This window comes from Moschus berezovskii, chromosome 23 (genome assembly GCF_049115385.1).
Source record: "Moschus berezovskii isolate FMDL1 chromosome 23, NW_MosBer_1.0, whole genome shotgun sequence".
NCBI classification, from domain to species: Eukaryota; Metazoa; Chordata; class Mammalia; order Artiodactyla; family Moschidae; genus Moschus; species Moschus berezovskii.
This window is the reverse complement of record NC_142482.1, coordinates 42286658-42396709: the sequence shown is the minus strand read 5'-3', so window position 1 is coordinate 42396709 and position 110052 is coordinate 42286658. Positions and strand designations below refer to the sequence as shown.

General features: G+C 41.4%; 1 long non-coding RNA gene and 30 other non-coding genes across 31 annotated transcripts; 16 read left to right on the top strand and 15 right to left on the bottom strand.

The window, feature by feature from the left end:
- The first annotated feature begins 2577 nt into the window (after nucleotides 1–2577).
- Nucleotides 2578–2659, top strand: TRNAS-AGA (transfer RNA serine (anticodon AGA)). The gene has a single exon. It is a non-coding gene; the product is annotated as a tRNA-Ser (tRNA).
- Nucleotides 2660–5881: 3222 nt separating this feature from the next.
- Nucleotides 5882–5953, top strand: TRNAM-CAU (transfer RNA methionine (anticodon CAU)). Its single transcript has one exon. It is a non-coding gene; the product is annotated as a tRNA-Met (tRNA).
- Nucleotides 5954–8010: 2057 nt separating this feature from the next.
- Nucleotides 8011–8092, bottom strand: TRNAS-AGA (transfer RNA serine (anticodon AGA)). The gene has a single exon. It is a non-coding gene; the product is annotated as a tRNA-Ser (tRNA).
- A 2763-nt stretch (nucleotides 8093–10855) lies between these two features.
- On the top strand, nucleotides 10856–10937 carry TRNAS-UGA (transfer RNA serine (anticodon UGA)). The gene has a single exon. It is a non-coding gene; the product is annotated as a tRNA-Ser (tRNA).
- Nucleotides 10938–12663: 1726 nt separating this feature from the next.
- On the bottom strand, nucleotides 12664–12735 carry TRNAQ-CUG (transfer RNA glutamine (anticodon CUG)). The gene has a single exon. It is a non-coding gene; the product is annotated as a tRNA-Gln (tRNA).
- Nucleotides 12736–16263: 3528 nt separating this feature from the next.
- Nucleotides 16264–16345, bottom strand: TRNAS-AGA (transfer RNA serine (anticodon AGA)). Its single transcript has one exon. It is a non-coding gene; the product is annotated as a tRNA-Ser (tRNA).
- A 3815-nt stretch (nucleotides 16346–20160) lies between these two features.
- Nucleotides 20161–20248, top strand: TRNAR-UCU (transfer RNA arginine (anticodon UCU)). Its single transcript is given in 2 exon segments — nucleotides 20161–20197; nucleotides 20213–20248. It is a non-coding gene; the product is annotated as a tRNA-Arg (tRNA).
- Nucleotides 20249–26694: 6446 nt separating this feature from the next.
- TRNAL-CAA (transfer RNA leucine (anticodon CAA)) lies at nucleotides 26695–26801 on the bottom strand. The gene is made up of 2 exons: nucleotides 26764–26801; nucleotides 26695–26740 (listed from the first exon to the last, which is right to left on the bottom strand). It is a non-coding gene; the product is annotated as a tRNA-Leu (tRNA).
- Nucleotides 26802–33734: 6933 nt separating this feature from the next.
- TRNAK-UUU (transfer RNA lysine (anticodon UUU)) lies at nucleotides 33735–33807 on the top strand. The gene has a single exon. It is a non-coding gene; the product is annotated as a tRNA-Lys (tRNA).
- A 1153-nt stretch (nucleotides 33808–34960) lies between these two features.
- On the bottom strand, nucleotides 34961–35032 carry TRNAD-GUC (transfer RNA aspartic acid (anticodon GUC)). The gene has a single exon. It is a non-coding gene; the product is annotated as a tRNA-Asp (tRNA).
- A 4100-nt stretch (nucleotides 35033–39132) lies between these two features.
- On the bottom strand, nucleotides 39133–39205 carry TRNAK-UUU (transfer RNA lysine (anticodon UUU)). Its single transcript has one exon. It is a non-coding gene; the product is annotated as a tRNA-Lys (tRNA).
- Nucleotides 39206–40744: 1539 nt separating this feature from the next.
- Nucleotides 40745–40816, bottom strand: TRNAM-CAU (transfer RNA methionine (anticodon CAU)). Its single transcript has one exon. It is a non-coding gene; the product is annotated as a tRNA-Met (tRNA).
- A 3081-nt stretch (nucleotides 40817–43897) lies between these two features.
- TRNAL-CAA (transfer RNA leucine (anticodon CAA)) lies at nucleotides 43898–44005 on the top strand. The gene is made up of 2 exons: nucleotides 43898–43935; nucleotides 43960–44005. It is a non-coding gene; the product is annotated as a tRNA-Leu (tRNA).
- A 2439-nt stretch (nucleotides 44006–46444) lies between these two features.
- Nucleotides 46445–46551, bottom strand: TRNAL-CAA (transfer RNA leucine (anticodon CAA)). The gene is made up of 2 exons: nucleotides 46514–46551; nucleotides 46445–46490 (listed from the first exon to the last, which is right to left on the bottom strand). It is a non-coding gene; the product is annotated as a tRNA-Leu (tRNA).
- A 6475-nt stretch (nucleotides 46552–53026) lies between these two features.
- TRNAT-CGU (transfer RNA threonine (anticodon CGU)) lies at nucleotides 53027–53099 on the top strand. Its single transcript has one exon. It is a non-coding gene; the product is annotated as a tRNA-Thr (tRNA).
- Nucleotides 53100–56819: 3720 nt separating this feature from the next.
- Nucleotides 56820–56913, top strand: TRNAI-UAU (transfer RNA isoleucine (anticodon UAU)). Its single transcript has 2 exons — nucleotides 56820–56857; nucleotides 56878–56913. It is a non-coding gene; the product is annotated as a tRNA-Ile (tRNA).
- Nucleotides 56914–66194: 9281 nt separating this feature from the next.
- On the top strand, nucleotides 66195–66267 carry TRNAF-GAA (transfer RNA phenylalanine (anticodon GAA)). Its single transcript has one exon. It is a non-coding gene; the product is annotated as a tRNA-Phe (tRNA).
- A 1468-nt stretch (nucleotides 66268–67735) lies between these two features.
- On the top strand, nucleotides 67736–67809 carry TRNAI-AAU (transfer RNA isoleucine (anticodon AAU)). The gene has a single exon. It is a non-coding gene; the product is annotated as a tRNA-Ile (tRNA).
- Nucleotides 67810–68495: 686 nt separating this feature from the next.
- On the bottom strand, nucleotides 68496–68568 carry TRNAK-UUU (transfer RNA lysine (anticodon UUU)). The gene has a single exon. It is a non-coding gene; the product is annotated as a tRNA-Lys (tRNA).
- A 615-nt stretch (nucleotides 68569–69183) lies between these two features.
- On the bottom strand, nucleotides 69184–69256 carry TRNAR-ACG (transfer RNA arginine (anticodon ACG)). Its single transcript has one exon. It is a non-coding gene; the product is annotated as a tRNA-Arg (tRNA).
- A 1135-nt stretch (nucleotides 69257–70391) lies between these two features.
- Nucleotides 70392–70473, bottom strand: TRNAS-CGA (transfer RNA serine (anticodon CGA)). The gene has a single exon. It is a non-coding gene; the product is annotated as a tRNA-Ser (tRNA).
- A 1889-nt stretch (nucleotides 70474–72362) lies between these two features.
- On the bottom strand, nucleotides 72363–72435 carry TRNAV-AAC (transfer RNA valine (anticodon AAC)). Its single transcript has one exon. It is a non-coding gene; the product is annotated as a tRNA-Val (tRNA).
- A 4120-nt stretch (nucleotides 72436–76555) lies between these two features.
- TRNAT-AGU (transfer RNA threonine (anticodon AGU)) lies at nucleotides 76556–76629 on the bottom strand. The gene has a single exon. It is a non-coding gene; the product is annotated as a tRNA-Thr (tRNA).
- Nucleotides 76630–81491: 4862 nt separating this feature from the next.
- TRNAI-AAU (transfer RNA isoleucine (anticodon AAU)) lies at nucleotides 81492–81565 on the top strand. The gene has a single exon. It is a non-coding gene; the product is annotated as a tRNA-Ile (tRNA).
- Nucleotides 81566–83776: 2211 nt separating this feature from the next.
- Nucleotides 83777–83850, top strand: TRNAI-AAU (transfer RNA isoleucine (anticodon AAU)). Its single transcript has one exon. It is a non-coding gene; the product is annotated as a tRNA-Ile (tRNA).
- Nucleotides 83851–88272: 4422 nt separating this feature from the next.
- Nucleotides 88273–91972, top strand: LOC129543763 (uncharacterized). Its single transcript, XR_008683324.2, has 3 exons — nucleotides 88273–88693; nucleotides 90082–90187; nucleotides 90566–91972. It is a non-coding gene; the product is annotated as an uncharacterized LOC129543763 (long non-coding RNA).
- A 6331-nt stretch (nucleotides 91973–98303) lies between these two features.
- On the bottom strand, nucleotides 98304–98386 carry TRNAL-UAA (transfer RNA leucine (anticodon UAA)). The gene has a single exon. It is a non-coding gene; the product is annotated as a tRNA-Leu (tRNA).
- A 725-nt stretch (nucleotides 98387–99111) lies between these two features.
- On the bottom strand, nucleotides 99112–99183 carry TRNAA-AGC (transfer RNA alanine (anticodon AGC)). Its single transcript has one exon. It is a non-coding gene; the product is annotated as a tRNA-Ala (tRNA).
- Nucleotides 99184–101360: 2177 nt separating this feature from the next.
- On the top strand, nucleotides 101361–101434 carry TRNAT-AGU (transfer RNA threonine (anticodon AGU)). Its single transcript has one exon. It is a non-coding gene; the product is annotated as a tRNA-Thr (tRNA).
- A 2505-nt stretch (nucleotides 101435–103939) lies between these two features.
- Nucleotides 103940–104012, top strand: TRNAV-AAC (transfer RNA valine (anticodon AAC)). Its single transcript has one exon. It is a non-coding gene; the product is annotated as a tRNA-Val (tRNA).
- An 889-nt stretch (nucleotides 104013–104901) lies between these two features.
- On the top strand, nucleotides 104902–104973 carry TRNAM-CAU (transfer RNA methionine (anticodon CAU)). Its single transcript has one exon. It is a non-coding gene; the product is annotated as a tRNA-Met (tRNA).
- The last annotated feature ends 5079 nt before the right edge of the window (nucleotides 104974–110052 follow it).

Below are 110052 nucleotides of genomic sequence, written 5' to 3'. Positions count from 1 at the left end.
GCATAATTTATTTTAATAATATATTTTATTTTAACCCAACATATTCAAAATATCATTTCAATATGTAAGAAATTTGAAAAGTTGACAGTGTGATAGTTTACTTTGTTTTTTTCATACAAAATCTTCAAAGTCTGCTGTGTATCTCACTTAGAGCTCAAGTAGGACCAAGGGCTCGATAGTCACATGTCACAAGTTGCTAAAGTATTGGACATCAGAGATTTAGAGTGTGAAGAGAACATACAACTGAGTTGATAGACGATTGAAAACAAGGGAGGGTCTACACTGAAAACAATAGGCTATGGTCCAACATAGAAGTCTTCTCGGCATGCACTTCTTAGAGTTTTTGGAGCTAGTGCTGCTGTAAGTAAACTTGCTATTTCAGGGCACTTTTCAGTAACTTACTCAGGAGTGTCTGTGAAAGCCCAGTGAGTCCTGCTGCCAGCTCCTCTTCCAGGATGGTAGGGGGACAGCTCTTACCCAGCATCATAAATAGCTCCTGTTTCAGCATCAGGATCATTGTCAAACCTCCAAAGTTTCTATTTCTAGGAAGGCAGAGGCCAGAAAGTCCATGAGCCTCCTTCACCATGTCTTTTTACATTTGTTTCAGTTGTGGGAATCATTCATCTCTGATTGGCTGACTTGCTGTCCTTAAAGTCAAGGTGCAGCCTTAAAGTCAAGATAGAGTTCCTCAAATGTAAAACTGATTATTAGCTTATCCAGTGTTGTCACTCCCAGGTTCTTCACCTCCTGAAATCCCGTGCATCCTTGAAGATTGCCTATGTCTTCTCCTTTGAAAAGCCCTCAGGTTCCATTCTTCATTCCCCTTCTTCAGTGCCCTTTATAGTGTCTTTGCCATAACATTGTTTAAGAAAATGCAATGGTAATATTAATGCTTCCATATATCTTTGTTTATATGTTTCATATGAAACTACTTCTGTATTCATCATTCTGCCTGCTAGCATATGTGTTTTTGAAGGAATGAACTGGTTAAGTCATCACTTTAGATTAGGTAAGCTAATGTAGTAGAAACTAACCCCATTTATGAATCTAACTGCTGTGTGTCCTTTAAATAGTACATCCCTTTAGTGGATCCTTTCATCTCTTTTGTTTTCTTGGCATCATTTAAAAGTCTCAAAAAATAGTTGGTCGATTAATCTATTATTTTCCTTAAATATTTTATGAATGTTTGGTATTCCTTTTGCTACATCTGTTAGTCTTTCAGAAGCAACAGAACATCCTAAATTAAATGCTACTATGAGACATCTATGACTTTGAAATGAAAAGTGGCAACAGCAGTAAATGGAAATTGGAAAAACGGAATTCAGAATACTCATTAAGAATTAAGAGAACTAAAGTTGTCTAGCATCTGTTTCCCTTTTGCATGCCTCCTTTTTCAACAAGAAAGGGAGACTATCACAAATCAAGGGCTTCTTCTCAGTGGAGATCTTTGAGTAAGGACTGAAAGGGAACTGAGATAGATGTTCTAATAACCTTTGATTGAACAAGGTTCCATTCCATTCTGTTGGACCTACATATGTTTCATTCTAGTGTCCCAAATGTGTACTGAGAAACCCACACCCATTTATCCCTCTGAAAAAGGGACGCTCTAAGAACTGGTTTGACTGGGATTATAGCTTCAGGCATGGGTGAACTTTGACTTCCTAATTTACAAAATTAAGGTTAATGACTCACATAGCCATATTTCAAAGGTGATATTTATTCAGCAACTTTTTGCTTAATTACAGTTTAGTAACATTTGTTAGTTAAAAATGCTTACTACTTGAAAATAGGTTTTGTAACATAAAAGAGACTCTTCAATGCAGAGCGTTCTTAGTCTTGCGTCTGTGTTCTCTAACAGTATTTATGAATCCCTGACATGGTTTCTACAGTTGTTAGCTTTGAGTCAGGGCCAAGCTCTCTGTGACAGGGTGAACAAGTTTTATTTTACCACGGGATTTTGAAGCAAAAAATAATTTGAGTCTCTGTTTTAAGAACTGCACGATCATCGATTGAGAACAATTTGTTAACTCTATTTTGCTGTTTTGGGAACACATAAAATGACTATGAAAAGATATGTGGGCTCCAAACAAATTCCTTCTGTCTTAATAGATTTGTCTGACATGAATCCAACATCTGTCTTCCCAATGACGGAGTCTCACTACTATACCAGGGAAGAAAGTTTTATTGAAAATCACTGTCCTCACTGTGTGTGGACTTAAGTTCTAGTGTGTTTATTTCTTTTAATTATTGTTATTACATGTAATTCTGAAGTGAATGTTAAAGTTTGTTCCACTTTATGGTCTATTTCATGAATCTCCACCAGAGGCTGACAGAGCAGACACTGATCTCACTCCAATAACCCATCAAATGAGGTCTCTTTCCAGTTCTGAGGATAATGTTTTCCCTGGTAATATGGTGTAACAGTATGATAGTCACTCAAATGACATCAAAGAATGGTCACATTGATTGCAAGTATACTTTCTGACTTGTGACTCAATCTTTCTGGTATGTGATTTAATTTTATGAAAGCTAAGCTTCAGCATGGCTATTTATTCTCATATCATGCTGTCTTATTGTGTAGTCGTGGCCGAGTGGTTAAGGCGATGGACTAGAAATCCATTGGGGTCTCCCCGCGCAGGTTCGAATCCTGCCGACTACGTGGTAGTTGCTTGGGAAATAGTTCCTTTTTAATACTATGCTTTCTGATAAATTCTGGAGTTGCAAGTCCAAACCCAAACAGGAACGCTAACAAGATGCAGGCAGTTACTACCCTTTCCAGTTTATAATTCTGCAATTAACGCACCCTTGCCAGAAAAAACCAAGTCATAGTTATTGCACTTTCCAATAAGTTTGACCTGAATCCTAATTTATTTTCTTTTCCTATGAGAAGAGTCCTAACTTCAGAGATACCTTGGTGTTTCCTGCTTTCAAAATCCTACTTGATTCTCCATGAAAATTTTACCTTTTCAGGGATTTCTTTTCTCATATGTAACTATAACCTGTATATCTCTAACACACTTGTTTTTATCTGTCCGAGGGAAATCGATCAATAACTCCATGCTTGCTTCACACAGCTCCAGCATGTTTATGGGGTAAAGAGCCAGATGTAAATTCTATCTAAAGAAAGCAAAATTCTTGACTGGAAAACTATCTCTACCAAAAGGCAGTGATCAACTGATACAAAGTTTATTTTCCTTGCCTATTAAGAATTTTAATATTTATAATAATTAAGCATAATAATCATGATATGAAGTTCAAATGATATTGAAGTTATATGCAATGAATAAAATTATCTTCTATCCATGCTCTAGCTGTTCACTTTCTCTCCACAGCAAAATAGATTTTTGTATAACCTTCAGAGTATATATTATTATTTTTTATGTATTCAATCCACTCTTTATTTTAAGCAAATTTTAGCAAACTAATGTTTAGTGATTATCTTAGTTATTTCCTTCCATTAAAAATATATTCTGACCTCTACAAAATATACTCAATTAATTTTTTGACAACAGTACAAAAAAAAAAATCACTGGAAGAGCGAGAGATAGCCTTTTCAACAAATGGTGCAGGAGCGATTGGACATTCATAGACAAAAACAAAAATCTTTTTTGATGTTGATCTAGACCTCATTCCATATATAAAATTAGAATAAATCACAAACTAAAATGTAAAACTATAAAACTTTTCACAGAACAATGTAGAAGATCTTCAGAATCTTCATCCTTTAGACTTGATACCGAAGCCCAATATTTAAAAGGAAAAAATTGGACCTCATCAAAATTTAAAACTTTTACTCCACAAAAAGACACCATTGGGCTTCCCTGGTGTCTCAGTGGTAAAGAATCTGCCTGCCAACGCAGAAGACGGGTTCAACCTGTGATCCAGAAAGATACCACATGCCGCAGAGCAACTAAGCCCACACCACTATTGAGCTTGTGCTTCAAAGCCCGGGAGCCTCAAATACTGAGCCCATATGCCGCAACTACTGAAGTCCAGCACTCTAGAATCCATGCTCTGCAACAAGAGAATCCACCACAATAAGAAGCCTACGGACTGCAATTAAACAATAGCCCATGGCTCGCTGCAACTAGAGAAAGCCCGAGCAGAAATGAAGACCCACCACAGCCAAAAACAAATAAACAATATTATTATTTTTTTAAAAGACACTATTAAGGGGTTGTAAAAACAAGCTGCAAATTGGGAGGAAATGTTTGCACACCACATACCTGACAAAAGACAGTATCTTGCAAATGCACAAAAATTCTGGAAACAACAAATTGTTAAAAAAAAAAAAAAACCTCAACAATCCAATTAGAACATGGATAGAAGACACAAAGAGACATTTCACTAATAGGGATAGACGGATGGCAAATCAGCATGTGATTAGGAACTTGGGCAGAGATTTTGACAGGGAAGAACTGGCTCTAGCAATGGCAAAGTCCCTAGCCATAATGGTGTTACAGCTTTCCTGCATCTGAAGCTTTCAGGTCTGGGCTCAAACCTTTCCATTTCTGAGAAAGCGACTGAAGCACAGGTGCATAGGCCAAGTGAACCTCTTCCAGAAGGAGAAGACTATTCTGTTAATGCTGGCAGGAGAATATTGGCAGTGGATACAGATATAGAAGTGATGACCCCTGCCTCCTCAGTGAGACATTGTCTTGGGTTACCAACACTAGGTCTGCAGCTTCTGTGGCAAAGAATAAGGAAAAGAACAGAAACTCTGAGAATCTACTGGAGATGAGGCAAGCGATCTGCAAAATTCAAAAGTGAAGTGAAGTGAAGTCACTCAGTCGTGTCCGACTCTTTGCGACCCCATCGACTGTAGCCAACCAGGCTTCTCGGTCCATAAGATTTTCCAGACAAGAGTACCAGAGTGGGTTGCCATTTCCTTCTCCAGCAAAATTCAGAAGAGAATATATAAAGGATGAAGGACAGCTCAAGGAAGAAACCAGTCAGCACCTTCTGAGGTTTGACTTCTTGCTTTCACAAACCATGCCTGCCTCAGGGAAAACTTGTCCCATAGTTGGCGGCAAAATCCTCATCGCAGAAAAGGGCCTTGTCCCTACCCTTGGTGGGAGCTTTCGTTTTCAGTTCAGGACCTATTGAATCCCTGAGGGGCTATCTTAATTCCTAAGTCTCTCAGTTTCTGAGCAATGAGGCTATGTTCAAACTTGCCATATGACTAGACCTCTGAAAACAGAGAGAAGAGCTAGATGACTCCAGGTTGGGATGTGGAGGTAAGGAATCCCAGTTGGCTCTGAACCTCGCAAGAAGGGGGATTTGGCAAATTGGAGCCTTATTTCGGAGTCTCCAATAATCAAGAGCAGCAGAACAAGAGAAATCTGTGTAGCACCCAAGAGGGGGGAGTAACTTAAGCTGAACACGAGATATTGTCCACTTTTGCCTGATAAATCTAAGTACATGCTTGGAAGGAGGGAAAGGAGAAAAAAAGGAGAAAGGCAGAACCAAGAGGATATCCAGAGGAAAGGGCTTTGGGTGAGGGAGAAACTGACTCTTGAAAGGTTTTAAAAGGATTTGCTGAGTTCGTGTTCTGGAAAGCTGACATTCTAGCCACCATTATTCCCTACCCAGCTATCATAATTCCTGATCCAAAGGGAATCATTGTCATCCTCTTGAAGAAAGGAAGTGTTGAAGATTTGTGAGGACTGCAAACTAGAGATCGTGTGGCATTAATATCTTTGAGAATGACACGGACTATAAGGGCCAGAAAGAAAGCGAAAAGCATGGAGGAGACAGATGAAGAAAGAGAATGGTGAAAAGAAGACAGAGAAAGAAAGGGACAGTATTAAACTTGGAAGTGTTGGGGAAAGGCGAAAGAATCAAGGTTGAAAAATATTCCCTAGCACCTCCTCATAATATAAGCAGAGTGGCGCAGCGGAAGCGTGCTGGGCCCATAACCCAGAGGTCGATGGATCGAAACCATCCTCTGCTATGTGTGCTCATCTTTTTCCTCAAGAGTACTTGACCTACTGAAACATTCGCAAAGCACAAACTGTAGAAATAAAAGCCAGCAGAGATGATCTCACGACCATTCTCACCCTCTGAGCTTCCAGGGACAGAAATATCTTATTTTCTCTGCTCCAGCTGTGTTCAGAAGCCTACAGAATAATGGCAAGCACTACCTAGTCTTAACTTGTCTTCTATTTCAGCTGTCTACTCCCTCACTGCTTGCTTGACTCTCTCTTAGAGAGGGTCAAAAATATATGTTGAATCCAAGAAGCTTTACTTATAACCATGGCCATGTTCATTTCTTCAACCGCTGGTCATTCCAGTATTCGAATAGGATGTTGTCCAGATAAACTGTGGAAGAAAAACATTAGAAAGACCTCGAATGATGGGGAATCTCCATCTGTTGGGCAGAGGCAGAGGTGGATTTATATGATTCAACCTTGTCCTAGAGGAAGGAACACAAAGGAGAAAGTGTCCAGCTGAGAGATGCTGGGTAACAGCAGAAGGGGAAGAGGAACAGAGAGAAGAGGAAAAAAGAATGGAAAACAATAAGAAAGAAGATGAGAGTGTTGGTGGACAAAAGGGAAGACATAAGGAGAGAGATGGAGAAGGAAATGGCAACCCACTCCAGTGGGCCTGGGAAAAGCCATGGACAAAGGAGCCTGGCGGGCAACAGTCCAGGGGGTCACAGAAGAATTGAATATGGCTTAACAACTAAACAACAGCAGCAACAACAAATGAGAGAGAAGGAAAGGAGGAACAGTTGAGTGGAAGTTCAGGAAAGGAAGGAAAAAGTACAGAATTGAGACCACATGGAATTTGAAGGAGACGGTCCTCACCAAATTGAAACAAAAATAACTTCAAGTTCCGTTTATCTGGTTTCAGGTATGGGACCAGGAGGGAACTTGACACCTGAGCCTAGGACTTCCTGACCTGCCACTACATACGTCAAGGGGATCAAGCAAATACATCATGCTTGGGTCTCCTCATCAGCTGTGTGCTCCTTCTTCCTCAAGTGACAACCAGTTTTCCTCCACAAATTTTATATAACTTGGGTCTGGTGCTTTTCTCCTGACTACGCAGAGGTAAAACGCACCCCCATGGTACAAGTGCAGCCTTTGATTCCAGGAATAAAGTTCCGGAATCAATCTCACCCTTAGTACTCAGCCTGACTTTGATCGATGACCCTGCACTTTCGTTTATTTGTCATCAATAATGCAGGGATCAACAATGCTCTGCTTAGCTGCCACTGATTCCCCTATGACCAAGATCTGGAGTGGATTAGAAATTACCAAGACCTGGTGATTTATTTCCATATTTTCCTTCATGGATCATTTTTTATTTCCACCTCACCAGGTATGACCCACCACCTGGATGATCACTGCCCACCAGAGAATATCTGGGAACCCAGTAAGTTAAGAGTAAGAAAAAAGTACAACTACAGTCATACCCATCACTGCTTTTGGGCCCCAGGACAAGTCTATGAGATGTAATGTCATCGTCCCTATCTAGTTGGATCACAAAGGATGTGGTTTTACTTAATTTCTTTAGTTGTGTAGTGGTTTGCTTATTAATACCCATTTTGGATTCCCCACTTGGCAACCATAACTTTAACTTTCACTTGTATTTCATCCAAGATTTCATGAAGTTTCCTTTTGTACGTGAACAAGGATGTAGACACCCCTGATAAGGGTGAGGTTCTCTGAGCAAGGAAACGCTCGTTTCAAGTTTTTTTCCATAAGAAAGTCTGTCTGCCTTGTAAGCAGGGTTTTCATCACAGGAAAAGGGAAGGCATCACCAAAGCCCTGACTCTCCTAGGGAGAAAAGGAAACACCATTAGGGGTATGGTAGAATTTCTTAAAGCTAATAATAGTAGTAAGACCCCCATGCTGTTTGGGGCGCCATCCAAATGCTTCATGCCTTTCCCCAGCAGCCATAAAGAGCCAGGTTGGAGAACAAGCCTTCTCTCTTTAAGACACGGGCATTCTTCCCCAACTGGCTATGCCTCAATAGGATTAACCTCTCCTTGGGGAAAGGTACCGTAGTCGGCAGGATTCGAACCTGCGCGGGGAAACCCCAATGGATTTCTAGTCCATCGCCTTAACCACTCGGCCACGACTACTTGGTGATTACACTGATTACTTGGCAATTGAGCTGTATCTTTACATGAGTAACAGTACAGAACAAAGCTCTTTTCAAAGAACTTTTCTACCAGAAAGTGTATTCGTATTAAGTAAAATTTCTTACTCTTTGACATCATGTAGTCGAATATCTCGCTACTGTGGCAAACTGGCGAGTAACACTTCCTCCTCAGTCTGGAAAGACCCCCTTATTCTGATAATCTGATAGAAGGAGCCTAAGTAGAAGACATCTTCCTGCTGTCAGCTTCTGATGGGGATCCATGAGATACATACACTCATCACTAAATAACCAATAAATTAGTAAAAGACATTGTTATACCATTCGCTTACAAAACTGGATGATTACTTTACATTGTAAAAGGGAACAACAAAATTAACTTGTAATTCTGCACAAATTAACCCAGAAACCAGCACTAGCAATATTTTGAAGTATTCCTTCTCTAGTCTCAGTATTTCATATGTAAAAATTGTGCATAGTTGAAGTCATGTTCATTTCATCCTGCTCTTGTCAATGAACATTACATTATAAACATTTTCCCAGAATAATTACAAACTCTTCCCAAATTTTGTTTTACTGGCATTGTAATGATCAATTACACAGATAAAACAAAAATATTTAAAACATTTCTTTCTTTTTAATGCCTTCTTTTGCTATTACAATGAGAAATAAAAATAAATTTTTTTATGCAGTACATATTTCTCTTTGCTAAGATTATTTCCTTAAGAGAGTACTTCTCAAACTTTGATGGGCATCAGAACCACCTAGAGGACTTTTTATTAAAATGGATTGCTTCATCTCCTCATGCCTGGCCTGCCCCACTCCTAGAAAATTTTAAATTCTGTAGATCTGAATCCAAGCCCAAGAATTTGCATTTCTCACAAGTTCCCAAGGGGTGCACACTCTGCTGGTTGGGGACAATATTTTGATTAGACCATTCAAGGACAATAAACTTCAAAATAAATTTACTGTGTTAAAAGTTATAAACCCTTTATGAGACTAAATGGAAGTATATAGCAAGTGCCTTGGTAGCAAGACCAAATAACATTTGCAAGAATATGGTGAGGGGAGTATAATTCTTATTATCCTAAAGAGATGGTTTCTTTTAACTCCCAGCAAGGAATATTCCGCCTCAATCATGGTGGTCATGTTCTTTTCATAGTTGAGATTCTCTCTGCTAGTTTATGCCCCAGCAAAATACTTCCATTCCTAGAACTCAGAGATAAAACTCCTTGGTTTTGGAGAGATTCCCTTGGACTGCAAGATCAAACCAGTTAATCCTAAAGGAAATCAATCTTGAATATTCATTAGAAGGACTGATGCTGAAGCTGAAGTTCCAGTACTGTGGCCACCTGATGCGAAGAGCAGATTCATTAGAAAAGACCCTGATGCTGGGAAAGATTGAAGGCAGGAGGAGGAGGGGAGGACAGAGCATGAGCTGGTTGGATGTCATCACTGACTCAATGGACATGAGTTTGAGCAAGCTCCAGGAGATGGTAAAGGACAGGGAAGCCTGGTGTGCTGCAGTCCATGGGGTGGCAAAGAGGTGGATACGACTGAGCGACTGAACAACATTTCCATGAAAAGGAATCAGAGCCAAGTCTCCCCTTCATTATCACATTCTCATAAACCAGATAGTCTCTGATTCAAGAATCAACTTTGCTAATTTAGCTGGATTTTTTTCCTAACATTTACGTGTTTTCATGTATTTTTGCCTTGTTCTGCATTGAGAGGGACCAACAATGTCCTCCGGCAGAATTCGGATCCTTTGGAAACCTGTACTGAGTGCCTCCCTTTTCCCCAGGCTTCGGAGGCTGAAGGATTTAGGTAGCTTGGGAATTGTCTCACGGCCGGCCTTCACTAGGATGACACAAGTGACCTTCAAAGGAAGGATCCGGAACCTTGTCTTTTCTAGTTAGGACAGAAATTGCTCAATTCCTCCACCCCCCACCCCTCACTCTGAATTGTCGCCGTAGTCTAATTTTAATCGTTCTTTTGGAAGCACAAGTCAGTTTGATGCCATGGAAGAGATTCCTGATCTAGATTTTAAACCTGAAAGTAAACACAGATGACCACTGCCACCCCGCACCTCCAATTCTCGCATTTTCCCTTTATTGGAGTTCCTTCTCCCATTGGTATTTGCGACTGGAGGTAGTTTGGAACTCACTCCAAACACAAAGCTCCCCTTCTGCGGATTCCCGAGAATTAGGAGTGATCGTGCGTGTCCGTAATTGTCAGCAGCTAGTGGACAAGCTCCAGCATCCAGGAAGATCCAGTCCTTTGTCTGCTGCTGCTGCTGCTGCTAAGTCACTTCAGTCGTGTCCGACTCTGTGTGACCCCATAGACAGAAGCCCACCAGGCTCCCCCGTCCCTGGGATTCTCCAGGCAAGAACACTGGAGTGGGTTGCCATTTCCTTCTCCAAGGTGTGAAAGTGAAAAGTGAAAGTGAAGTCGCTCAGTCGTGTCCGACTCTTAGCGACCCCATGGACTGTAGCCCACCAGGCTCCTCCGTCCATGGGATTTTCCAGGCAAGAGTACTGGAGTGGGGTGCCATTGCCTTCTCCACAGTCCTTTGTCTAGGAGCTTTTTATTGAATTACATCACCAGCTGCTTCTTGATTTGCTCTCTTTCATACACGAGGAAGAGACCTGGACAGGGCTAAGAAACTTTTTGTGGTCAGAGCAACTGTTGCAGAACTTGCCACCAACTAGTTTTCACTTTGGCCCGCAAAAGAAATACTAAGTCAGTAGTCGTGGCCGAGTGGTTAAGGCGATGGACTTGAAATCCATTGGGGGCTCCCCGCGCAGGTTCGAATCCTGTCGACTACGGTTTTAATGGGCATTCTACATAGTTATCCACTCAGACGATGTCGCAGCCATACTGCAGTCCGTCTTGCTGTTAAAAGCATCATGATATATACTCATTAACTACTGTTGACTCGTCACTATGGTCAACTCAAGGAATGCTGGGGTTCATGTAAAGCAAGATGCACAATAAGCATGAGCCCCGTAATATTTATACTTCCATTTGGTATATATACTGTGTGATGGCAACGATGTATGCAATAAAGACAGAGCTTTACAGTTGCAGAGTAGACATCTTTTGTATTTTCATCTGGGAATATGTATCTATAAATATAAGAAAGAATAAAGCAAACTACAATTTTGAGCAAAGTAAAAATGATCTGTTTATATGGATAATAGAGTATGAAGAATAGATTCCACATTCTGTGAAGGTCAAAGGTATGTAATGAAATCATAAGTAGTGTTTTCTCTGTACATTATTTGCACACAAAAAAAAGAGTAAAAAAACAACCAAATTGATATAGGTGCATAGTGTCTTTAAGTTACTGGCACACTGTGAGAGAGAAAATCAACACTCTGGTTTTGAACAAAGGAGTGTGTTTACACGTTGAAGCAGGAACTTTACAGAACTCATTATGAAGGAGAACCTAGACATGAATGTTTGAATAAGTGCTTTACACAAAGGGCTAATGTTGAGAAGCAGCAGACACTATATAAGATCAGTGTATGGGAGCAGAATTTTCATATGTGTTGGTTGTAAGAAAAAAATTGCTTTAAAATCTCCTACACAACCTGGTATCATAATAAGACTATGTAGGGGTGGGGGTGGAATCTTCCCAGGCTCTAGTTCATGTGAAATGCCTGCAAATGTCTAATCCAAGAAACAAAAGAAAACAACTCAAACTTCATCCAAGACAAATACTATATTAAAAAGAAAAAAAATCCCAAGTCCATTGCAAAACAGTGAAATAACAAATGGAAAAAACAAAAAAAACAAACGGAAAACTTACACCAAGAATGTAATTAGTAAGGAATTTGCAATAGTCACTTATTTTATCTGATAAAAGGAAAGTTTGGTATTATGTGTGTAGCCCAATGCGCAGATGAATACGGCAATGAAAATGTCATTATGGATTCCCCACCCATTTTAAGCTGAAATAGGTTAAATCTGTAGATATTTTAAAAATGTAATAATGAGTATTGCGAGCTTGTTTACTTAAAGTCACCTACTTTAAGATTTTCCACCTTTAGTTTCCCCCTGTCTCTCTCTCTGAGATGTCTATATATATATACCCACACACTAGGTTCAGTGGCCCTGTGGAAGGGTGGAGGGAGTCAGAAATTGTGCAGGTAGAGGTCATGGGCAGAAAAGAAATTTGCTGTTTACATATTCTCCAATACTATTAGACTAATTTATTTCCAACTTTTGAAATATTGAACAATTTCAAATATTTTTTAATGTGCACTGAAAGTAAACTTTATTAAACGAATCGTTATTGCTTTTTATTAGAGTTTTGTTTCTAGTCGCAGCAGAGTGCAAGGTTTTTGTCGTCTTGCACTTAACTTACTTCTGATACTCCTTTTCTTCCTTATAAAATGAATTCCATTAAACCAGAATGGGATTTCACTTCTGCCTCCTCACCCAAATGCCGATGTGTTTGGACTTACAAGAGATAAAAATAGGCAAAATTGATTTCGTCGTTTAGGTGGACAACATTTTGCAGGGGAAAATAAGAGACAAAACGTTAGCAGGTTCCACCGAGACTTGAACTCGGATCGCTGGATTCAGAGTCCAGAGTGCTAACCATTACACCATGGAACCGCACATGGTACACTGTTTGCCATAACTGTCAGTGATGTGTCACAGTAACTCTGCTGAAACCATTTTAACTACCAAAATAGTCTACGTCCACTCACAACACTTGAAAAAAAATCCTGAGGGATTTAACTTTATTTAGCTTTTTCGTTTCTTTTTTTTGGCCAAATACAAGACCCCAAAGAGTGTCCGCTCCAGGCTCCGCCATTAACTCAGAAACTTAGTGGTTCCATTCCTTACTTTCTTCTTTGAAAAACAAAAAAAAAACACAGAATGAATATTTTGAACATTTCTTGTATCACCAGCACTGGATTGAACGTGTTATATTCATTGTATGATGTAATACTTTAAAACTCGTCGAGGTATTTTTAGTCTTCATATAGACACGAAAACTGAACCTTTGAGATTTTATAGTTTATCTGTCGGAGAAGGCAATGGCACCCCACTCCAGTACTCTTGCCTGGAAAATCCCATGGCCGGAGGAGCCTGGTAGGCTGCAGTCCATGGGGTCGCGAAGAGTCGGGCACGACTGAGCGACTTCACTTTCACTCTTCTCTTCCATGCATTGGAGAAGGAAATGGCAACCCACTCCAGTGTTCTTGCCTTGAGAATCCCAGGGACGGGGAAGCCTGGTGGGCTTCTGTCTATGGGGTCGCACAGAGTCGGACACGACTGAAGCGGCTTAGCAGCAGCAGCAGCAGTTTATCTGTACCTCTGCTCAGTTTCGGCCATAAATTAATACGTTTCTCTACACAGATTATTTAGTTATCAGGTCCATTGCCTCAAGGAAAGCAAGCGTTAATGTGTTGAATTCTGGCACATTCACAGAAGAAACCTTGCAAGAGAAGTTATGCTTTCTTTTTTTTTTTTTTTTTGAAGTTATGCTTTCGAGAAAATAGAAAAGGCACGCTTGAAGCAAAAGTCTGAATTTCGTCAAGTGAAGGAATTGTTGAGGAACAAATTAGAGACTCAATATTTCAGGAGCAAGGACTCATCATACTCTACTTCATCAAGAGAAAGATGTCCAGTGAAGGCTTCCAAATTGTACTAAAGATTTTTCTTACTGCTGTTCTGAGGATACCTTTTTCTTAAACCCAGGCGCTTCCTTAAAGACTAGGTTTCTGGGGCAGGGTCGGTGGATCCCTCGGCGTCCTGCACGCAATCTCTAAAGACGCTTTCTACTCTCCTAGTCTCTTACCTCCGTTCGGCTATGTTCACCGAGGCCGCCCAGCAGCAAATTTCTGTCGAGATTTCAACAGAACTTTAGCCGAGAGGAGCCTTGGAATTTGTGAGGGTGAAATTCCGGGGATGCTGGCTGCTTCCCGTCACCCACTGTCCTCGTGTATGTTTGCAGGCATTCTTCTACAAATGAATGACTTTTAATGCAATGGAAAGAGACCTGCTCCCTTCAATGAGGCGGTGCTGTGACTACCCAAGAAAAACACAGGTCCGCGCTCAAGACTATTCTAACAGTTCAATGACAGGCCTCCGTTGGCAACGAGAAGGTCACCAAGCATTGCCCTTCATCTCTTGCTCACATAGGTCCTTGCAGGATGGTGTGCTCGCCCGCGGGTCTGGAGGCAGCAGAATGGAGCTCTCCTGCTAACTGTGATGGAAAAAATTGAAATGGGGTCCCACTTCTCTCAACATCTTCTTTAAATTCAGGCCGCATGATTCATTAGCTCCAATGCTGTAATTTAAGAGGCAAAGTTGCACCCACGCCTGAGGCTGAGATTCTAGTCAAACCAGTTCTGAGTTTCTTTCTTCTCGCAGAGTGGTTATGGGGTTTGGGTTCCTCCTGGGTTTGGGGAGGCCAGAAGTTAGACTTCTGGTCAGAACCAGTGGATGGAGCCAGACTCATTTTGAAGCACAAGATGATCAGAATCTGCACTGCAGCTTATCTTTAATCTTTACCCAGAGTTTCCCATGAGATAAATTATATTTAAATTGCATTTTCCTCACTTCTTTTGAGGAAGGAAACATAGAAGTATCTCTAAGTAGCAGCATTTCTCTTAAGTCTCAATGGCTATTCTAAAGTTTGTATAAATTAGATTTTTTTCTAGGCTTTTCTTGTTAGAATTGTTCAATTGGAGGTAGCACCTGGAGTCTCCAAGTCATAATTCTTAGATCGATCATGGCTTTATCCAGAATGTCTTGCTTCTGGAAATTTAAGAAATGGAGGAAAATTCCAGGAATTGATGGTAGTACCAAGAAAAAGATAAAAATCACAACCACGGTGGGATTTTTGGTGGTATATTTTTATACAATATACTTCTCTAAAAAGTTAAAACACACATCAAAAAAAAAAAACATAAAATACAAGTAGTACAAGTCATATAATATACATATATAGAGAACAGTGCACATATCAACTTCCTGATTCAAACTTTCTCCAAACTCACATGAAATTATCTCTATCTTGACATTTTACCAGGCCACAAAGAAAGACTCCAAAAATACAACATGATTAGATACATGCTATTATTTCAAAGCAATATAACTACTGAGGCCATAAGCTTCAGGAAAGTTCATGGAAACCCTAGGGCTTTCTGAAGAAATCTTGAGTCTGTCATATATACTCAAGGTTTAAAACGTATAGTTGCCTTATGAGGAAAATAAAGTAATGCATTTTGAAAATGGGGCTGGGGGGGCGGGGACAGCCAACGAAATGTCTATCCAATAAAAATGAAAATTTGCATAAGCTAAAGTTAATAGCTTTTTACCCCCACAATTGCCCAAACCTGGAAACAACCTTGAACAACCAGATTCAATGGATGGAAGAAGAAATAAATTGTGGTACATCCACTCAGTGAAATTCTATTCAACCACAAAAAGGCGAAAAATTTTAATCCATGCAACAACTTGCATAAATCTTAAGGCATGTTCTATCCCATGTGAAAGAAGTTAATCTTAAAAGGTTACATTCTGTATGATTCAATTTCCACAACATTCTCAAAAAAGTCGAACAAGGGAGCAGAAAACATATCTGGTTGTCAACTGTTATGTATAGAATTAGGAGATGACTATAAAGTGGTTACATGGGGGAGGTTTATGGATTGATGGGACTTTCCTGTATCCTGATTATGGTCGTGGTTACACAAATAAACTCATATAATTTCAAAAAGCCAATTTTACTCTGTGGCAAATATTTTAATAAAATGTGTAAATGGTTTAACATTTCACCCAAGTGTCCCTTTGGGAAGGGGAAAACTGGACACCCTTGAGCCTTGTAAAGGGATCGGGTTGGGGAATTACTAAAGTGAAGTCTCTCAGTCGTGTCCGACCCTTTGCGACCAGGCTCCTCCATCGACGTAATTCTCCAGGTAAAGAGTAGGGTTGCCATTTCCTCCTCCAGAGGGCCCTCCCCACCCAGAGATCAAACCCGGGTATCCTGCACAGCGAGCAGATGTTTTTACCGTCTGAGCCAAGAGGGAAGGTCCCCTGGGGGAATTACTAGGCTCTACTAAACCAAACTTCCTGAGACAGTACTAGCTTTGTTTTTCCCAGCAGCACTACATAGGTTAAAATTTTCGCCGTAGTCGGCAGGATTCGAACCTGCGCGGGGAGACCCCAATGGATTTCTAGTCCATCGCCTTAACCTCTCGGCCACGACTACAGATGTAGAAGCGAATTCTTCATTATAAGAAGATACATGGTAGACAGAAAGAGAAGACTTGTGTAGACAAGTGTGTGCTATGAGTTGGGCAAAAACCCTCAGATGAATGAAAGCTTAGGAGTGTGCGGGTGTGCCCAGTCACTCAATCGTGTTCGACTCTTTGCGACCCCATAGATTGTAGCCCACTAGGCTTTGGTGTCCCTGGGATTTCCCAGGGAAAAATACTGTACTGGGTTGCCATTTCCTACTCCAAAAGAAAGCTTGGGGAGGGAGGTCAAACTCTCTCCAGTAGCCTCCGGCATTTAGGAGCACTGAGATGAGAGTGCTGGTTCAGAAGACTATTGAGAGTCCCTTAAACAGCAAGACCAAACCAGGCAATCCTAAAGGAAATTAACCCTGAATATTCATTGGAAGTGCTGATACTGAAGGTGAAGCTCCAATACTTTGGCCACCTGATGATAAGAACTGACTCATTGGAAAAGACCCTGATGCTGGGAAATATTAGAAGCCGGAGAAGGGGACTACAGAGGATGAGATGGTTGAATGACATCACCAACTCGATGGACATGAGTTTGAGCAAGCTCAGGGAGTTGGTGATGGACAGGGAAGTCCGGAGTCCTGCAATCCATGGGGTCGCAGAGTCGGACACAACTGAGCAACTGAACAACAACATCTATACACCTATCTTTGTTTTCAACAAAGTTCATGTCATCATCAGCTAGGGCCTGCCTCCCTCAGGGATGAGTTGGGTCCATGCCGGGTGCTGGGGTCTCCGAAATCGAACCAAATTTACTCAGCAGCTAGTTGAAATCAAACTAATCCTTTTAGGCGTGGGTGGGACCAACACTTCTGCCAGAACTTTCAGCCTCCCCAGTGAATGATTTTGTGCTCATCGGGTTTCAGGGAAGGGAATGTTCCCTCCGATTTGTGTCTAAGGTGGAAGGAGAGAAAAACGAGGTTGAAAACCTCTGGATCCCCTCACTCGCTGTCCGTCGGTTCCTAACTTAGGCTCAAAGTACTAATCTCACTGCGTTTGGGAACGTATTTTACAGAAGCGAATGCGCTTTCACTTTCTAGATGGGTAAAGAACCTTGTCCATGAATTTCATGTTTTTTGAGTGTGTGAGGTCCTAACTGCTTTCTAGAAAATGGATTATGTGGTTCAGTTTGGGGGAGGCAATGCAAAGGCTCATTTCCTCTAAATTAAACCAACATTGCATGTTTCCCATTCTCCTTTTATAACTCGCTGTTCCTTCAGCAGAATCTCCAGACGTTCTACAGAAATGTTTCAGGATAGAATGGTTAAATGTAGATACCAGATCCTAAGATGCATAGATAGACAGGCCCCCATTTTGTGGCCAACAAACTGCTCATAGGTAAGAGGTGTAAGCAGATGAATACGATGCAACTTGAAAAAGTTGCTAATTGCTTGGATTTAATACATAATATTTAACCAGAAGTAACAAAGCATTCTTTAAATAGAGTTCTATTCAATTCGTATATCACTGAGAAAGTCTTATGGGGTGGGGGGAGATAGATCTAACTGAAGATCACATAATTTGCTTAGAAAAGATGCTGTGATTCATAGGGTCGCAAAGAGTCGGACACGACTGAGCGACTGAACTGAACTGAAGCCATGCTTGACAAATGGACAAAATGCGGTCAGGAAAAGCAAATTCACAGTGCTCGCAGATTCAGAGCATTTCTCATGTGTTTTTCCTTTGCCAATCTGGAAAATTCCTAACCATTTTTTAAAAGAAATTGCCAAATACGTTTAAAAACTTCATACACTGCCTGTCCATGGAGGAATATTTTGGGGTACGATTTCTATCCTGAGGGTTCCTAAAATGCTTTTTTAAAATTACAACTTTTTGTTATGAAAAGCAAAAGTGGCCGCGGGCTTCCCTCGTTCGGAGAGGAGCCTCTGGAACGTTCTCGCCTCCTTTACTAAAGAGCAGAGAAGTGAAATTTTTCTGAGCGACTAGGAGACAGTCCCGGGATCCTCCTTTTCAACCGGTATTCCCCCTCAAGCAATGTATCGAATAGTCCTTTGGGTCGGGGCAGGGCAACCCAGTGTACTCTCATCCAAGTCAGTCCCTAGTTAGCGTCCGATGCTTTCGAGTGCCCTTCATTCCGGGTCCTTCTCCCACTAGCATTTCCAACTCTGAGGCTGCCCTGGAGGTGCCGCTCACCTCCGGCCCTCCTGTTTCGCAGCTCCCAAAACTTGGACTCGAACCGTCCTTAAAGACGTGAGGCTGGAGAAGAATGAATAAAGAAACTTGATCAGATCTACCTATCACCTCCCCAGTCTTTGCGAAAGTCACTTAGCCGTGTCCGACTGTTTGCGACCCCATGGACTATAGAGTCCACGGAATTCTCTAGGCCAGAATACTGGAGTGGGTAGCCTTTTGCTGTCGCCAGGGGATCTTCCCAAACCAGGGATCGAACCCAGGTCTCGAGCATTGCGGGCGGATTTTTTACCAGCTGAGCCACAAGGGGAGCCCTAGTCTTTAGCCTGCCGCAAATTTCGCTGTGGAGCTGCAAGGTCCTGGGAGGAAGCCGAGCGCCGGGAGGCTGGCGGGGGAGGGTGGGCTGCGGGTGTGAACGAACAGGCTCTCAATAACCGATCTCCTAGCCTCTAATAAGGACTTTCTCACTCAGCTGATACTTCAGCTTTTGTCTAACACGTCCTTTCTGCTTCGCATTTTTGCTGACAGTCGGTTCAGAGTTCGCGTTTTGTCTTGTAACTATCAGAATTAATTATTTTCATTTCTGATATTATGTGGAGTTGAGAGGTTGAGGGCTGGGAGAAGCTCCTTTCCCGCATTCTTTATTACTCACTAGTGTGTGAGAGTGCTTGAGTGATCTTCAAGCTCCTGGCTCAGGTTCTAGTCTCCCCGAGGAAGAGCGGGTCATATTTGTTTCTATCATACTGCACTGTCCTCCCTTGGTAGGGATCACCTGAGATTTCTTCTCTTCCTTCCACAACTCTCCTCCGGTTTCTCAAGTCGCGACTACCCTCCTGCTCCGCGTCGACAAACCTTGGCCTCTCCCGCACTCAGTGACCTCCACTGTTCGCCTCCGTTTCTGTCCGCAAAGACTTCAACCCGCTTATTGACCGACGGTCACTGAAGGAGCCACTGCGACTGGACCACACAGTCTCACAGAAAGGCGGCAGCGAAGAAGCAGCCGTCTTTTGCATCTCAACCCAAAGAGTCATCAAAAGAAAATTCCCGAGTGAGAAAACCTGAGATCTTTCCAAAGCTTCCTGGACTCTTTAAAAAACTGTAGCCCTTTCCTTCGAGAGAGAGGGCGACGATGCGATTGCGTTGCTTCATGAGCCCATTGACAAAACAAAAGAACTCTTCTTTTTCAGCGAGAACACAAAGACGAACAAGAAGGGCCCCCGGATCGAGAGAGAGACAACTCCAGAAGTTAGCTAGAGGAAAGGGAGTAGTGGGGCCCCGCCATGGATTTAAAATATACCCCAACGCCATTTTGTTGGAAGTCCCTCAAATTCCATTTTTGCAAAGCCAACGGTCCCGAGCTTGGGCTTGGAGAGATCAGATGAAATGAGATGTTTTTTGAGTCTTGAACAAACTATTCCTTACTTCATGAAAACGAATGACAGCAGTCACGGAAAGGCTCAGAAATTCCCCTATGTTGGGCATCGATGTCCCTTGCATTGTCTTGATTTTATGTTTCTTGAACTTTCACAGTGACTGAAACACAATAAATCTCTACAAATTATATTTACTGATAACCAAATAAATCACCAACAGTGTTTGGGATCCAGCCTACCATCACAAGTCGTCGGGCTCTGTGGCGCAATGGATAGCGCATTGGACTTCTAGCGCAGCAGTGAGGCATTCAAAGGTTGCGGGTTCGAGTCCCGCCAGAGTCGCAAGTGTTTTTGTCACCAGTCGGATAACCTTGCCACTCACTGGTCCATTCTTCTATTAATTAATTGGACGCAATTAATTCCAGGTGCCTACGTTTCTCACTGCAGTTGATTTCTACTTTCTGTAGCTTACATTTGAGGTCCTTCATAAGCACTCCCATACATGTCAACAGTGATTTGATGATCAAGTTATATATCCCTACCATCTTTTGTGTGTGTATATATACGATAGCAGGAGAAAAAAAAGAATCATAAAGCCAGATATCACGGAGAATTGTTGGGGCTTAAATTATACTTGAAATCCTATGGGAGGCAGAGTAGATTCTGTCACTCTCAAAGTTGAAAGTGTCATTCTTATCCCTGGGAGTGGCTACATATTGTAAGTAGAGCTGTTACTAGAGCCCAGGACTTCTGAATAAGAATTTTTAAGTGACCCAAAATGGCTCAAAGGATAGACAGGTTATACTGATGTTAATGAGAATGCAGTAATAAGGCAGAAGTAGAAACAGACACGTGCATGGGTCATTCCTGGTGTCCAAAGATAAATAGTCATAGAGGGGGTATTCATAAGGAATGTGATCTGTCACGTTGAGAAAAACAATTGCTTGAATGCTTTGCCTCAGTTTGTGAGAGTGGGTTCTAATAATGCCTATGTTTTAAACCATAACTATCATGTCACTTCTGTCACTTCATTCCTTTGGAAATCAAAATTATATGTAAAAGTAACTGATTCACAGAGGAGGCTGGTGATCCTTTCCTGAAAGAAAAAATATAACTTAAATGGATGTGAAATTAGCTGAGGAAGTTATATGGTCCTGGCTTCCATACCTGGATGGCAACACAGTATCTGCACTTGCTGTGGCAGAAAATTGGGAAAAGAACAGAATGCTAGGAATCACTTGGAGAAGAGTAGCACCATGTAGAATTTAGAGGGAAATCGAGAAAGGGCAAATGATGGGTCCTGAAAGAATTCAGTCAGCATCTCCTCAGTTTGGACAAGGCACAGTTGCTCTGGGCTCTGGAGACTTGGGTTAGTTTCACCACAACACCTTATCACTTGGAGAGAAATTGTTTCTTTTTCCTTAACATGCTTAAAACATTAGTATACTCTATTTGCAGAATCCCACTTAAAAGCTATCCTTCTCACTGGTAGCAGTGTTTTGTTTCTAAGAATTTTTACTTCAGAGCAATGTGAATTCACTGAAAATTAAATAGGCTAAAATTATATATTTGAAAACTAAGGGGTAGATATGGCTAACTCAGCACCTGGTCACAAGGGAGGAGACTAAACCTGGCTCTGGTCTTGGATGTGAACAAACTCTTTGATGAAGGATTGTAAGTTCAGACCCTAATTACTGAAAAATTAATAATAATCCAGAATACCAAGGGAATATAAGATCTGCACAGACTTAGGGACAGTATCAAAAATGTCTAAACAAGTTGTCACTAAAATTTGCTTGACAAAGAAGGAGCTTCTTTTAGAGGGTAGAGAAAGGAGGAAGTTAATCTTTCAGAACAAGAACTAAAGAGGAGGGAAATGACTTTGCCTAAAAAAAAGTTTAATAACAAAATTTTAAATGGTTTTGTCCAGTTCTCCATCTGGAATAATGGATTGTCACTGACCAAAAAAAAAAAAAAAAAAAGCCTATGGAGGTAATCAAAAAGTGGTTATCTTTGGTTCTATTTTCTGGTCCGTCATCCATAAACCAAATGGTCAAGACACTACAAAAAAAAAAAAATTCAGTTTCCTATATATAGTGAAATAACCATTTCAATTTTCTTTTAAAAACAAATGAACAATCTAGACCACAGCACTGTGTTATAATCATCAAATTTCCTAAGACTAGAACTTAATTACTCAAACCACTAAAAAGGAATGGTAATTACTCTAAGCTAAGAATTAGCCGACTACAGTTTCATAGATACTGGCAGAAGACATGAGACTCCTTGATGAGAGACAAAGGACAGTTTATTACTCACCACAATAGTAGTAGCCAGAAAGCATCAGTTGTACTGATTCCCCAAGCGTAAAATCCCCACAGGGATCACTGGAGGGACATTTTGGAGGCTAGTTCCCAGAAATGCTTAAATGTGGTTTTCTTTGTATTTATCCAGTTTGGATGCAGTAGGGGTTTTTGAATGTTCAGATCAATTTCCAGTCATTATTTATTCAAATATTGCTTCTTTTCAATCTTTTCTCTCCTTCCTTTCTTGGCTTTAACAGTCAATACGTTATACTTTCTCAATTTCTTGATTGTGTTTTCCTTTTTTAACATTTTTATTCTGGATATTCTCACCTTCAGTTCAGTCGCTTAGTCATGTCCAACTCTGTTACCCGATGGACTGCAGCACGCCAGGCTTCCCTGGCCATCACCAACTCCCAGAGCTTGCTCAAACTCATGTCCATCAGGTCGGTGATGCCATCCAACTGTCTTGTCCTCTGTTGTCCCCTTCCCCTCCTGCCTTCAATCTTTCCCAGCATTAGGGTCTTTTCCAATGGATCAGTTCTTTGTATAAGGTGGCCAAACTATTGGAGTTTTGGCTTCAGCATCAGTCTTTCCAATGAATATTGAGGACTGATTTCCTTTAGGATTGACTGGTTTGATCTTGCGGTTCAAGGGACTCTTTAGAGCTTTCCAATACCACAGTTCAAAATCATCAATCCTTTGGTGCTCAGCTTTCTTTATAGTCCAACTCTCACATCCATTTTCATCTTACCAGTTTATTCATTTTCTTTTTCCTAATTTGTTTTAAAATGCATCCATTATTCTTAAGTTACTTTTAAAAAGTTCTGTTTCCTTTTCATGTTGTCAGGTTTTTGGTGTTTTTTTTTTTTTTATGAGTCAAAAGTTCTTAATTTTATGTTTCATTTCCTTTGTCTACGTTAAGTTCAGCTAATTTTGAATCACTCTATTGAAACTCTATTGTATGGATTCCAGGAGAGTCTATTTCTGCTGTCAGATGTTTCTCTTAGTTAGGGTCAATTTTATCGGTGCTTTGGAAATGTGCATCAGAAATGTTTTACCAACAGTTAGTGTATTGAGCACTTTTCTTTTAAACCTTCCCTTGCCGTGGGCCCACTGGTAAAGTAAGATCACTTGAAACAATATGTAGCGGTTTGAAGACTATACTTATAAGTCAGTTTGCTTGCTCCTTGGAAGGAAAGCTATGACATACACAGGGTATTAAAGAGCAGAGCACCACTTTGCCGGCAAAGGTCCATCTTGTCAAAGCTATGGTTTTTCCAGTAGTCATGTACGGATGTGAGAGCTGGATCATAAAGAAGGCTGAACACTGAAGAATTGATGCTTTCACACTGTGGTGCTGGAGAAGACTCGAGAGTCCCTTGGACTGCAAGGAGATCAAACCAGTCAATCCTAAAGGAAATCCACCCCGAATATTCATTGGAAGGACTGATGCTGAAGATCAAACTCCAACACTTTGGCCACCTGATGTGAAGAGCTGACTCATTGGAAAAGACCCTGATGCTGGGAAAGATTGAAGGCAAAAGAAGAAGGGGGCAGCAGTAGATAGTGTCGCCAACTCAATGGACATGAATTTGAGCAAACTCCCAAAGACAGTGGAGGACAGAGGAGCCTGGTATGGCACAGTCTATGGGGTCACAAAGAGTTGGACACAACTCAGAGACTGAACAACAACAAATGCTTTCCAATAGCCATCAAGTTTGGAAATGACTTAAAGCTATCTTGATTTTGTTCAACTGAAAATTTTTTAGGTGGGTTAGAAATTACATGGAATTTCCATAAAAGTTTTTATCCATATTAAATTAAGATATTGTTGAGATAGAAATTATAAATTTTATTGTGTGTCCTCTGAAAACTCACTAAAACTATAGTAAAAAGATTTTTTTAAGCACAAATATGAGAAGAACACAAAAGAAGTGGAAGGTAAGAAACACTAAAACTGAAAAATTGATAGACAAATAGTAACGGACTTCACAGAAACAATCTGATTTATACCAAAGTTTTTTTAAAAAGCTCAGGAACTGAGAGAACTATGCACTGGAGGCTAAAGGGAAACCAAAAGCAGATTGTTTAAAATTTGAGAAAGAGTTAGAGCCCTAAATTCTCTCCACTTATACTGCTTGCCCTTCTACCAACCAGGAAAAAATCTGGAGATTCATTCTTCAAAGAAAATAAAGAATGGGATTAAACTATTACAGATGAGGATCTGAGTACCTTAATGAGAACAGGAGAGGATCTGTTCTGTATCTGGATGTAAGGGCATGCTAAAGGCTGAGCTCTTTTCCCTCACCTAACTTTCAGATCTCTGACAGTTAGGGCTTTACCCTGATGGCAGGACTGAAAAAAAACAACAAAAAAAAATTGGTGTTCAAAAATGAAATGTAAAAACGCTAAGAATATATGTGAGACAACTGGTGAAAGTTGGGAGAGTCTCACTTAACATATAAGCATACTGAGGGCTCTTCTCACCATTACCTCAGACTCTGAGTTATTTTTATAACCTAAAAACCAGAAACCTTGGGAATACTCTCCACTGAAACAGTAGAGCAAATAAATGAACAAAAAATAGATTACGAACAGATGAGCAAGGCAAGATTCAGATGACATTAATATTTTTCTCTTTTAACCTTGCCTTTTAAGGCAATTATAAGCATCCAGTAAAAAATGAAAACAGAATCATAGATCACAACAGTGCTGCGTATAATGCTTTCATAGAAAAATGACATAAACAATAAACACTGAATTAAACAAAAGGTAAAACATAAGTATTTTGAAAGGATAAAAAATAGTGGGTTGTAGTGGCATAAAGCAGTTAATTATTTAACAGATGGAAAATAAGTATATAATGTCTTAATCAATAATAGCAGTTATACATATTATTTAGGAAAATAGAGGTCTCCAAATCCAAGAATGAAACAGTTAAAATGTTAATTTTGGTGGCATCCAGACAAGATAATTTGAAGAATTAAGGGGCAGAAGACGTATATTTCACAATAAGCTTTCTAGTAAAAAATGTGTACAGCTAGAAAAAACCACCAGGAGAGTGTCATTCTCCAGGACAAGCAGTAGGGGGATTATTACTTCTGTACCTGAAGAGGCATGAAGAGAGTGTAATTACTTGAACTCAGAAGACAGCCTTGTAGTGCAAGCTGCCTTGAATGAGGTATGGCCTCCGGTCAAGGAATATAGCTCTTCTGAAGTGACCTGCAAGCAGAAAGACAAGAAGTAAATACTTGCTGCTAGCCCTCCTAGATCCACCTATCTCCTGCTGGGACTCCCATTGACCTAACCCAGATGGAAACCAGAGAGCATGAAAACCCACACAGGCCAGTTCCAAGGGCCTATGTTAGCACAGAGCAGGGTGAAAAGCACCTCCCCTTGAGCACAAGAATAGAATTGACAATGAGGAAAACAGCAAACAATATAGGGGATAGTAGAAAAGAAGGAAAAAAATAAACAGAACTAAAATTTCAATTGTTAGACAGAAAATGATATGTAAAAAGAAAAGCAAAGAAGATCCAACACGTGAATTACTAGATTTACAAAAGAAATCAAAGTAATAAAACAGAACATATATTTAAAAAATAATTTAGGATCTGGTAGGTAGAGCCACACTTAGGGGCAATGGGACCTGGACAAGTTCCTTCTTTCCCCTCTCTCTCCCTCTTTCCCTTTCTTTATTTTTGTAAAAATAGCTTGTTTTTAAAAATCAATCCTGGTTAAGAATCACTGTTCTACTTCTCCTCTCTCCCACAACTCTCTTGTCTTATGTCACAGAATATATCTATCATATCCAACCTCTTCACTTTACAGCAGATACCTTTCGACCAGCAACTGCGACATGTGATGGGAGAAGGTATGCAAAAAAAGGAAAGAGTAAGACGAAGAAAAAAAGAGTCAGGTGAGGACAGCAGAGAGGGAGGGACAAGCAAGAGACCTGTGGAAGAATATTCAAAACTTAACCTTCACAGAACAGTTAAAATACTCAATACAGAAATTTATAACCATCACTTCACATATATTAAGACCTGCATTTTAATACTGATATATGTAGATTCTCATAAACAGGCAATTTTTATTGAAAAAGAGAAAGAACGAAAAGGAAAGGAGGGAGGGAAGGTAGGCGTGATGAGAGGGCAGACATCTAAGTAGCACTAGTCTAAGAAGGGTGACTGAAGGCAGGAAGAGACGGGGACGACAGAGGACGAGATGGTTGGATGGCATCACCGACTTGATGGACATGAGTTTGAGCAAACTTCGGGAGCTAGTGGTGGGCAGGGAAATCTGGCGACCTGCAGTCCATGGAGTCGCAAAGATTTGGACTCGACTGAGCGACTGAACTGAACTGAAAAAAGGGTGAAATATCGGTGGTAACGGGTAAGATTTGGCAATGCAGCCTAAGAAGGTGGCTATGATTTACTGACAGGAATAGCAGAATTTGAGCATAAGAACAAAAGAACTCGATGTCAGAAGTAGGATTCGAACCCACGCCTCCAACCGGAGACCAGAAACCCCAAGTAGGAGAAGTAAAAACTTGAGTCTGGCGCCTTAGACCACTCGGCCATCCTGACACATTCACTCCTGTGCTTCTGTATTATGTATAATCTGCTGCTGTGATTAAAAACCAATGTGATTAGTATTACATCCCGAGTGTATAGGGTGAAACGCAAGCTCTGAACCGATTGCAAAACGAAAAAGGCAAAAAAGACAAGTTTTGGTGGATGGATGCTGGAAGCTGTTGCGATGGCACAAAGTCAGCCGCGGATATTGAGCAGCAGCAGCCGCCACACGTCCCTTTACCGCTCCCGCACCGCGCTGCCTGCCCCGCAATGGTCCAACAGTCCCACAGCCCAAGACGGTGCCCGGAGTGTGGGAGTTTCGTAAATCAAAGAAAAGGGGTCTGTGCATTGCAGGCAGATCTGTTACCAACTAAGGTACCAGGGAAGCCCAGAACCGAATTAGTGCTGGCTTCGAAGACTGCTTCAGTCTGCTTCCCGCGGTGTTCAGGCTTTTTCATTCCCACGAAAAATTAAAAAGTAGCATAGGCAAGCAGAGGGTCAGTGAGAAGGGCTAAAACTCCCCTTCAATAAACCTGTTTAAACATAAGAACTGTCCGTCGAGGAGTACAAGGCGGGCATATTGCACCCTCTTCTGGCATTTCTCCCCATAATCTCTTTTGTCTTCAGCAGCGTCTTTCTCCTTCCTTTCTTTTCTCCCACTAATCTCTTCCCAATGGCCTAGGAAAAGGGGATGCGATATAAGACACAGGATAATAGCTGTACGAGTTTAAATGGTTGATGGCCGTTCAGTTCAGTTGAGTCGCTCAGTCGTGTCCGACTCTTTGCGACCCCATGAATCACAGCACGCCAGGCCTCCCTGTCCATCACCAACTCCCGGAGTTCACTCAAACTCATGTCCATCGAGTCGGTGATGCCATCCAGCCATCTCATTCTCTGTCGTCCCCATCTCCTCCCACTCCCAATCCTTCCTAGCATCAGAGTCTTTTCCAGTGAGTCAACTCGTCGCATGAGGTGGCCAAAGTATTGCAGTTTCAGCTTAGCATCAGTCCTTCCAATGAACACCCAGGACTGATCTCCCTTAGAAAGGACTGGTTGGATCTCCTTGCAGTCCAAGGGACTCTCAAGAGTCTTCTCCAGCACCACAGTTCAAAAGCATCAATTCGTTACCAAGTAACCAATAGTTTCTCTTTGTCTCTCTCTCCACCCTCGCCCCAGCCGCCAGTCCCTGTGGTAAAGGTGACAGGTTTTTAATATACGGTTTATTCTTCACTTTGAGTCAAGATAGTTCATATTGTCCTTGCTTCCATTTCCTATGATTAGGGTTGCCAGTAGTGCAGACACCAAGTGTAAATCAGTTGTGTAAATCAGGCTACTTTGTGTATGGACAATGGTAGAAGGAGAGTTGGTTTTACTTGTGTTGTTGTTATACTTGTCTGTAATTTTTGTCTAATTAAGCACCTAAAATATTATTTACTGCTTTCTTGACCTCCCTGTCCCAAGAATGTGACCTTTTACTTTCTTATGAAAAAAAAAGGTGACTCTATTTATTTATTAGCTTATTTATTTAATGGATACTCAGATTCTGTGGTTGGGTCTGAGTAGGGGGAGGTGACAATACATGAAGCTAGTGAGTGCCAAAGCATACTAATAAAGTTGGTTTTGCTAAATGCTGCAGCAAGAGAGAATGCACATCAGGAGAATAGTGGAGTGTCTCAGTAAGAGTGTTAGAAAGAAGTCATTATAAGAATTGGACTTTGTAACATTTTTTCAGCTCAGTTCAGCCACTCAGTCATGTCTGACTCTTTGCGACCCCATGGACTGCAGCATGTCAGGCTTCCCTGTCCATCACCAGCTCCTGGAGCTTGATCGAACTCATGTCCATTGAGTCGGTGATGCCATCCAGCTATCTCAGCTTCTGTCATCCCCTTCTCCTTCTACCTTCAATCTTTCCCAGCATCAGAGTCTTTTCTAATGAGTTAGTTCTTCACATCAGGTAGCCAAAATATTGAAGCTTCAGCTTGAGCATCAGTCCTTCCAATGAATATTCAGGATTGATTTCCTTTAGGATTGACTGGTTTGATCTTTCAGTCCAAGGGACTCTCAAGAGTCTTCTCCAACACCACAGTTAAAAAGCATTAATTCTTTGGCACTCAGCTTTCTTTATAGTCCAACTCTTAGATCCATACATGACTACTGGAAAAACCATAGCTTTGACTGGACAGACCTTTGTCAGTAAAGTAATGTCTCTACTCTTAAAAATATTGTCTAGGTTGGTCATGGTTTTTCTTCCATGGAGCCAGCATCTTTTAATTTCATGGCTGCAGTCACCATCTGCAGTTATTTTGGAGCCCAAGAAAAGAAAGTTTCCATTGTTTCCCCATCTATTTGCCATGAAGTGACAGGACCAGATGCCATGATCATAGTTTGTTGAATGTTGAGTTTTAAGTCAGCTTTTACACTCTCCTCTTTCACTTTCATCAAGAGGTTCCTCATTTTCTCCTGGATTTCTGCCATAAGGGTGGTGTCATCTGCATATCTGAGGTTATTGATGTTTTTCCTGGCAATCTTGATTCCAGCTTGTGCTTCATCCAACCCAGCATTTTGCATGATGTATTCTGCATATAAGTTAAATAAGCAGGGTGACAATATACAACCTTGACTGTACTTCTTTCCCAATTAGAACCAGTCTGTTGTTCCATGTCCGGTTCTAAGTGCTGCTTCTTGATCTGCATACAAGATTTCTCAGGAGGCAGGTAAGGTTGTCTGGTATTCCCATCTCTTTAAGAATTTTCCGCAGTTTGTTGTGATCTTCTTTTAGGTGATCACTTTTGTTAGGTGATTTGGGGGCAGTTTTAAGAAACTATGGTTTTGCGTTGGTTTGTATACTGTCAGGAGGTGGGGGTAATTCTGTGGCTGACATCTTAAATCTTACCTAAAGGTAGGGCAAACTAAAGATAGAGCTGAAATTAGTAAAGAAATGGTAGCCGTTTTTATGATGTGGAAGAGGGAAATGTTTGGTACTCTCTGGCTTGGACAATGTTCTTGTGTTTATTTATGTTCAGACATGATCATAGAGTTGTCCTGTTTCTGTCTTAATCTATTAGAGAAGTCTTGTCTGATATTGATGTTCTGGAAAATGGTTTATAGTCAATAAAAAAACATTAAGACATAACTGTAAATGCTAGCTCAGTTCCTGGATGTCCAGGATTGCTTTTATACATGCAGACAGCTAGATGGTGGTAAAAGCCATAAAGAAACAGTAAGCAAAGAAGAGATATGGGATGTGAGGCAGAATTCAACAATGAATGGGAAGGACTAGAGATGTCTTCAAGAAAATTAGAGATACCAAGGGAACATTTCATACAAATATGGGCACAATAAAGGAGAGAAATGGTATGGACCTAACAGAAGCAGAAGATATTAAGAAGAGGTAGCAAGAATACACAGAAGAGCTATACAAAAAAGATCTTCAGGATCCAGATAATCACAATGGTGTGATCACTCATCTAGAGCCAGATATCTTCGAATGTGAAGTCAAGAGGGCCTTAGGAAGCATCACTACAAACAAAGCTAGTGGAGGTGATGGAATTCCAGTTGAGCTATTTCAAATCCTAAAAGATGATGTTGTGAAAGTGTTGCACTCAATATGCCAGCAAATCTGGAAAACTCAGCAGTGGCCACAGAACTGGAAAAGATCAGTTTTCATTCCAATCCCAAAGAAAGGCAATGCTAAAGAATGCTCAAACTACTGCACAATTGCACTCATCTCACACGCTAGCAAAGTAAAGCTCAAAATTCTCCAAGCCAGGCTTCAACGGTACATGAACCATGAACTTCCAGATGTTCAAGCTGGCTTTAGAAAAGGCAGAGGAACCAGAGATCAAATTGCCAACATCTGAAAGCAAGAGAGTTCCAATAAAAAATCTACTTCTGCTTTATTGACTACGCCAAAGCCTTTGACTATGTGGATCACAATAAACTGTGGAAAATTCTTCAAGAGATGGGAATACCAGACCACTTGACCTGCCTCCTGAGAAATCTGTGTGCAGGTCAAGTAACAACAGAACTGGACATGGAACAACAGACTGGTTCCAAATTGGGAAAGGAGTACGTCAAGGGCTGTATATTGTCACCCTGCTTATTTAACTTATATGCAGAGTACATCATGAGAAACACTGGGCTGAATGAAGCACAAGCTTGAATCAAGATTGCGGGAGGAAATAACAATAACCTCAGATATGCAGATGACACTACTCTTATGGCAGAAAGCGAAGAGGAACTATAGAGCCTCTTGATGAAAGAGGAGGGTGAAAAGTTGGCTTAAAACTTAGCATTCAGAAAACTAAGATCATGACATCTGGTCCCATCACTTCATGGTGAATACATGGGGAAACAGTGTCAGACTTTATTTTTCTGGGCTCCAAAATCACTGCAGATGGTGACTGCAGCCAGGAAATTAAAAGACACTTATTGCTTGGAAGGAAAGTTATGACCAACCTAGACAGCAGAGACATTAGTTTGCCAACAAAGGTCCATCTAGTCAAGACTATGGTTTTCCCAGTAGTCATGTATGGATGTGAGAGTTGGACTACAAAGAAAGCTGAGCACCGAAGAATTGATGCTTTTGAACCGTGGCATTGGAGAAGACTCTTAAGAGTCCCTTGGACAGCAAGGAGATCCAATCAGTCCACCCTAAAGGAAATCAGTTCTGAATATTCATTGGAAAGACTGATGCTGAAGCTGAAACTAATACTTTGGCCTCCTGATGCGAATAATTAACTCATTTGAAAAGACCCTGATGCTGGGAAAGATTGAAGGTGGAGGAGAAGGGGACAACAGAGGATGAGATGGTTGGATGGCATCACCGACTCAATGGACATGAGTTTGAGTAAGCTCTGGGAGTTAGTGATGGACAGGGAGGCCTGGCATACTGCAGTCCCTGGGGTTGCAAAGAGTCGGACACTACTGAGCGACTGAGCTGACTGAAATACTGTTATTATTGAAGGTTTGGGTGGCATTTGAACAAAGACCTGGAAGAATAAAAGGATTGAGCCATGTGAATATCTGGGGTAGATATTTCCAGGCAGAGGTAATAGCAAGGGCAAAGTTGACAAAATGGGATAAAGCCAGATGTTTTTGAATAAAGGCAAAGAAACCTATAAAGCTGGCAGAGAAATTGTTCAACATATAATTTCCTTAACCTGTCTTCAGTTCAGTTGCTCAGTCATGTCCGACTCTATGCGACACCATGGGCTGCAGTACACCAGGAATCCCTGTCCATTACCAACTCCCAGAGCTTATTCAAACTCATGTCTCCACCCTTTCCCAAATCAAGATTATCATCCCTTTCCACCCATTCCTTCATCCCTAGGCCTTATCCAGGCTCTCATCCTATCTTTTTTTCCACCTCTGATTTTTATCTTATCAATGACCTTGAGAGTCAGAAAAAGTACCTTAAATTTCGTGAACCTCAGAGATAGAATAAGGATGTTTATTTTAAACATATCTGGGACATCAGGGAAAAATATCCTGCAGGAGGGATGGTTTGTGTTTTAGGTCAAGTCAAAATGATCTCTGGTCCACATTTAGTAATATCTAAATATTTTCTGATTGCCGAAGAATTGATGCTTTTGAACTGTGGTGCTGGAGAAGACTCTTGAGAGTCCCTTGGACTGCAAGGAGATCCAACCATTCCATTCTAGAGGAGATCAATCCTGGGTGTTCATTGGAAGGACTGATGCTAAAACTGAAACTCCAATACTTTGGCCACCTCATGCGACGAGTTGACTCACTGGAAAAGACTCTGATGCTGGGAGGGATTGGGGGTGGGAGGAGACGGGGCGACAGAGAAGGAGATGGCTGGATGGCATCACCGACTTGATGGACTTGAGTTTGAGTGAACTCCGGGAGTTGGTGACGGACAGGGAGGCCTGGCGTGCTGTGATTCATGGAGTCGCAAGGAGTCGGACACGACTGAGCGACTGAACTGAAATATTTTCTCCAGGTATATATATGGTACATATTTAACTTCTGAAGTTCTCTGTGTAACTTATATAATAAAGTGGCATTTGCACATGGTTTCATAATGGTTAGTATTATGGGTAATATATGAGTCAGTATTTTATTCATGTTTGGTGAAGATTGCACTGCTTCACGTACAAAAAAAAAGGTAAATAATACCTTAAATAATTTAAGGATTTTTGACTCAAAAATTTGTAGTCCTGAATTTGGCAGTCCTCATGGAACTAAGTGCTTTCTATCTTCCTTTTCTGTACCTATTCTTTGGGATTTTGCTCCTGTGATCTCTCTACAGGTGCTCAAAAACTGTCTCATAAACCAATAAACACTGAGTGAACCAGGAGTTCTATTTCTTTAACTGTCAAGCCATTCCTGTCTTTGGAGGAGTTGGGCTGCTAGGTAAAATGTGGAGGAAAAAATTAGAAGAAGCCTTGGATTTCTTCCCAGACATTTCATTTCTGAAACTGAGGGGGGAAACACCAAAGGGTACAACCAGATTTGATGCCCCTACATTATGTCAAGGTTAGAAACCTCATCTTCTTTGCCCATCTTTTCATTCTTTGGAAGAGTCTCCTCAGTTACTTTAGTTGTTCCTTAAAAAAAAAAAAAAAAAAGATCTCTTCCGGGTTCCCTCACAGGTTGGTGAGGGAGCCTTGTGCATCTTCTCTTCAAACTTATCTGAGAAGTAAATACGATCTCTTTCGACCCAGATTGGTGAATCCTCTTCGGCAATAATTGACTCTAGGAATAATCTTCATTTTCCCAGCAATTAAAAATGTACTTAAAGAATGTACAGTGCAGAGGTTAAATGGTCTTTTTGGTGAGTAAATGACTTAAGTGGTCGAGCCATACTTTTGAAAGACCAGGGTTGTTTCTGAAGTTATGGATTACTCCAGTTCTTCCTGGAGACGGAAATTGCTAATGAGATTTAGTTATTCACAGGACAACCCAATTCACAAAACAAGGGCCTGGATAGCTCAGTCGGTAGAGCATCAGACTTTTAATCTGAGGGTCCAGGGTTCAAGTCCCTGTTCAGGCGCTAGTTTATCTTTTTAAGGCGAGACACATTGAGGTTTATGTAATATATTTACACGCCTCAGAAAAATATGATATAGAAGAAAATAGTAAAGACATAGGGTAAAATGTTAAAGAAAGGTGGATCTGGATATAGAGTGTTCCTTATAAAATTTTATTTTTGTAACCTCCTTTATGTTTGAAATTATTTCCAAATAAAAAAGTTCAAAAGTATATTAGTAAATGTAGAATCACCAGACTGAAATTTTAAACATATTTTAGTAAGCTTTATATGTCCGAATTTCAAAACATCCTAGTACAAACAAAACCAGCACATTGTACAATACTTATTTAGGTGTGCCGCACAACTTATGTTAGCTCCTCCTCCTCCTCCTCCTCCTAAGTCACTTCAGTCGTGTCCGACTCTGTGTGACCCCATAGATGGAAGCCCACCAGGCTCCCCAGTCCCTGGGATTCTCCAGGCAAGAACACTGGAGTGGGTTGCCATTTCCTTCTCCAATGTGTGAAAGTGAAAAGTGAAAGTGAAGTCGCCCAGTCGTGTCCGACCCTTAGCGACCCCACGGACTGCAGCCTACCAGGCTCCTACATCCATGGGATTTTCTAGGCAACAGTACAATGTTATAGGTTTTCCTTTTTACATATAAAAATTAAAGTACTTTGGCAAATTAGAGCGATGGAAGTTATCAGTGCAAATGCTCATAGTTTTGCATGAACTGAAATTATACTATTCCCACTGCACACTTTGGCACTCTTGTAGTGACTCCCTGATTTGGAGGAGTAACCCTAACCTACTTCTGTTGCTGCATAATATGTAGTAACAATATGATCTATGTTAGATCTCTGCTGCTGCTGCTAGGTCGCTTCAGTCGTGTCCGACTCCGTGCGACCCCATAGACGGCAGCCCACCAGGCTCCCCCGTCCCTGGGATCCTCCAGGAAGAATACTGGAGTGGGTTGCCATTTCCTTCTCCAATGCATGAAAGTGAAAAGTGAAAGTGAAGATGCTCAGTCGTGGCCGACTCCTAGCGACCCCATGGACTGCAGCCTACCAGGCTCCTCTGTCCATGGGATTTGCCAGGCTAGAATACTGGAGTGGGTTGCCATTTCCTTCTTCCGTTAGATCGCTAGTGGGTTTTTTAAAAAATAATTCTTTACAAACTCCCCGTCGGGGAATCGAACCCCGGTCTCCCGCGTGACAGGCGGGGATACTCACCACTATACTAACGAGGAAGACCTGAATACGAGTATTAAAAGAACCTTAGTTAAAGAGACATTCACACGTTGTGCCCTGAACTCTTTCTGGGCATTGAATCCCTGGGAATTTCACGGATCTTCATGATAAGAATACATTAAGAATCTTTACAATTACAGTCCATCAAAAGGGATTCCTCATGTTATCTAAATCTAAAAACGACAGCCTCACAACCAATTGCAGCATTGCTATAGTTTTATCACTAATAGCAAAGAAATGTTCGTTAATATCATGGAAGGCATTAAACTTAAAAAAAAAAAAAACCAAACAAACCAAAAACCTCCTTATATGCAAAACGACTTCCTTTCTTCAAGTTTATTCATTATTTTAGATTCACCCCAAGGAATCACTTTCCCCTGGAACTTTATCTCATGTTCAGTTCAGTTCAGTTCAGTCGCTCAGTGTCCGACTCTCCGCGACCCCATGAATCACAGCACGCCAGGCCTCCCTGTCCATCACCTACTCCCGGAGTTCACTCAAACTCATGTCCACAGAGTCGGTGATGCCATCCAGCCATCTCATTCTCCGTCGTCCCCCTCTCCTCCCACCCTTAACCTTTCCCAGCATCAGAGTCTTTTCCAGTGAGTCAACTCGTCGCATGAGGTGGCCAAAGTATTGCAGTTTCAGCTTTAGCATCAGTCCCTCCAATGAACATCCAGGATTGATCTCCTTTAGAATGGACTGGTTGGATCTCCTTGCAGTATAAGGGACTCTCAAGAGTCTTCTCCAACACCACAGTTCAAAAGCATCGATTCTTCGGCGATCAGCTTTCTTCACAGTCCAACTCCCACATCCATACATGACCACGGGAAAAACCATTGCCTTGACTAGACGGACCTTGGTTGGCAAAGTAATGTCTCTGCTTTTTAAAATACTATCAAGGTTGGTCATAACTTTCCTTCCAAGGAGCAAGCGTCTTTTAATTTCATGGCTGCAATCACCATCTGCAGTGATTTTGGAGCCCAAAAAAATAAAGTCTGACACTGTTTCCACTGTTTTTCCATCTATTTCCCATGAAGTGATGGGACCAGATGCCATGATCTTTGTTTTCTGAATGTTGAGCTTCAAGCCAACCTTTTCACTCTCCTCTTTCACTTTCATCAAGAGGCTTTTGAGTTCCTCTTCACAGTGTGCTATTACTGTCTCTGTGTTCTGAAGACTAGGACAACAGAATTAAGAAATTGGCAGGGCCATTCTCTCTCTGAAGGCTTGCTGAAAGACTCCTTCCTTGCTTCTTCCTAGCTTCTGGTGGATCCCCAAAATCCTTTATATTTTTTGGCTGTGGCTGTATGATTCCAGTCTTTGCCTTTGTAAACATATGACTTTCTTCTTTCTGTCTGCCTCCTAGCGTTCTCTCTTGTAAGGATAGGGTAAACCAGTGGTAAGGTTTAGGCTCCACCCTAATCCAGTATGAATGACCTCATCTTAATGTAACTAATTACATCTACAAAAACCTGTTTCCAAGCAAGATCACATTCAGAAGTTCTAGGTAGTCACAAATTCCTGTGTACAGTATTTAACCCACTAAAATTAAGGATGAAAGATGAGGTGTTATGTGCATAAATATAGTTAACTGCACCAAAGTATACATTAAAAGGTGTAAAAGTACTGATTAAAATTGCTTATGGGTGAGACAGAAGGAAGGTTTTTGGTGTTCAGTCTAAAGAAACAAGAGAATCTCTTGACAAAGATAGGCATCAAACACCTCAAAGGCAGTATTCATGGTTCAGGTTCTTTGTTGGGTGAGAGCTTCCTGGTTTATAGACTGTTGTCTTCTCACTGTTGCCTCACATGGCAGAAGAGACAAAGAATTTCCTGGGGTCTCCTTTGAAAGGGCACTGTTTCTATTTATGATAAATTAGCTCACAACCCAATCACTTCTCAAAAGTCCCACCTCCTAATACCATCACATCAAGTCCACCCAAATTGTTCCCTTCCACTCCCAGATTAATGAATCATTTTAAGGGAATTTTTAAATGGTTTACTTCTTAATAAATCTGTCACTAGTTTATTACTTTTAAATGATGCTCTTTTTTGATTCCTCTTAGAAACTTGGGGAAGTGTTTTTGTTAATATTAGAAAAGGAAAATTAATGAAAAACTAAATGGCAAACCACGATAACGTGATCACTGACCTAGAGCCAGACATCTTGGAATGTGAAGTCAAGTGGGCCTTAGAAAGCATCACTACTAACAAAGCTAGTGGAGGTGATAGAATTCCAGTTGAGCTATTTCAAGTCTTGAAAGGTGATGCTGTGAAAGTGCTGCACTCAATATGCCAGCAGATTTGGAAAACTCAGCGCTGGCCACAGGACTGGAAGAGGTCAGTCTTCATTCCAATCCCAAAGAAAGGCAATGCCAAAGAATGCTCAAACTACCGCACAATTGCACTCATCTCACACGCTAGTAAAGTCATGCTCAAAATTCTCCAAGCCAGGCTTCAGCAGTATGTAAACTGTGAACTCCCAGATGTTCAAGCAGGTTTTAGAAAAGGCAGAGGCACCAGAGATCAAATTGCCAACATCCGCTGGATCATGGAGAAAGCAAGAGAGTTTCAGAAAAACATCTATTTCTGCTTCATTGACTATGCCAAAGCCTTTGACTGTGTCGATCACAATAAACTGTGGAACATTCTGAAAGAGATGGGAATCCCAGACCACCTGACCTGCCTCTTGAGAAACCTGTATGCAGGTCAGGAAGCAACAGTTAGAACAGGACATGGAACAACAGACTGGTTCCAAATAGGAAAAGGTGTATGTCAAGGTTGTATATTGTCACCTTGCTTATTTAACTTATATGCAGAGTACATCATGAGGAATGCTGGGCTGGAAGAAGCACAAGCTGGAATCAAGATTGCTGGGAGAAATATCAATAACCTCAGATATGCAGATGCTGCTGCTGCTGCTAAGTCACTTCAGTCGTGTCCGACTCTGTGTGACCCCATCGACGGAAGCCCACCAGGCTCCCCCGTCCCTGAGATTCTCCAGGCAAGAACACTGGAGTGGGCTGCCATTTCCTTCTCCAATGTGTGAAAGGGAAAAGTGAAAGTAAAGTCGCTCAGTCGTGTCCGACCCCTAGCGACCCCACGGACTGCAGCCTACCAGGCTCCTCCATCCATGGGATTTTCTAGGCAAGAGTACTGGAGTGGCTTGCCATTGCCTTCTCCATATGCAGATGACACTACCCTTATGGCAGAAAGTGAAGAGGAACTCAAAAGCCTCTTGATGAAAGTGAAAGAGGAGAGTGAAAAGGTTGGCTTGAAGCTCAACATTCAGAAAACAAAGATCATGGCATCTGGTCCCATCACTTCATGGGAAATAGATGGAAAAACAGTGGAAACAGTGTCAGACTTTATTTTTTGGGGCTCCAAAATCACTGCAGATGGTGATTGCAGCCATGAAATTAAAAGACGCTTGCTCCTTGGAAGGAAAGTTATGACCAACCTTGATAGTATATTAAAAAGCAGAGACATTACTTTGCCAACCAAAGTCCGTCTAGTCAAGGCAATGGTTTTTCCCGTGGTCATGTATGGATGTGAGAGTTGGACTGTGAAGAAAGCTGATCGCCGAAGAATCGATGCTTTTGAACTGTGGTGTTGGAAAAGACTCTTGAGAGTCCCTTATACTGCAAGGAGATCCAACCAGTCCATTCTAAAGGAGATCAATCCTGGGTGTTCATTGGAGGGACTGATGCTAAAGCTGAAACTGCAATACTTTGGCCACCTCATGCGAGTTGACTCACTGGAAAAGACTCTGTTGCTGGGAAAGGTTGGGGGCGGGAGGAGAAGGGGACGATGGAGAATGAGATGGCTGGATGGCATCACCGACTCTGTGGACATGAGTTTGAGTGAACTCCGGGAGTTGGTGATGGACAGGGAGGCCTGGCGTGCTGTAATTCATGGGGTCGCGGAGAGTCCGACAGGACTGAGCGACTGAACTGACTGACTGACTGAAACTATTTTAGGGCAGTGACTTTGCTTGATTTGGCTATTAAGGCTTCCTCACTTTCAGAGGCATTCTTAAATGGGCTGTTATCTCAGTAGTTTTTAGGTAGATACTGAAAACAAAATAAGGCCTTAGCGCCTGAACAGGGAGTTGAACCCTGGACCCTCAGATTAAAAGTCTGATGTTCTACCGACTGAGCTATCCAGGCCCTCTAAGAGACCGTCTAACTCATTATGTAAAATAAGAACACCAGAGGGATTCTAGTAATCCTCATAGTTTTTGAAATTACTTGGGTCCTCCAGGGGACTTTGATTCTGTTCCAATGACTTCAGTAAGTGGGAAGAACTTCAGGAAAATCAAAGATTGGGTAAGGAATTAAGATTGTGATACAAGGAGGAGGGTTATTCCCCATTGTTTCCTCCAGTGTTTTCTTTCAGAGTTGGGGTTTCCTGGAATTTTCATGCCAGAGCAAGAAACAAACTTGACGCCCACTTTGAAGTGGTGCTTCCATCCAGGAAAGGAACTCCCAGAAAACCAACTTATTCAAAATATTCATACATCTCACTTTCAGCACGTGCACCTTTCCTCATCTTTCCTTCACACGCGTTTTCTTCACTCTCCCTAGTCTCCTTTCCCCTCTACTCTCCCCTGCATCTTTCCAAGCTCCCATTTGCCATTTCGGAAAGTCTGCATTTGTCCCCTCCTATTCTACTTTTCAACTCCACGTTTTATCTTGAGTTCCATTCTACTTATAAAGACAGGAAGGATCAGGCAGTTGAAACTGTATCCCCTGCCTCTGTAAGGGCAGGTTTTCATTTGTTCATGAGATTATTAGGAAAGTGGGATTCAGCTGCTCACAGCTCTAAAACCAATACTCTATAGGTAAAGTTGGTGGGAAGGAAAACTTGCTTTATTCTGTAGGCCAACAACCCAGGGTGGATTTGTGTTCAAAGGTCAACTTCCCCCACTGACAATCAGTGGGCAAGAGCTTTTAAAGGGGCATTTCAGGGATGGATAGGTGGAGGGAGGGGGCTATATGCAGAAACAGCACTGTCAGCTCTGACAGTCATCTTGAACTCGGTCATTCGGTGATCTGATCAGCATCATCTTGATGGTTTTGACAGCCAATCTTTAGTGCCAAGGTCAACTTGTTCCCATTTCTTTGAGACCAGTTCTAAGAATTGTGGCAGCTTCTGTCATTGCTACAGTCTGGTCAACATGCAGTTAACTTCTTCTACCTGGTGGGAGTTTCAGTACCTACAAGACAGCTCAAAGGATATGACTCGGGTTCTTCACTTTGCTTAATTGCTAAATTATTATTATTTCGCCCTGTTTGACTGCTTTCCTTTGCTTCTGCATTTTCTTACTTCTCTCGATTAAATTTACTGTTTGGCTAAACAGACTAAAGGCAAACGGGGAAGATGGGGAAGGACCATAGTGTCCTGCTCTGTTTCAAGACTGGTAAGCATGTCTGTATAAGCAAAAAAGTAGTGGTAGAGTCACTGCATATAGACGATAATTAAGATGTTGCATCGTTTCCCAATATATTGTGAGCTTTAAAATGACAAATCTGATTGAGGCCGATTTTCATCAAGAACAAAGAAAACAAGGAAGGCAAACCAATTGTGTCACTGTCATGAGTATTTTAATTTAGTTGCCTCTGCATAGTGTTCTTGTGGAAATCTTGGAATTTGAGAAAGAGAATAACGAGTGTTGGTCTAGTGCTTGTGGAAAGAAAAGACGACCTTAGCAGAGGATGGTTTCGATCCATCGACCTCTGGGTTATGGGCCCAGCACGCTCCCGCTGCGCCACTCTGCTTTTCGCGCTCTAGAGTTTTCTTACATCTCATTAATTTCTGGAAAGATTGGTAGCCACCCGTGTCTATCAATTCTTCTTTCCCTTTTCCCACTCACTTCCTCTAACTTATGTCTTTCATTCTGAGTCGGCCCCTCATCACCTTCTCAAAATTACCGCCTGCACGCGAATCTCTAAGGCGTCTGCTCTTTTGCAATTTACTTAAGGAAACCGAAGCTCTAAAATCCTTTCTCAGGAACATGGTATTCCAACCCTTAGTTTCTCCTACACCGATTTCCAGGGATGAATTTAGAACTCAGACTCCTTCTCCCCTCCCGCACCCGCCCTCCCGAGCCTCCCACTGCTCACTCCCGGACTCTGAAGTTGGAACTCCTTGGCTCCTCCACGTCAATGGCAAGGCCAGGGACAGGGCAGGGGCACTGCATGGTCGCGCCGCCTGGAAAAACTGAAGACTTGGGGGAAGAGAAGGAAAAGCAAATACTTTTGAGAATTGTCACTTGAAGAGTTAATGGAGATATGAAACCCAAGGTGATCTAATCTAACCCAAGGTGGATTCTTTGTTCACACTTCAGCGGACAACACCTGTCACCTGTTTATTCAAAACCAGATTTCTCTCCTTCCATTTTCATGGTTATATGCCACATTCTTGGTACTGCTCTCCCTCTCTTTTTTTTAAGTCTTGGACATCGAAAGTGTTGTTTACTGGAGAGATGAAACATTTAAGTGGATTTTTATGAAAATAGATTATCAATGCTCCAAACACCCTAGGAACCAGAAATCATCATTTTCCAAGGGCAGAGAGAACTCGAGTTTCTTGAGATGAACCTAGCCACTAACATTCAAAATCAAGAAGTGTGATTTTTGCTGCATAAGTCTACCTCAGAAGATGATCGATCCTATTCTAAGCTTTTCTTTCCTTCTCATACCCCCTCTGAATTCTGCAGGGCTCTAATCTTACTTTTTTTTTTCTTCTGCTACAGAAGCTGCAAACTTTGTCTTAACCTCTTTTTAAAGACAGAAACCGGAATCATCACTTCCTCCGATATTTTCATTCCCAGTAACTTCCCTAACTACATTAACAGAATAAAACTACCACCTTCAAAAAGAGAATCATTGGCCCAAAGTCTTGTAAGCCAAAAATTTTTAGTCCTGAGTGTTCTCCCAGGAAGACCTTAGAAGGAAGGTTTGTAAATTCGATGAGGTACTATTGGGGTCCAGGCCTTGGTGGTGTTAGTGGCCTTCTATAAAACTCTTCAGAAGCTCAATGCAGACTTTTTTTTTTGTAGTCATTTGAACTGAATTGTACTGAATTGACCTTGAATTGAATTTTATTCCAGGGAGGAGACAAAATATAAACATTTAAAGGATACCAATAAAGAATATATTTAGGAACCAAAGGTAGAAAAGAACTTCGAAATAAAACAGAAAAATCCAACTATAATGACAAAAATTGACAACTGTGACTATATTAAAATCAAGATCTTTTCATTAAAAATATCACACATAATTCCACACTCAAGGAATGGGACTATGTTCATCTTACATTTGTTTGGAAGTTGAGTTTTCAACTTTTCATCTGATTAATAACAGCAATATGTTTGGAGAGTTTAAAAGAGGGAGAAAGAAGTCATGACTAGGATGTCAAGAGCTAAATGACAGAGGATTTGACTAAGAGGAAGGGGAAGCTGTTAAGTTTGAAAGATCATTAATTGGCAGAAAAGGAGGACTCAGCATATTTTCTAAGTATTTGGAAATTGGGACACCATAGTTCAGAAAAGGCAGATTTGGTTTGTTGGGAATTTGGTTTGTTGCAAAACCATCTAAATGCCAGAGGTTACAAATAGAAACATGAAGGTGAATGGTCTTTTGAGTGACTGCTACTTGTCACATGGTTTAATAGGGAAAGCACCTACATAAATTTTTTTAAACCCTCAACAATCTTGAGGTAGGGATTACCCTCTAAATTTACAGATGAAAGAAATGTTCACAGATGGTCAAAATAACGTAAAATACCAACACATCACGCTTTTGTAAATGATGAAGCTTGAATTCAAACATAAGCACCTGATTCAAGATCCTCATGTTTTCTCCTAATCTGCATTGCCTTTAAAAAAGTATTTCAGATTCTTTACATGAAGACCAAAAACAGAGCAAAAGAAACAACTCAATTCCGATCGATGTGCACCCAAAATGGATCTTTAAATAGCTGTTTGCCAGTTCATGCATGTGTGTTTGAGTTGTCTTCTAAAGGCAATGAAAAATTTCTGAAGGTTGTTAATTTGGAAGACTAACTAAAAACTATTATTAAACAGAACAGAAAGAAAACATTGGATGAATACCTCTCACCTTAACCAAAACAGGAGGGATTTTTAACCACCACAGCAACAACATTGTTGAAAACTCAGTAGAGATTTTAAACCAAGACCAAGACCTTATTCTAGTCCTCCACGCTCTGTTCTCTTTTTATGTGTCTTATAATAAACCACATCCTACCTCTTCACTTCGCATCCCTTCTTTAAGCACAGACTGAAAGAATGCAAAGGGGAAGATAAGTTAGAGTGAGAGAAAAATGGGAACAGAAGGAAAGGGAAGAGAGGAGAGGGGAGAAAGCAGTGGACCTTGCAGCAACTGTGAAGATGCTGAAAATATTATTGTATAGGTACTTGAAGTCCCACACACAGGCCCAGTCCCCATTAATAAAATACTGTGTTAAGATAACATACTGTGAGATACTGTGAGCACTGGGGAAAACTCCTGAAAGACAATCGCTGCAACACGTGCTGACAAAATCTGTATCCCAAATCCTCTGTTTCTTAAGGTTGGTCATGTAATGTGTAACTTATGGTCAGCAGGGATGGAGTGGGAGAAAAAGACTCAAGGTACCTGAGGTGGGCTCCCAGTCTTCAAAGCACATCAATTCTGTCTCCCAGTGCACCTCTTCACCATAAAATTACTTCTTTCTTGTCTTTTGGCTTTGCAGATAATTCTTGGTTTACTCCTGTAATTTCTAGAAATAACTTGTTCCTCTTCCTCGCCAATAGAACACTGACAGAGTTGTTACTGCTGAAATCCTATCAGTGTCCTGTCAGGATGGCCGAGTGGTCTAAGGCGCCAGACTCAAGATTCTATCTTCCCTCTCCTGGGGCTTCTGGTCTCCGAATGGAGGCGTGGGTTCGAATCCCACTTCTGACAAGACTTAGTTTTGTTCTTGGCACACATGTGTGTTTCATCTCACTCTTGCCTTTCCACCTTCATTCCCCCGACACTTGAGTATCCTCCCTTATTCTGTAGTTGGGTTCTTTCTACCTCTAAAGACAATCCCCACCAGCAGCTCCACCCAGGCCTATTATCAGGAAGGTCCTGGTATCCCTGGAAGAGTCACTAACAAGTCATCTCTACAACCACCAGCCAAGCATTTGACAAATGGAATTCCCAATGAGAGAACCTGGAGTATTCCCATATACAACTGGGCACATTAAAAAAAAAAATCTCTTTGCCACTGATGACTCCCTCTTCCCAGAGAGGAAGAGGCGGTGGATTTCCATTCGAAGGTTGTCCCTTACTCTGTCAGTCTGTTTATCTTAATGAAACCCAGGAACTTGACTTAATAACAAAAATACAAAGTAACCAGAAAGCTCTCCCTTTCCTGGAGAGACCCCAAGCCAGACTGTTAGGCGTTGGGGGAACATGGCCTCACCACTGGCAAATCAATGTTCTCTTGCATGACCACACCAATGAAAAGGACCCAGACTTTCTTAGTGGTAGCTCAGCTTAAGAAGCTCCCACAGAGTCCTAGTTTTTTCCGGTGGGAAAGTTACTGGAAAATTCACTGCTTTTCCCCACATGGAGGAACTGAAGGAAACAAAATGGAAGCAATAATAATAATACTAATAAACCCCACTGGAATCAGTTTGTAGCCTTTATATTTTCGTATTAGGGAGAAAGACATCCAAAAGTGTAAGTACACAGTTTCTGGTTTTGCCTTTTGATTTAAAGACAGCATCACAGTACCTATGGTACCATCTCCCAGCTTAAGTAAGAAATGACACATTGGGGAATGTGGCAAGCACTCAGACCATCATTTTCTAAGTTTTTAAAAATCAAGCTCTGTAACAGTTTCCTGGCTAGAAGAAGGATCCTCAGAGCTGGGTTCTCAGCATCCAGCCCAGGTGTTGGATACTTTATAAAGGGAAGAAAACATTTTAAAATGATTTTTATTTTATTTTACTTTTTAGATTTCCCCATTTATCTCAAAATATACTAGGAATGCTTTGGAACAGAAAATAAAACCAGTTACAGGAAAATAAACAGTCTCAATCTGGAACAATGGTTGAAAGAAGATGAAAATCGAGAATGGAGAAAATAATTTGGAATTTCATGATTTCAGGAGAAATGCAGGACAGGAAAGAGTGGTGGATGTTTAGGAATCTGCAGAGGTGAGAGTGAAAAAAGTGGAATTTAATGATGGAAGGGAAAGTGACTTTGGGTTCAAAAGGATACTTAATCAGCCTTGGTAGTTCAGGGCTCATTTTGGTTATTGATCCATGCATACTTTGTTTCAGAAACACCTTTTCCTTTGTCACAACCTGTATCCATCTCTTTCTTCTCCCCAAAACATATAGATCCTCTCTGAAGTATTTAAAATTCTTTAGAAAAGAAATTACCCTCAAAAAGAGTGCTGTTGATTTGTGTGATTTTCGTTGGCACTGTTAATCCTGATACTTTTTTATTTTACTCAACACAGTTTGAAAAATCTATTGTCTTGCTACAGTCACATCTGCTCTTATGTGCTGCTGCTACATAGTATGAAATTCATGGGTGGCCACTGAAGTATACCTGCTGGATATCTAGCTTGCCTGTAATAATCTGGTACTGTAAAATCCTACACTTAGACAAGGCCAACCATGGAGTTGAGCTGGAATTTCACTGAGGTACATTCCTAGGAGGAATATTGCTGTGTAACGATTTAAAAGCTATACAGGAAGAAAAACTCATTTAATGTCAAAGCTGCAAAAGTTAAAAGTCTTAATTTTAAGACCGATATCTTACCTAGCTTATGTAGCTCTTCACAGAAGGCTTTTTTTTTACCTTAATAAAAATAAAGAAAAGATATCTAAATCCAATCATTTTGAAAAGAAATCTCAGAGCGAGCTCAATTTTACTCAATTTTTACAGTGTGCGCATTTCCTTTTGATAACCTAAAAATATTTTCAGCAGTGTCATAGTCTTGAAGGACTCTCCCTCTTAGATGTTAGAGATGACATAAGAAGATGACAAGGAAATACTTTGTGAGAGCTTTATAACAGATTATTTTCCGTGTACAGAAAAGCGGTGAGTATTTCAGTCATTCTCTCCACAGTAAAAACCCAACATCCAGCTGTGGATGACTCATCAGTTGACCCACTGAGGAAAAGACCACAAGTTGTTATGGTACTTTTTTTCCAGGAGGAGAGGATCTCAGAAGGCAGTGCTGGAGGTTGCCTCCACATGATTCTGAAGGTATTCCAGGATTCTTTGACCGGGGAATTCTCACTTTCGCATACTGGTCAGAGCCCGGAAGTATTTGTGTGTCGAGGCCTGAGTATCAGGAACTTTTTTTGTTCTGAACGTCATAAGACCAAAATGAGGATGTGTCAGAAGTGGGATTCGAACCCACGCCTCCACTCGGAGACCAGAAGCCCCAACAGCGGGAAGCAGAAGCTTGAGTCTGGCGCCTTAGACCACTCGGCCATCCTGACACGTTAACACTAGACGTTGAAAGTGTTATACTGTAGACTCTGAGGGGTTGGCGTATAGCTTCGTCCCAGAAGAAAAGTTTCTGAAATTTGTCGGACTGGGAGGGAGTTGTGAGTTCAGAGACTGAGAAACAGAAAGGTAGCAGAATACGAGCGTTAATGCAGACCTGAATACATCTTTTTGGCCTGGAGACAGGGTGGTAGGGTATCGAGAGACACTGTTCCGCCCCACCCCCACCAACCAGAGCTCCCAGTCCAGTCCCTGCCTTCCGCCCCCCGCTCGCCAGAACAGGGACCCGGCCTCACACGAATTTCTTCCTATGGCCTTGAACCCCACCTGTGACCTGGACCCCAGGTTTTCTTTGTGATTCAAACCTTCAGTAAGCAGGTCCAGTTCGAAGCTGCCTCAGGATCGGTGGAAACTTTAAGTGAATAAATGGTCACCCCCACTGCTCTGGACGAGAGAGGGTCATTCCCCTTGTTCTCAACCCGTCCAGACTCCGATTTCATCGCCTGAAGCCATACTGAAATCATTCATTCCACCCGTCACTGTTTTCTGCCCTGCAGGGTCGCTTGTGCTCTTCAGTAATTATCTTGCCTTTCTTCTCTCTAGAGCTCTCAGACGCTTCCCAGGAAATATTACCCCTCTGGGGTGACCGAAGCAATTCTGAAACACAATGTTTACATTCATATGACTGAAAAATATGTTTAAGTGATGGAAAATGAAATAGACAAAGGGGAAAAAAATAAAGAAATGCTTTTGTTGCAATGATTATTTTGGGATTAAAGGAGAGAACAAATTAAAGCCTCTAATAACTTGGAGTATCACCAAGTTTCTATAATTAGGCTGTGAAGGTCCAAATCTACAGGACACTTAAATTAGAGAAATATCACTTTTAAATTTGTAATTTTCTCATCTATTACCCTAATGCAAATGGAAAGCATCTCTTAAAAATAATGTTATTGTTTGTATATTTTACTCTTTTTATTGTGATCTTTTTTCTCTATACTAATAGTATGTTTACGAAGTATACAATATTGAGTGTGCATTTTAATATATACATATGTTGAAATTTTGCATTAATGTTTTCTATAGCTTGAGGCATAGGTATATTTCTATACACCTTTGAAGTCAATTTATGTACTTTTTGCAGAAATGAAAACCTCTGAAAACAGGTTTAAAATATTTGGGGTACTTGAGAATGGATATTATGAAAATGTACTGTAAGCAAGAAATCACAACTGAAGTATGCCATAATTCAATTTTCTTTAATACACCAATTCTTGCAGGGCCCAGCACAGTCAATATTTTATGAACCTCTGGGTAATATGTTCCCTAGACACCTGTTTAATATTCAGTTCAGTTCAGTTCAGTCGCTCAGTCGTGTCCCACTTCTTGCGACCCGATGAATCACAGCACGCCAGGCCTCCCTGTCCATCACTAACTCCCGGAGTTCACTCAAACTCACGTTAATGCAAACTTATTTTAATGTCTCAAAGTTTTCTTTATAAGTCCAGGGAACTTTGGATAAATGAAATCTAAGGAGATAGAGGCTTCTAAGTGGTTAGAATTAAGTCATTAAGAAAAAAACCTGTCATAAATTGTATTTTCTAAAAACAGCCATACCAATATGTCTCATGTCATGTATTTTCCTTTTAACGCAATTTTGAGAAGTTCCTTCTGGAGGTGGGGGTCTATATTCCCTCCTCTTGAATCTGGATAGGCCTGTGCCGTCTATGGAAGGGATGCTATATGACTTTCCCAAAGCTAGGTTATAAAAGGTGATAGAAACTTTCAATACTTTTCTCTCAAGATATTTGTCCCCAGAACCCAGCCACCATGCTGTGAGGAAGCCCAAATTAAGCTACAGGGAGAAACCGCATCGAAAATACCTGAGGACTCCAGCCCACAGCCAGCAACAACTGCCATATGTTTGAGTAACCCATTCTTCAGATGATTTCTTGCCACTGGTCTTATAGTCTTCCACCCGAGTTTCCAGAAATCATGGAGCAGAGACAAGCTGTCCCCACTGTGCTTTGTCCAAACTCTGTGAGAACCAACAAATCTGTAGAACCCAAATAAATTATAGGTGTTAAATTAAGCCATTAAGTTTTATTATGATTTGTTATGTAGCAATAGTTAGTTATGGATCAGTCTTGGTCCAATCAGGAGAGAAGAACCAATAATGACAGGAAAAGTTGTTTATTTATTTTTCCAGTTTAATTGAGATATATTTGACATATAATACTATATAAGTTTAAGATATACAACATAATGATTTGATATATGTATATATTGCAAAATGATTACCATAGTTTAATTAACATCTATCACCTCACAAAGTTACAAATTGTTTTTCCTTGTGATAAGAACTTTTAAGATCTACTCTCTAAGTAACTTTAAAATATACAATACAGTATTGTTAACTACAGTTGTCAAGTTGTACATTATATCCCCAGAAAGTATATCCTTATAATGAATAGGGAAAGTTTAATATATAGAATTGTTAACTAAAGAAGGGGTTGGAGAAACAAGGAATTGATAAGTAAAAAGTGAAGAGAATACTAACGAATATAAGAATAGCAAATCACTACCCTTAGGACTGCTAAAGCACCTTAGGAAGTGCCCCCTCACCCATGGCTGAGATAAAGCACAGAAGGAAGAGCCCTCTATACTTCACCCAACCCCTAGCTAAGATCCAGACCTTGATGGGGAAGACTTGGGCATGATTCACTGAAGAGCAGAGAAATTTCTGTGGGGTTGTGCCAGCAGAACTTGCTTGAAATCTGCCCTCTGGAACTTGCGGAAGATGATTCTTCCAGTGTTTCTTGGAAGACTCTTCCTGGAGAGGTCTCTCACTGACAGCTCTCCACTAGAAAACACTCAAGGGGGATGCCCACCACGGGAAGTTGGTGGCTGCTGCTGTCTGCTGGAGCCTGAAGCAGGGGAAAGCCATGCCTGTGTAGGAGGTAGGCCCTGGGGACACAGCAGGCCAAGTAATGCATGGGAACCAGGATGCAAATCCCCCTTCTTCTTGCAATGATTCTCCACTATTCTCTACTGCAGAGCTTTGGTGCCTATTAAAAGAAAACTATTTAAAAGATTCATACCCAGTTCCACAAAGCAGGCAAAAAGGGTGAACTTGGGACTGAGAGACAGTAAATTCATGAGTAGTGGATAATGCAAATTTTGTTACCTAAAAATGGGAACAAACTCTATAGCATGTGACTTCGGGGCTGGACAGCAGGCAGAAACTGGAAAGTCCTTGAGAAGACTGTTACTAAAAAGTCCTGAAGACAATTTCTTCCTGTTGCCTGTCTCACCATATTTCACTGAGCTTATACATTTCTTTAGGTGCAAGAAAATCAGAGGTGAATACTATACCTCAATATAGGATGAAATCTGTCAAAATTGCAAATCACAGACTTTCTGGGAGTTTCTGATCTTTCTTGAGACCACATCCCTTTCTTCTCTGATACTCAGGTGATGAGGAGGAGCTTCAGCAGAGACGCCCTCCTGGACAGGCAAGTTTAGGATTATGGAGAATCTGAACAAACCAGCTTCTCCAGAAGGCAGGAGGCAGACTTTTCATCCAAGAAGTTTAGGAAGTTGCTGATGAGTAACAATGATAAAATTGACCTAACATTTCTTTCACTCCCCTCACTCTCAACTTCATTAATATGCCCATTTCCTGTTTTGCTGTGTTTCTCCATATTTTTGTTTATGACACTCTAGGTCGTAAGAGATCAAATTGCCAACATTCGTTGGATCATAGGAAAAGCAAAAGAATTCCAGAAAAACATCTACTTCTGCTTCATTGACTACACTAAAGCCTTTGACTCTATGGATCACAACAAACTATGGAAAATTCTTAAAGAGATGGGAATATCAGACCACCTGACCTGCCTCCTGAGGAATGTGTGTACAGGTCAAGAAGCAACAGTTGGAACCGGACATGGAACAACAGACTGGTTCCAAATCGGGAAAGGAGGACATCAAGGCTGTATATTTTCACCCTGCTTTTTTTTTTTAACTTATATGCAGAATACATCAGGTGAAATACCGGTCTGGTGAAGCACAAACTGTAATCAAGTTTGCCAAGAGAAATATCAATAACCTCAGATATGCAGATGATATCACCCTTATAGCAGAAAGCGAAGAGGCTCTAAAGAGCCCCTTGATGAAAGTGAAAGAAGAGATTGAAAAAGCTGACTTAAAATTAAACATTCAAAAAACTAAAATAATGGTATCTGGTCCCATCATTTCATGGCAAATAGATGTGAAAACAATGGAAACAGTGAGAGACTTTATTTTCTTGGGCTCACTGTGCTGCTGCTGCTGCTAAGTCGCTTCAGTCGTGTCCGACTCTGTGCGACCCCATAGATGGCAGCCGACCAGGCTCCGCCGTCCCTGGGATTCTCCAGGCAAGAACACTGGGGTGGGTTGCCATTTCCTTCTCCAATGCAAGAAAGTGAAAAGTGAAAGTGAAGTCTCTCAGTCGTGTCCGACTAGTAGCGACCCCATGGACTGCAGCTCACCAGGCTCCTCTGTCCATGCGATTTTCTAGGCAAGAGTATAGATGGTGACTAATGTGACAGTTGTACCATAAAGAAAGCTGATTGCCGAAGAATTGATGGTTTTGAACTGTGGTGTTGGAGAAGACTCTTGAGAGTCCCTTGGACTGCAAGGAATTAAAACCAGTCAACCCTAAAGGAAATCAGTCCTGAATATTCATTGGAAGGACTGATGCTGAAGCTGAAGCTCCAATACTTTGGCCACCTGATGTGAAGAACTGACTCCTTGGAAAAGACCCTGATGCTGGGAAAGATTGAAGGCTGGAGGAGGAGGAGAAGGAGACAACAGAGGATGAGATGGTTGGATGGCCTCACTGACTCAATGGACTTGAGTTTGAGTAGGCTTCAGGAGCTGGTGATGGACAGTGAATCCTGGCATCCTGCAGTCCATGGGGTTGCAAAGAGTCGGACAAGACTGAGTAGCTGAACTGAGGTCATAAGAACATTATTTTGCCCATATATGACTTTGGAGAGAGGGAGGTAGAGTGTGTTACTTTTTTACCCAGTGAGACCTTTAAAAGAGAGGGCTGGCTGGCTTTTCATAGACTCTGCAGCCTCTCCTGAATGATGGGAGAGCTATATTCCAGATTGGGACCAAAGCATAGAAACTGGATTCTCCACTTCACCAATGGATCTTATTTTACTGAGTTGTTTTTAGTGAGTTACTTGAATTTGCTGGTAGTCGTGTTGCTTTTGGTTTTGCTTTTTGTTTTTAATTAAGAGTCGTTTTTTAATGAGCCAGCTATCAAATCCTGAAAGTAGACAGGAAAATAATCCTTGCTTTGTATCAGGAGCACGGAGTCTCTGATCTGGGACTGGAGACCTAGGATTTGTGGTTGAGTTTTCTTCCTCACCAGGTCTCTTTACGTTATTGCTGTTGCTGGTCTGAGCTGAGTCCCTAAACAGATAGTGTGTGTGTGTGTGTGTGAGTGTGTGTGTGAGTGTGTGTGTGTGACCCTCGCAGCCCCTTTGTGTGCTCAGTGTCTGTCTGACTCAGTGATCAGTGTGCTCATATTTATGTGTGTGTGACTTTGTGTGCTCAGTGTGCTCCTATCTGACTCTTTGCGACCCCATGGACTATAGCCTGCCAGGCTCCTCTGTCCATGGGATTTCCCAGGCAAGAGGACTGGAGTGGGTTGCCGTTTCCTACTCCACGCAGATCCTTTACCTGGATGGAAATTAACAAATTTTCTGATATCTACCACAACTCCTTTAGACAGAGTTTTTCTATTTGGATTTTAACCATACCAGTGGGGAAGGAGAAACATAGCTCTTTCTTTAGGCCCTGGATCGAGGCTTTAAAAGGTATTTCCGCCTCAAAGACAAGGTTACAAACAGACAGAGCCTCTCTTCGGCTCAGTTTCAGGGAGGTCGCTCCATTTCCTTCTTCCTGCTGACCTCATCCTTATCCTCAACTCTCAGTCTTCCTTCTGAAAACGAGGAATTTGAAACAGATTTCGCGTACTTTTCCCCAAGGCTCTAAGAAATGAAGCCTGGAAAATCAGTGCGGAACATACTGCAGAGCAGAGGGCGTGACTGTAACTAAAATCAAGTGGCCCCGTAGCCCTCACCCGGGAACCTCGCATCTTAGCGGATGGGCAAGTTGTTCATTCCCCACTCTTGTCAACGTGCAACCTCTGACCCTCGACTGCTCTGGATATTCAGGCAAAACTCTCAGAGGTGGATTAGGGGTCCTGTATTTCCTTTGATAAAAGCCAATTGAACATGATGTTAAAACTATCAGAGAGTGAGGGAATTTGTTTGGCCACAGATGAGAAAATCGAAAAGGGTTGACAGTAGGGTGTTAAATTTTCCAGAAACCAATTAAAATAAAACAACGAAACCCTAACGATTTCGGTACATAATCTGCTTTAAGATAAGGAGTTAAAACTTTCACTACTGGGGCTCCGTAGCTCAGGGGTTAGAGCACTGGTCTCGTAAACCAGGGGTCGTGAGTTCGAATCTCACTGGAGCCTTGGGGGCGCTGCTTTTAGAGAAAAGACATGATACAAATAAAGTTGCTGTCATATATGAATTCTTGATATCTGAAATTCTGGTGTGGGAAACCTCATTTGAAATGCCGCCAATGCAAATTAATACCAATATAAGCCTTTTGATGTGAAGAGCCGACCCATTGGAGAAGACCCTGGTACTTGGAAAGATTGAAGGCAAAAGGACAAGGAGTAGCAGAGGCTGAAATGGTTAGATACCATCAGTGATTCAAGGGACCTGAGTCTGGGCAAACTCCGGGAGACAATGAAGGACAGAGAAGCCTGGCGTGCTGCGGTCCATGGGGTCGCAAAGAGTCGAACACGACTTAATGACTGAACAGTAACAACTAGCCTTTTAATAAACCAATTTCTATTGTGATTCAATTTGTTGTAACCTGGAGTCCTGACTAACTTAGGTGCTATAAGCCTAGATATTGTTATTATCGATTTTATCATACTTACTTAATGGAGTCTAAGCTTCCTTGAAAACAGGAGTCATAGCTTGCTTCATATTGTATCTCAGAGCTAGATACAACAATAGAAAACTCAAAAACGGAAAAAGCAAAGAGAATAAAGACTGAAAAAAAACAAGAAAAGGGTGTTCAAGTGCTGCAGTACAACTAGAAAAGTGTAACATGTAAGTAAGGGGAACTTGAGAAGGAGAAGAGAGAAAGTAAGAGAAGAAATATTTGAGAGAATAATGACTGGGAATTTTCCTAAAATTAATGTCAGAAACCTAACCACAGGTTGGGGAAGCTCAGAGAACACCAAGAATACATAACAAGACTACAACTAGCTACTTGATTTTTAAACTACAGAAAATAAAAGATAAAGTCCTGAAAAAAGTTAGAGGGAAAAGCATCTTACCCATACAGAACTAGAGATAAGAATTATATCAGACTGCTCCTCAGAAACCAAGCAAGCAAGAAGGCAGTGAAGTTAAATATTTAAAATTTTGATGAAAAAAAACAAAACAGAATTTTGTACCCTGTAAAATTATCCTTCAGAAGCAAGAAAAATACTTTCAAACACCAACAACACTTTAGGGAATTTGTTGCTAGAAGACCTGCCTTGCAAAAACAATCAAACAAACAAAAAACATGCTAAAAGGACTTCTTAAGAGGGATGAAAAAAATAAATAAATAAAGGTCAGAAACTCAGGTCTATATAGACAAAGGAAGAGAACCGAAGAAGAAATAAATGAAGGTAAAATAAAAACTTGTATTTTTCTTATTCTTAATTGATTTACTATATAATGGTTTGTTCAAAATAATAGTATTAACTAAGTATTTGATTTTGTATGCTTATTTATATACCATACACCTCTCTGTATATATATTTGCTTGTGTATGTCTATATATGCATGACATGAATGACAGCAATGATACAAGGTACAGGAGAGAGGAATTGGGATTATTCTGTTGTTATAAGGTACTCATGCTAGTCAGGATATGATATAGTGCTATTAGTGTTATTTGAAAGTAGACTTGGATTAGTTGTAAGTATATATTGCAAACTACTGAAAAAAGTAAAAGAAGTGTTCAGTTCAGTTCAGTTCAGTCGCTCAGTGGTGTCCGACTCTCCGCGACCCCATGAATCACAGCACGCCAGGCCTCCCTGTCCATCACCAACTCCCGGAGTTCACTCAAACTCATGTCCACAGAGTCGGTGATGCCATCCAGCCATCTCATTCTCGGTCGTCCCCCTCTCCTCCCACCCTTAACCTTTCCCAGCATCAGAGTCTTTTCCAGTGAGTCAACTCGTCTCATGAGGTGGCCAAAGTATTGGAGTTTCAGCTTTAGCATCAGTCCTTCCAGTGAACACCCAGGATTGATCTCCTTTAGAATGGACTGGTTGGAAAACAGCATGGAGGCTTCTAAAAAAATTAAAAATAGAACTACCATATGATCCAGCAAATTAACTTTTGGGTATTTATCTGGAACTTGAAGGAAACATCCACTTTGATGAACTAGATCAAGTTGACCCAGAGAAAGGAATCAGAGAGAGAAATACTCCAAACTTCTGTCATCTCTCATTCTGTTTGCTCCCTCAATTGAAACTCAAGATGAAGTTGCAGGGCAGGGGAACCCAAATTGTGGTCGGTGCAGGCCAGACTTCCATAGAACGAAGAGCAGGCAGAAATCAGAAGATTTTTTTTCAATCCCAAGCACTTGGCTTTCTATCTACATTTTTCTTCATTCACATGATTTTATGCTTCTAATGCCTACGTTGTGTTAATGAAAGTCAGTTTAATATCCAGTGACATATTGTGAGTCTTGTAAGTTTTCATCTCTTAAGAATAGTTCCCAAAATACTAGTTCTTCTTGTCTAGATCCAGACTTGGAACACAGCACATGAGTGCTAAGATGTGGTTTATATAAATCACTTAGAACAATTTCTGGCCCGTGATAAGCTCCATCCAACTTGTGGCTGGTATTGTTGTTTAGATGAATGCCCTCTAGAGGTTCAGGCAGAGCTCGAGAACTGTGTGGTGGGAATGTAGGAGGAGATCGTGTGGGGAGATGGTCATTACTAAAGGGCTATGTCGCTTCTCAATGCTCCTTACTTTAAAGTGTGTTTTAAACACACTAATGTAATGATCCAGTACAGCAATGCAACAGACGCCGAAATATGGAAACAGTTCTCTCCCCTCGCACTCCTTCCTGCATCTGAATGGGGATATTTGGTCATTGATCTAGCACTCTCAGTCCTGTCTGTTAAGTCCAGTGTGGACAGGAATAGTCAGGCTATTCCATTATTTACACAATTCTCCTTCTCACTGACAGGAATTATTCCATAAAAGCCTAAAATCCTCATATCTGGTGTGTATGTGCCAGTTGCGATTACCCTACGCCAAAAACAAGCAAACTAACAAAATCGGCCTTTATAATGAGATGCCCCAGGCAGAAAATGAAGACACTGGGTGAGTAAATTGGGTTTGCCTCTACTCTACTGGGTTGTAGAGGCAAACTACCTGCAATGACCCTCGAAAGAAGGTCAAAGCTGGTGGAGGAGCAAGGTGGGAGTGGGTGTGGGGGACACCACCTTGATCTCTGTAACAGTAGGCACAAAACAGCCATTTCCGCTGTTTTGTTTTTTTTTTTCCCATAGGAGATGCCGGACCAGCCGGCTGTATGACTTCGAATGAGGTTTGCAAGCAGGCTCGGGAAGGATTTAGGGGAACCTGGAGGCATAGCCCGGAGATGCTGGACAGCAACGTGGATAGTTCCGCTAGAAGCGCTGGGAAACCCTCTGGGCGAGGACTGGGCTGGCTCTGCTTCTCTGGGTCCTGATCCGGTAGGAAGCATCACGGACCAGCCAGGCGGGGCGCGGTGATGCAATACCTCAGTCAAATAGCCCTTGTCTTCCACGGAAATCGTTCCCTTCTTGGAGTCAAGGCGAGGGGGAACCAGAGTCCTCCCGTCCTTTCTCCTCAGCCTTCTCTCGGGGCTTCTGAAACGAGCATCCCTGAACCCCTGGGAAATGCTGATCCTTGCGGGCCCAGAGGAAGGATCACAAACACGCTTGCGGGAGAGATGGAAGTGTCTCGGTCAGTGTCTCTGCCAGACCAGCCGCGGCTGAGGAGAGTGGGGAGAAGGGGGTCTGCAGCAGTGCGGCGCGTTCCCGCTCCGCTTGTCTCGGGGATCCGGCGAGCCTGTCGCTCGTGGCTCTGTAGAGTGCGCACCGAGAGCGAAGGGAAAGCATGCTCCAGTGGCGCAATCGGTTAGCGCGCGGTACTTATACAGCAGTATATGTGCGGGTGATGCCGAGGTTGTGAGTTCGAGCCTCACCTGGAGCATGTTTTCTTCCCTTTATGGTTTCAGTCTCTTTTCACTCTAATGCTTTCCTTCCCTCCTCTTTAAAGATAAAAGCTAAAAACGGCTGTTACATTTTCCAAGGTAAGAACGCAGAATATTCCCATGATTAAGGAGAATATTTGGTCGTTTTCAAACACAAAGAAATCACAAGCCGAAAGGAGGCAAATTGAGCTCATTCAGGCATATTCGATTCTCCTCTGTTGCTGCTGCTACTGCTGCTAAGTCACTTCAGTCGTGTCTGACTCTGTGTGACCCCATAGACAGAAGTCGACCAGGCTCCCCCGTCCCTGGGATTCTCCAGGCAAGAACACTGGAGTGGGTTGCCATTTCCTTCTCCAATGTGTGAAAATGAAAAGTGAAAGTGAAGTCGCTCGGTCGTGTCCGACCCTTAGCGACTCCACGGCCTACCAGGCCTCTCCATCCATGGGATTTTCTAGGCAAGAGTACTGGAGTGGCTTGCCGTTGCCTTCTCCGTCTCCTCTGCTGCTGCCGCTGCTGCTGCTAAGTCGCTTCAGTCGCGTCCGACTCTGTGCGACCTCATGGACAGCAGCCCACCAGGCTCCTCTGTCCACAGGATTCTCCAGGCAAGAATACTGGAGTGGGTTGCCATTTCCTTCTCCTCTGCTAGGAGATCTTAAAGTCAGGTTGTACAGCTTCGAATGAGTCTCCCTCATCCTTTCCTCGCTCCTAATATAAAACCATCCCTCAAATCACCGAGCACGGAAGAGGACAACCTGGCCGCTCTGCCATTTCGTGCAACTGTCACAGGGGCTCACGAATGCCCAGAAGCTGCGCTCAGGCATCTGTCTTAACGTTGAGTTCCATAAGATCTGCAGTGAGGTTGCTGAACTTCATCTGTAAAATATAAATGTGTTTGAGTCGAGCTCCACCGCCTACTTTACATAAACCAGACTGGGGAACAGAAATTTATCTCCCCCTGCAATGAAACATAGGTGGCTGTGTATGTATTTCTCCCTAATTTAATCAGAAAATAAACGACCATGTTTGGAAAAACGACATTCATCTGGAGGCTGTGTCTGAAATAAATGATTGCATGTTGCTCTACTTTTATCCCGTCTCTCCTGGATTTCATTGTTTGACAGGGCCCTCATTCTCTTGTGTCTCTTACATATGGTTGTAGCCTACAGTTTCATCTCAATTTTTTTCTCACCTACTGATATACACATTCTTTGCATTATGTTCATTCCCTTAATTACAGCATCTTTCCAAATATTGATGATTTTAAGATTTCTTTCCCATCCAGTCCCCTCATTTGAATCAAGACCTATGCATCTTACTGCCTACAGGATATTTCTGTCTAGACATTCCTGCAAGTCTGTAACAGCAACGCATGGGGAACTCATCAAACTCAAATCCACTCCCATTCCTGTGCACTTTGTCTCAAAGGCAGCCATTCAGCAAATACTTGATGCCTGCTTTTTGCCAGATCCACTCTAGATGCTGAGATTACTGTAGTGAAAAAAAAAAAAATCAAGTATTCTCTAGAGCCTAATTTCTAGTAGGGAGAAATAAGCAATGAACAACTGAACAAAATTTATTTATATATAGTTAGACAAAGTGGTAATAAGTTTATAGAAAAAACAAAAATAGGATAAGAAGGATCAAGGATACCAGGGAATATGCTGGGAGTGCTATGTGATATGAGGTTGTTAGAGAAGGCCTGTCTAAGCAGTGACATTTAAGCAGAAACCTGAAGGAAATAAGGGAGAAAGTCTTGGATACATACGGTGAAAGACGTACAGGCAGAGGTAAGAACAAAGGCAAAAGTCAAGCTCTGGGAATGGCCCCATGAGCATAGTTAGAGAAGAAAAAGGAAAAGAGGTCGCCCCAGCACATAGTGAGTCCTCTACATATGAATCTTCAAGTTGCAGAACTTTCAAAAATGCCAGCACGCATTCGCTTGTCCAGTCACATGAGTTAGTTCACCTGTCTGACTTACATTGTCACATGCGTGCATCCTCTACAAGTGGTTGTGCTTTTGTGTACTTTATTGTACAGTACTGTATAGAGTACAGTATCTTTCTTCCAAGTCTAGGATGTCCAGAAGCAAGTGTCCAGGATCAGTGATGTATCCGGTACTGCTAAGAAGCCCCAGGAACTGGAGGCCCAGAAAAAGGAAGAAGAGAGATAAGAGGAAGAAGTAACTGAGGAACTGAAGAGATTCACGACGCAGGAAATGGCAAGGGAATTTTCTTTATCTGAGGAGGCACTGTTAGCTTTTGAGCACAGGACCTGAATCTGTAACAGTACACAAAAGGATGCAGCAGCGGTTCAGAAAGCAATACAGTGCTACTGTGTCATTTATGGTGAAGAAAAAAGAGCTACTACCCAGATATCACTGGATCATCTTTACAAAGATGGTTCAGTTCCGTTGCTCAGTCGTGTCCGATTCTTATGTGACCCTTGGACTGCAGCCTACCAGGCTTCTCCGTCCCTGAAATTCATCCAGGCAAGAATACTGTAGTGGGTTACCGGTTCCTTCTCCAGGGGATCTTCCAGACCCAGGAATCGAACCCGGGTCTCCCGCATCAGAGGCAGATGCTTTAATCTCTGAACCACCAGGGAAGCCCAGGTAGCTGGAACTGAATCCAGCAAGGAATCAGAACTTATGTCTTCAATGTCAGGCATGAGTGACACTGCACCTTGCCCTCCATCTCCTATTGCTGACGATTCTTCAGCTCTACTATCTCCCACCTCCTTTCCCTCCTCCAGTCAGTAGCTCTTCCTGCCTGTTCACTCCATGCCAGCCCCTGAAGGCCAGCTGTTGTATTGTACTACTCACTGTAAGATTCAAATCTCTATTTTATTGTTTGTTTGTTATGTATTATTTGCATGAAAAGTATTATAAACCTATTACAGTATAGTACTATATAGCTGATTGTGTTAGTTGGGTACTTAGGTTAACTTTGTGAACATACTGGACTTATGGGTGCACTCCTGTAATGGAAGTTATTTGTATGTAGGGGACTGACTGAATTTTTCAACAGAAGAGCCTCTTTAATACTTTTTGAAACCTAGTGCCTGACATGATACTACATAATACTAGTTAATACAGTGACCAAATGATGTTTGAGGAAACAATGCGAAAATAAAATTGCCAAATTCACAAAGAATGTTTCCAGGGGTTATTCCTGTTTCCTGTAGTGATCTCTGGCCAGTGAAGGGCTGGGTTGTCTCTGATTCCCATGGCTTGATTTGGGAACTCTGGGATGACTCTGATCACACCAACTTCTGTGCAGCTAGCTGTTCTAAACAGAAAGCAACAATACAGTTCTCTAACATTTTCTTTAAAGCAAAATGCATTTATTTAGGATGCACTAGGCATGAGGAGTTTTAGTTGCAGCATTCAAACTCTTACTTGTGGTTTGTGGCATGTGACCAAGGATCAAGTTGGGGCCCCCCACATTGGGAGTGCAGAGTCTTACCCCTGGACCACCTGGGAAGTCCCTTAGGTCTCTTTCCTGGTAAGACATTTATATACAAAAAGATTCATGCATTTTAAGTATAGAGTTTGATGAATTTTGATAATTGTGTTAATTTCCTATTGCTTCTGTAACAAATTGGGACAAACTTAACTGTTGTTGTTGTTCAGTTGCTAAATTGTGCTTGACTCTGTAACCCACGGACTGCAGCACACCAGGCTTCCCTGTCCTTCACTGTCTCCTGGAGTTTGCTCAAACTCATGTCCATTGAGTCAGGAATGCCATCCAGCCATCTCATCCTCTGTCACCCCCTTCTCTTCCTGTCCTCAATCTTTCCCATCATCAGGGTCTTTCCCAATGAGTGGGCTCTGCATCACGTGGCCAAAGTATTAGAGCTTCAGCTTCAGCATCAGTCCTGATGAATATTGATTTCGTTTAGGGTTGACTCGCTTGATCTCCTTGAAGTCCAAGGGACTCTCAAGAGTCTTCTCCAGCACCACAATTCAAAATCATCAATTCTTCAGTGCTCAGTCTTCTTTATGGTCTAACTCTCACACCCATACCTTACTACTGGAAAAACCATGACTTTTGTTTTGTTTTCCATATTTTTTAATTTATTTGCCTTGTGTCTGTCTCCATCCATCCACTAGAAGATAAGCTTCATGAGAATAGGGACTTGATCTTTTTTGTCCTCCCAGCATCTTGGGTCATGCCCAGCATGGTGAGATACTTAGGAAGTGAAAAACCATGACTTTGACTCTACGAACTTTTTTTGGAAAGCAATGTTTCTGCTTCTTAATATGCTGTATAGGTTTGTCACAGCTTTTTGTCCAAGGAGCAAGGGTCTTTCAATATCAGGGCTGCAGTCACCGTTCATAGTAATTTTGTAGCTCAAGAAAATAAGATCTCTGGTTCCTCTGCCTTTTATAAATTCAGCATGTACATCTGCAAGTTCTTGGTTCACATACTGCTGAAGCCTAGCTTGAAGGATTTTGAGCATTACCTTGCTAGCAGTGAACTAAAATGGACAGGAATGGGTAAATTTGATGCAGATGACCATTATATCGATCACTGTGGGCAAGAATCCCTTAGAAGAAATGAAGTAGCCCTCATAGTCAACAAAAGTCCAAAATGCAGTGCCTGAGTGCAATCTCAAAAATGACAGAATGATCTCAGTTTGGTTTCAAGGCAAAACATTCAGCATCAGAGTAATCCAAGTCTATGCCCCAGACACCACCCTTATGTCAGAAAGTGAAGAGGAACTAAAAAGCTTCTTGATGAAAGTGAAAGAGGAGAGTGAAAAAGTTGGCTTGAAGCTCAACATTCAGAAAACTAAGATCATGGCGTCTGGTCCCATCACTTCATGGGAAATAGATGAGGAAACAGTGGAAACAGTGTCAGACTTTATTTTTTTGGGCTCCAAAATCACTGTGGATGGTGATTGCAGCCATGAAATTAAAAGATGCTTACTCCTTGGAAGGAAAGTTATGACCAACCTAGATAGCATATTAAAAAGCAGAGATATTACTTTGCCGCCCAAGGTCCGTCTAGTCAAGGCTATGATTTTTCCAGTGGTCATGTACGGATGTGAAAGTTGGGCCGTGAAGAAAGCTGATTGCCAAAGAATTAATGCTTTTGAACTGTGGTGTTGGAGAAGACTCTTGAGAGTCCCTTGGACTGCAGGGAGATCCAACCAGTCCATTCTGAAGGAGATTGGTCCTGGGTGTTCATTGGAAGGACTGATGCTGAAGCTGAAACTCCAATACTTTGGTCACCTCATGCGAAGAGTTGACTCACTGGAAAAGACTCTGATGCTGGGAGGGATTAGGGGCAGGAGGAGAAGGGGATGACAGAGAATGAGATGGCTGGGTGGCATCACCGACTCGATGGAGATGAGTTTGAGTGAATTCCAGGAGTTGGTGATGGACAGGGAGGCCTGGCCTGCTGTGACTCATGGGGTCGCAAAGAGTTGGACACGACTGAGCAACTTAACTGAATGCCAAAGAAGCTGAATCTGAATGGTTCAATGAAGACCTATAAGACCTTCTAGAACTAACACTAAAAAAAATGCCCTTTTCATCATAAGAGACTGGAATGCAAAAGTAGGAAGTCAAGAAATACCTGGAGTAACAGGCAAGTTTGGCCTTGGAGTACAAAATGAAGCAGGACAAAGGTTGACAGTTTTGGCAAGAGATTGCCCTGGTCATAGAAAACACCCTCTTCCAACAACACAAGAGGACTCTACACATGGACATCACCAGTCAATACCAAAATCAGACTGATTATATTCTCTGCAGTCAAAGATGGCAAAGCTCTAAATAGTCAGCAATGACAAGATCCGGAGCTGACTATGGCTCAGATCATGAAATCCTTACTGCAAAATTCAGGCTTATGTTGAAGAAAGTAGGGAAAACTACTAGGCCATTTGACCTAAATCAAATCTCTTATGCTTATATAGTGGAGGTGACAATTCGATTCAGGGATCAGATATGATGAACAGAGTGCCTGAAGGACTATGGATGGAGGTTCATAGCATTGTACAGGAGGTGGTGAGCAAAACCATCCCAAAGAAAAAGAAATGCAAGAAAGCAAAGTGGTTGTCTGAGGAAGCCATACAAATAGCTAAGAAAAGAAGAGTAGCAAAAGGCAAAGGAGAAAGGGAAAGATATCCTCAACTGAATGCAGAGTTCCAGACAATAGCAAGGAGAGATAATAAAGCTTTCTTAAGTGAACAATGCAAAGAAATAGAGGTAAACAATAGACTGGGAGAGAATAGAAATCTCTTTAACAAAATTGGAAATATCAACATTTCATGCAAAGATAGGCACAATAAAGGACAGAAATGACAAGGACCTAACAGAAGCAGAAGATATTAAGAAGTGGCAAGAATACACAAGAAGAACTATACAAAAACGTCTTAATGACCCAGAAAACCAGGATGATTTGGTCACTCACTCACCTAGAGCCAGACATCCTGGGATGTGAAGTCAAGTGGGCCTTAGGAAGCATTACTATGAACAAAGCTAATGCAGGTGATGGAATTCCAGCTGAGCTATTTAAAATCCTAAGAGATGATGCTGTTAAAGTGCTGCACTCAATATGTCAGCAAATTTGTAAAACTCAGCAGTGGCCACAGGACTTGAAAAGGTCAGTTTTCCTTCCTATCCCAAAGAAAGGCAATGCCAAAGAATATTCAAACTACTGTACAATTGCCCTCATGTCAGAAACTTAGTGGCTAAGCACAAAATTTTTGTCTTGCAGTTTTGTAGATCAAAAGTCTAAAAAGGCTCTCACTGGACTAAAACCAAGCTGTTGGCAAGTCTGTGTTCCTTCTGGAAATTCTCTTAGACAATTCTTTTTCTTGCTTTTTCTAGCTTCTAGAGGTGGCCCACATCCCTTAACTCTGGACCCCATTCATCTTCAAAGCCAGCAATTGCATTACTCTAATCTCTGCTTCCCTTGTCACATCTTCTCTGATTCTCATTTTCTATGCCTCTCTATTCCACTTTTTTTTTAGAAAACAATTTATTCATTTATTTATTCTTGGTTGCCTTCAGTCTTTGTTCCTACCTGGAGGCTTCTGTTGTTGCGGTAAGCTGGGGTTCCTCTTCATTTCTGTGTGTGGGCTTCCTTTTTTTGGTGGCTTCTCTTGTTGCTTCTCTTGATCTGGCTCTAGGCACATGAGTTTTAGTTAGTAGTTGCAGCAGTCTCAGTAGTTTTGGTCTGCAGGCTCTATAGTCAGGTAAGCCCACAAATTTGATTACTTAGATTAAATGAGCCCATTCTTTGGAGGATATAGTAAAAATCCTAGCAAGTTATATTATGTATATTGATAAACTGATTTTAAAGTATATTGAAAGATTCAGAATAACCAACAGGATACTGAAGAACAACCTGGAGAAGGAAATGGCCACCTACTTCAGTATTTTTTCATGGAAAATTCCATGGACAGCAGAGCCTGGTGGGCTACAGTCCATGGGGTTGCAAGAGTTGGGCATGACTTATCAGCAAAACCTCCACCACCACCACTGAAGAACAAGGTTGGAGGTCTGACATTATTTAGCTTCAAGATTTGTTATAAAACTACAGTGATCAAAACAGTATGGTATTGGTGAAAGAATAAATAAATAGAGCAAAGTAACAGAATAAAGAGCCTAGATATAGACCTAAACCAATCTAGTCAACTGATCTTTGACTAAGGAGCAAAGACAATAAAGAATTGTCTTTTCAACAAACAATTCAGAAACAATTACATGCAAAATAAAAATGAATCTAGACATAGATCCTATGTCACAAATATTAATTCAAGTAGATGATGTGGGTGCACACTCAGTCTCTCATTTGTGTCTAACTCTTCGCAACCCCATGGACTATAGCCCATCAGACTCCTCTGTTCATGGGATTTTCCAGGCAAGAATACTGGAGTGGGTTGCCATTTCAAAAAATTGGGAGAACATATTTGCAACACATATCTGACAAAGGACTTGTATTCACAATACATAAGAGCCAACTCATTGGAAAAGACCCTGATGCTGGGAAAGATTGAAGGCAGGAGGAGAAGGGGATGACAGAGGGCAAGATGATTGGATGGCATCACCAACTCAATGGAGATGAGTTTGGGCAAGCTCTGAGAGATGGTGAAGGACAGGGAAGCCTGGCCTGCTGCATTCCATGAGGTTGCAGAGTTGGACACGACTGAGTGCAACAAATGAACTACAAATTCAATTTTTAAAAAACTGGCAATCAACCCAATTTCTTAACTGGGGAAGAACATATGGGAAGATGTAAAATATCATAATCATCAAAAATACAAGTCAAACTCACAAAGAACTATCACTACATCCTGGCCTGAGTAGCTAAAATTAAAATGACTGTGAAGCAACTGGAAGCCTTATACGTTGCTTACAGTGGTGTGAACTGTTACATACATTTGGAAAACAGTTTCACAGCAGGTAATAAAGTTAAACACACATATATCCTGTAGACCAGCAATTCTACTTTTACACCTATATATCTATCTAATAAATCAGTGATTATGTTCACCTGAAACTATGCACAAGAAAGTTAAGTATTTTTTATAATAACCACAAATTGAAAGCCAAATGCCTATCAACATTAGAGTGGATAAGTAAATTGTGGTACAACCATGAAATGGAAGTTTATAAATAGGAGCAAACTGCTTTTAACTGCTTTAAGAAAAAACAGATGAATCTCAAAGACAATATTGAGTGAAAGAAGCCAGACATAAGAATGCAGAGTCTACTTGATTCAATATGTATAAAGTTTAAAAACAAATGGGAGGGAACATGAGGGAGCATGCATAGTGACTAAGGGGTGTAAACTTGTAAAGATCATCATGCTGTGCACTTAAAATTGGGGTGCTTTACTGTATATAACTTATACTTTAGCAGAATAGAAAGGAATAAAAATGACTTAAAGAATGGAAGATATTTAAGCGTCAAGTCAGAAATGATCTCAAACGGTGTTGTCTTGAGTTCTAGGAAACTTACCACTCCAACAGGAAGCTATGAATCACCACGCCCCTTTGGCTGTCCAATTCATATCCTTAAGAAATATACATAAATTTTCTTTTACCACTCTGTTCTTTTGTTCCTCCTATCATACTCAGGAAATTTGGGGATGTTTCCCCATTGTCTTATTATTATTATTTTGTTGTTACAATTATTTTTGAAAGGGGGAGTGTATCATGTTTTCAGAAAACAAGACAAAAGCTTTTCTTACATTTTTCTGAAATAGAGGAAGTAGTTAAGGAAAGACTATTTAAAGAGAGTAGTTGACTAGCTCGTGTCTAACGGGTGGCCGAAATAGCTCAGTTGGGAGAGCGTTAGACTGAAGATCTAAAGGTCCCTGGTTCAATCCCGGGTTTCGGCAGCTGTTTTCTTACCCTTTTGTAACGCGAACTATGAGATACTGACGCTAAATTAAATGTCCATCGTCTTCAAATATACAATATAAGTTTATAGTGCCTTTTATAAACTGAGGAGTTGCATACATTTACCCTTAATTTCTATGGCAAAACGTAATTCTGTGCCTATTACATTAATTCTTCCACTGCTGCTGCTGTTGCTAAGTCACTTCAGTCGTGTCCGACTCTGTGTGACCCCATAGACGGAAGCCCACCAGGCTCCCCCGTCCCTGGGATTCTCCAGGCAAGGACACTGGAGTGGGTTGCCATTTCCCAACTACCAGTAATTCCTTAAGGTAAGGAGGGGAAAAAAAAAAAAACCCAAAGCAAAACACTTAGTGCTTTATTTAGTACGTATTTAGATGCTATTAAAGTCATCTATAAGAAGCAGGGCACAAGCAATTTCAATTGTCCCTTGTTTACAGTAATTCTTTCGGAGTTCAAATTGCTAAAACACGCTCATTCTTTAGCCATGGTTTTCTAAGTGAACATCAGGGGTCTATACACACATTTTGAAATGTAGAAGAATCCTCAAAAGCCAGAAGATAGTTGATTTTGAAAAGTACAGAGGGCGTGGGACTGCCCTGGAGTTAACAGATTTCGTTTCTGTGACTTTTGAGCACGTGTAAGCCTTACCTGGATAAGAGCTCTTGAAGACTAGAGAAGTAAAACCTAGAAGACTTGCGGGACTTGAGCCTTTTCACTGTTGAATACTTAACCAACCACTAGCAACTCACACTTCGCCCTTGAACCAGCGTCGGCTTAAAAATCAACAAAAATCATTACTTGTTGATTCATTTAGCTTTAAATGAATATATTCGGTGAAAATTTAACTAGGGTTCGGTCAGCAAGAAAGTTCAAAAAGTAGGGGGAAAAAAAAACACCAATTCAACCCCAGGAAATGTAAAGGGATATTTCCCGAGGCTGCAGGAGATTCCTTTAACTTTAGGTGATAAAAACTATAGCCTCTCCGAGGGCCAACGAGCTCATCTCACTCTATCTTCTCCAACCTCGTGCTTGGATCCTTCCATTCGCAAAATGGAAGATGAGTGATACAGAGAATGCACTGTATCACTGGGTGAAAATTTTAATACCAACTTGAAAACATTAGGTCTCTAAGTTACAAATTATTTGCAATTTGTGATCCAGTAGGAATATGCTTTTAAAAACGGAAGTCTCCCTTCACCCACGATTGAAAATCCTATCACAGTGCCTTTTCTGCAAATAAACTAGGTTAAACTTCTCCACAAAAATTTCTCTGTGGATTTTCTAGTCCAAATACGAAGATTTGAAATAGTATAGATTCCTCATTAAAATTTATTAATGTGGTCTGAGGGAGAGGGATACAAAGAAATTATTATTAAGAAAATTGTTTTAGACGAAAACAAAAATGTAAACCAATTTACTTTCATCAAAGATAGATACTTTCGTGCTGGCCGGTTAGCTCAGTTGGTTAGAGCGTGGTGCTAATAACGCCAAGGTCGCGGGTTCGATCCCCGTACGGGCCATTCCCGGCTTAGTTTTGGACTTAAGATACTGGCTGGGTGGACCTTTACAACCCACGGTTATTGTAATCCGAGGTCCAGAAGTTTAAACGTTTCCCTCGTGGTGGTGAACTTTACCTGCGGCGCAGAGCGAGGATACAAGTTACACATTCGGAAATCTAGCCACCTATGAAGATCCTCTTTTGGTTTAGTTTGAGGAATTCCCCCTCACTTGGCAGTGATCTAGCCCAGCCTCTCTGTTCTGCCTCAACGCAGAGAAAGAGGCAAGTCTGTTCTCTTTGAAGATGCCCCTCCAACGCTACCTTTCTACTCCTTCCTTTACATCTTCTTTTAAAAATTAGTGGGGAGGGCATTCCTCTTGGTTATTCTGTCCACTTGAGGTCCGGTTTCCCAGATCCTGCGTATATCCGTAAGATTGACGTTTCTGGTGGGGTAGATACCGGGGATGAAGAGCACCTCCTGGGCCTCAGTGGGGTGTGTGCTAAGCCGCTTCAGTAGCGTCAGACTCTGCGACCCTATGGACTCTAGCCCGCCGGCTCCTCTGTCCTTAGGATTGTCCAGGCAAGAATACTGGAGGCCCGCCTCCAGGGAGTCTTCCCGACCCAGGAATGGAACCCGCGTCTCCGATGTCTCCTGTGTTGGCAGTTAGGTTTTTTACCACTAGCGCCACCTGGGAAGCAAAAGGGAAACGCCCGAACAGGGACTTGAACCCTGGACCCTCAGATTAAAAGTCTGATGCTCTACCGACTGAGCTATCCGGGCTCACAACCACCCGACGCATTCTGAGGTAAAAAACCTTCTTCATCGCGTCTCTACCGCACTTCTTGACTCAGCATTTCCACAGGGGACGTCTCTTTTTGCCAGTAGCTATGGAGAAGGAAATGGCAACCCACTCCAGTGTTCTTGCCTGGAGAATCCCAGGGATGGCAGAGCCTGGTGGGCTGTCGTCTATGGGGTCGCACAGAGTCGGACACGACTGAAGCGACTTAGCAGCAGCAGCAGCAGCATGCGAGGAAAGAGCTTTGCAGGATGGTCTTCAGAGTGAGGACTCTTCCCAGTGGGAAAAAACTACTGATGCAGAAGATACTGGTAGGGATTTTTTTTTTTTTTCGTTTTTCTTTAAAGTGTCGTTGATGTAAAAACCTCCCTTCCAATGGTCTTTTTCAGTCAGTCACTTTTCTCAAGTTCAAGAAGCTATGAAAAGTAGGAAGAAAAGCTTTCTGGATGGGTCCTTTGATGATTCTGAAGTCTCTTTCAGACGTAACGGACGGAAAATGAAGGATCAGTTCCACGAAAATACATTCGAAGGACTTTAAAAACTTGTTTCAGTATCCTTTAGAAAACAGTACCTAGAAGGGGGGGAAAAAGTCAGCTTAACGAGCCAGCCAGGAGTCGAACCTAGAATCTTCTGATCCGTAGTCAGACGCGTTATCCATTGCGCCACTGGCCCTCGCTTATTAAGCAGCAGCAGCATGTTCATATTCTCACCATTATCCGCAGTTCATGCCAACCAAAGAAATGATTGACTTTTAAAAATCTAGTGAGGGGTTAAAACCAGAGACTAAACTGACTTCGGGAAAGCATGATTTCTTTTCTGATTTGGTTCCATAACATAGACTTACAGAAAATGCTTTCTTTGAAAACAATGGGGAGTCTTCACTTACTTGCTGACTATGCATTGAAAACTTGTTTACTTGTTTGCTGCTTAGTATGAAATCTCTGGGGACTTGGTTATCTATTCCTTATTCAACTTCAAATCCTGTCTTACCCAGCGTATATTAGTGCTAGTTTTGAGGTCTTCATTCCCCCCCGCCCCCCCCACACACACCGTTTTTTCTTGCAGAATGTTCATCTGCCCTTAAAATCCTGTAAGGAGACAAGGATTCAATAGAAGTATACATTTTAAGAATCTCATTTAACAAACTCAGAAAACAGAATAAAATTGACTTAAAAATGTACTTAGCTGTTCAAAGCAGGCAAAACAACTGAAAATGCGAAAGTGCTTTAAAAGAGTGGTTTAGTACGTTGAGAAGGAGACGAGACTTTGCTTGGTTTTGAAATTCAAAACAAAGTGAGAATTTAAAATATATTCTCTCTGTGCCTCAATTTCCTCATTTGTATAAAAGGCTTTCTCTTAAAGAGAGCGTAGCAAATGCCATGGAGTATTATCTTCCATTTTTATGGCTCCCACCTGCAGCCTCTGGTATCAGGACAAACACTGAAGATGGTTGCCTGGGAATGGTTTAAAGTAGCTGCAGCTCTCCATAATCACAAATAGAGACTGTTTCCCAACGGCTCCTCTGTTCACTTTGCTATTGTGAACACTCTTACAGACTTAACAAACCATCTCAATGAAGCCAGTATTTTTGAGCGTGATCCAAGCCTCTTGTGGGTAGGCTGGGCTCTGGCTGCTCACAGATGCTCAGATTATGAAAGGGAACTCTGGAACTCTAATACTGCTGGCGCCCACTCTCTTTAAAAATATCAGAACTGCCTTTCAAGGGATTTTTCTGCATGCATGCTGCGTGGGACAACAGCAAATTATTTGGAAGTTTCAAGAGTCAAGGATACACCGAAAACGAGAACGCTGTGAGCAGGATTTGAACCTGCGCGGGGAAACCCCATTGGATTTCGAGTCCAACGCCTTAACCACTCGGCCATCACAGCTCGACAGAGCTAGTTTTATTCATTCCACTAAAAACCAGTATTCATCGTTTCCCTGCAAGGTTGGAAGAAGAGAGGATCACCGGTTTCTGAGTGTTTCCAAGAAAACCTTCTCCAACCGCAAGCTTGCATGTTTCAGTTCAGTTCAGTTCAGTCGCTCAGTCGTGTCCGACTCTCCGCGACCCCATGAATCACTTAGTGACAATTTCAACTTTTCAGGTATTTAGGCAGAAAAAAAAGTCTTGGCAATATTCTTTACTTCAAATTTTCTTTCATTCCGTGGATGTGAGGAAATTGTCTTGTTCTACCTTCAAAATGTATTTAGATGTGAAAAACTTCTCACCCCTCCAACTGCTACAGCCCTGCTCCAAGAAAGCTTCATTTCGTTTCTGTCTCCTTTTGCCTTTATCTAGTCAAAATATCCAGAATATGTGATCTGGTGTGACTTAACCTCTAAAGAAAAAAATCAGTTAAATTCCCCCAATAAGTCTGAAAGAATTCACATCAGAAAGATAGTGAGAATCCTTAGTCTGCTGGTGGGAATGCTGCTGCTGCTGCTAAGCCGCGTTAGTCGTGTCCGACTCTGTGCGATCCCATAGACGGCAGCCCACCAGGTTCCCCCGTCCCTGGGATTCTCCAGGCAAGAATACTGGAGTGGGTTGCCATTTCCTTCTCCAATGCATGGAAGTGAAAAGTGAAAGTGAAGTCACTCAGTCGTACTGGGGGCAAATTCGGGCCCCAGCTTCCCAGTCTCTGTCGCCCCCATGTGGTCAGTAAACGCAGGCGCGGTTGTTAACTGAGCTGAACACCTGGAGACCAAGTGTCATTTCCCTGAATGTGGGTCAAGTGAAAGCATGCTATTTCTTGTGTTATGCCCATTCCAAAAGAAAAACCATCCCTCTAAACTGACTTTTAGCAAACTATATCATGAAATACCCACAAACAAGTCACCAAACTTTTCAACCCTTTCTTATTTCCGGGAAATCCCTCAAACTGCTGGCAGGTAACTGATTTCAGGAATGCTCAAGATTCAATACCGTTTCCGCCTGCTGGCCTGCCACTCAGGGCGGAGCTGGATGCCAGATGCTGAGTTTTAGGAGAACGTCGAGTTTGATTCCGCAGAAGAGGAGGTTCCCCGCCACAGCCAGGGCCGGGAGTCCGCCCTGGGCCTGGGAGGGCTGGGGGTGAGAGGTGTGGGGTGAGCGAGGGAGGGGAGACGGGTCTGGCATGTTCCACTGCGGTTGAATAGCCTAAAATCTAGCCCCATGGAGAAACAGTCCCAGAGGATCTTTCTGGGGTGGTGGGAACGGAGGGGAAGGGCGCTCCCAAAATTGCGGGTAAGAGCCTTCTTTCTCCGGTCCAGACACCCGTGGAGTTTTTGAGGACGGGAATCTCCTCTTATCCATCCCCCCACCCCAACTGGCCCCCACAACTCTTCTTTCCCAATCTACTCCTGATGAGCTTTGGAACTACTGGATGGTACTAACAGGAGTAATAACTGAACAGTTGTGAGATCGCTGTTTGCTTTCGAAGTGAAGCACTTTTCTCTCTCTGAAGGTCAGGAGAAAGTCACTTTGCAGAAAACCCGATCGTCCGAGGGAGACTGTGTCGCCCGCGCGGCGCAGGCCTGGTGCAGCAGGGGTCTCCTCCGGTTGACCCCAGGCTGGCCCCTCAGTCCTTCCAGCAGGAGGACGCCGAGTGCAGGAGGGGAAAGAGCGGGTGGGAAAGGGGAGACCCAGGCTTCAGAGCAAATGGCGTCCGGACAGCTTTTCGTTTTAAACCCCTGGGCCTCAAAACAAGGACAAATGTGGTATATGTTGTGAAGACTGGTACCGCAAAAACAACGTACAAAGATCTTCTGTGGAAACGGAAAACAATTCCGAGATAGAGCCTGTTTCCGCCCGGTTTCGAACCGGGGACCTTTCGCGTGTTAGGCGAATGTGATAACCACTACACTACGGAAACTGGATGTTTAAAGCTAACAGGTAGAGGTAAATATTCTTTCGAATATTTAAATAAAACATAAACATTGTAAATAATGTAAATAAACATTTCGAAATGTTTCCATTTTTCTTCTTTTTTTTCTTTTTAAAATCAATAATAAATACAAGTAGAAATGCGTTTACCAAACGTATCTACCACAATGTTCAGAAAGGCCTGCTTGATCAGCCAAAAATTGAAATGCCCTTGAAGGCTTCCAAGAGAAAATGACACCAAATCTAAGACTTAATAGATGAAAACAAGTATGATGGTTAGAGGTTAGTAAGGGAATTTTTTGTTGTTGGGAACTGAACGAAATTGGAATAATCTTTAGAGTGGAGGAGGTGGGAATCCAAGCATTTGAAGCAAAACCAGGAAAGAAATAAGACTAAATGGTGATATATGGGCCAGAGCAAAGACAAGATGGATGTGCCTCCCAAGAGGGGAAGGTATATTTCAATTTGAATCTGATGAGAGAGGGAGTGGAGGCTAATCTTTAATTCTTCGAATGTAGATGTCATCTGTATCTACACTGAAGGTTTATTATTTTTTTAAGTGTGATTTACATACATTAAAATGCTCTAAACTTAAGGGTACTTATAGCTCAGTTGGGGAAAACATGTGACAACTCATTCATTGAATAAGCTCAGCAAATAACAATCGGGATAAACATAAAGAAAACTATAACTAGACAAATTATGTTGAAATTCTTGAAAAACAAAGATTAAAAGGGTCTTAAAAGCAACTGGAGAGAAATCATACTACATCTTAGGTTAAATAAAGATTAAATGGAATAAGAAATATTAATTCAGCGGAAGGTAGAAAAGGAGGAACTGAGAACAATAGGATAAATGGAAAACAATGTCAACTTAAACCCAGATACATATAATTGCTTTTAATGTAAATGGAATAAATAATTAAAAGGCATAAATAGGCTGGCTAAATAGTAAAATAAAACAAAGAAAAACAAGAGCCTTTTGTGTCCTGCTTACAAGAAATATACTTGAAAAATAAGACAACAGGTTGAAAATAAAGTGTCAGGAACTATGCAAACACCAACCATTAGAAACCTGGTTGACAAACAAAGGAGACATCAAAGTAAAAAGTAAGATCAAAGATAAAGAACATTTCATAATGATCAAGTGATCAACTCAGCAAGAAGATATGTCAATTCTTATATGAAGCAAAATTGAGAAAACTAAAACGAGAACCACAATAAGCAGAGCTATGGTTGGTGATTTTAAAGATCACTTTTAGGAGCTGATGAGAAACTTACAGAAAAAGGGAAATAAGTGGGACTAGAGAAGATGAGCCATAGCTAGTAACTACTCAACTTGACCTAGTTGACATTTATCACACAGTACATCCAACTACTGCAGAATTCTCATTATTTTCAAGTGCACATTAAACATACACCAAAACAAAAAGGGCCTCCAAACAAGTCTTTATAAATTTAAAAGGATTCAAACAATTTTAAAAAATGTTTTCTGACAATAACAGAATTAAACTTGATAACAAAGTGATAACAAAATGATAAATAAAAAAGTTCTAATACTGGGAAACTTGAGCAGTACACTTCTAAGCAAAATATAAGTACAATGGAAACTAGAAAATACTTTGAACTGAAAGAATGAAAATACAATATGAAACTAAGTAGTGCTTAGAGGAAAATATATAAGCTTAAATGCATATATTAGAAAAAGAAGAAAGGTTTAAGACTGGGAAATTTTAGGGAGGAAATGATGTTTTGTATTTTAAACCAGAGATATATGTCTTCTGTGTTGAGAATGACTTCAGATGGCCAGTCTTGAAGACAGGGAGAACAGGAAGAGGCTGTTAGAGATTGTAGTGAATAAGGTCCAAATAAGAACCAAGTAGATGAACAGAGAGAAAAACATCTCACATATGTTGAATGTAAATCAGGAAGACTGTGATAATTTGATTGGTGGGGTAAGGCAGCAGGAAGAGTCAAGTTTGATAATAGATTTCCAGTGGAAATAATGATCAGTTGAGTTCATGGTGTATGGTGCAAGTGGTACTCATGTGAAATCCTGGTGGCAACGGAAATGTGAGTTTGAAATTAGGCAGAGACCTCTTTCAGACATGGATATTTTGAATGATTGCTCCAGGCAGGCAACCAAGGAAGGGTCAGCTCCAGAGACTCCTTTCCCTAGCATCTCCCCTCATCACCATGCCTTACTTTTCCACCTTTTCAAGGGACATTCCATTTGAATTTGTTCACCAAACTTTATCCAGTGTCCAACATGGGATGTGCATACCCGGACATGAAGAAGAAAGGACCACACAGCTAGCTTAAGTCAATGTCAGTTGTACCCTCAGAGCACAAAAGAAGTGCTGTCCATTTGAGGATCCCAAGTCAGAGAACATTTAATGCGGAAGGAAGTTTGAATGAAAAATAAGGTAGGTCAAGAAAGAAACAGTAGTTCAACTAGGGAGAAGTCCCCTTAACAAAGACACAATTGAGAATGTCCATGATTTGTATAAAACTGTTTCATAGGATAACAACCTTTTATCGTTTAGACCTATTAAGTACTCAACACTTCTAGAGGTACAGGATTTCACTGATTAGATTCAACTCCATTTTAAGAGATTCTTTAAAATGTCAGTCTTCTGACACTTTTGCATTCCCAGATGCTCAACAAAGGAGTAATTAATCTGTTGGGCTGTGACAATGAGAAGCAAGAAGGTACTTAGGGTACAATCATTGCTTGTAGAATTCTGTGCACATTACTAAGTATGGGGAAGTGGACATTTGTAGAGCCTAATTATTTTAAGATATATCTTAGAATGTCAAAAGAAAGAGCAGATAAATGGAAACATCTTTGTTTTTAGGACTTAATGTCTTTATTAGAACTTTTATGTAAAAATCTGTCTAGAAAAAAGTGTAAGACTTCATTTGTCTCTAAACTCTTGCTAGATGCTTTATATGCTTTGTCACTAACCACTCTTCTTTGCCACTAGCCATATTCTTCTCTTTTCAAAAACTTCAGTGATGACCTAGAGTCCAGAATCACTTGAAAAGTAGAGACAGCTATTACAGTACTCAATTCAACATTTACATTAGGTGTTTTTTTTTTGGTTTTGTTTTGTTTTTAGCCCTTTCTCTTTTATTCCCCTCTACCTTCTTTAGGATAAGGCTAAGAGCCACTCCAGTACTCTTGCCTAGAAAATCCCATGGATGGAGCAGCCTGGTGGGCTGCAGTCCGTGGGGTCGCTAAGGGTCGGACACGACTGAGCGACTTCACTTTCACTTTTCACTTTTCACTTTCACACATTGGAGAAGGAAATGGCAACCCACTCCAGTGTTCTTGCCTGGAGAATCCCAGGGACGGGGGAGCCTGGTGGGCTTCAGTCTATGGGGTCGCACAGAGTCGGACACGACTGAAGTGACTTAGCAGCAGCAAGAGCAGAAATGCAAAGGAAAATTTAAGGTTTCTTAGAAGTGGTGAGTAGCAAGAAAAGGTTCAATGACAGAGGATTTAAACTAATCATTTCTGACCATGGATCTCTGTCTTTGTACCCTATCCATTGTTCCTTAAAGATGCTTGGTACTAATACTTCTACATACTACCTTGAAATTAGAAAAGCCATTAGCTATTTAATAGTCTATTTAAAAAAAAAACCAAAATCAAAACTTGAGTGCCAACCCTAATCCAAGTGTATCTGAGGTTGCAAAAAATAATTAAAGCTCTCCAGTGATCAGACAAATCTAAAGGATATCTGAAAGGGCATGTATTTAAAGCTGTTGAATCTCCTTCACTTTACTCCAATGGTTAGACAAAGGGGCAAACCTCTGCTAGGTTAGGCTACTTATCCACTGCTAATAACATGATTCAGACAAATAGTCGGAGTCCTTAAATTACTTCTGGTCTATGATATGTCGAGAATGCTTCTCAGGATATTATTTACCCTTTTACCTCTGTCCTCTTCTACAAAGTACACCATTTTTCCCAAGCAAAGCTTAAGTCCTGAGTATTAGGATATTCATCCAGGGTCAGTTCAAGTTAGTTTCTACTCACTTAGAGAAAAGTATTTTCTATGAGGTTAAAATCGCAGAAAGCATAGGAAAAGACAAGACCTTGCCAGGCCCCGCTGGGATTCGAACCCAGGATCTCCTGTTTACTAGACAGGCGCTTTAACCAGCTAAGCCACGGAGCCCGCCCTGGCGAAATATTTAGTTAGGCTTTATTTGAACATAATTTCATATGTCTCTCCGCTATAATAAATTTAGAAACTGGTTTGCCAGGTGATAAAAGGAGCGGGGGGGGGGGGGGGGGAAGCAACCTTGTGTCAGTCAAAACCAAAGAAAAATGTTTTTTTTTTGAAGAATAAATGCAGGTATTAGATTAAGATGACTATCTCCTCTTGAGAAATTGTTTCAGAGTGGACACCACTGGATTCAACTAGACTATAAACTCTGGCAAGGGCTGTGTGTGTGGGGGGGGCAGGGGAGGGTTGTATGATGTGTTAGGGGGTGGGGGAGTGTGTGTCAGAGACCTTTGTTGAAGCCCAAAAGATAAAATGAAATGATCTTCTATTAACCATCATATTGTTTTAACCACACCTGCTCTCTTCTAAATTAGTGTGTTGAAGGAGGGGTTCCTAGTCAAAGATGCTGGTCAAAAGCATATATCTGACACAGGATTTCTGAAAGAACAGTGGCGTGATGCACTGTCAAATCACCCTCCAGAATGGTGGCATTTATTTCTCCACTTCAGGAATGTTGACTTCTAATGGCGTACAGCTGGGTTGGTCTCTGAGCACTATCCTCAAGAGAAAAGAGGAAACCTTGCTCAAGAGTACACCGACCCTTGACTGTAGCTCAAATCCAGCCTCAATTCAGAATATTACTAAAGGGTCATTTCACGTTCAGATATCCTGGTAAGCTGAACTGAGGCTTCTTTTACAACATCAAGTTCAACTTCTGCTTCTTCCTAATCCTGTTTCCTTCACCGTCTCATTGCGGTCGATTCTAAGAGTGATCCCAATAAGACTCTAACACCATCTTACACCAGGCTCAAGGAGAAGCAGTTGGTTATTCTGAGGAATTTCAGCAGCAGCCATCCCCAGAAAAGGCTGCTGCCAGCTGGAGCTGCGATGAATCAGCAGAGGCGGCCGGGTCGAGGAGGGGGTTAAGGGGTGGGGGTGGAGGAGGAGGCAAGCTCTGGCCCTGGAGCCCGCCTCTCCCTTCTCCAGGCCTCGTGGCCTCCCCTGGGTCACTGCTTTGGCATCTCCATTTCCATCTCAATGTTTATTTCCCAGGGAACTGACCTTTAACACAAAGCAAGCGACTGCAGTCTACCATCTAAGTCTGAATAGGGCCCAGGTTCTCAAAAACCACTTAAACATACCAAATACCTGAGTAGAACCAGAATGTCAGGTACTACTAATAATATTCTGCTATACAAGCTTTCAGAATTTTCACCAAAGAGCAAAACAAATGAAGACATCTATCAGTTGATTAAAAGATGTACAAAGTTAGTAAAAGGTGCTGAAGGGCCAGAAGAATCATTTATATGTATGATATTAAAAGAAAAATTTTAGTGAAATGGAAAGCAAGAAAAAAATGGCAGATTCAGCCAACCAAAAAATATGATTCTCATTTCCAGGAAAAAAAAAGTGAATACCAAGTATTATATTAAAAACTTTATTTACTAGCAGTGCATATCCAAAAGAAACTATGTAATATACATAGACACATATGCAAACAGGTCAGTTGAGTTCAGTCCCTCAGTCCAGTCTGACCCCACGGAGTGCAGCACCCCAGGCTTCCCTGTCCATCACCAACTCCTGGAGCTTGCCCAAACTCATGTTCATCAAGTCGGTGATGCCATCCAACCATCTCATCCTCTGTCATCCCCTTCTCCTCCTGCCTTCAGTCTTTCCCAGCATCAGAGAAAGATTTTTCCAGTGAGTCAGTACTTTGCATCATGTGGCCAAAATATTGGAGTTTCAGCTTCATCATCAGTTCTTCCAATGAATATTCAGGACCAATTTCGTTTAGGATTGACTGGCTTGACCTCCTTGCTGTCCAAGGGACTCTCAAGAGTCTTCTCCAACACCACAGTTCAAAAGCATCAGTTCTCTGGTACTCAGCATTCTTTATAGTCCAACTCTCATATCCACACATGACTACTGGAAAACCATAGCTTTAACTAGACAGACCTTTGTGGGCCAAGTAATGTCTTTGCTTTTTAATATGCTGTCTAGTTTGGTCATAGCTTTCCTTCCAAGGAGCAAGCATCTTTTGATTTCATGGCTGCAGTCACCATCTGCAGTGATTTTGGAGCCCCCCAAAATAAAGTCTCTCACTGTTTCCATTGTTTCCCCATATATTTGCCATGAAGTGGTGGGACAGGATGCCATGATCTTTTTGTTTTTTAGTTTTAAGCCAACTTTTCACTCTCCTCTTTCACTTTCATCAAGAGGCTCTTTAGTTCCTCTTCATTTTCTGCCATAAGAGTGGTGTAATCTGCATATATGTGGTTATTGATATTTCTCCCTGCAATCTTGATTCCAGCTTGTGCTTCATCCAGCCCAGCATTTCACATGGTGTACTCTGCATAGAACTTAAATAAGTAGGGTGACAATATACAACATTGACATACTCCTTTCCCTATTTGGAAGCACTGTTGTTCCATGTCTGGTTCTAACTGTTGCTTCTTGACCTACATACAGATTTCTCAGGAGGCAGGTCAGGTGGTCTGGTATTCCCACCTCTTGAAGAATTTTCCACAGTTTGTTGTGATCCACACAGTCAAAGGCTTTGGCATAGTCAATGAAGCAGAAGTAGATGTTTTTCTGGAATTCTCTAGTTTTTTCGATGATTCAGTGGATATTGGCAATTTGATCTCTAGTTCTTCTGCCTTTTCTAAATCCAGCTTGAATATTGGGAAGTTCAGGATTCATGTACTGTTGAAGCTGGCTTGGAGAATTTTGAGTATTACTTTACTAGCATGTGAGATGAGTGCAACTGTGCAATAGTTTGAACATTCTTTGGTATTGCCTTTCTTTGGGATTAGAATGAAAACTGACCTTTTCCAGACCTGGGGCCACTGCTGAGTTTTCCAAATTTGCTGGCATATTGAGTGCAGCACTTTCACAGGATCATCTTTTAGGATCTGAAACAGCTCAACTGGAATTCCATCATGTCCATTAGCTTTGTTCATAGTGATGCTTCCTAATGCCCATTTGACCTTGCATTCCAGGATGTCTGGCTCTAGGTGAGTGATCACACCATCGAGGTCATCTGGGTCTTGAAGATCTTTTTTGTGTAGTTCTTCCGTGTATTCTTAACACCTCTTCTTAATATCCTCAGCTTCTGTTAGGTACATACAATTTCTGTCCTTTATTGTGCTCATCTTTGCATGAAATGTTCCCTTAGTGTCTCTAATTTTCTTGAAGAGATCTCTAGTCTTTCCCATTCTATTGTTTTTCTTTATTTCTTTGCATTGATCACTGAGGAAGGCTTATCTCTCCTTGCTATTTTTTGGAACTCTGCATTCAAATGGGTATATCTTTCCTTTTCTCCTTTGCCTTTAGCTTCTCTTCTGTTCTGAGCTATTTGTAAGACCTCCTCAGACAACCATTTTGCCTTTTTGCATTTCTTTTTCTTGGAGATGGTCTTGATCATTGCCTTCTATCCAATGTCGTGAACCTCTGTCCATAGTTCTTCAGACACTCTATCAGATCTAACCCCTTGAATCTATTTGTCACTTTCACTGTATAATCGTAAGTGATTTGATTTAGGTCATACCTGAATGGTCTAGTGATTTTCCCTACTTTCTTCAATTTAAGTCTGAATTTTGCAATAAGGAGTTCATGATCTGAGCCACAGTAGCTGCCGGTCTTGTTTTAGCTGACTGTATAGAGCGTCTCCCGGAGAAGGCAATGGCAACCCACTCCAGTGTTCTTGCCTGGAAAATCCCAGGGACGGGGGAGCCTGGTGGGCTTCCGTCTATGGGGTCGCACAGAGTCGGACACGACTGAAGCGACTTAGCAGCAGCATAGAGGATCTCCATCTTCGGCTGCAAAGAATATAATCAATCTGATTTCAGTCCACTGGAGAAGGAAATGGCAAACCACTTCAGTATTCTTGCCTTTAGAACTCCATGAACACAGGTCAGTTAACTTCCAAAAACACTACTATCCCTAACTTAACAGGAACAGTCGTATTGGAAAGGAAGGAAGAAGTAGAATCCAGAAAAGAGCAGAGGGCGAATAGGGAATTAGCTCCTCTGCCGGCCCTTCCCTGGGTTGACCCCTGCCCGCAGGGTTCACCTCGTAGTTAAGCCTCTCGGAGGGGGTTTCCCGCCTCTTTTCACAGCGTTGTCCAACCCGGGCCTCTGCCCCTCCTCTCCTTTCAGATCCCAACGTTCCTCTCCGGTCCAGATAACTGACCTGACTCCCGACACCACTTGGTTTCAAGGTGGCCAGTTTAGAGGCCCTTGAGAAGTCATCCCAGGGTTCTTTCGCTCCCGCTGACCTCAGCCTGTCTGTAGGGCGCCACCACGTGTTTGATGACCAACACTGCAACACCAAGACTCATTCCCGCGCGCGGAGCCGGAGACCTGGGGGCTCACAGCTGCTGATTCCTGGCGGCGGGGCCGGCAAAACCATCCAGAGGCCAGGCGGCGACAAGGTTCAGGTTCATGGGACCCGAGGCTTCCGAGGGAAGCTTAAGGATCTCCACGAGTAGAGAGGAGTCTGGATCTTGCGCGCCGGAGCCGAGTCCTTCGACGCTTCTGGAGGCTTCGTGGTCAGTTCTGATGCACCCGTCGCGGTCTCAGGAAGTCCTGCCTGGGGACGTTGGCCTGAATCTTCTCGGGTCAGAATCCCAAGTTTGAGAAAGCTTTAAGCTTTTCTGGAAGAAGGCAGAATGAGAAGCTTTTTCATCCATTTTCTCGGCCAATGAGGTAAGACAAGAAAAAGAATGGAAGTAATTCGTTCTTCCCACCATAAACTGCAAAACAATGCTGTTTAAGTGTCATTTGTAACTTGAAGGGCAGGAGTGTTGTCCTGGCCGGTTAGCTCAGTTGGTTAGAGCGTGGTGCTAATAACGCCAAGGTCGCGGGTTCGATCCCCATACGGGCCAATTTTGTCCTTTAAGATGGAAAACCTGGCGTTGAAACTTCTTTGCAGAGAAGGAGAGTCTGCAAACTTCCTTGCTAGCGGGTTCTAGAACCTGCTTAGGCGGAGTGAACAGATCCCACTCCAGTTAACAAAGCAGAACGATAGCGGAGACCTGGCAGCTAAAACGTACAACAGAGGGCCTTTTTAAATTTCATTTTGTTTTGTTTTCCGTAAGAAAACTTTCTTGGAGAGAAAAAAAATTAGAGGAAAAAGAGGAAAAAAAAAATCAATATCTCTAGAGTGTTTGCTCTCAATATATCTCCTTTCCTTATTGGGGAACCAAGAAAAGGAAGTGAATCACTAAGTAATAGAGTAAAATTGCTGGAAAGAATTGCCCTGCCATAATAATACAGTGCACGTGGCTGATGCTCAAGAGTTTTCCTTACCTGGGATAGGAGTTTTCAGATCCATGTTACATATTCAGTATTAGTGGTGGGATTAATATTAATTGAAAATTGAAGCAATTAATATCCTGGGGTATAAATCAAGATGCTATAAACTTGGTTTTTTAAATAGGACGGTCCTCAGAATATAGCCATCCAATAAAAAAAATGATCAACACCGATTTTAAGGAGCAGTTCAGTGACAATGAAAAGGAAGTTCTCTAAGGTTAAATGATCAGAATGCTGACTCTAAACTCTGTCCTCGGTTATTTGTAAAACGAGGATGATTGTAAATTCACCCCATAAATTAGTTGTTATGTTTAAATATGTTAATTCATTTAAAAAACATAAATAGTCTTTGGTCCACGATAATGGCTAAATAAGATTTTATTTACATCTGTGATGTCTAAATAGAAAGTACTGAAAAACTGGAACTGAATTATTGCATAGCAACCTTAAAAAGCATGTCCATTTTATTCTCACAACACCACATTCATTCCCAAATTCAATGTATATTTTTTTCTACCTGTCCTAAGCATCAGCTCATTTTTTCCACCTCAGACCTAGTTCCTCATTTGTTCATGGAAAGCTTTATTCATTACTGTTCCCTGGGTTCATGTAGAGCTTTTTCACATTGAGTTTTTTTCTAGCTCATTATTAAGGTTATATGCACCCCACTCCAGTACTCTTGGAAAATCCCATGGACGGAGGAGCCTGGTAGGCTGCAGTCCATGGGGTCGCGAAGAGTTGGACATGACTGAGCGACTTCACTTTCACTTTTCACTTTCATGCATTGGAGAAGGAAATAGCAACCCACTCCAGTGTTCTTGCCTGGAGAATCCCAAGGATGGGGGAGCCTGGTGGGCTGCCGTCTATGGGGTCGCACAGAGTCGGACACGACAGAAGCAACTTAGCAGCAGCAGCAGCAGCCTTTCATTTATCACTAATATTACATTTCCATTATTTGCTCTTGGAAGGAAGCTCTTAATTTTTGCTCAGGGATGGGTGAGTGGGTGTTTAGATGGATGGATTATTTTAATTCAATTATTCTTTGAAAACACTGCTGGTATTTCTTCCAAGCACTTATTATTCTCATTCCCAAAGAGTTTGCAGGTAGAAAGACTCTTTTCCCTTCTCTTACCATCTTTTACTGTGGTCTCCAATTTCAAATATATCAAAATCCTTACTATTAAATGCTCCAATTTGCCATTTTCATTTATTTGTCTTTTTATTTATTTATTGGAGGCTAATTATTTTACAATATTATATTGGTTGGTTTTGCCATACATTGACATGAATCCGCCCTGGGTGTACACAAGTTCCCCTTCCTGAACCCTCCCTCTCACCTCCCTCCTCCCCTTATCCTCCCTCTGGGTCATCCCCGCACACCGGCCCCGAGCACCCTGAAACATGCATAGACCCTGAACCGGCGATTCGTTTCACATATGATAATATACATGTTTCAATGCCATTCTCCCAAATCATCCCACCCTCACCCTTTCCCACAGAGTCCCAAAGACTGTTCTATACATCTGTGTCTCCTTTTGCCATTTTCATTAAAAATGGTTTTTGTACTTGTTACAAGAGTTTGCACTACAAAATGCATTTGCATTGGTTCCAAGAAGGTATTTTCTGAAAGGCAAGGTTCATTCTTGACCTTGATAGAGTTTTTTCTTTTGTTTCCCTTTAACAGAAGCGGACCCAGTATAAATAGGAATGATATTCCCCTTTGTGATAAATTATACGTCAATGCAATTGAAACATTAAGGAAGAGGAGTGGTTTGTGAGGGGGCCGGTTAGCTCAGTTGGTTAGAGCGTGGTGCTAATAACGCCAAGGTCGCGGGTTCGATCCCCGTACGGGCCACTTTTAAGTCCAACTGGGATCACCAACAATGTGAAGCAAGAATAAAACCAAATTTGACCAGTTTGTCAGCGTTTACAGCTATCTTTAACATTACAGCCTGAAGCACCTTAAGCAAAATGTTCTTTGCTTTTAACATAACCTCTTCTCTCAATCATTAAAGTGTGATTATGACAATTTAGATCCCCTGCCTACCTCTGAACTTATAACAGCCAGCAGGGGAATGCTTTTGCTTATCGTTTTAAACCTAAATTTGTAAATCAATAATTTATAAAGGCATAGGATTTACATATTCATCTTAGACTACTCATAAATTGCCCTGGAACTTAAAATGGGGGTAGAGTCTCCTGAGTTCTTCAATTTATGCCTATGAATAGTGGATATTGGAACAAAAGCAGTTTTTTTTAAGAAGGAAAATGGGTGAAATGGAAACCAGTTAGTAACCGTGACCAGTAGTAAAGCACATTGCCACCCGGTTGCAATGTGCTTCCTGTACACTAAATCTGCAGCAGTAAAATCTCCAGTTCTCAGATCTCCTTGTCACTAGGATTTCCTGTGTCACATAGCTTTTGCTGAGCAGATGTGCTTGTGTAAGACTCAGTTCAGTTCAATCGTGTCCCGACTCTTTGTGACCCCATGGACTGCAGCACGCCAGGCTTCCCTGTCCATCACCAACTCCTGGAGCTTACTCAAATTCATGTCCATCGAGTCGGTGATGCCACCCAACCATCTCATGCTTTGTCGTCCCCTTCTCCTCCTGCTTTCAATCTTTCCCAGCATCAGGGTCTTTTCCAAGGAGTTAGTTCTTCGCATCCGGTGGTCAAAGTATTGGAGTTTCAGCTTCAGCATCAGATTTTCCAATGAATATTCAAGACTGATTTCCTTTAGGATGGACTGGTTAGATCTCCTTACTGTCCAAGGGACTCTCAAGAGTCTTCTCCAACACCACAGTTCAAAAGCATCAATTGTTCGGCGCTCAGCTTTCTTTATACTCCAACTCTCACATCCATACATGACTACTGGAAAAACCAAAGCGTTGACTGCTGCTGCTGCTAAGTCACTTCAGTCATGTCCGACTCTGTGCGACCCCATAAATGGCAGCCCCCCAGGCTCTGCTGTCCCTGGGATTCTCCAGGCAAGAACACTGGAGTGGGTTGCCATTTCCTTCTCCAATGCATGAAAGTGAAAAGTGAAAGTGAAGTCGTTTAGTTGTGTCCTACTCTTTTCGACCCCATGGACTGCAGCCCACCAGGCTTATTCATCCATGGGATTCTCCAGGCAAAAGTACTGGAGTGGGTTGCCATTGCCTTCTCTGAAAGCTTTGACTAGACAGACCTTTGTTGGCAAAGTAATGTCTCTACTTTTAAATAAGCTGTCTAGGTTGGTCATAGCTTTTCTTCCAAGGAACAAATGTCTTTTAATTTCATGACTGTAGTCACCATCTGCAGTGATTTTGGAGCCCCCCAAAATAAAGTCTCTCACTGTTTCCATTGTTTCTCCATTTATTTGCCATGAAATGATGGGACCAGATGCCATGATCTTAGTTTTCTGAATGTTGAGTTTTACATCAACTTTTTCACTCTCCTCTTTCACTTTCCTCAAGAGGTTCTTTAGTTTCTCTTCATTTTCTGCCATAAGGGTGGTGTCATCTGCATATCTAAGGTTATTTATATTTCTTCTGGCAATCTTGATTCCACCTTGTGCTTCATCCAGTCAAGCATTTCACATGATGTACTCTGCATAGAACTTAAATAAGCAGGGTGGGTGACAATATACAGCCTTGACGTACTCCTTTCCCTATTTGGAACCAGTCTGTTGTTCCATATACAGTTCTGTTGCTTCTTGACCTGCATATAGATTTCTCAGGAGGCAGGTAAGATAGTCTGGTATTCCCATCTCTTGAAGAATTTTCCGCAGTTTGTTGTGATCCACACAGTCAAAGGCTTTGGCATAGTCAATGAAGCAGAAGTAGATGTTTTTCTGGAATTCTCTTGCTTTTTCCATGATCCAATGGATGTTGGCAATTTGATCTCTGGTTCCTCTGATTTTTCTAAATCCAACTTGAACATCTGGAAGTTCATGGTTCACATGCTGCTGAAGCCTGGCTTGGAGAATTTTGAGCATTACTTTGCTAGTGTGTGAGATGAGTGCAATTGTACTGCAGTTTGCACATTCTTTGGCATTGCCTTTCTTTGGGATCGGAATGAAAACTGACCTTTTCCAGTCCTGTAGCCACTGTTGAGTTTTCCAAATTTGCTGGCATATAGAGTGCAGCACTTTCACAGCATCATCTTTTAGGATTTGAAATAACTCAGCTGGAATTCCATAACCTCCGTTAGCTTTGTTCATAATGATGCTCCCTAAGGGCTACTTGGCTTTGCAGTGTAAGACTGGGAGAAATGAATATTGTGAGATAAAGGCTGAATAGCTCTTCTGACATATGTCAACATAAAGAGGTAAACTGAGACAAGTTCAAATTACCAAAAATAGAGTTTATTCAGGAATAGCAAAGGAATTACAATCCAGGAAACTCATGATATATAGCAAGGTAGGTCTATTGAGGTTTTGAGGTGGTTGTATTTATGATCAAGAATGCAAAGAGGGGCAAGTTCAGTCAGATTAGGGGCTATTCATTGATTAGGAGATAAGTCTCTGTCTTCTGTAAATTAGGCATTTTAGGGGAAATAAGTCTCTTAGCTCTTACCTCCCATTCTTCAGAGGGTGCATATGTGACATTTCATTTCATATCCTCTGGTTTGATTTTAGCTTGAAATCCTTTCATACATGCAAGGTTGTTGGGGGTATTTTGGATTATGTGCAGCTACTGTCTAGGATTTTGTGGAACCAGAAGTGGCAGCAGTAAGATTTCTGTGGAAGCATTTTCATGGCTGAGTGCTTCTGGCAGTGTAGTGTAATCTATACTTGATTCTGGTCTCCAAGAAACTGTGAATGCACAAGAAATCCTTTTTAATTTAACCTTATTTGTGTGGCTTCTATTTTCTGCAACTAAGATCCCCGATTAGTTAACAACATTGTCTGTTGCAGTTATGGTAAATCTATACAGTGGGAAATAAAGGCCAAAATAATGCCGTTAAAAAATACCATGATCTATATTTGAAATAAAGTAAAATTTAAAGGAGTTTAGGCAATTGATGGAATATAAGAGAAGGCCTTAACATTGGGAACACTGTAAATGACTTCTGACTTTTTAGTTAGCTTTTGCATGGTGAGATCAGTCTACAGTTTCTACTCCTTCATGGACTGTGATCGTTTTGCTCATCTCTCTAATTGATAAATATCATATTTCTCTTTTTTCTCTCCTGTGCTATCCCACAGCCATAATAATCTTTTCTCTTTACCCATTCCACTGATTATGATCCTTGTTTCTCCTTTTATATTTCTATTCCTGTCCACATTCCTTGATTTTCTTTCTTCCTCAGCACTCCATCCTAGTACCCTTACCTACCATTACACTATCTGAGAGACCTTCACATTTCTACCTCCATCCTACTGTTCTACTCTTTCATTCACATAAACTTCATACCCAGATATCAGATTTCCCAAGACAACTTTCCCGGACCAGGCCTGTTGGAAGTTTGTCGCCAAACCTTTATTGATGACATAATGCTTCATGTGGTCTATGCCCAAGGTCTTGATAACTTATGCGCCTTAGATAAAAGGCGCCTGAGAATTCTCACTCCAGCCCTCCTTGTTACTCACATATGATTTTATAATATATATTATATATTTATAAAATATATAAAACTGGTAAAGTCTGAACCATGGTTGGATACTTGATGATCTTATTTTTGGTATTATTTTTAGATGTGATAATGATATTGTGATTATGTTTTTCAAAAGCATCCTCATTCTTAGAGATGCTTAAGTTTCAGCCTTTTGTCAGTCATATAGGAGCTGGGCAGAAGGAAAGTATCAGTAACACTGATTCTCTATTTAAAATATTGATATTGTATTCATTATAGTTTTTTGCATTAATTTTTACTTAAAAAATACTTTCAAATGTTATTGTCTCTTTTGCAAAGCTTTTTGGAAGTCTCCTAAATTTTGTGCCCGAGGCAAGTGTCTAACTCATCTTAGTTGGGGCTGTGTTAAATTTATCAGTGACACCTGTCTGAGATTCAAGCAATGTGTCTGAAGGAATGAAGGCTGGGTTATAGGTTAATAACATTGCCATGAGTTGATAGAAGGTGTGAGACAGGTACATCGAATTCATCGTACTATTTTTGCATATATACTTTTGAAATTTTCCCAAACGATTTCTCTGTGAAACCTTCCCAACCCATTTAGAAGGCAGGGCCTAGAACAGAGTAAACGCACAAAAAGCTGTAGAAATAACCACAGAGACGCAGAAACCTCCCAGGTTCCTAGAGGGGACCTGGAAATAAGGCCAGTGAAAGTAAACCATCCTGTCTCTCTATTCGACCCCAGAGGCCTAAGTGTTCGCGGTCTTGTTTTCCTGGCAGCAGGCCTCCGCGATCTCCGCAACAAACGCCCTGAATCTCGTGCCCAAGCAAGACTGCCTGGACCTTCCAGGCAGACAGAGAAGGACCGGGCTTCGCAGCTTCAGACCTGACAAAGGCAGGACTTTGGTAAATGTCCAGACACCGAAGTCTGGACTAGAGCTGGCCCCCGTGGCGCATATTCTTGCCCAGAAGCAGCAGTTTGCAAAAAATCAGGAGGTGTCAGCGGGCAAGGATGAAAGCAAGTAAGTTTCGGCGCTTTGTCCCCGGACCGCAACACAACTCCCGCGGGCCTGGACGCTCCCCATCAGCAAAGTCCATCCGGAAGCCATCCGGAAGCCGCCTTGCCTTGTGGACGGTAACAGGTAGTCATGGTTTCTGGGTGTGGTTGTGAGGGGAGGACACATGCAGGGAGAGATTCAGGCGCTTGAGCGACAGGTGCTGGAGAGATCACGTGCTCGAGATAATGATACCTAGTGGGGAACCGTTACCCGGAAGGCAGAAATGTTGTGACTGTGTCAGGCGCACTGTTTGATGATTCTGGGCATCAAATAAATATGAGATGTGCAGTGGTTGGGGGGTGGGGGGGTTAGTCATCAGAAAATAGCAGTACATCTCCACAGCCAGCCTGCTCTCACCTTAGAACCACTTGGAGGGCTTTTAAATTTCCCAGGTAATGCCAGTTTGCAGCAGGTGGAAATAACCACTGGGCTACTGTCCGACCCAAGAAGTGCATCTGACTCTTTGTTCTTCTGGGCAGAAACCATTCTTCTAACACTGTCTAGTCGAAGCCGTGAGGCCTAACTGGCACTTAATTTGTGTATAGAAATTCTCAGAAGGAAATTTATCAGCAGGGTACTGAGATCCAACACACGGATAATACAAGGAATGAGTAGAGTGAGTTCTTATTTTATCCTACTTAATCTGAGGCACTCAGCAGTATTTTTTTCTATGTTTAAGCAGATTTTTATTCAATTAAAAAAATAACAGATCATTTTGTAGTTTAAAAATCAGAGATATTTGAAGATATGGTTGAGGATATATTAGCCCGCAAGTTTCAGCCAGGTTATGGCATGTGTCAGAGTTTCTTTTCAAGGCTGAATATTCTCCCATTGCATGCTTATGCCACTTTTAAAATATCCATTTATTCATTGATGGGCCCTTGGATTGCATTCACCTTTTGGCGATTGTGAATAATGCTGGCTGGTATTGCATATGAGTTGGCAAATATTTCCACAACACCCTGCTTTAAGTTCTTTGGGAGCGTATACCCAGAAGTGGAATGGCTGGATCATGTAATTGTACTTTTAATTTTTTGAGAAACTGCCATACTGTTTTCCATAGCAATTGCCCCATTTTACAGTTCCACCAACAAAATGCAAGAATTCCTTTTTCTTGCCAAGATTTGTTATTTTCTGAGGTTTTTGATAGTAGCCAATATGGGTGTGAGGTGGTACCACTGTGAGTTTGATTTGCATATGCTTAATGATTAGTGTCATCACGCATCTTTTCCTATGCTTATTGGCCATTAACATATCTTTTTTGGAGAAATGTTTGTTCAGGTTCCTTTCCCATTTTTCAATCAAGTTGTTTTTTGTGTGATTGTTTAAAAGATTGAATAATCTCTTGGATCTGCTATTTTTTGTAGTAATGGTAGATAAAAGAGAAGGTATGCTCAGAAATACGTCTTGCATCATGTTCAGTTCTTCTGGCTTTTTGAATGTGTGTATAAAGAAGGATTCTTGTTTTCCAGATGGACGAGGTGGAGAGAGAGTACAATCCCAGGTAGCAGAATTGTAAACAAATGTAGGTCTGAGAAACAGCCTGCTGACCTTTGCTAAAGTGTATAGCAACAGCAGGTAAGTCTGGCGAGAAAGAGCATTATAGATCTTGTAGGAGACTTAGAGGTGCATCTTGTAGTCTAATGTCATCCAATAGAACTTTGCATAATGGTGGAAATGTCCTACATCTGTGTTGTCCACCATGGTAGTCACTGGCTACCTGTGGCTATTGAACACTTGAAATGTGGGTAGTACTGTTGAGTCTATTTTACTGAATGTTGATTAATTTTATTAGCTTCTTTCACCACCTGTGGGGAACTTCTGGAAACAATTTTAAAAGCAAGTGACTTCTCTAAAAAATAAATTATGGAAGGGAGGGTCTGTGACTTGGCTGGCATGCTCCATCAACTCTACCCTCTACTCCTTTTCTCTTCTCTCTTCCTATCTGGAATTCAGACAAGACTCCTGGAGGAACAGCAGCTATTCTCAATCTATGGTAATGAAAGCCACTGAGCAAAGACAATTGAGCAAAGAAGACAGAAGCAGCCTGGGAACTTCATGGCATTCTTGACCAGTGGTGCCAGCCCTGGATGATTGACCTCAGGACCTCTTGTTAAATGACATATGCTAACTCCTTTCTGTTTAACCCACTGCAGTAGAATTTTCTTTTGCATTGAATCAAATTCTAACTGATGATATGGCTAATGTGTTAGTACCTGCTTTGGGCCAATGGACTTCTAAGAATTTTTATGTATTAACTTTTTTTTAAAGCACGTATATACTTTAAAAATTTATTTATTTTTAATTGAAGGATAATTGCTTTATGTACTAACATTTTTAATCCACACAGTGAATGACTTTATGAGATAGATGAAAGGAGCAAGTGGCATTAGTGTCACCTGGAAATTTGTTAGAAATGCAGGTTTAGGGACCTGACCCCAGACCTCCTCAGGCGGAATCTCTGGGAACAGGGCCCACAGTCTGTGTTTTAATAAACCCTCCAGGTGATTCTAGTGTCTACTGAAGTTTGACAACTTTATAGATAGGGTATTTTTACTGTCCCATTTTACAGGTAAGTAGACTGAGCTGAATTTAAGTCACTTGCCCAATGTCACACAACTAGTAAGACTAACTCCTAAGTCTGTGTTTATAGCCACTGTGTGACATCACATGTTGAGAATTCCTGCTCTAGAGTAGTAGCCTTTAAAATTTGAAAGCATTCAGTTCAGTTCATTTCAGTCGCTCAGTCGTGTCCGACTCTCCGCGACCCCATGAATCACAGCACACCAGGCCTCCCTGTCCATCACCAACTCCCGGAGTACACTCAAACTCATGTCCACAGAGTTGGTGATGCCATCCAGCCATCTCATTCTCCGTCGTCCCCTGCTCCTCCCGCCCCCAACCTAGCATACCCCTTTGAAAAATTATGTACCCCTTGTACATTTTTAAATCAGCATCTAAAAATTTCAAATCATAAGTTTAAACAGTTGTAAAGAATGTGATTTCCAGTACATTGTAATTTGTGGCATTTTAAAAATGTGTTCCATTACTCTTCTAAATGAATCTAAATACCATAGTGACTATTTGGTTAACGGACTATCATCTATTAAAAAAAATAAATTTTCTTTAACATTTGACATTTTATATCCTCTCTTTTGTATTTGAACTTGTATTTTCATTCCCCCACTCCACAAAAATACATTGTATTGTAACATAGTTTTTTTTTATCTACTCTGTTGTACTTCTTGGTATGACTGTAGAGCTTTGAGTTAACAATTTGTTTCCTGCATTGTTATTGCAGGTTTTGTTACAACAAATCACTGTGAGTGTATTAATATCTTGATAAGTTATAAACATAAAATAAAACTGAATTGCAAACTCATCTCTTAATGACATGGATGGGACTAATATTTTCTAATTAATTTGAATATCCATGGATGAGTAGTCCTGTTGCAAGACTGATGTTGCAAGGTTCAACATCAGTTTTATGTCTATTTAATTATTAGATATATGAGATAATTAAGTAGTTAGGAATTAAAGGAGTTTTGCAATATGAATGCAATTCTAATTTTTCTCAGTTCAATTCAGTTTAGTTCAATCGCTCAGTCATGTTTATCACATGCTAAAACCACATTATCATTAAAGTTTTCTGTTAGTCTGTTGTTGACAATTGGGTTGGACCCTCTTTCATGTTTGAAGGCACAGTTCAGTTCAGTTCAGTTGCTCAGTCATATCCGATTCTTTGCGACTCCATGGACTGCAGCAGGCCAGGCTTTCCTGTCCATTACCAACTCCCAGACCTTGCTCAAACTCATATCCATCGATTTGGTGATGCCATCCAACCATCTCATCCTCTATTGTCCCCTTCTCTTCCTGCCTTCAATCTTTCCTAACATCAGGGTCTTTTCCAATGAGTCAGTTCTTTGCATCCGGTGGCCAAAGTATTGGAGTTTCAGCTTCAGCATCAGTCTTTCCAATGAATATTAAGGGCTGATTTCCTTTAGGATTGACTGTTTGGATCTCCTTGCTGTTTAAGGGACTCTCAAGAGTCTTCTGCAACAGCACAGTTCAAAAGCATCAATTCTTCGGTGCTCAGCATTCTTTATAGTTCCACTCTCATGTCCACACATGACTACTGGAAAACCACAGCTTTGACTAGACAGACCTTTGTTGGCAAAGTAATGTCTCTGCTTTTTAATATGCTGTCTAGGTTGGTCATAGCTTTTCTTCCAAGGAGCAAAGGGCTTTTAATTTCATGGCTGCAATCACAGTCTGCAGTGATTTTGGAGCCCAAGAAAAGAAAGTCTCTCACTGTTTCCATTGTCTCCCCATCTGTTTGCATTGAAGTGGTGGGACCAGATGCCATGATGTTTGTTTTTTGAATGTTGAGTTTTAAGCCAACCTTTTCACTTTCCTTTTTCACTTTCATCAAGAGGCTCTTTAATTCCTCTTCATTTTCTGCCATAAGGGTGGTGTCATCTGCACATCTGAGGTTATTGATATTTCTCCTGGCAAACTTGATTCCAGCTTGTGCTTCATCCAGCCCAGCATTTCACGTGATGTAGTCTGCATATAAGTTAAATAAACAGGGTGACAGTATACAGCCTTGACGTACTCCTTTTCCTATTTGGAACCAGTCTGTTATTACATGTCCAGTTCTAAGTGTTGCTTCTTCACCTGCATACAGATTTCTCAGGAGGCAGGTCAGGTGGTCTGGTATCCCCATCTCTTTAAGAATTTTCCACAGTTTGTTGTGATCCACACAGCCAAAGACTTTGGTGTGGTCAATGAAGCAGAAGTTCTTCTGGAATTCTCTTACTTTTTCTATGATCCAGTGGATGTTGGCTATTTGATCTCTAGTTCCTCTGCGTTTTCTAAATCCAGCTTGAACATCTGAAAGTTCTCAGTTCAGGTACTGTTAATGCCTGGCTTGGAGAATTTTGAGCATTACTTTGCTAGCGTGTGAGGTGAGTGCAACTGTGTGGTAGTCTGAACTTTCTTTGGCATTGCCTTTCTTTGGGACTGGAGTGAAAACTGACCTTTTCCAGTTCTGTGGCCACTGTTGAGTTTTCCAGATTTGCTGGCATATTGAGTGCAGCACTTTCACAGCATCATCTTTTAAGATTTGAAATAGCTCAGCTGGAATGACTTCACCTCAAGAAACCATCTGAGTCTGCACAAGAATTTTGTTAGTCAGTCTTTGAAGACATTCACTTTCTTACTGATAGCATTATTTAGAGTCATTTTGTCAGATGCTTTGAGGAGGCTTTGTGTCTTGGGGAAATATGATGAGTATGCTATTGGATGGTTGAAAGTTATCTCCTTTTTCTTAGTGGGAGAAGAGTTGTAACAAAACAAGTTGGGAAAACAGAGAGTTTTCAGGAAGGTCAGTCCCAAATGAATCCACATACCTGTCCAAGGTCAGGAAAATGATTCCTTGTGTCCATTTATTCCCAGGGATATACATACTCTAGTTTTAAAATGAAAGGATACTAAGTGATACCTCTTAAAATTTCTATTGGCAGGTCTCTTCCTCCATCCAGAAGCCTGGGAGGGTGGGAACTTAGCCCCCCTCCACCTCCAGTGCTGCATACTTAATGTCGAAATGCACACTACAAGTAGTTTAAGGAATCAGTTGGTAGGTATTTTTGCTTTTTGTGTTAGATGTGAAATTAATACCTATCATACATAATATATATAGCAGGGAACATATGCTTATATTAATCTAAAATACTAATATCAGTTTCCAGGTATCCATAGGGATGAAACATGAGGGTCACTCAGAGTCAGTAGCAGGACCCCAAGAAAGGGACAGTATCGGGGTCCAGCCCCGATATGACCCAGAGTATCCTCGGGATGAACGGCGTCGGCGTTAGAGAGAGAGAGAGAGAGAGACAGGGGCTGATGATTCCTTGGTTTACGCTGGAAACCAATAAAACCCCAGCATGGGGTTTGCTCTGTTTACGTAGGCCGCAGGCGCCCTCTCGAATCGCCGGAGGCACCCCACCAGGGCACCCCCTCGAGTGAGTCTTAGAAGCCCAGGCAGATAAGTAAACGCAGAGGGCCCAGCGCTCCAAGGATCTCAACCAGAAAAAGGAGAATAGAGAAAAGGATGGAAAGAGAGAAAGAACGACACGGGGAGACCAAACTTAAGTGAGCAAGGCCCAAAACTTTATTTTCCAGTGCTGCTTTTATACCCTAAGTTATGCGCATAAGAAACAGAGAAAGGGAGGTATAGATTCACACCAAAATCACGTGGGGTCAGCAGTCTTGACCCTTATCAGGATCAGGGCTTATTTTTGTGTGATAAAAGTTCTAGGTGATTTACATCATCTTCTGCTAACAGTTTTATGGCCCTCTCTCCTGACAATAGGTTAGTTAGCAAGTAAAAGACTTTTCTTTTAAGGTGACTTTCCTAAAGTTAGGTGGTAGACACATAACAAAGTTACATTCCTATAAGGCACCGGTGTAGTGAGTTGCAAGAAAGGAACTTATTAACTTAAGATCTGATGTGGTTGAGTCAAAGGATTAATATATTTCCAAGGATACAATAGAGGAAACTGCAGCAAGCATTGATTCAACAATGAAATCTTTTCTAGTACTATTCTAATGATTTTAACTTCTTCAACAGATTCCTGTATTTTAGAATATTAGGCTTTCTGTCCTTGCATGGCTGGGAGGCTATAAACAGTCACACTCATAGTTGTAAGAGCCCGGACAAACTTGTCATGCAAGTTAGAAAGCTATCAGAGGGGCTTGGATTGGAACACTCCTATTAAGCCGAGGAGAACTTTTAAACTACAGCTCTGAATTAATGTTTTCAGAGAAAGGTGGTTGGGGGGAAGCCCCTGTAAGTATTAGAGGACTTGGTAAGAGGCGTAAGATAGTAAAGCAGTCAGACTCCAGTTTTCTTTGGGGTAGATGCTCAGGTAAGTCCAGGGGGTTCCTCGAGCCCTGATTAGCCTTTGCCCGTCAGGCCTCTTCCCCAGTTGACCTTTGCCACAGGTAGGATTTCCCTCGCTGGCTCCCGGCAGGACAGAAAGAACAAAGAGGGAGAGTGGCCCCCAGAGGCACCTGACACTCTACATGACACGATTCAGTTTTCTGTTATAACATTTCTAGCTTCACGTTTTACATTATGTGCTTTAAGAAAATAAACAAATAGAAATCTATTAGTTTTCTGTTGCCACATAACAAGTTATCATAGTTTAGCAGATTATAACAATGCTCAAGCATCTACTCAGATTTCTGTAGGTAAGAAGTGTGAGTGCTAGGATTTAACGAGGCTGAAATCATATATGGGGCTGCATTCCAAGCCCTCACGGGGATGGTAGAATCTCTGCATCCTTGCTGTGGGCTGGGTGTTCTCAGCTCCCACTGGCTACCTGCATTCTGTTAGCCCCCTTTATCTTCAAAGCCAGCAACAGAGACTCTCTCTCACTTCGAATCCCTCAATTCTTTTCACACTTACAATCTCTGACTTCAGAAAGAGCCCAGTCCCTTTCGAGGGCTCACCTAAGTAGGTCAGGCTCACTCCTGATTATCTTCCTTTTTTAAAGTCAATGGTGCTATGTAGCATACCCTAATCATATTCACAGTATGAGGGATTGTGCAGGACTTGTACATCAGAGTGAGGGCATCTGTGTTACCACTGAATTCTGCCTACCTCAAGAAACAACAACAGAGGTTGGATTTGAGTAGAAATTGCCAGCAGCCCCCACTGACTGGAGGAATTTAATCAACTCAGATACAACAGGTTCAGACCTTCTCTGTGGCAGAGATGGGAATGGCATGGTGGTTTTAGATCTCATATAAGTCTCTCACGAAGGAAAGTATATAATTTAACTTCTGTAGGGATGGAACTTGGACACTGGTGTCATCAGCACTACTTTGCAAACCAACCACTAGGAGTTTTCTCTTCAGAAAGGTTCAACATGAGTAAAATCTTTGTTCCCTGGAGTCTCATTTCAGAAGAAGCAAACCCTTCGCTCACTCTTTCTCTACCCCATCCAAGGGAAAGAAACAAGAATATCCACTTTTGTTAAGGATGAGTCTTGCCTCTCCATGGAAACTTGGTGTTTCTCAAACCAGCTTATTCAGATGAGTTCTCAGGTGGAGCTTCTTTCCTCTTCCCAGGATGACCAGGAGCAAACACAATGCTGATGACTCTGACTTGAAACCCGAGGAAGCTCATGAAAATGACCCACTGAGCTGTCTAACTCCACTGGGGTTAGAGAACTATGAAGTGCGGAATCTAGGTGTTTGATCTCAAAACATAAGCAATTTAACTATCAGGACAATTTTTATCTGATTTCTGGTGTTCTTTTAAAGACTGCTATAAAGGAAGAGTGTGAGTTTCTTCTAAGGAGGAAGGAAACTAACCTGCAGAGTGGCAAAGATAATATGGGTATTCAGAGTGGCAAAGAGCCCTTCTTAATTTGCCAGCCCTTCTTAATATATTATCTTTTTATTCTTCAAGTGTCTTCCATGAAGTAGGGATTATTATTCCCATTTAACACGTGAATAAATTGAGGCTCAGAGAGTTGGTGGGAAAGCCAGAATTAGAGTATATGATTGTTGAGTTTTAAAGTCCGTGCTCTTTCAAATCATCTTGAAGATGCCAGACTTCTGGTCCTCTGAATTTTAAAGAGAACAGAATTTAATATGCTGGAATTTTAATCGTTGGAGATAATATGGGTATTCAATAATGGTGCTGTGGTCACTGGTAATCCTCTGGAAATGAAGTAGAGTTGGACTGATACTTCACATATTAGGACAGAAAAAAAATAAAATATATCGGAGATCTAAGTTTAAAAAGAAATAATGGACATTCTAGAGAAATTAATTATTTTGTTACTCTTGTTAATCTTGTGTAGGGAAAAGGCATATCCAAGTTAGACATAAAGCCAAAAGAAAAGACTGATAACCTCACCCTCATAGTCCAAAGTCTGCAATGTCCAGAATTGCCAAAAAGTGCAAATAAACTGCTTGTTACATATCAAAACATGACTTAATTGACTCATTTAAAGAACTTTCTACAAATCAAAAGAGAAAGACCCAGCAATCATGAAGAAAAATGAGTACAGGATATTAAAAAACAGTTCACAGAAAAGGAAGTACACATGGCTCTTAAACATAAAAGATGTTTAATAACACCACCACAAGAGAAGTGTAAATAAAAACTCCACTAGGAGACCATATTTTACATTTCAAACTGGAAAAACAAAATAGAACAAAACACTTGTATTCTGCTTGTGAGGAATCAACCATGCTTTCCAGAGTGAGTTGGAGGGACAGCCCAGGCAGAGTTGAGCTTTCTGAGTAGGACACTTTGGAAACAATGAGAATCCCTCTCCTCACTTTCCCGGGGGCTGCAGAGAACTTTTTCTTTTACTATTGCCTGAAGAGCAAATGGGGTCCAAGTTTCCACTTCTCTTGGAACTCAGAGCTGCAGTATTTAAATCTCTTTAGGCAGATTGTTGATTTGGTGGGTTTTCCTATGTTGGCAATCTAACAGAACTGTGCAGGGAAATAAAATTCACCCACTTAATACTGCCTACTGAAGCAATTTCTTTAGGTTTGAAGACAAGCAGTCTTTTCACAAAAGGGCAGAAAAACAGATATGTAATCTATCAAGTTTATTTCTGAAGGCCGGTATTCTCTCAGGAAAGATTTAGGAGAGCAAAATTCTGCTTACCGAGAGTGGGGTTCGAACCCACGCGGGCACTAGCCCATTGGATCTTAAGTCCAACGCCTTAACCACTCGGCCATCCCGGTTGCTGAGTATCACTGTTCTGCAATTATTTTTTTACATTAGAACCAATGTATTGTCCTGTGCATTTAAGAAAACACTTCAGTGTTTTATTTCTGGCTTTGTGGAATTGCATCAAAATATGAGGAGGATTATGACTGAGAAAACACAGCAAGCTCTCTTCAGTGCTTTCTGAAATCGCTCACTTTTTCCTGTCCACTCTCACTGCTGCTGCTGCTGCTGCTAAGTCACTTCAGTCGTGTCCGACTCTGTGTGACCCCATAGACGGAAGCCCACCAGGGTCCCCCGTCCCTGGGATTCTCCAGGCAAGAACACTGGAGTGGGTTGCCATTGCCTTCTCCGGTCCACTCTCACTAGATCACCTCAAATCCAGAGAAATGCTTGTCTTTCCTCAAGATTGTTGTTGTTGTTAGTTGCTAAGTCGTGTCCGACTCTTTTGCGACCCCATGTACTGTATCCCTCCAGGCTTTCCTGTCCATGGGATTTCCAGGCAAGAATACAGGAATGGGTTGCTATTTCCTTCGCCAAGAAATCTTCCCGTCCCAGGGATCGAACCGGGGTCTCCTGAATTGGAGAATTCGCATATCATTACAGCCGAGCCACCAGGGAAGCCCAAGAAAAGGAAAGAAAAAGCTTGCGGGAGAATCACAACACTCGTAAATTCACTAACGGCCTGTTATTCTGCAATAGTCACTGTAAGTCCTAGTCTTAAAGAGCGAAAACTCCCAAATGGAGGTGCCGGGGATTGAACCCGGGGCCTCGTGCATGCTAAGCACGCGCTCTACCACTGAGCTACACCCCCGCTACCACTTTCTTACCCGAAAAGGAACGAACAAGTGGGAGGAGGAGGCCCGAGAGTAGCGGAAATTACGACACCAATGCCAAGTACAAGGCTTCTCAGGTACCTCTACCGAAGGCGCTGTCCCAATTTTTCCTTAAGAGATTAGCGGTTTGCTTGTTGAATTCAACCCCCCACCGCACGGCAACAGACTGGGGCCCAAAAGACACTATATTGAAACGAACTCACTTTGGGATTACATTTGGAAATCACTAGTGGACCTAGAGGCAGTTCAAATTCGTGACTTTGATTTTAATGGCAAAATGCTTTCACTGACAGCCCAATATGTCCATAAAAGAAGCACATTGGGCTAGGTATAGGCTGTGGTTGTTGCTCAGTCCCTGAGTCCTGTCCGACTCTTTGCCACTCCAGGGACTGCAGCCCGCCAAGCCTGCTTGTCCTTCTCTATCTTCCGGAGTCTGCTCAAATTCATGTCCACTGATGCTACCTAACCAACTCATCTTTTGCTGCCCCCTTACTCTTCTGCCCTTAATCTTTCGCAGCATCAGGTTTTTTTTCCAATGAGTCAGCTTTTCGCATCAGGAGGCCAAGGTATTAGAGCTTCAGCATCAGACCTTCCAATGAATATTCAGGGTTGATTTCCTTTAGGATTGACTGGTTTGATCTTCTTGCTGTCCAAGGGCTCTCAAGGGTCTTCTCCAGCACCACAGTTTGAAAACATTAATTCTTAGGCGCTTAGTTTTCTTTATCGTACAACTCTCACATCCATACACGACTACTGGAGAGACCAAAGCTTTGACTGTACGGACCTTTGTCGGCAAAGTAGTGTCTCTGTTCTTTAATACGCTATGTTTGTCATAACTTTGCTTCCGAGGAGCAAGCATCTTTTAATTTCGTGGCTGCAGTCACCGTCCACAGTGATTTTACAGCCTAAGAAAACAAAATCTGTCACTGCTTCCAGTATTTCCCTTATATTTATCCTGAAGTGATGGGACCAGATGCCATGATCTTGTTTTTTTTTTAATGTTGAGTTTCAAGCCAGTTTTCTTACTCTTCTCTCCGGGTGGTCAGGTACTCCCGTCTCTTTAGGAATTTTCCTCGGTTATTTGTGATCCACACTGTCAAAGGTTTTGGCATAGTCAATGAAGCAGAAGTAGATTTTTTGGGGGGAATGCTATGATCCAATAAATGTTGGCAGTTTGATATCTGGTTCCTCTGCCTGTTTGAAACCCAACTTGTACATCTGGAAGTTCTCAGTTCAGGTACTGCTGGCTACAGACAGGAAGACTAGAACAAGTGCTTCCAGAAAAGACAGCACTTGTGACAATGGGGAATCCAATCTTTGCACTCAAAAGTATTCCCCGGAAGACTTATTTCAAATGCAGATTCCAGAACCCCTCTTGCAATGATCCTTTAATAAATAGGGTAGATTCCAAGAATCTTAATTTTACCAAGGACTCCCAGGTAATCCTAACATCAACTGTCTTAAATGGCAACAGTCATGTAGGAGTGCTGAAAGTTGTCATGAGGAATTTAAGAATCCATGAATGAAGTTCCCAAATAGGAAATTTGTGTATCTGGAGGAGACAGAGCTGAAATGAAATCCTGAAGCACAAGTTGGAATAGAATGAATTACTATTGAACACCTAATGTGTGAATGTCTCTCAGGTAACCAAGAGAAACCCCACAATGAAAGGGTCATGTCAGTTGTACCATATAAGCAAAGAGGGTCCAAGGACAACTGTTCAAGTTTCTGAGGCAGTCCAATTTTTACTTGTGGCTCAGCTGGTAAAGGATCCGTCTGCAACGTGGGAGACATTGGTTCGATATCTGGGTTGGAAAGATGCCCTGGAGAAGGAACGGCTATCACTCTAGGATTTTGGCCTGGAGAATTCCAGTCCGTGAGGTCGCAAAGGCTGAGAGACTTTCACTTTCTTTTCAATCTTTACTTGGACTGTTCGAACTGCCTCGTTCCACAACCAGATCTTTCTTTTTTGATAAACTCATGGAAAAGAAATGGCCCCCTCAAGTCCTCTGGATGTTCAGTTCTGATTTTGAATCTCTGGTCAGATCGAGTTTCCATTCCTAGAAGAGATTCCTGTCCAAATGTACTTCGTAGTTACAGCTCGACGAAACCGCTGAAATGAAAAACAACACGTTGTGACTGTTTGCAGAGTGGGGGCTTCGTGGCTTAGTTGGTTAAAGCGCCTGTCTAGTAAACAGGAGATCCTGGGTTCGAATCCCAGCGAGGCCTTTCTCTTCTTGGCTTCATAACGTAAAAACCTTAAACGCAAACTCCCATGGCCTCAGACCTTCAATCTTCTAAGGCTGCTGGAGAAGATATTTTGAAGACAAGCAAAGAAGCAGGAGTTAGAAAATTAATGGGTTGTTTTCTGGTTGAGTATTAAGATCACATTTTGAGTAACAGTCGTTTTTCAGTTGTGTCATTTGCAAATATTTTTTTCTCTGTCTTGTCTTCCCATTTTTGTTAAAATGTTTCACAGAGCAAGTTTTAAGTTTTTAATGAAGTTCACCTTTAATTTTTTCAGTAGATAAACAGTTTTCCTAGCACCATTAGTTGAAAAGACTAATTTCTCCATTGAATGGTCTTGGCACTCTTGTCAAAAGCCAACTAATCATATATGCAAGAATCTACTTGTGGGGTCTCTATTCTATTTCATTGGTCTAAATTTCTATCTATATGTCAGGACCACATGGATTTGGTTACTGTAGCTTTAAAGTAAACTGTGAGATTAGGAAGTGAGAGGGCTCCAAATTTATTCTTCTTTTTCAAGATCTTTTTGGCTATTTGGGGGTTCCACAAGAGTCAATGTTAATTTTAGGATGGATTTTTTTAACCTCTAAAAATATTGGGGTTTTGATAGGGATTGTATTGAAACTGCAGATCACTTTGGGCTTTATTGACATTATAACCATATTAGTCCTACAATTCATGAATACAGATATCTTTCCATTCACTGATATCTTCTTATTCAATATCTTTTTTTTTTCTCTTTTTAAAGTTTTCTAGTTTTCAGTGTAAACCTCTTCCTCCACCTTGATTACGTTCATTCCTAAAAGTTTCATTCTTGTTGATGCAGTTGTAAAAGGAACTGTTTCTTAATTTGTTTTGGATTGTTCATTGTAAGTGAATAAACATGCAACTGATTTTTGTATGTTGAATTTTGTATCTTTCAATTTTGCTGAGTTCTTTTATTAGCTCTAATGTGTGTGTGTAATCCTCAGCACTTTCTATGTATGACATTATATCTTTCTCTTGCCTGCTTGTCCTGGCTAGAATTGATAGTACTATGCTGAATAGATGTAGCAAAAGTGAACACCTATGTTTTGTTCCAGGTATTAGAGAAAAAGCTTACACTTTTTCACCATTGAAGATGCTAACTGACTTTTTGATAAATGACTTTTATCATGAAGATAAAATAGTTTCCTGCTATTCCTAGTTTATTGATTTTTTTTTATCATGAAAGAATATTGTCAAATGCTTTTTCTGCATCTATTGAGATGATCCTGTTCTTTTATCCTTCATTCTATTAATATGTTAAACCTTGCTTACATTCCAGGAATGTATCTTATTTGGTTGTGGTGTATAATATGTTGCTGTATTCAGTTTGCCAACGTTTTGTTGAGGATTTTTGCATCTATGTTCATCAGGGATATTAATCTGCAGCTTTCTTCTAATGTCTTCGATGTTAAGGGAATGTCGTCTTCACAGAATGAGTTATGTTCCCTTTTTTTCAACTTTTTGGAAGAGTTTGAGAGGGATTGTAGTATTTCTTCTTTAAATGTTTGGTAGAATCCACCAGTGAAAACGTCTAGGTTGGACTTTTCTTTGTTTTAATTTTTTTGATTACTGCTTCAATATACTTAACAGTTACAAGTCTGTCAAAATATCTGTTTCTTCATGTTTCAGTTTTGGTAAATTGTGTGTTTCTGGGAATTTGTCCATTTCATTTAGGTTATCCAATATGCAGTCATACAATTTTTCATAGTGTTGGTTTGTAATATTTTTATTTGTGCAAAATCTGTAGTAATATCCCCACTTGCATTTCTAATTTTAGTAATTTGAATACCTTCTTTATGTTTTTCTTTGTAAATCTAGCTAAACTTTTGTCAATTTTGTTGAACTTTTCAAAGAGCCAAATTTTGGTTTCATTGATAATTTTTCTATTGTTTCCTGCCTGCCCTTTCTGATTGCTAGTCTTACCTGAGTACCTGCCCTGTGGATTTACAACTTGCTTAGCCAGTCCCCACAACTGGAACTCCCCAGTTTCTACAATAAATAACCCCACCTCCCAGTATAAAAATGTTTTCTTGATTATTCTACACAAATTGACCACCTCTGGGTAACGAGCAGGCCTATCAACAATATTCCCAGAACTTTGTAGCAACTACCCACTCTACCTACTCCCAGGGAACCACTATTCTGACTCCTAACAATGTAAAAGCGTCTTGCCTACATTGTAATGTAAACAATTGGCGTCATAGAATACATTCTCTTTTGCGTGTGTGGTTTCTTCTGGTCAGCAGGTCTGTGAAGTTCATTCCTATACCTTATGGACTATTTTTTCTTGTTGCGTTATAGTTTTTCATGCTAACAGACCTAGGTAATTGCTGATGAGCACTTGGAAAGTTGCTATTCTCTCGACTAAAGATCGTTGGATATTCTGGTAAATAGCCCTGGGTTATAGACATGCTTTCATCCATCCTGACCAAGAAAAAAAGAAGGTGGGTCAGTCTTGTTTCCGTAGTGTAGTGGTTATCACATTCGCCTAACACGCGAAAGGTCCCCGGTTCGAAACCGGGCGGAAACACTAGCTTTTTGCTTGAGGTTTCCAGTTGACCAGGTGATATCTTTGTTCATCTTTAAACACAGGACCATTCTTCCCTAGCACGAACAAGAACAAAGTACCGAGCCACAATGAAATTCGCCTTGGCAACTGAGAACCGCCAGCGGAGTGTTTTCATTCAGATTCTCTCTTGAGGTTTACAGAGAAGTTGTTCCTTAACCGATACCCTACCTGTTCTGGCACTGGGAAAACAAGTATTTAATGAAGATACAGAAACTCCTGAAGGGACAGAAGGAAGATGGTGAAGAGAGCAAGAGGAAAGTTGCGGAAGTTATTTGGCAGACAGAGCACAGGATGAAAGACGTCAGAGGTTTCTATCCAGGCCTTTAGTCTGGGAGATCCAGCATTGGCTGAGGACGAGAGAAAACTGTCTGTAGACTTGGCCTCAAAGGGGTACGAAGCCCCTTTTCATGAAGCCAAGGGCAGAGCCCTGAGAGGGTAAGCCAGGTGCCCGGGAAGCTGAATATGGCAGTTGGTTAGTCAATATATGGAAATGCTGCTTCTAGTTTCCTCAGGAAAACTTACCTGAGGATGGGAAACAGAGCGAGCTAGTTAATATCCTTTCTCCTCAAGTCTGAATTCATGCCTTCCTCGGTTATCCGTAAGGAAGGACTTCGGGGGCTTTGCTCGTCTTGTTTCGAAGTTCCTCCTCTGAGCTCAGAGCAGCTCCTGAAGGAAAGACGTAGGAGTTTTGGCAGATTGGGAAAGCGCAACATGGAGGGGAGTACTGAGGCCATTTAATTCTTGGGGAAATTGATCTCAGGCCAGGGAAAGAGGGAGAAAAAATATGTATTCTGACAAAGTGGCAGATCTTTAACGTGGTAAGGAAGAGGACAAGCTACGGCTCAGCCGGAGCAGAGTGGCGCAGCGGAAGCGTGCTGGGCCCATAACCCAGAGGTCGATGGATCGAAACCATCCTCTGCTAAGCGTTTTGTAACGCCTCCAATACACGGCCTTAGAGAGTGTATTTGATTTCCTGAAGTTCATTTAGGGTTTAGCGTTTTCCTTTTTTCTTCTCAAATGACTGCACAATTTCCTTCTCGTCCGCAAGTCTATCTTTAGAGTAGAGGAAGAGTTGACAAATTTCATGTTTATTTCCAACAAATTAACCTTTTGTGTTCCAGAGACTATACACTGAGGTAGGATATAATTTTTTATTTTCTTGCATATTTTCTTACACTCAAAGAAAAAGCATCATTGGTTGCTAAAAACCTATATTGACTTTTTACTTGAGTGAGGGGTTTTAGGTTCCTTTCACTCTTTTGTTCATTCTTAGGCATGATTTATAACGTTCAAGTTAATACAAACATACTGTGAACTCTTCTCTGAAGCAATTTATGTTACAATAATTGAGAAGACACCTTTCATACACTATCCCTGTTCATACTTACATAAACTGGATTCATGGGAATGTTATGAGAAAAAGAAGCGAAAATCTTGCATGTGAAATGATAGGAAACAGTAGACTACATTTAAAAATTTTTTGTGCAACAGTATTCTGTGGTGAAACTAAAAGAAAAATAGTTTTACTGATATATTTGCAAAAGAAATTGAGAGAAAATGTCTAATTAAAATAATTTAAAATGAATGACTAAATATGACAATAAACTATGAATTCTTCTAAGCAATGAGAATTCACAGAGAAAAATATCAAAAGAAAAAATATTAATAAAAATTTGCATGTGGTGGACCTGTTTCATTCCTTTACTTCACTGATGAATATGTTCTTATTTGGCAAAACAAACCATTTTCAACTTATTTTGCTTGCATATTCCCCTAAAAGCATTTTTAACTGAAAATGTCCAGGCACAGGAGATTTGTTGAATAAACTGAGACATACAGACTCAGAGGAGAAGTACCATGCAGCTACAAAAATGTGAGGGGAAGTACAGATGAAGATTATAATATGCTATCTTTTTTCAAGAAGAAATGGGAGTCAGGAAAACATATGTGTTTTACCTTTTGAACAGAAAACAGCAAAGCTAGACCAGTGAAACTGGCTATCTAAAAGTGTAGTAATAGTTCATGAAGTAGTACATGAAGTATTGGGTTGTCCAAAAACTTCATTAAGACGTTATGGAAAAACCAGAAGGAAGATTTTGGCCAACCCAAAACAGGGCTAGTGGGAGAAATAGAGAAGAAACAGGAAACAGTGGAAGAGAGAAAAAAACGGGAGAGTCACAGACTGTCCTTGAAGTGTAGATCATAGAAATCGAAAGATGTTCCTCAGAGATTGAATCCTTGGCTTAATTTGTGTAAACTATGCTTTCAGTTCAGTCACTCAGTTGTGTCCAACTATTTGCGACCCTGTGAACTGCAGCACTCCAGGCCTCCCTGTCCATTACCAGCTCCTGGAGTTCACTCAAACTCATGTCCATTGAGTCGGTGATGCCATCCAACCATCTCATCCTCTGTCGTCCCCTTCTCCTCCTGCCTTCAGTCTTTCCAGCATCAGGGTCTTTTCCAATGACTCAGTTCTTCGCATCAGGTGGCCAAAATATTAGAGTTCCAGCTTCACCATCAGTCCTTCCAATGAATATTCAAGGCTGATTTCCTTTAGGATGGACTGGTTGGATCTCCTTGCAGTCCAATGTACTCTCAGGAGTCTTCTCCAACACCACAGTTCAAAAGCATCAATTCTTTGGCGCTCAGCTTTCTTTATACTCCAACTCTCACATCCATACGTGACTACTGGAAAAACCAAAGCTTTGACTAGACGGACCTCTGTCAGCAAAGTAATGTCTCTGCTTTTTTAATATGCTGTCTAGGTTGGTCATAGCTTGTCTTTCAAGGAGTAAGCATCTTTTAATTTCATGGCTGCAGTCACCATCTGCAGTGATTTTGGAGCCTAAAAAATAAAGTTTGTCAGTGTTTCCACTGCTTCCCCATATATTCGCCATGAAGTGATGGGACAGGATGCCATGATCTTAGTTTTTTGAATGTTGTTTAAAGTCAATTTTTTCACTCTCCTGTTTCACTTTCCTCAAGAGGCTCTTTAGTTCTTTTTTGCTTTCTGCCATAAGGGTGGTATCATCTGCATATCTGAGGTTATTGATATTTCTCTCAGCAATCTTGATTCCAGCATGTGCTTCATCCAGTCCAGCACTTCATGATGTACTCTGCATATAAATTAAATAAGTAGGGTGACAATATACAGCATTGACATACTCCTTTCCCTATTTGGAACCAGTTTGTTGTTCCATGTCCAGTTCTAACTGTTGCTTCTTGACCTGCATACAGATTTCTCAGAGTGCAGGTCAGGTGGTCTGGTATTCCCATCTCTGAATTTTCCACAGTTTGTTGTGATCCACACAGTCAAAGGCTTTGGCATAGTCAATAAAGCAGAAGTAGATGTTTTTCTGGAACTCTCTTGCTCTTTCAATGATCCAAAAGATGTTGGCAATTTGATCTCTGGTTCCTCTGCCTTTTCTAAATCCAGCTTGAACATCTGGAAGTTCATGGTTCATGTACTGTTGAAGCCTGGCATGGAAAATTTTGAGCATTACTTTGCTACCGTGTGAGATGAGTGCAATTGTTTGAGCACTCTTTGGCATTGCCCTTCTTTGGGATTGGAATGAAGACTGACCTTTTCCAGTCCTGTGGCCACTGCTGAGTTTTTCAGATTTGCTGGTGTATTGAGTGCAGCACTTTCACAGCATCATCTTTTAGGATTTGAAATAGTTCAACTGGAATTCCGTCATCTCCATTCGCTGTGTTTGTAATGATGCTTCCTAAGGTCCTCCTGACTTCCCATTCCAGGAGGTCTGCCTCTAGGTGAGTGATCACACCATCGTGATTATCTGGGTCATGAAGATATGTTTTGTACAGTTCTGTGTATTCTTGCCACCTCTTCTTAATATCTCCTGCTTCTGTTAGGTCCTTACCATTTCTGTCCTTTATTGTGCCCTGCTTTGCATGAAATGTTCCCTTGGTATCTCTAATTTTCTTGAAGAGATCTCTAGTCTTTCTCCTTCTATTGTTTTCCTCTATTTCTTTGCATTGATCACTGAAGAAGGCTTTCTTATTTCTCCTTGCTATTCTTTGGAGCTCTGTATTCAAATGAGTATATCTTTCCTTTTCTCCTTTGCCTTTCACTTCTCTTCCTTTTACAGCTGTTTGTAAGGCCTCCTCAGACAGCCATTTTGCCTTTTTGCATTTCTTTTTCTTGGGGATGGTCTCCGATCACTGCCTACTGTACAATGTCACGAACCTCTGTCCATAGTTCTTCAGGCACTCTATCAGATCTAATCCCTTGAATTTATTTGTCACTTCCACTGTATAATCGTAAGGGATTTGATTTAGGTTAGGGCTGAGAGGAGCTACTCCACTTTCAAGGTCAGGAGGGGCGGCCTTGAGGAGATACCCCTCGTCCAAGGTAAGGTACAGCGGCTGCGCTTTGCTGGAGCAGCTGTGAAGAAATATTCCATGAACATGTAAGAGAAACACAAATAAGACGGTAGGTATTGCGAGGGGGCATCAGAGGGCAGACACACTGAAATCATAATCATGGGAAACTAGTCGATCTGATCACATGGACCACAGCCGAATGTGGTCCACTGGAAAAGGAAGGGAATGGCAAACCACTTCAGTATACTTGCCTTGAGAACCCCATGAAGAGTATCAAACGGCAAAATGATAGGATACTGAATGAGGAATTCCCTAGGTCGGTAGGTGCCCAGTATGCTACTGGAGATCAGTGGAGAAATAACTCTAGAAGGAAGGAAGGGGTGGAGCAAAAGCAAAACCAATACCCAGTTGTGGATGTGACTGGTGATAGAAGCAGGGTCCGGTGCTGTAAAGAGCAATATTGCATAGGAACCTGGAATGTTAGGTCCATGAATCAAGGCAAATTGGAAGTGGTCAAACAGGAGATGGCAAGAGTGGACATAGACATTCTAGGAATCAGTGAACTAAAATGGACTGGAATGGGTGAATTTAACTCAGATGACCATTATATCTACTACTGTGGGCAGGAATCCCTTAGAAGAAATGGAGTAGCCATCATGGTTAACAAAAGAATCCGAAATGCAGTTCTTGGATGCAATCGTAAAAACGACAGAATGATTTCTGTTCATTTCCAAGGCAAACCATTCAATATTACAGTAATCCAAGCCTATGCCCCAACCAGTAATGCTGAAGAAGCCGAAGTTGAACGGTTCTATGAAGACCTACAAGACCTTTTAGAACTAACACCCAAAAAAGATGTCCTTTTCATCATAGGGGACTGGAATGCAAAAGTAGGAAGTCAAGAAACACCTGGAGTAACAGGCAATTTGGCCTTGGAGCACGGAATGAAGCAGGGCAAAGGCTAATAGAGTTTTGTCAAGAGAATGCACTGGTCATAGCAAACACCCTCTTCCAACAACACAAGAGAAGACTCTACACATGGACATCACCAGATGGTCAACACCGAAATCAGGTTGATTATATTCCTTGCAGCCAAAGATGGAGAAGCTCTATACAGTTAGCAAAAACAAGACCAGGAGCTGACTGTGGCTCAGATCATGAACTCCTTATTGCCAAATTCAGACTTAAATTGAAGAAAGTAGGGCAAACCACTAGACCATTCAGATATGACCTAAATCAAATCCCTTATGATTATACAGTGGAAGTGAGAAATAGATTTAAGGGACTAGATCTGATAGATAGAGTGCCTGATGAACTCTGGACGGAGGTTCATGACACTGTACACGAGACAGGGACCAAGATCATCCCCATGAGAAAAAAATGCAAAAAAGCAAAATGGCTGTCTGAGGAGGCCTTACAAATAGCTGTGGAAAGAAGAGAAGCGAAAAGCAAAGGAGAAAAGAAAAGATATAAGCATCTGAATGCAGAGTTCCAAAGAATAGCAAGGAGAGATAAGAAAGCCTTCCTCAGCGATCAGTGCAAAGAAATAGAGGAAAACAACAGAAAAGGAAAACCAAGAGATCTCTTCAAGAAAATTAGAGATTCCAAGGGAACATTTCATGCAAAGATGGGCTCGATAAAGGACAGAAATGGTATA